Source organism: Sander lucioperca, chromosome 19 (assembly GCF_008315115.2).
Source record: "Sander lucioperca isolate FBNREF2018 chromosome 19, SLUC_FBN_1.2, whole genome shotgun sequence".
In the NCBI taxonomy this organism is placed as follows: Eukaryota; Metazoa; Chordata; class Actinopteri; order Perciformes; family Percidae; genus Sander; species Sander lucioperca.
This window is the reverse complement of record NC_050191.1, coordinates 3,085,515-3,227,957: the sequence shown is the minus strand read 5'-3', so window position 1 is coordinate 3,227,957 and position 142,443 is coordinate 3,085,515. Positions and strand designations below refer to the sequence as shown.

At 41.2% G+C, this 142,443-nt stretch overlaps 7 protein-coding genes across 22 annotated transcripts in view; 4 read left to right on the top strand and 3 right to left on the bottom strand.

Moving 5' to 3' along the window:
* The window catches only part of cenpe (centromere protein E), a 37,460-nt gene extending 22,753 nt beyond the window's left edge, over positions 1-14,707 (top strand). For 6 of the 10 annotated variants that reach the window (XM_031323889.2, XM_031323894.2, XM_031323893.2 and 3 more), the window contains 20 exons: positions 461-622; positions 829-1,056; positions 1,680-1,763; positions 1,928-2,044; positions 2,603-2,836; positions 3,009-3,230; positions 3,351-3,446; positions 4,344-4,424; positions 6,050-6,160; positions 6,267-6,452; positions 6,553-6,762; positions 8,168-8,380; positions 8,764-8,967; positions 10,196-10,384; positions 10,541-10,641; positions 10,969-11,066; positions 13,472-13,607; positions 13,699-14,039; positions 14,128-14,166; positions 14,535-14,707. In XM_031323889.2, the coding sequence (XP_031179749.1) occupies positions 461-622; positions 829-1,056; positions 1,680-1,763; positions 1,928-2,044; positions 2,603-2,836; positions 3,009-3,230; positions 3,351-3,446; positions 4,344-4,424; positions 6,050-6,160; positions 6,267-6,452; positions 6,553-6,762; positions 8,168-8,380; positions 8,764-8,967; positions 10,196-10,384; positions 10,541-10,641; positions 10,969-11,066; positions 13,472-13,607; positions 13,699-14,039; positions 14,128-14,166; positions 14,535-14,611 (3,129 nt within the window). In that variant the 3' untranslated portion in view covers positions 14,612-14,707. Of the gene's footprint in view, positions 1-460; positions 623-828; positions 1,057-1,679; positions 1,764-1,927; positions 2,045-2,602; positions 2,837-3,008; positions 3,231-3,348; positions 3,447-4,343; positions 4,425-6,049; positions 6,161-6,266; positions 6,453-6,552; positions 6,763-8,167; positions 8,381-8,763; positions 8,968-10,195; positions 10,385-10,540; positions 10,642-10,968; positions 11,067-13,471; positions 13,608-13,698; positions 14,040-14,127; positions 14,167-14,534 lie in introns of all 10 variants that reach the window. The other 4 variants (XM_031323895.2, XM_031323890.2, XM_031323887.2 and 1 more) reach the window with 4 other exon arrangements.
* Positions 14,708-16,141: 1,434 nt separating this feature from the next.
* Positions 16,142-26,141, top strand: rad51 (RAD51 recombinase). Its single transcript, XM_035995359.1, has 10 exons — positions 16,142-16,250; positions 17,560-17,660; positions 18,236-18,373; positions 19,022-19,139; positions 19,347-19,438; positions 20,219-20,313; positions 21,239-21,352; positions 23,703-23,832; positions 24,133-24,254; positions 25,101-26,141. Exons 2-10 carry the CDS (start codon positions 17,577-17,579, stop codon positions 25,222-25,224), a joined length of 1,017 nt encoding a protein of 338 aa, XP_035851252.1. The 5' UTR covers positions 16,142-16,250; positions 17,560-17,576; the 3' UTR covers positions 25,225-26,141.
* Positions 26,142-27,586: 1,445 nt separating this feature from the next.
* Positions 27,587-44,268, bottom strand: rmdn3 (regulator of microtubule dynamics 3). Its single transcript, XM_031323910.2, has 12 exons — positions 43,593-44,268; positions 42,751-42,940; positions 36,589-36,732; positions 34,642-34,972; positions 33,407-33,509; positions 32,403-32,463; positions 32,213-32,288; positions 32,022-32,099; positions 31,740-31,838; positions 30,269-30,322; positions 28,244-28,324; positions 27,587-28,119 (listed from the first exon to the last, which is right to left on the bottom strand). Exons 1-12 carry the CDS (start codon positions 43,792-43,794, stop codon positions 28,063-28,065), a joined length of 1,476 nt encoding a protein of 491 aa, XP_031179770.1. The 5' UTR covers positions 43,795-44,268; the 3' UTR covers positions 27,587-28,062.
* A 4,214-nt stretch (positions 44,269-48,482) lies between these two features.
* LOC116067442 lies at positions 48,483-88,264 on the top strand. Its single transcript, XM_031323877.2, has 23 exons — positions 48,483-48,810; positions 49,102-49,176; positions 49,785-49,908; positions 49,997-50,099; positions 55,243-55,356; positions 55,438-55,554; positions 60,980-61,140; positions 62,264-62,410; positions 63,468-63,570; positions 66,834-66,962; positions 68,202-68,384; positions 68,966-69,213; positions 69,387-70,313; positions 71,646-71,742; positions 71,924-72,031; positions 74,115-75,599; positions 77,162-77,284; positions 77,402-77,530; positions 79,276-79,468; positions 80,693-80,817; positions 83,441-83,631; positions 84,891-85,024; positions 86,095-88,264. Exons 1-23 carry the CDS (start codon positions 48,792-48,794, stop codon positions 86,325-86,327), a joined length of 5,268 nt encoding a protein of 1,755 aa, XP_031179737.2. The 5' UTR covers positions 48,483-48,791; the 3' UTR covers positions 86,328-88,264.
* A 1,430-nt stretch (positions 88,265-89,694) lies between these two features.
* On the bottom strand, positions 89,695-133,491 carry LOC116067514 (gamma-aminobutyric acid receptor subunit rho-1-like). Of its 7 annotated transcripts, XR_004895916.1 has the most exons (13): positions 133,175-133,257; positions 123,810-123,860; positions 121,301-121,407; positions 118,279-118,346; positions 117,966-118,189; positions 113,182-113,264; positions 112,738-112,878; positions 112,499-112,651; positions 111,744-111,940; positions 108,577-108,945; positions 102,025-102,028; positions 99,873-99,877; positions 89,695-89,706 (listed from the first exon to the last, which is right to left on the bottom strand). XR_004895916.1 is itself a non-coding variant. In XM_031323982.2 (10 exons), the coding sequence occupies exons 1-10, from the start codon at positions 133,255-133,257 to the stop codon at positions 108,658-108,660; spliced, it is 1,395 nt and encodes a 464-aa protein (XP_031179842.1). In that variant the 3' UTR covers positions 108,166-108,657. The 7 variants fall into 7 exon arrangements, 6 of the variants coding, with proteins under 6 accessions (XP_031179842.1, XP_035851381.1, XP_035851382.1 ...); XM_031323982.2 differs by lacking the exons at positions 89,695-89,706; positions 99,873-99,877; positions 102,025-102,028 and having other exon boundaries at positions 108,166-108,945; XM_035995488.1 differs by lacking the exons at positions 89,695-89,706; positions 99,873-99,877; positions 102,025-102,028; positions 118,279-118,346 and having other exon boundaries at positions 108,166-108,945; positions 133,175-133,491.
* Positions 90,000-103,822, top strand: cfap206 (cilia and flagella associated protein 206). Its single transcript, XM_031323981.2, has 12 exons — positions 90,000-90,219; positions 90,501-90,584; positions 91,781-91,871; positions 93,704-93,892; positions 95,513-95,680; positions 99,761-99,975; positions 100,620-100,739; positions 100,869-101,067; positions 101,276-101,416; positions 102,697-102,890; positions 103,239-103,382; positions 103,553-103,822. The coding sequence occupies exons 1-12, from the start codon at positions 90,112-90,114 to the stop codon at positions 103,772-103,774; spliced, it is 1,875 nt and encodes a 624-aa protein (XP_031179841.1). The 5' UTR covers positions 90,000-90,111; the 3' UTR covers positions 103,775-103,822.
* A 3,606-nt stretch (positions 133,492-137,097) lies between the features above and the next one.
* Positions 137,098-141,720, bottom strand: LOC118493916. Its single transcript, XM_035995769.1, has 7 exons — positions 141,336-141,720; positions 140,902-141,009; positions 140,654-140,799; positions 140,347-140,469; positions 139,961-140,149; positions 139,640-139,864; positions 137,098-137,488 (listed from the first exon to the last, which is right to left on the bottom strand). Exons 1-6 carry the CDS (start codon positions 141,564-141,566, stop codon positions 139,849-139,851), a joined length of 813 nt encoding a protein of 270 aa, XP_035851662.1. The 5' UTR covers positions 141,567-141,720; the 3' UTR covers positions 137,098-137,488; positions 139,640-139,848.
* Between the last annotated feature and the right edge of the window lie 723 nt (positions 141,721-142,443).

The following is a 142,443-nucleotide window of genomic DNA, read 5'->3' as shown; positions in this document are numbered from 1 at the left end:
CATTAAGCCTGCCATTATCTACCGAGCCTGCTCAGTGTTTGTTTTTGTTTTTTCCTTCACGCCACATTCTGTGAAAAAGTCAAACTACTGTCAATAACTGGCTGTGCTCTTGCCAGTGGCTGTAAAAGAGGTCATTTTGCATGCTAATTGGACAATATCCCCAAAAAACTGTCTTGCACACTTATTGCTAGTGCGCCATTGGTTGAGCTACCACATGCCAATGGTACCACACATGCCTAAGGTTGCTGACCCCTGCTGTCGTATCTGGGTTCCAGTTTTACTTTATTAGTCGTAGGTTAACACAGGATCAACTGTACAATAAAATGCATTGGACGAGCGAACGAGTCAACTCAGCAATACGATCACTAGTCCGTTGATCCTGAAAAGTACACTCCTTTTTAGTGACTTTGTGCAGAAGAGATCTTCACCTGTGAACTCACGTGGTGGTAATGTCTTTCAGATGATGGAGAACCAGGAGGAACTCAGGGTGTCTCAGGAGAAGAGCAGAGTTCTACAGGATGAGATCAGTGTGCTGATGAGTCAAAAGGCAGAGCTGGAGGGCAGACCAAGCAACGAGCGTGATGCAGAGATTACCCTCCAGTTGCAAGAGCTCCAAAATCAGGCAGGACTACATTTTATACATAAAAAAATTACAAAGTGAAACTGCTGTCTAATGCTGGCTGTCATCTCCTGTATAGATCAACAGATTTTAGTGACATTTTGGAATTATTTGATAACCATCTGAACTCATGCATTTTAATATACAGATATTATATCCATGGCCCTCCTATTTGAAATAACAATTGGTTCTCCATTCTTTCCTGACAGACTCAGAGGCTGACTGAGGAGCTTGAGAGTGTGCGAGCAGAGAGAGACAGTGTCCTGTCTGAGAGGACGGCCGACACCCACAGTGAGGAGATGGGGAAGCTGCTGTGCAGAGTGACCTCTCTCAGTGAAGAAAGGGATCAGCTGCAGGAGATACTGGAGGGACTGAGACAGGAGAAGAATCAGCTCAGAGCAGAGCTGGAGGACAGGATGGAAACAATGCAAACTGAGGTTTGTGACAACGAGTTGGACTGCCTTCTGTTGCCATCACCCCTGTCTGTTTCTATCGCCAAAAGTAATGTAGTTAGGTCATTTTGAGCTCCATTTGTAAAGGTTTATAGACTGCCATGCTGTCATTCAGCGTAGCTCTGACACGCTCTACACTACATCTTTCCCTAAGGAGTACATGTGCAACATGTGTCTTTCTGTGTAATTTAAAGGCATTCATTTTTAAGGATTCTGTTATTCTACAGTAAAAAAAAAAAAAAAAAAAACGACTATCCAAATCCCAAAAATTGGAAAACCGAATGCCTACCCAACAAACAAATAAACGAAAAAGTTGAATAAACAGAATGAACCTGCTAGACAGCCAAACTTTTCTTTTTTCCTGACATTGGAACCCTGTGCTCAGGTAGACGGCTTATTTACCCACTTAATGGAAACGCACCTAATTGACTTTGTATTGGTTGCCATGTTTGTAGCATTGGCTTTAAATTCCCTTGATTTAGGAATCAAACCATAAAGCAAAATGACCACGTCGTTGCAACAGACTTACTGGGGAAATACACTGATCATTTCCAGTATTCCTTACTTCTTTCCTATGTGCTGTTAAAAATGTCTTCTTTGTTCTTCAGATAGCGCAGCTGAATATGTCTCTACAATCTGTGACTGAGCAGAAGAGCCAGCTGGAAAATTATCTACAGCAGAATATGAATATGGTGAGGCAACCGGTTATTATAAGGCAGTCCAACTTAGCTAAGTCATACAATTTTGACAACTCTGTAGTTTGAGGGTTTTGAGAATAATTCATGTTGTGCATTTATTTATAATGTGATACATTTGTATATTTGACTGACTAAAGGTGTTAACATTTTGTTCCAAGGCTTCCACAACACAAGAACGTCTGACGTCAGTCCAAGAGGAGCTGTGTGCACAGAAGCGGATAAACTCTGATCTGGAGAAACTATGTCAGGAGAAGGAATGCTCTTTAGATCAACAGGTTAGTGTCTAATACCTCACTTTGTTAGACAGGGTTTCCACGGGGTCTTAAAAAAGTCTAACATTTCATTTAAGGCCTTGAAAAGTTTTAAATTTGCGGAAGTATTGTGTTCTAGGTCTTAAATCATTTTCAACAAGTCTTCATTTTCCTACGTCAGTGTAGCGCTACCTCTTAAATGTTCCCACAGCGCTTTAGAATGTGTTTTCTTTAGTTCTGTGGTGTTGTAGTTCTTTCTGTCGCTAGTCCAAATAAATGTTGCTGATTACGACTACAAATGAGCTCAACATGCAACTTGTATTGCAGCCAGTCTAGACACCAGTCCTATAATGCCAATGAGGAAATCAGGGAATTGTTTCAGACAATGTTTCTGGATTCTGACATCTGACTTTTTTTTAATGTCGTGATATAGTTCTTAAATGTCATTCATAATGGTCTTAAACAGCCTTAAATTTGACTTTGTGAAACCTGTAGAAACCCTGTTATAGATAGCAGGAATTCTCTGTTATGAAACTTGTTTTCTGAGCAAGGCGATCCTTCTAACTGCTCCCTTCCTCACAGATGAGGACTCTAACTGAGAAACTGGAGAGCATTGAAGCAGAGAGAGACAGTCTGCTCTCTGAGAAGGAGGCCAACTGTCAGACCGCCACAGAAGAGATGGAGAAGCTGCTGTGCAGAGTGAAATCTCTCAGTGAGGAGAGAGATCAGCTGCAGGAGATACTGGAGGGACTGAGACAGGAGAAGAATCAGCTCAGAGCAGAGCTGGAGGACAGGATGGAAACAATGCAAACTGAGGTTTGTGTCCAGTACTTCTATAAAATAGCATTCATTGTAGGGCTGCACACTGTTTTTTTTGTACACACAATAGCAGTCGTAAAAGGAGATTTGGATAAGAAACTGTTTAAAGCTGCTGCTGGAGTTTAAATAGACGCTTGAACGTTCCTTCTAACTGCTCCCTTCCTCACAGATGAGGACTCTCACTGAGAAACTGGAGAGTATTGAAGCAGAGAGAGACCGTCTGCTTTCTAAGGAGGAGGCCAACTGTCAGACATCCACAAAGGAGACGGAGAAGCTGCTGTACAAAGTGAATTATCTCAGGGAGGAGAGAGAGCAGCTGCAGCAGTTACTGGAGGGACAGAGGCGGGAGAAGAATCGGCTCAAGGCAGAGCTGGAGGACAGGATGGAGATGGTACATTTATACAACTATGGAGTCATTGCAAATCCAGGAACACTAACATAGATAAGATGGCTACTTCAAAGCACTTCTATGTTAATTAGTCAGTTAATTTGTGTTCTCTTCAAACTACAGATCTCAGCCATCCAGGAGAAGTTGCGCGAGCAGGAAGATTTGAACTCGCAGCAGCAGGCTGAGGGAGGCGAACGAGAGACCAAGCTGCAACAAAGAGTAGGTCCAAACATTTTTTTATAGTCAGGGTTCGGCATAAGCCATGTCCCGGGCCAAGTTTAAAAAAAAAAAAAAAAAGTATGTTGGGCTCATTGGTCCAGGCGCTTTCCGCCTATCACAGTCACAAGTCAGTTTACATGTGATGGAAGCAGGGCTGCAAAAAATAAATAAAACCCAATTTTTAATAACCTGGGATTATCCTTTTTAAAATAACCAGAAGGAAGCATCTTGTTAATCCTCAGATGTTCTTTGTAAAGTAAATGGATATGATAATTGAATACACTTGTAATGAAGTTTACAGAGATACATTTACTGAAAAACGGTTTGCGATAGGGCTGGGCGATATGGAGAAAATCCAATATCACAATCATTTTGACCTAATACCTCGACATCGATACCGCAACGATATTGTAGTGTTGACTATTGGTGCTTTCACAAAATATTTACACGAGATTTTTGATAAATAATCGTCAGTAATGTGGATATAATGACTAAGTGGGTAAAGGCAAATAATAGAACAGTTACAACAGTCTGGTAAATTCAGAAAATGACATAACTTTACTGTAATGCAGCCTTTAAAACCAGGAAAATACACCTCTTATGCCATATTACAATATCTAAGACGATATCTAGTCTCATATCACGATATCGATATATTGCCCAGCTCTAGTTTGTGATAAATGTTTTCTTATCTGTCCTGTGAGTGATGTTCTATCTAAACAATAGTTAAAAGATGCGACTGAGAACGTTTCTGATATAATGGATGATATCAAACAAAGGCCACCCTTTTACACATATAAAAATCATCCAGTGGTGTCCACGTGCCTTTGTTTCTTTTTGTGCTTGCTGTGGTTCCTGTTTTGAATGACCTGTCACTGCTTCTGTTGTTGCTGTCAGGTGCAGCAGCTCGAGGAGCAGCTTGAAATGCTCAGGGAGAGACAAAGTCATGCGGTTGTTGATGCCGACGCCTCCCAGCAGGTTTGTCAGCAGTCCTACTTGTCAGAGGTCCACTATTCATTCGAATCATTCATTTATTCATTGGAATGAGACTTTCCAGTTTAAAAGTAATTAATTTCATTTATATAGTGCAAAGAACTGGAAGTTAGCAAGTCCTCGGATCTGCTCTGATGAACAGTAGTTTAAAAATAGAGCAGAGATGTACTATATGGTATACAGTACTAAGGCAGCTTCAGTAGGAGATGTTAATAAACAGAAAATGTGGTGTGTAGTTCTCTTTTTGTTGCTAGTGAAGATCAGCTTACTGTATTCATATAGTGTTTCACACACACAGTAATGAGTACATGTATCTCCTGTAATTAAAGGCAGGGCACAGTGGTAAACTGCATCAAGTTGTTTGAAGGTAGAGCAAGCAGTGTAAGCATAAAGGTTATCTCCACAGTGTAGTTCAATCAGACGTCAATGTCTATCTGTCCTATTTTAGCCCCTAAAAGATTTTTTTTTTTTTTTTTTTTTTTCTCACGATTCTGTGTCGGGCTGCACAATATCGTTTTTTTTTTTCTTTTCTTCTTTTTCTTTTTTTTATCGTCATCGCAATATCAACTGCCGCAATTAACATATCGCAAAAAGCTGCGACATATCGCGAAAGACACTCAGATATTCATATAAAATATCAGTAAAAACTGCACTTTAAAATGTTCTTTTTTAGTGGTGCCTTTTTTATATTTAATTCAATGTTCAGTAAAATGTTGGAAATGATTTCCTCTCATTTGTTATAAATTCAATAAGAAATGTGTTGTATTTTAGCAGAATACTGAAAGCTGCAGAACTGAGTACACTTTAATATCTATTTATCGCAAGTAATATCGTTATCGCAATATTCAACAACGTTATCGCAGATCGCATATTTTCCTCATATCGTGCAGCCCTAATTCTGTGCCCGTATTTCCTAGGCGTGTGAATCTTCACTAGTCTTTCGATTCAATTACAATTATCCTGTCAACGATTCAGTATCACAATGCGTCACCTCCTCAATTATTACAGTACCAGTCAAAAGTTTGGACACGTTTTCTCATTCACTTGAATGGGAAAGTGTGTCCAAACTGTTGACTGGTACCGTATATATTGGTTTTCATCGACAAACTCAAGCAGTCAGATATATATGAACTCCCCTTTTTATTGTATCTGCTCTTAAAAAAGACACATGTTGAAAGGAACAGAGTCTGAATACAGCAGACAAAAAGCAAAAACAAAATAAAGCAGTGACCCTAAAATCAACAAGTAACATGATTAGGCAATCGATTATGGTCTGTCAATGCATCGATATGCAATGATTAATTTTAACACCCCTAGTATTTCCACATGAGATTTAAAAGTCAGACTACTCTTTAACTAAATTCAGAGATATTTACAACTTCAATTTCCATATTGTGTATATGTATGGGAGGCAGATGAAAGCTAGTATTAGTTTCTTGAATAAAAATCATTCAGAACAAGTTTGAGGTTCTGCGGAGATGTCTGAAAAGGCAGATGATAATATTGATATAGCTTGAGGTGGAGAAGAGCCATATCTATACAAAATTGTATCACTTGCATAAAAATATGTTATATAATAGGTTTGGATTTTTTTTCTCTTCACCTTTCAGTTGCTCAGTGAAGCGAACACAACCATCTCAGCACTCAAAGAGCAGTTGAGCACCAGTGGAGTCAAGGAGACGGTGTCATCACGACTGCAGGACTCTACTGAGCAGCTTCAGGTAATGTCACCAACTCGTTTTTAGTAATCGGCAGCTAAAAAGCAAAGCCATTCTAACATATTAGGTTCAATATAACGCTGATCCCACTGAACTCGTATCATTGCAGGAGTCCTTCAGAAAACTCCAGCACTTTATAGACACTTGTTCCAAGTCTAAGTTCACAGACCCGGTAGAAATACAGTCTGCCGTGAAGCACTCTTATCTGAACTCTCTACCAGAACCCACCAAGAAAGCCTACATCGCTCTGTGCCAGGTGCGGCAGCAGGCAGCCGAGTGTGGGAGAAACATTAGGGTAAATATAAATTTTTTTTTTTATTTTTTTGAAATTCCATAAAGGTCTTACTGTTTTGATCAGGTGATAACCTGGGAACTCCTGCTCTCTGCTTCCCCAGTTGCACCTACAGGCCCAAGCACGGGGCTACAGGAAACAGTTTGAGGAGTTGGTGAAGAAAGATTTGGCTGTGTTTGAGGAGAGGCGTCTGCAGGATGTGCTGCTGTGTAGAGCACAGGCACCCTGCTACTCGGTCAAAGACGAGGACTTCAACACACTGTGGGACCACAGACTGACTGAGCTGCTGGACAAGAGGCAGCTCTACCTGCAGGTGAGCTCTGCTGCACAACCCTTTCAAGGTTGTCTCCCCATTTTAGACGTGATTAACATTAGGCCGGCGACAGACTGGATGCGTGGCTTGAATGTCAGCTGCGTGGCGTGTCCGTTTTTAATTTCGGCTCCCATGTTAACAGGTTAGAGCTTGCACACTGCCTGCGCGACACGCACGTCTCAGACGCGGCTCGAAAACGCGTGCATGCTAGAAATAGAACCGATGCCTATTATTCAAGCGTTTCCAGGCAAAATAGAATAGGAAAAGATGTTTATATGTCATTTTGACACACATACATATTAATACATTACATGTTGATGTCTGAAAGTCTCTAGGTTTCGACATAAAAGCAGATATAAGTGTAATTTAAAAAATAAAAATTTCAAATATTGCCCCTGTCAATACAGAACGAAATATTCTGTAGCCTATTTTGCCGTCAATACTGCCGACGTTGTCTGTGCTGTAATTAAATCAGTATACATTTATGTTTAACATGAAGTATAATACTGCTTGAATGCATTTCATCAATGGGAAACATACATGTGTACAGACAAGTATAGCAGCAGCAGCAGCAGCAGCGTCAGACACGTTTCTGGTGTGTAAAGACATAGAAAAATCCATGCAGCTGACACGCAACAGAAACGCAACGCTCACGCCACCCATCCAGCCTGTCGCCGTCCTTACAGGGGGAGGTGGGGAATTAAATATTCACTGTGTTCCTCTGTAATTTAACTAATTTTTAACCATAGTGAAGTTACAGGATATGTTCTGTAATAGACACGGTCACTAGAAGAAAGCCAAAGCTTCTCCAGGGGGGCGCAGGAGAGTTAAAGCACATTTTTAAGTTCAGTATCAAAGTAACCCCAGCATAGTTGTCTGTACCTCCATGGGTATATTGCAAACAGAAACTGCTAATAGCTATTCAGCATACTTTTAAAGCTGCCAATTTGCCGAAATATAAACAAATGTAGGCTAACAATGTTCAAAACAGAATAATGATCCCTGTAACTAGTTACAACAGAGCATTTGATTAGCGTTTACATAGGTCTTGCTGTCCTGATGACTTCATTTTTTTCTGTCATCATTGTTGTATATGTTGGTGTTGGCATGTGTCCATCTTTTAGATTAGCAAAAAATGTTTTTGATCTCTATTTTCTTTTTTTCAGCTGATTAATAAAAAAAAAGACGTTAAACTCACCCCACCTCCACTACTGAAATAAATCCAGTCCAAATGGGACTTTACAGTTGGGGCATTTAGCCAATGAATTTATTCAGATTATAAAAATGAGCTGTAAACTCACTAAAGTTGTTTCTTAAACCTGTAACATCTAGATTTTGTGATTGTGAGGTTTCCATTTTGTCCAACGTGACTGTACTGAAACGTTGTGATCTTTTGGTTTTGTAGAAAATGACCAGCATTTTGGAAAAGCTCTGGGCCAACATGACTACTTACCCCAGTGAGCTGTCAGCTGAGATCAGAGACGGGAAGAGGTTCAAGGAGCAGCTGCAGGCCATGCTTACCAACGAGCCAATCAACTTCAGCAGGATGGACAGCATCCTGAGCTGTGAGCTGGAACACACATCTGCAGTGGCACGCACCAGGAGATCGACTCTGCAGGTAGTGTTTAACATTCACTTATCTAGTTGTTACATGTTTTTGGTCCTGTCTGTTAGCTAGCAGGATATCTCAAAACATTACAGAAACGGTCACTAATATCAGTCACTTCTAATCAGAATCAAGTCTATGTTATGATAGTTACACATTCAGTAAGTCAAGGTATTGATTCATGGCCATGCCCATTTCCAGAAGCAGTTTTCATTAGCAGGTAGGAAGAAGTCTTGGTTTCACCCTGATTGTCTTCACTGTTATCATTTGTAATTGCCTTAAAAACTCAAGGCACTAGTTTCTTTTCCACAGTGTATGTATTGCAGTGATTAGTGCTTAGTAAATTAGTGATTTTTTTAATATATCATGTCATACTATCCACCTAACTCCTGCAGGGCATCATCGATGAACAGAATGGTCTGCAGGAAGAGCTGAAGCTGCTGGAGGATCAGGCTAATTCTCAACTCGGAGAGGAGAGAAGTAAGAGTTCCACTCTGCTGCAGGCGCTGGAGGGAGCACCTCTTAAAACAGAGCTCTCCCTGCTGAAGGACAACCAGCAACTTCTGCTTCAGCTCCAGCAAACTGAAGAAAAAGTCAAAGTATGTCTAACAAATCAGTTTTTATGTCTTTTTTTTATTTGTGCTTTTGACCGATGTCATTGATTAATATCATGTTTGTAGTAACAGTGTTCTTGAACGTCACGTGGGTCTGGTTTCTCCAGAAATTCAAAGCCAGACTGTCATGGCGGCTTGTTCAGAATACGATCTCATATTGTACTAAAATAGTTCACCGAAACGTGTTTCTGAAAACATTTTAAGCGAGAAATAGACCATACAGTTGCTGAATCTGTCTTCATTTCAGATCAACAAAGGTCAGTTTAAAAGATTTTCGTCAGATTTTGAGAGACTCTAGTCACGCTCATTCCGCTCCCCATTTCCGGGTTAGCACTCTACCAATCAGATGGGTCATTTGAGTCCGACTGCCGGCAGTGCCCGCCCCTGCCGATTATACATGTCAAATCAGCCAAAATGAAGGCCGATGGCCCCTCGGACGGACAACGGCACAGAACACACCGAACAGACTCGAGTCACTGACCTCGCCAGTATCCGGGCCTCTACATACACTGTCCTGCTGCCAGAGATACTCACTAGAGCACAGAGCCACAGACAGGATAACCCATTGAAGGTTTGGGTCTTATCATGGGACAATATACAAATGTACAAATCAGTTGATTTCTTCTCTCCCTAACGTGTCTCTATTAGGGCTGCACGATATGAGGAAAATATGCGATATTGTTGTTGAATATTGCGATAATGATGTTACTGAAGATTATTTTTTGGGCATTTCCGCCTTCAATCACTGGGACAGCCCAGACACGAAAGGGGAGAGAGAGGGGAAAGACAGTCAGGAAACGGCAGCGGGTCGGAACCGAACCCTGGGCCTCTGCGTCAAAGAACAAACTCCTCCAAATCGACCAATTGAACCACCCGGGCGCCCAATAAATATATATTAAAGTGAACTCAGTTCTGCTGCTTTCACTATTTGGCTAAAATACAACAAATTGCTTGTTGAATGAAAGGAAATCATTTCCAATGTTCTTTATTGAGCAAATTGAACATTGAGTTGAATATAAAAGGCAGCACTAAAAGAATGAATTAATTTTTACAGTTTTCTACTGATATTTTCTTTGAACTAACATAGAAAAAAAACAACAATATATTGTGCAGCCCTAGTCTCTATGCGTAGCAGTTGCATCCATTGTCTCATCTCAAAATGGCACGACACTTATTCTATTTACAGATGGTGACCGACATGTTTGTTTTTCAGGCTCTTCGTGTACAAACTGAGAAGCTGGAGGATGCTCAGATCAAAGCCAGCAACAGGGTGTCCAACCATAAGCAGGCTACCCAGCTGCTGCAGACTGAGCTGCAGGACTGCCGGGCAGAAGTCGAGGAGAAAGACCAGGCAATCCAAACTCTCAGGAGCAAACTGCGAGAGTCTGAGGATCATCTAAAGGTAACCGACCTAAAAGCTGTCTCTATTATAATTGACGGCACATTCTGAGGCTCATTTTTCATACATTTACATTATACTCTTGGCTTATTTGTGTGTTTGTTTTTGGCCAACATTGAGCAGCTTTGCTTTATAATATTTGCTCATTTTCTGTTTTAGAAAAATGCGTCACCCAGTGCTGTTGAGCTGGAAAATCTCCGGACTAAACTGTTCAAAATGGAGGTGGCGTTGAGTTCAGCATCTGATAAACACAAAGAAGAGTAAGAGCCCTTTGGATGCATTCTGACCATTAGTGTTTCAGTCTTATTTATTGATTGAGCCTAGCGGGTGGTTCTAATTTCAGGATTTCTGTGGTTACCTTCTCCTTAGCCGTTTCTCAAACGTGTCGGCAGATGGTAAAAGAGGCTTCCCCGTAACGTTAGAAATGGTTGATGGGGTGGATCAGTTCAGTAATATTTTGTACATCTGACACTTTAAAGTCACAAGCTGAACATCAGCTGTCCTCTTTCTCCCTATCAAGAGAAAACACTAAGGGGTTAGTTCTGTTCATTCCATGACTGTTCTGACCAGAGGTCTGTCCTTCTCAGGATCCAGAGGATGACCACGCTGTTGAAGGAAAAGGAAGAGTCACTGAGGAAGCTCAAAGAGACCTTAAGAAGATCACAGCAGCAAGGAGAGGTGTCAAGTAAGTCAGCAGTGTGTCTGTGTGTTGTTGTTTTTTTATCTTGTGAAAATGTAGTTATACTTGCCTGCAGCGGTCAACTTCAGGTGGTAAATTTGATTTTCAAAACTCTTAATCTCACAAACGATCTGAATAAAGTCAACATAATTAAATGAATGTGAAAACTGGGGCGCCAATGGTAGATCACCTGGTTGAGCATGTGCCCCGTGTACCAAGGCTCAGTCCTTACCCGACTAAGATTGACTCAGGGTTTCGCCCGCCATCTGTCACTTTCCCTTTTAGCTTTGACCGTTAGTTGTTCTTCGTTTAATTTCCGTTTCCTGTACCCTTTACTTGGCCAGATACACTAACACAGGCTTTTCCGCTGTTGCGCCGAAATCTGTGACCCCCCCCTGCCGTAAATCATTTTGTGACTCTGTGTGGGAAAACCGTGCTGTTACAGATCATTTATGATCATCAGATGAAAAAATCACACATTTGTGGCCGGGTTGGTTCAGTGGGTAGAGCAGGCGCACATATACTGAGAGGTTTATGCTTCGACGCAGAGGTCCAGGGTTCAAATCCGCCCTGTGATGATTTCCTGCATGTCTTCCCCCTCTCTTTCTCTCTCTCTCTCCCCTTTCTCACCTAGCTGTCCTGTCAAAATAAAGGCGGAAAAGCCCAGAAGTAATCTTTAAAAAATATATAAATATATATATATATATATATATATATATATATATATATATATATATATATATATATATATATATATATATATATATATATATATATATATATATTAATTACCCTTTTTCAGAAATATTGAAAAGTTACATATAGTTACTTTTAATGTGAAAACAAAACAAATCCCTGCTGTTTCTCCGTGTTGTGCTGTTTACTAAAAGAAAGAGGATGAAAAGACGTGAGAGAATGCTTTCTTGTATATTAGGTTTGCCCACAGAACCTCTATGTATCCTTTTATAGCATTCTTTACAGTGATGGATTAACATTCATCATGTGGCCAGAAACGGGACTCTAAAATAAATACTAATGTTGCTTTGTGTCTGCTGGATGTGTAAATTAGTACCTGTTTGCCAACATATTTGCCAGACATACAGAGCCCAATAAGTCTCATGCAGGGGGAGGGGGAAAAAAAAAAAACTTAGTTTAGCAAAATAGTCATCAATCATAGAACATCATAGTACATCTACAAATCTGGTATTTGCAGCTAACTGGAAGTTCTTTCAGCAATACTGGCCAGCTTTAACAATGTAGCATCACACTTGTTTAAAATCTGTATGTTGAGACAACAAGGATAAATGTAATTATCGGGCCGTTTTCTGGCAGTTTGCCGTTTTTATCTATAGGTGTTTTATAGGTGACTAGACACAACTGCCTGTAACTTAAAGGTCCAGTGTGTAACGTGTTTAGTTGTTCATTATCAAAATCGGTGTTGCCCATTCACAAACTTGTCCTTTTTCATGATTATTTACCTCCACCATCAATTCCAAGTATTCCTTTTGGCTTGAAATTTTACATTTGCATTCGCATGAACTGGGGTAGACGCTCCATATTCATGCGCCATCTTGAAATACGTTAGCCGGTAAGGGACATACAGGACATACTGCTCCGCCTTTCGTGTTTTCGACTCACAGCTACTGCTAATGGATATCGTCGCTTCCCGGCCCCCCCCGCAAGTTTGAAGAAGGAAACATGGAGGACCACACATATTCAAAATCAAAATTTCAGAAACCAGAGTCTTCTTCGCCCAGAAAAAGAAAAAGGATATTGAAAAGAGCAAAAGACCAGCTTTTTGAAGCATGAAGGCTACCGTAGCTGTAATACGTACTTTGAACTGTGTGGCGCGAGACAGTTGATTGTGATATATGATCTCAACGCTAGATGGGAGAAATTCCTACACATTGGACCTTTTTAAGTCCCTATCGCTACAGTAACTTGACACTAATTCAAAAGCATGTGTAGGGCTGCTCGATTATGGAAAAAAATATAATCGCAATTTATTTCAGTCAATATTGAAATAACGATAATTTAACACGATTACTCGTTGACTTCTGGAAAGATTGCAATTATTGAACTTAAAAAAACTGGAAAAAGTTAAATCAACAATAAAATAAAACGCATACAACTGTGAAATTTGCCTTAATACTTTATTTTTTCATTCAGAACACAAGAGAAAATAAGTTTACTTGCAAAATGTAATGAGCTAAATAATTGTTTTTTTTTTATTCTGTTTTTGTGATCATTGGGAGCCGAAATCATAATCACGATTAAATTTCGATTAATTGCACAGCCCTAAGCATGTGTCAGGTGATGGGTGGTATTATGGCTATTTGTTACCAATTTGAAGGGTGGAAACGTGTTTTTTAACGGAGATTACCACTGATGTAGTCATGTGAAAAATTCAGTCCTGCAGGGTGAGGACCTTCATGCCAGACTGACCAACCCCAGAGGTTTGGGGATCAAGACCAGCATTCTCCAGGAGAAGACTAAACTGGAGGAGGAAGTCAAAACGCTTCACGTGAAAATAACTGAGCTGCAAAGGTGAGATTACCAGTTTGAGAGTGGAACTGCTTGGACAGCCCATGTGATTTTGTGTGCATAAATATCTCCGTCTGTCCCCCTGTCGCATCAGCCTGGTGTCCAGTCAGCAGGCCGAAATCACTAAGTGGAAGGGCAGAGCCATCAAGCTGAAGGTGAAGAGCAAGGGTGAGGTGGACAAGCCTTCATCACCCTGCACTCCCACCAAAAGGGGCCTTCCCATGACTTCAGACCCTTCCAGCTCCCTAAGCTCACCTGCCAAGTTTCTGGTTACTCCCAGGAGAGTCCTGGACTCTCCAAGGAAACCGCTGGACTCTCCAAATGTGCTTGAATCGCCCAAAAGCAGATTCTTTGATGCTGGTGGAGCCTCTGATGTGCTGTCCAGAACCCGTCCCAAGCAGTTCTTTGATAACTCCAGCCTTGGAACCATTCCAGGTAAGCTACATCTAAGGTTCACCTCCCTGTACTATTGTTTGTCGAGTAGTCTTAACGTCATAAAGACCTGAGCTGTTTGTTTTGCCAGACGTTTTCAATGTTCCTGAGTCACCAGATGAAAAGAATGGTAACTGCTGTAATATCACTGTGTGTTTGGGCAACCACTGAGGGTTTACTGCTGTAATATCACTGTGTGTTTGGGCAAAGGGGCAAAAGGGTTTACTAACAGAGGCACTTGGACTTGATATTAACATAGTTTGGCTCATTTACTGGAAGTAAACAACGAACACTTCAATCAGATAAAAGACAGTGATGGGTGACTGAAACCGCTTTTTGTAATTGGCACATTAATAAGAACAAATCATGAAAAAACTAATTTGACTCACATCTGCAACTGGGTGGGTGTAATACATGTATGGGCATCACAAAGACCGGTAAGGGTTTTATTAGGCTAACTTGAGTACTGTTTTCTTATAAAAGTCTTGTGTTTTACAGATGCGATTGCAGACCGCAAGGAGGATTTGTGGCCTAAATCTCCAAGTGGGCAAGAGGAAATGTGTAAAACACAGTAGAACTGTTTTTAAATACCTTTTTTTTTTTTTCATTTTCCATGTTTGTCTTTGTATTGTATTGATGTTTTTCGTTTTAATTATTAAAGAAATTGTTAAAGTAATTAAATCTGTTGTCTCATTCTAACTCAGTCTAGTTTCCATGAGCCAAGTAGAAACTATAAATGAAAATGTTAGGACTTGCTGTATCATGCATGACAGTGTAACATTCATGTGCTACTGTGAATCTTGATTTTAGTGGGAACCAAATTTGTGCACATACAACTGGTTTCTATTGCTGCACTGACTTACAGGTGTGTGGCTCTATTTGGGTGACCAAACGAGTCAACTGCAGGATATGTGGGATTTATTCCGTACAAGACGTTTTACAGTAATCCAGAATATGTATTCATGGAATATATACTGTAAATGCTTAAGAAATTAAAAATGGAAAAGGGTGGATCTGAGCCAAAGGTCTGTTTTTAAAAAAAAAAAAGGTGTTGTTGATACCTCCAAAAGTAATTAGAGACCATTCTTCCATATGTCAAACAAAGTAAGTACACCTCTTATACAGGTCCCCCTGCACTAAAAATCCCTTTTCATACTGGGGACTCCACAGAGTTGGCTGTCCTCCACTGTGCTGTACAGTTAAGCCTCAGAGGTAGAATTTTAACCGACTATCAAATTGATCTTTCTCCAGAAGTCTTGCAATTGTGAAATGATGCAGTGTTAATCATATTGATATATCTGTCTGTCAACATAGTTTGGCTCATTTACTGGAAGTCAACAAACACTCCAATCAGATAAAAGACACGCTGGTGGGTGGCTGAAACTCGTGATTACAGGTAATAATAGGAACAAATTATGTGCAACGAGGTGGGTTTCATATCTTTATGGACCTCTATCTTATCTATTGCAGCAGGGAACATGCTCCTTGCAGATGAGAGCTTCTCACAGGATTTTTGAGGTATCTCGTTAATAAAAAATAAAAAAACAGCTGAATTTCTGATGCCTTTACAATACAACAAAACTACGGTTACAAAATAGACCCAAAAAACAACTAGCAAAACCAGTGGTGTAGTCTCCAGGATTTCCATATACCCACTTAAAAATGCCCAATGACACGCAACAACATACTTTCCATTATATTTTTGATATATTTTGAATTGTCATCTGTTTTTTTTTTTTTCACATAGGCTAAATAAAGGTATTTCCAGCATAAATTGGTGCATAAAAGTGTATCCGAATACAGGAAATTAAGTCGTTGATCCTCAAAACTTCCCTGGGGGAAGACACCCAGACCCCCCACTATGATGTGCCCTCCCCCCCAAAAAAAAGGGCAGATTCTGGCTACAATATATTAGACTACACCCCTGAGCAAAACTAAGCTCATAAATATAAATAAATTAAATTTAGTGAGTTTTTACGTTTAATGATATATTGGCTGAATTCCTGTATTGATCCTAGCTTTGTTCGATGGTTTTTTCATGGATGTATTAAGAGAACGTTTTTTTTTTTTTTCATGCAGTTTGATTAGATACGTGATGTGACCAATCTGAAAACTTGTGAGAGGTGATGTCATCACGTACAACGTCATTACGTTTAATGGTACGTTGCGCGCGGGAGCTTTGAGTTTGACTTGAGAAAAACAAGAAGGCGGCAGGTAGGTCAATTGCAATTGCAAATACAATTCTCGCTCTTAAAGTAGCTTGCTATATGATTGGAATAGATAGGTGAGACATAAGTATTGTTGTATTTGAGCTGCGACGCTGTCTTCGATCCAGCATCGTTAGAATTAACTTTGGCTGGCATAGGATTACTAACGCTGAAACACAGCGAACTCATACGAAAACAGGGCTAATGCTAATAAGCTAGCTAACAGCTTAGCTAGGTAAAAGTGTTAAAATGCTCTAAGACCTAAAATAAAGCTGGTTTAAAACCTAAAGTAACGTTATACCGGTTGTGAAGCTAACGGTTGGGCTTCTTTTGTTATTTTCACCGGGTACGTTTGGTTATTACCAAATTTTGTGTAGAATTCTGTATTTACCAACGTTAGTCTGTTAAGTTAACTCACTAACGTTAGGGTGTTTAAATGTCAGCAAGGCCGAAATACTCTGAGTGGCACTGGCACCTGAGTGGCAGGTGGCATGCGGATATCAGGACACTGGCAAGCGAGTGGCACTCGCTCGGCAAATCTGCGGGATCTGCTGAGCTGAGCGGTACCATTGTGGCAATTTGTCCCTAAATTTCCTGGAAAAACCTACAGGAGACAAGTGTGTGCATGTCCCCCCCAGTAGCTACCACAGAGTGCCTATAGGTGCCAAAAGGTATCGGGTGCCAGTTGATGTCGCAAGCTGCCCCAGGGTGTCAAGAGTCACCCTGCCTCTGCCACATCGGTGTCAGAGTTTGATTGAGGTAGATGCTATTAGCACCCATGTGTCAATAGTCAACAATGCTATTTGCACCCAGTTTCGTATAATAAGTCAGTTCAATTGAAAAACGGAGAATTTGTTTTTCATTATTTTAGCTGGTATAAATAATAATTAGTAAAGAGTGTGTTTTTGTTCCTTTTTATTTAAAAACTGGCAAAATCATTAGCTCCTTGGCGGAAGTAATTAAATAAAGCAAAGAACAAAATGAGCACAAAAATCCTAAAACTACTAAGGGCGGTCGTGACAACAAACCATGCACACTTCTCCTTGGGATTTCCGTGGAAATTTGGCCTCACTCATAGTTGACAGTGAATCGAGGCAGCGGCTCTCAACTGACGACAAGTAGCAACTGTGCTGCTGCTCAGCTCAACAGATCCTCCGCTGGTGCCAAACAAATGCCGCTTGCTTGCCACTGTCCTGCCACACGCTTGCCACTGCTGTGTCGCTCGACTACCAATGTCAGTAATCACACTCGCTGTCTCTCTTAAATGATGCCTCATTTTGGAAAGCATCCCATCCCGTATTCTCTCTGTTGACCAGGTTTTCACACTCAGACCATGGCTATGAGGAGCGAGGTCAGGGTGGAGACAGAGGTAGAGGAGGAAGAAAACTTTGGGCCCCAGCCTCTGAGCAGACTGGAGGTATGTATCCTGAACACAGTTGATTCCTTCTTAGAAATTATTGAATTATACTGCACTTTTTAGAAATGTAATCTCCCATTTTCTGCAGACAACTTGCTTGGTTTGGGGCAATCTAACTAGGTTGGATGTTTTATAGTCCATTACTGCTGCGCTGACTGCGCTCCAAGAGAGAACAGACAACACTATTAGTTGACTTCTATATTCCAACTCACTGTTGTTCTGCAGCCGTGAAACTGCTGCCTCTCCTGACCCGGGTGCAAAATATTGCGTGAGCGTTGCAGCTCTAACCGCAATGATGCTCTCAAGTTTGAATAAAGCCATTATTCACACATTTATATAACAATTACCTACAGTACGTTTGAAGGCTCTAACAGATGGATTAAGTCAGCAGGTTCCAAATAAAAAAACAAGAGGCGGAACTCTGTAAATCCTGCACATTGTGTAGTTATTGGGGGGGGGACCCTGGCTGCATCTGACTTGACATTTATCCACTTTCCTTGGTTTAGGCCAATAGCAGGACTGTTTACAGTTTTCTCCCTCACAGTCAATTTATGCTGGGCTGTCTCTTCTTGCAGCAATGTGGAATCGGTGCCAGTGACATCAAGAAGCTGGGGGACGCAGGTTTCCACACCATCGAGGCCGTGGCCTATGCACCCAAGAAGGAGCTGCTCAACATCAAAGGCATCAGTGAGGCCAAAGCTGACAAAATCCTAGTAAGAAAAAAAAAACAGTCTTCTTTCAGTGTCCCAGAGTAATTCACGAGTTCTGACTGGACTGTCTTGTCGATATCAGTAGTGTTTTTACTTTAGACCCGCGTGTATGTGTCGCTACGGATTCTGATCAATGATCCTCATCAATCATCAATGCCAAAGTGGCATTATTACCTCCACCAAGGCAGTTATGTTTTTGGCTTGGTTTGTCTTGTTGGTCTGTCAGCAGTATTATGAAAAATATACTGGCCCAATTTGAATGAAACTGAGTGGAAGGGTGTAGAATGGGCCAAGGAAGAACCCATTACATTTTGGAGCGGATTTGAATTCCGGGTGCGGATGCACAAATTATTTTTCCCTTTCGTCGTGCTGCATTCATGTGGTGTCAGACTAATTGGGAAATTAGTTCCCAGTTGCTCTCTGATGGTCAAATTATAATTGGTATTATGTTTCTAAATTACCTCAAAATATTGAAGTATTTCTGTGCTGATATTTACTGTTACTTAACAGCCGACACATACAATGATAATATCGGACGATATTTCGACCCGACCAGTGTCTGTCTGGCTCTTCTTCTTATGCTTTGTTAGGTTTTTGGTATGCCCATTAAAAGTACTGTCTCTAGTGGTCTTTTTTCCCCATCTTTCTCAGGCTGAAGCTGCCAAACTTGTGCCCATGGGTTTCACCACAGCTACTGAGTTCCACCAGAGGAGAGCAGAGATCATCCAGATCTCTACAGGCTCCAAGGAGCTGGACAAACTCCTGCAGGGTGCGTACATCTTGTATATCCTCCAGAAATTCGTCCTTATTGTCAGTGGTTCCTAGTTTTGGGGGGAAAACAACATCCACTTAGATATTCACATGTGTCTATGTTACCTCCAGGACGCAGCCCTTTATAAAAACTGATGTGAACTCAATAATTACAGATTGGAGGAACAATAACCTTGTTTCGTTGGACCTGTTGTTTCTCCCGCAGGTGGGATCGAGACAGGCTCCATCACAGAGTTGTTCGGAGAGTTTCGGACAGGGAAGACCCAGCTGTGCCACACACTCGCTGTCACCTGTCAGGTAGAGTCCAGGCTGCTGAGAGAGGGTTCCCGCAGATCCAAATTTGATTTTTCAGAATATAAGGTCATAAAATAAGGCTTATTTTTAATGATGGTAGGTTTTAAAATGTTTAGGGTGATGCCTAGTTGCATGAGATTCACTAATTTAAATACGGTTTGGTCTTTGGTTGTGACTCAGTCCAGCTCTTTTTCTTGTAATGTTTTGATTGGTTCTCCACAGGCCGCCTGCTCTTACGAAGGTAACAGGATTAAAGAAGTACACAAACCGTGCAGATGATGCTAAGCTAAAGCCAGTTGACGAGTGGGTTCACTGGCCCATGTGTGACATGAATGAGAGGAGCGGACTTTTAATTTGGCGATCGCGTAGCTGAAGTTTATATATGAAGTGATGTTAAAGTGGATGAAAGGTAGATGTACTGTAACGTGTAGGCCTATATGTCTGTCTTTAAATTAAGAAAGAGTATTCATTCTTTCTGTTGAGGTCTTAAAAAGCATGACATTTGATTTCAAAGTGTGCAGAAACCCTGAGAGAGAGAGAGAGACAGCCTCAGTGGTGCCAGGGGAAGTTGTATAATATCCAATATCGGATTTGTTTGTAGTTGATAAAATGCATCTTGTACCAGTTTTAGTTCTGGTAACAATGTATCAATAATAATGTGTAGATGCACCTGCTGACGTGAGTGATACAATACTGGATACAGAATAATGTGACATGCTTGTAGTGGTTCTGGTTCTTAGCGAGTGCTGTAGATTCTTAATGACTTGTCCTTTCTGTCCCCAGCTGCCCATTGATCAGGGGGGGGGAGAAGGTAAAGCAATGTACATCGACACAGAGGGGACCTTCAGACCAGAGAGACTCCTTGCTGTGGCTGAGAGGTGAGTCAGCACGTTTCCTGTCCAGCCTTGGCAGTTTTTTCTTCAGCTCTGAAAGATTAGCACCCAACAGGTTCAACAGCTGTTTGTAGCCCAACTCTGTACTGCTGTCACATGTTTGTTCTTGTTGATTCTGTAAAGAGGAAAAGCTGGAATCATAAGAAAAAGAATATCTTGCAGCGCAAAGCCCGACGCAAGAGTCTTTGCTAGTTTAAGACCGACGCATTTGTCAATTTCCTGTCCAACGCCCATGTCGTTTAAATAGCAAATGCACCTGCGCCCATCTGTGCGCCCATGGGCGTGCTGGTCTTACAGGGAGGTGTGTTCAGGTGAATTCTTGGCGTATTGCTATCTTGAGTGATCGCGCCATTGACCAACAAAAACCTGGTCTAAAGTCAATAACGCAGCATTTCATTGATATCTTAACAGCGCATTAGTAAAACGTGCGCGTACACTATGCTTGTAACACACACAGGGACACGCAGCAGCACACAAACATGCAAAAGATTAAAAATAAAAAATATTACAATGTGAAATAGTATTATGGAGTTTTGGTGGCATGTATGATCAGATCAGTTTCTTCTCCTGAAAATCTCTCCTTAACTGCTTAGCAACTCCGCCATCATAATAGCAATGCGCCAAGGTACAAACGCACCTGGCTTTTAAAGGGAATGGGAGATGACTGTGATTGGTTTATTGCATGTTACGCCCCAAAAAAAACTTGAATGATTAATGAAGACACTAAGTACAACCCTTATTTTGAACCATGCGCCTGGTGCACGGACCCTTTTTTTCCGCCGCTAAACTAGCAAATGTGAATTCGTACACGCCCTAAACACACCTGCGCCAGGCGCTTCACGCCGTGCGCTTGGATCGTTAAAATAGGGCCCTCGATGTTGAATTTAACGTGACCTCTTTCCGCTGTCAGGTATGGGCTGGTAGGCAGCGATGTTCTGGACAACGTGGCCTACGCCCGAGCCTTCAACACAGACCATCAGACCCAGCTGCTGTACCAAGCCTCGGCCATGATGGCTGAGTCCAGGTCAGTCAGCACAGTGTTTGTGCTTACAGAGTGTTTGTGCTTGACATGCTGTTTTGTGTGTGTGATGATGTATAAACCGTGCAAATGGATATAAACAGTATCAAACAATTACAGTCAATACTAAATTGGTTGCTTAAATACTTAGAATAGGATTCTGGTTTGGATTACAAGGCTACATTAAGCACAGTTAATGTTTACCTTTTTGATTGGTGGATGTTGCATGTAATCCCTGCATCATTGGGTCCCTCTCCTGCCTTCTGATGGGTTTTTAGTGATGTACGGGCAGTTAAATTTGAAAGGGCCTCCCATTCTTCAGTTTTCTTTAGATCCTTTGCTCCTTCTCTGATTTCACTGCTTCAGACTATCACAAATAGATGACATTTTTTTATGATTAACAATTTTATTTATTTAAAAAAACAAACGGTACAACTCATGACATGAACTCATCACCTCCCCGTCTAAACCCCCCACTCGCCATCACCAACTCCCCATATCATTTCTTGCATTTTCAATACAATACTGTAAAATAGACCACAAACTGTCGACCAAATAACCATATTATGTATATACGCTGACACCATAAGTACATTACGTGTCTTTCCACAGTACATAGCCTCCTAGGAGCCCTCTGCCCTCCAGAAAGCTTTAAGTACTTTCCCCATTGTTTTAGTGTAAACACTGGCAAACCGTTTGGATGCCACTCTAGCCATCTCACAAGCCCATTCCTGGGTTGACGGCATCCCTTCATTCCTCCATCCTCTTAGAAGTCTGGCTACCATTAAACTAATTTGGACCCAACTTCTTATGTGCTTATCTATCCCACCATAACAAAATTATTTAAAATAAACCTGTGTGGGGAGAAGGGCCATACAATGTATCATGTATGCCCCCCATACCAACATATCACTTTTTCTCCAAGTTAAGGCCATCATGGCAACAAAACAAAGAGAACAAACGTGGGCAGATTAAAAAATTAGCTAACGCAAATAAAATATAATACACATATAAAGGAAATGGGTCAGTGCTTTCTTATCGTAACTGTAAAATATGATTACAGTTTACAGTAAAGCCAGGTAGTACTGTGACCGGAGAGACCTGTCTCTTAATAGTCAAGCTGCTGAGACTCTGGTTTCTACAGCTGTCTGAAAGAAAAGACAACATAGCATTTTCACCTTAGATCAAGGGAAGTACCTGCTGCATTTTTAAACGCTCACAGTAGTCATCAGACCCCTTCTAAGCCCTAACTGTTCCAAATAATACCCGTTTATCATTTAGTTTGTGTGGAAATAAGCACTAGTGATGTCCAAATAAAGCTTTGTGAAGCATTGTCTGAGCCCACCAGATGGCGCTCTCTGTTCAACAAAGGGTTCAAAGCACACTGAATTGCCATTCTTTAAAGGTCCCCTGACATGCTGCTTTTTGGATGCTTTTATATAGGCCTTAGTGGTCCCCTGATACTGTATCTGAAGTCTCTTTTATATAGGCCTTAGTGGTCCCCTAATACTGTATCTGAAGTCTCTTTATATAGACCTTAGTGGTCCCTAATACTTTATCTGAAGTCTCTTTTATATAGACCTTAGTGGTCCCCTGATACTGTATCTGAAGTCTCTTTTATATAGACCTTAGTGGTCCCCTAATACTTTATCTGAAGTCTCTTTTATATAGACCTTAGTGGTCCCCTGATACTGTATCTGAAGTCTCTTTTATATAGACCTTAGTGGTCCCCTAATACTTTATCTGAAGTCTCTTTTATATAGACCTTAGTGGTCCCCTGATACTGTATCTGAAGTCTCTTTTATATAGACCTTAGTGGTCCCCTAATACTGTATCTGAAGTCTCTTTTATATAGACCTTAGTGGTCCCTAATACTGTATCTGAAGTCTCTTTTATATAGACCTTAGTGGTCCCCTAATACTGTATCTTAAGTCTCTTTTATATAGACCTTAGTGGTCCTCTAATACTGTATCTGAAGATTCCAGATCGGCCCATCTGTGCTTTCATTTTCTCAAAGGCAGAGCAGGATACCCAGGGCTCGGTCTACACCTATCACCATTTCTAGCCACTGGGGGACCATAGGCAGGCTGGGGGAACTCTTTTTTTTTTTTTTTTTTTTTTTAAACCATGAGCGCCAACACATTCAACAAGTGGTTCCTGACTCTTCATTTGGACATCACTAGTCACCACTGTGTCCTTAACTACTGTAGCATTCGCCATTACGCTTTTCCATGTAGTCCTCCGTCAGCGTCTTAGCGGTGTCCAGTGACCTGTTTGAGTATGAACAGGCAGGATATTTGTCCAGACTACATTATGTATCCCTGCAGCTAACGCTCTCTCTCTCCCTGTGCGTCAGGTACGCTCTGCTGATAGTGGACAGTTCCACGGCTCTGTACAGAACCGACTACTCAGGCCGAGGGGAGCTGTCGGCCCGACAGGGCCACCTGGGACGCTTCCTCCGCATGCTGCTCCGGCTGGCAGACGAGGTAGGCGAGCTGGACAGTGTGCAGGTGTGCTCTCAGAGGCCAATCGCGCTCTCACACATCCTGGTTGTGTGGCGCTGACTGTATTAGGAACGAGCAAAACAACTCAGAAGTATCCCGCATAGTGAAGACCCATTCAGATTTCCATGTTCTTCTAGTTTAGTCGCATTCTCTGTCGATTTGTAACTTTGGCAACTCCTACTGAACATAAAGTCCAGATACGCGATCCATTTAACCCCCAGCGGTTCAAACTGAGGCGTCTGTAACTGTACTTTTGTCTGCCTTGATCCCATTTCACGACAGTTTGGCGTTGCTGTGGTGATATCCAACCAGGTGGTAGCCCAGGTGGACGGGGCAGCCATGTTTTCTGCAGATCCCAAAAAACCAATCGGAGGCAACATTATGGCTCACGCCTCCACCACACGGTGAGTGATGCGGTGTGCGTTTGTGTTCATCCTTACAGCATGGTTGATTGTTTTTTGGGCAATTTTTTTGGAGCCTGGAAAGGTTTTGGAAACATAAGAACACCCAGAAAGTTTTGGAAAAGTCGTGGAATCTTTAACACAGCATAATAATATGTAATTAATCAATGTATTTCACGTCGTCCTAACCTTAACGTTCTATTCAGGGCGCGATATTACCAATCCCACTATGAACCACATAAATTGTCATTCATTTTATTGTTCTACCTCTGAGGGTAAACTTTAACACCGATTTTTATTCTTATTGTATAATGTCGACTGACGTTTTCAGAAATACGTAGTCGTGGAAATTTGCCGAAAAGTATTGGTTAAAATGCGTATGAAGCCTGCCATCACTACCTTTCAGTTTATCTTTAATAGAGCTTGACAGCAGGGGAGAGGAGCGCGGTTACACCAAAAGGGGCAGTGTTGCTAACTTTGCGACTTTCTCGCTAAATTTAGCAACTTTTCAGGCCTTGGCGACTTTATTTCTAAAAAGCGACCAGCAACAAATTTAGCGACCCTTGACCATCGGGGGAGAAGTGACATTTATTACGCTGTAATTGATTTCCACGCATGCTGCTCAGTTCACGGCTATTCTGCCAACAGCACAGGGCCTCTATCTCACTCTTCTCTTGCGCGTATGACGCCATCGAGCGACTTTTAGGGAATTTTGGAGCTAGTTCTAGCTACTGTAATTGGAACAGGGTTGGCAACACTGTGAAAGGGGCATGGCTGCAGCTTGAGGACACCCTAGCTTCATTGTTGTAAGTTTACACTACGATTTTAAAAGTGGTCTCATCTTTGCAGTCTGTACCTAAGGAAAGGCCGAGGAGAGACGAGGATCTGTAAAATCTACGACTCGCCCTGCCTGCCAGAGGCCGAAGCGATGTTTGCCATTAACCCTGATGGAGTGGGTGACGCCAAGGACTGAGCTGGCGGAGAGGCAGGAAGCAGCGGGGTGGTGCCAAATGTTGCTGTCACACCTGCTGACTCCTTGGACTAAATTGCTGTGTGTGAGATCCTCACCCATACCACCGCCTTCGTCGAAGGTTGTATGATTTTGGTTTGATGCCGATTGAGCCAGAGTCGATAAGATGATCCAGGCTGCCGATCTGGCCCTCTGGAGCTCAGCGGTGCAACCGCGAGACGGAACGTTTTTCTTTCATAACTGAAGCCCATTTCACTCAACAAAGCAAGAAAAGCCGTTTTCCTACAATTATGACACGGTATCTCATAATTACAGGATCTGTTATTCAATCGTGAGATGCTATGTTATGATTACAAGATTGGCATCTCATAATTATGAGTTAGTATCTCCATAATTACACAAAAACCTCTCATGAGGTCTTTGTGTAAGAACAAGATCCACCATCTCATACTTACAAAAATGTATAGTCTAATATGACCGAGGTCTCGTGTACTTCATCATTAGATCTTTTTTGCGTAATTACTATCGATCTGATAATTAAGAGATACCAAGTCCTAATTCGAAGAAAAAAAAAAAAAAATCTTTGTTGAATGCAGTGCACCTCTGCAGTTTCATGTATGGAGTGCGTCAAGTAATTTTGTAAAAACTATTTTAAATAGTTTGATCTTTTTTTTTTCTGTTAACTTTGTCTGCGTTTCTGTTGAGCGGTGTCCTCCGACAGTGACGCGTTTTCCGAGGAATGCTGTTGAAACGTTATTTTGCAATGAAAGCATTTCTACAAAGCTATACTGTATGTGTAATATCTCAAATATCTCTTTCCAGCCACACCACTACTGATGTGTCCCTTTTCAGTTTGTCTTTATTAAACATGTTGTATATAAGCTTCAAGGCTAAATTAAAATTTGTTTTACCATTATATCGACTGGTATCATTTGTTAGCGTTGTCGTCATGGAAGGATTTCACGTTTAAAAGGTTCAACTACAAGTTTACAAGACAAGCACAAAATAATTTTATTCAACGTTATCCATGTGTCACTTCAATGCATGTTAACTTCATTGCGGGATCAGAATATTGAGGGTACGTAACAAATCCACTGTTTTTTTAACAGCGGTGACTGCATAATTAACCTCAGCAAGGATACATTAAAATAGAAAGTGCCATTAAAGTCATGTTGAATCACAAACTTAATAAAATTGAAGGAATGTAAAAATACTTAAAGTTCAAAGGCAGCAAATACACTCAAAGGAAAATTAGGAACACATCAAAAATTAGCATATTTTTCAGTCACAACCAGAGGGGGAAGGGAGATTGGATCTTAACTGGAAAGAAATGTTTCATGGGTGATATTCTGATCAAAATATTACAATGTTATTACTACATCTACATTAACCAAGTGTCATTTATATCCACAAAACATCTGTCCAAAAGCAACTGAGAAGGACCCAGCAGAACAATATTAGAATAAGGGGGTAAAATACAAATAATTTTACATTAGTTATAGTCCCTCCCTTAAAACATCCCTGATCAAACTGGATTAGCAGCTCCGTTTCCAGATAACTTATATTTATCGGTCAGTCAAAACAAATGCAGTGTGTGGTTGTAAAATTAAAAAAAATAAAAATGTCTCAGATTGCATTTTCAACAAATAAAACCAAAGCCATCTACAGACTGGAAACAACTATAGCGAAGTGAAAATGATTATTTTTGTAATTATGGAACCGATCCATTAAATTAAGAATATGGTGCTAAAAAACAAAACCTACTTGGTTACTTGCTGATTATTAGTAAAAACATTAAAAGGTATAATATGCAATGCTTGCCTAGAATTCTTTTTTTTAAAGACCAACAGAAAAGTAATCTCTCTTAATCATCAGTTCTGACCCATTAGAAGTGTGGTGGTGTCTGTATCTGCAGAGACTCGGCCTGGATTTTCTCTTTTTTCTTACTTTGGCGTGTCGGGACGCTTCTGGGCATCAACAGAACTGGGTGTGTAACCCCAATAACGGCATTCTCATTTCCAACCATCGTTTGCTCCTCGTGTCTCATACCGGCGCCCAAGTTTAAAGGTGCTCTAGGCGATGTTGGTGGACGTCACTTCTTGTTGACGTTCCAAGTATTGTCAAACAAAACAGAGGCGCTAGCTCGCCCCTCCCTCCTCCTCATCCCGAATGCCGTTTGTTTGTTACGTTATGTCTGGTGGTGCAGGTTGGCGCAGTTTGTTTTTGTTGCAGTTTGTGGAGCCTGGGCTGTCTACCTCGTTTTTTTTCCGTTCAGGGGACAGGCAGCTCGCTGATAGAGATGTTTACTGTATGTGACAAAAAATGTAGCCAAAAAAACGCGTGACATCGCTTAGAGCACCTATAACTGACGCAGAGAAACAGACAGGATGAAGCTCTGCGTTCACTCATAATCCGACAATGTGGCACCTTCCAGCGACGGTGTGTGTTTAGTTATGCTTTAGGACATAACAGATGTGAGACACTGACAGAAGAGCATTTTATTCCCAATTACTGCTTTGGTCGCTCCCTCTCTTCATTCACTCTCTTGCTCTCTGTATGTCTGGCCCCTACATAATATACCTTTAAAATATACCATATACATTAAAATATATACTACTTAAAGCAATATTGACTCAAGCAATATTAAAGAAAATAAATATACAATAATATCAAACTCCATTTCACAGTGACAGTATGCAGATATCCACCAATGAAGGAAAAAAAAAAAAGTGCCATTTGTGGTGCACATCTGATTGGATGGACACGGATTGGCGGCCTGACTAGCCAATCAGTGCCCTCGGCTGAGTGGCTTCACCTGCTGGATCTCAGGAGCAAAGAATTTCAGGTTTTTCTGTCAGTTAAGACTCGAAGCTGAGCCTCCAGTTTAGTCGTTTCATCCTTGGGAATAAAGAAAAGGCAAAAGTAGAAAATGCACGTGATTGTGTAATATGCACTTAGTATTAAGACATTTTTGGGTGAATATTATGAAGCTTTGTTATAATAGAGTGAAGTGTGCTCTTACATAATTAGAGTTTGTGGGCATCTTCAGAGCCAGCTCAGTCCAGTTTGTGGCCTCAGAAATGTTCCCCAGCTTCTTGTGACACTAACAGTTCAATGAGAACATGATTAGGGTTATGTTCCTTACAATCACAATTACATTTTATTTATAGCAAATCATAACAAGAGTTATCTTAAGACACTTTACAGATAGAGTAGGTCTAGACCACACTCTATAATATACAAAGACCCAACAATTCCAGTAATTCCCCCAAGAGCAAGCATTTAGTGCGACAGTGGCGAGGAAAAACTCCCTTTTAGGGAGAAACCTCAGACAGACCCAGGCTCTTGGTAGGAGGTGTCTGACGGTGCTGGTTGGGGGTGTGATGAACAGTGGCAATAATAGTCACAATAAAGATAATGGAACAGTGACTAGAAATAGTAGTCGTAGTAGCTCACGGCGTAGCAGGGCACTGCAGAGCGTAGCAGGGCGTAGTGGGGTGTAACCGGGCGTAGCAGGGCGCGCAGCAGGACCACGGCGACAGCACTACTGGCCGACTACCCATATTTAAAGAGCAGGGCGGCCGATATCTAATATGCCGATATGTTTTTTTTTTGTTGTTTTTTTTTTGCATCTGATAAAATTCAACAATTTAATAATAACGTATGAGACACAAAATTGCTGAACTTAAACATTTATGTAACACTGTTTTTGTCTGCATTGTCTCGGTTTAGTCTGTGACGCTGGCGCCCGTAGAACGGCGATATTGAAACAAGGGGAGCGCTAACTTTGTTTACAGCAGCCACGCTGACACGGCTGCCTACAGATGGGTCAGTTTTTGCAGGTTGAATATATATATATATATATATATATATATATATATATATATATATATATATATATATATATATATATATATTTTTGTCAGTATATTTACCTTCCAAGGGTTTGTTGTTGCAACACTCATTTCGGCCACAAAAGGCTGAACTACCCTTGTTGGTAGACGCTAGATCGCAGCCAATGCGCGTGTCAATGCGGACATACAGCGCAGGCGTCAACAACATTTAACAGACATTAGAAACCTGCTACAACGCAACACTGGGATTGTAATTGCAGACGCAGACTGACTGTAACAGAGTATAGAGTCCCATCCTACCGTGAAAAATCACCAATAAAGGGCTTCTAAACCACTAGACAACGCAATCGACCCCCCCCCCATATGTTCTAAATAGTACTAAAGGCATTTATGTTTTCCTCCAGGTGAATTTTTATTTATACATGCACTGGTACATATATTGTGTGTTAGCAAGTTATGTAACATTACTGTCATGTCTTTATATTTGGCTACAAATGTATTTTAATCAGCAGTAGAACATGGGATAGTGGTGCACTCATAGACTGTAAAGATATGAACTAGTCTAACAGTCTATGGGTACACTTAAGCCTCTTGTGGCCGACACGAGTATTACAACAACAAACTAAATGATCCTGGAAAAGCTCAAATTGGTTTTACCTGCTAGCCTGGGAAAACCCTGACCAACTTCCGGCAAATTTGAGATTAGCTCTGCAAGTCCGTCAAGCCCATTTCCAATTTTTCCAAATGGAGGCACCGATCACAACCGTTGAGGCTGCGCTATCGGCATCGTGTAAAGCCTTACACGATGCCGATAGCGCAGCGACGGCAAGCAGCTTTTTGTTTACATTCAACAATTGTCGGGTGACGTAGCAGCGCTGCGGCCGCTGCTACGTCACCCGGATCTTTGGTCTGATTGGTTGAAGGACTATCCAATTGCGCCCCGAGGCGTTTGAGCGTTGGTGACGCCCCTTTTGGAAATGAACTGTGAATGGCACGTTCCCCAGACCCACTCTCAGTTACAACCGAGAAGGGTCTGGTGTCAACCAGGCTATTTACCTGCCAAAACCTTTTCAGAAAAAGTATCCTGGCAGAAGCCTTCCTGTAACCTGGCACAACCACACTGCCTGGATGTGGTCGAGTCCCTCCATTGTATCATCTATCAAATGACTCTGTGGGATCATCGGAGTGTTTACCTGTGCAATGTAAAGTCTCACTGTCTTGGAGAAACCTGGACTGAGCTCCTCTGCCTGGAATACAGTACACGAGACAAATATTTCATTAATGGAACAGTCGCTTTTACAATCACATGTCAAAGTTAAACATTTATACCAAAAAGGAAAAGCCCACTGGACACTCTCGGCTAAAGGTGGAGGGCCCTACGGAAAACAACACCAAGTTCCCCCTCCTCATTTTTCTCAAAGCATTGTGGGTGAGGGGCTCTAAGGTTATTGGGGGTTTTACAACATGTACTACTTCACCGCAACATCCCTGGTTTGAGTCCAGCCAGGAACCTTTGTTGTTTGTCATCATCCCTGCTCTCTCCCTGAGTTTTCTGTGTCTCTACGCTGTTGTACAACCAATAAGCAGGGCAGATGGGTGAGTAAAGCAGCAGAAATCTCTCTAGACATCTACACAGAGCATGTGAGCGCAGTGGACCGGTGAGAACGTCCGCTCCACAAAAAGCTGCGTTAACATTTACCAGACAAACGCAATGCCCGGAGCTCCGCCAGTAAAAAGTTTACCGGATGACAGCCTCTGGTTGCATGAAGGGAAGGCGGGCGCCATTTATCTGCATGTACTGCCCACGCTGCAGGAACACAGGACACTAGTCTATATCGACGACGGTTCACTTACGGGTGTTTCCGTGCCGGCCGGAAATTCCGCCGGATGTCCCTCACTTTCCGCTTTCTTTGAGTTCACTTTAAAACTACTTTAACCAGAACCTCCGAGCAACGTTACAGGCTGAAAATGGCAAGTTTTAAGGACAATTTGGATCGTGCAACAAGGCAGGCCTGCTTGGTTTGTTCGGGGACTGACTGTAGAGATTTACAAAGAATATGTTTACGGCCATTCCTCTCTAACTGGGACGTATTGACAATTTGCCTTGGACAAAATACACTCGGAGATACACTGGTAAGAGCGAATGACGTTTAACCGTGTATCCAGCTGATTTCTATAGCTCACGTTACTGTATTGTGTGAGCAGTTCATTTAATATTGTATGTGGCGTTTTCTTTTGCGGGGTGCAAATGTCCCACTTAAATAAATTCCTTCACGAAAACTATTTTGAAGATCCACACTCGTTGCGTCCAGAGCTTAGGGCCACCCAAGACGATCGTGATTGGTTTAAAGAAATGGAAAGGAACCCCTGATCGTTAATTCTCCTATGCGGGAACGTTGCGTGGTGTAGCCAGACCTTCCTCCCCAGCGCTGTGGACATAGGTCTGGCAACGCGAGACTACACAGAGACGGGCTCTGGGCATGCTTTGAACTCGTGGTGTCAGCGGTACCGGGGAGAAATTGGGAGTGGGATGGAGCGGGAGATAAGGAGACGCGCCAACATAAAAAAAAAATAAAAATCCGCTCCGCAACCCATCCAAAATCCTCCCGCTTCCCGTTCATTCGTGCTCCGCTCACGTGCTCTACATCTACAGTACTCTAGTACCTTGAGAAAGTTCTCAAGCGCGTCATGCAGTGTGGAGGTGGGGGGGCTCTGGTAGAGGGCAGCCGCTGCCTTCTGTTCCAACCAGTCCAGAGTGGCTACCTGCAGAGACACAGACACACGGCTGTCACAAAGACCTTTAAACTCCCGTGGTCACGTCTTGAATGAAGTACGAGCGTACTTGATGTGGTTGCCGTTCACAGTGTTGATAGTTTGACATTTGATAAAGTGTGCTTCTGATAAGACCAGAGGTAACAATACAGCCCCCCCCCCCCCTTCTCTCACCTCATAGCACCATCTGCCAAGCAGGTAGAAACACATGGGGTCATCATCTCTGAGGGCGAGTGCACGATCCAGATGCTCCTGATCGGAGAAACAAAAAGTCACATGCGGTACACAACTCTCAGGATTTAAGTAAACTGTACTTGGAAAAAAAAAACATTAGCTAAATAACCAAAATGTGTGCCTGTGTTTACCTTTAATATATGGCTGCTCTTCAGCTTGCTATGCATGCTATCATGCTGGGAGGTCAGTTCTGTCAGCACAGCAAACCTGGAGCCAAAAACAGCGCATAATTGCGACATTAAAAACACGACCGAATCTTGTCACCGGTAGCAGCGATATCTATACAGAGTTGAAATGTTAGGTAGAGGTTCACCATCTTACCATTTGTGACACTCAGCATTCAGGCCGTTCTTCTTCAGGGCCAACTCGGCCTCCTCTCGACCTGCAACAACAGCTCACAGCTCAATGACAAAAAACTACAATAGTGTTAAAGCCTCTGAACACACACACACACACAGCGGATTTCAGTTGACCTGGCTGATTAGACCTCTGCTTAAGTTGAAGTGGGCCAGAGCTTAGATGGGAACTTAGTCTTAGATTAGGTCACAAATCCTTTCTTCCAATAAGAATGGTAGAATATTGAAAGAATGGTAAAGCTGTCATTTGTCCCGCACACTTCAAACTACAGGCAAAGTCAATACAGTGGTCCTTTATTTATTTTTATTTTTTTTAATTGCTTTAAAAGCACTTATATCAGTGTGGCACTGGCTAGGGAAAACATAACTGATTACACTGTCAGTGTGTTCTTAATGCATTTGATTTAAATTCATTTTTGGATGCAAGAAAAAAAAAAAAAAATGCAACACAGTAAGTATATGTAGCCTACATACTACATAATATTTCATGACAATTTGTATCGGTCAAAGCTTATAAGTCATTAGAGAGCCTTGAAAAATTAAATGTACACCTGCCCGCCATTATTCAATCATATCAGATTCAAACTATTCAAACATAATTGCAGCTAGCTGGAATACATGGAGGGAGAGACGGAAAGCAGGGAGAAAATTAAGAAACGTACGTTTTAAAATGTTGGAGCGTCGCCTTATCCCCCCCCTTCAATTTCGCTCTGACACTGCTCAAACCATGAGTTCGAAGCATGTTCGAGCTTGTCTCTGTGTTAATGCAGCACAGTACATCCCTCTCCTTGCCACCTGTCATCCAGCAGACTTTTTGCTGGCTGAGCTCCGGGCATGAAGGGAGGGTGGGCATCCTTCATTTGATAAATACAACACAGCCGTTTTTTGTTTTTTTGGAGGGTGTGTGTGCGTGTGTGCGTGTGTGTGTGTGTGCGTGTGTGCGTGTGTGTGTGTGTGTCCGTCCATTACCTTGTTGTGCGTAGGCCTTCTTCTCTTGTTTATCCTCAGTGGATTCGTACATATCCCTGTACGCCCGAGCCAGTCGCCATAGAAACTCCCTGCTGTCTCCATACTGTGGACACAGAACATATACAGTACTTGTGCTACATGAATAAACTTTATTCTATAATAATATATTAATAATTAGTATTATTATTATGGATTAGGAGTGTCAAGATTCTCCAAATCCACGATTCTATTCAATGTTTTTTCCCCCCCGAGCACTAACGGCTATGAAACAATAAAAGCCATGAGATGGCTGAAGGGTTCTTTACAACAACAGTTTGAGTTTGTTGGAGTTTACGGGGTGTACCCGAATGCACCACGATGCTCCATCGTAGGCCAACACACTTTAGAGTTTGTTGTGTGTTTTCATATAACTCACCAGAAAGTAGAGCTGGGCAATATATCGATATTATATCGATATCGTGATATGAGACTAGATAGCATCTTAGAAAATCTAAGACGCTATCTAGTCTCATATCACGATATCGATATAATATCGATATCGTGATATGAGACTAGATAGCGTCTTAGATTTTGGATCGTAATATGGCATAAGTGTTGTCTTTTCCTGGTTTTAAAGGCTGCATTCCAGTAAAGTGATGTCATTTTCTGAACTTACCAGACTGTTGTAACTGTTCTATTATTTGCCTTTACCCACTTAGTCATTATATCCACATTACTGGTGATTATTTATCAAAAATCTCATTGTGTAAATATTTTGTGAAAGCACCAATAGTCAACACTACAATATCGTTGGGGTATCGATATCGAGGTATTTGGTTAAAAATATTGTGATATTTGATTTTCTCCATATCGCCCAGCCCTACAAGGAAGGCACAATGTTGCTACACCAGTGACTTCAGAGCAGGAGGATTTTCCAGTTTTGTTGTTTCTCCGACTCCAGCAGTGGCCGTGGTGTCTGGAAAAGTGCCAGTAAGCTAATGTTATGCTGTGTCATGAGCTGCATGCTACCGTCCGGTAGGCTACGCTGTGTCCATGTCTCTATGTGTTGTTGGTTTTTTCTTGGGACATGCGCAGGTAGGCAGGGCTGGACAAAAAAAAAACCTCAGAATCGCTGATTCCACTTTTGATTTCGATGATTGAAATTAAAAGCTAATTTTCGATCACTTTTCAATTTACAATCTAAATCGTGACATCCCTATTACGAATAGTTTCAGCACTAGTTTACTGTCCCTTACCTCTGCTCTGTTGTCTAGCAGCAGGCGAAAGCCCTCTGCCTTCAAACTGGCGTCTCCTGTGTGGAGGATGTCACTCTGAGCCAGGAGGAGAGCCAGCTCCCCGCTGGGAACTTCAGTCACCAGCTGAAGCCTCCCCTCATCTTCCTCATCCTCCTCCTCCAGCCCTCTCTCCTCCACTTCTTCTTCCTGGGAGTCTTCCTGGCGGATGGTGAGGACAGTGGCACAGCTCCTTTCCTCCTCTTCCTCAGACTCCTGTTCAGGCTCCCGCTCACCCTCCTCTTTGTCTGTGTCACGATCGGTGTAGTCAGACTCAGCGTAGGCCGTCGAGTACCTGGGACATACAGGTTTGTATTTGGTGGTTTAGTAATTTGGAGATTTAAATTAAGTAACCACACTTGGAAATTAGATGATCCTTGGAAAAGGATTTTTTTTTAGCAGTGGGGGCAGGTCTGTCCGAACAACAACCCCCACACCGTCAGCCCCGCCACCAAATGTGTTACGTATGAAACGGAACTGACACTTTGCTGCAACACAAACAAATATATTTATTCACACACAATGAGGCATATTTTCAGTTGTGATTGAACTGTATTTTTTGAGGAACTATAGGGCACTTAACATCTACAACAGGTCTACACTTAGAATGGACCCACCGCGGTGACGTTTTGGTGGAGCTGTTCGTTTAATAGTCGACTCGGAAGAAAGCCAACGTTTTGACAATAAACTACATCAACACAACAGTACGTGGAGTTTTGTACAGCCATATTTCTGATACCGTGGTGGCAGAAATTTTGCCGTGGTGGGCCACCACTACAAAATCAACAGAGGAAACACTGTGACTGTCAGTCAGTTACTTAGTATTAGCCACACTGGGCACTGTTTAACAGCCTGTTAAAACTTTAACAGCCAACTCAAATAGTTGTTTTAGAGATTAACAGGAATTGGCTAATGAAGCTTGTTAAAAAGCCTTCACAGAAACAGTTGTATGAAACCAGGATCTCAGCCTGACCTGGTCCTGCACAAGATTACTACATGACTCACAGGCCATTACTCCAGAACTCTTTACCAGAGGATAAGGATTTTTGCCACCCAATCTGCCCCACAAACCAAACACACTAACAACAAAAAACAAAACAAAGCTGCATTGAACAATATTTTTCAAGTTACATGGATCAAATGACTAGCCTGGTCCTACCAGACTGGTACATTCCATTTGTACAGAGAGTCTGGCCACTCTCCATTGACAAGTGTTAACTTCCTTGTAGGCGGGTACTCTGTTGAAGTTTAAAACTATTGGATCTGCCCAGAGCCACTCTGAATCTGCCATAACCAATCGTTAACGTTTGGTCGTGACGTATGTCATGCGCATGTGCAACAAGAGGGGAGACCAACATCGGCTTATATTTAGCATTAGCATCGCTAGCGTTAGCCTTAGCCAACTCCTTCACCACTAACGGAGCGAGCTGGAAAATCTAACTTTTCCCAAACCCCGTGGGGGAGGAGGGCCACAGCATCATGGCCACCAACACAACTCAGCAAAGATTGTTCTTGCTCGGGCTTTAACTTCTGGATATTCGGCAGCGTTGCCGCCACAACGGACCGAATGGCTTCGCTCGCATATTTATCGCGCACGTCCTGACGTCATGGTTCTCAGCCACTCCCTCTGTTCGCTGATTGGACCGCCAAATATTTGGCCAGAGAAAACCCAAGAATATACCGCAAACCCAGACAGAGTACTGAAGGGAAATGAAAGGAGCCAGGATATCAAATGACTATGACGCAGAGCAAAAAGGTAGGAGTATTGAACAAAAAAATGAATGCAGTTTTTAAGAAAATACTGCTCAACAATCATATACATCATGTAATATAATACATGAGATCACCAGAAATACAATATAAACAGTACGCCCAATCATTAAGCGAGCGTACTGCTTTTTAACGACATACCCTCCTTCGCTGGTCGTTTCATACGTGCTGGCCATGCCCTGGCTGGCAGTGAAGTAGATGGAGCTGGAGCCGGTGGAGTCATTGCGTTCCCTGTGGACGAAATGGCGCCGCCGACGTACCCGCTGACTGTCCTCCACTCCCTTTCTGAATGTGGGGGAGGAGGAACACACGTTCACATCAGTCAAACAACACCGACAACCTCCATGTGGGGAGCCAGCCCCACTCTGGTGTATTACCCCATTACTGTAACATTCTGATTATTGTAACATTATGTTCTGCTTTCAGTCAAAGACTTTAAGGCACTCCTACAGACATATTATGACAAATATGGTCACTTGTTTAAGAATCTGTGTATTAATATTGATTTGTTGTATTATCTCGGAAACCTCAAGCATAAAAACCAGGGATGTCCAGATCCGATCACGTGATCGGAAATCGGCCCGATCACATGGTTTCAGACTCGATCGGAATCAGACGTTACCTCCCGATCAGGACTCGGATATGTATGTATATATATTCTCATTATTTTTTAACACATCAATAGTTATGCGGTGGCACAGAGTTAGACCCTTTTGACTCCACACAGAAACAGCAACGCGTGCGGCATGACATCACTTTGTTGCAGAGACGCTATTGGTTAAATGCCGGCAAAGTAGAACACGGAAGCAGCTTGAAGCGGAAAGCGCGAGTATGTCAGCGGTCTGGAGGTATTATAAAGTTGAATTATTATAGAAGTATCGAATCGGGACTCGGTATCGGTAGATACTCAAACTCAAATGACTCGGACTCGAGGGCAAAAAAACCTGATCGGGACATCCCTAATAAAAACCTTTGGTGTGTGATCTCACATCAAGGCTATAACCAAGACAGCATTTTTCCATCTCAGTGACATCGCAAAAATTCGACCAATCTTATCATTTCATGATGCTCAAACTGTAATCCATGCATTTGTGTCCTCCCGACTTGATTACTGCAATGTCCCTTTTTCTGGCTTTCCAAATTGTGCCACTAGAGGCCTTCAACTTGCTCAGAACACTGCAGCCAGAATCCTGACAAAAACTAGAAAATATGATCACATAACACCCGTTGTGGCCTCTCTTCACTGGCTCTCAGTACAAGTGATTTTAAGGTTCTTCTTTTAACATATAAGGCCCTGTATGGACTAGCACCACCTTATTTATCTTATTACACCATATACACCGGCACGCACTCTCCACTCCCTTGATGCTGGTCTCCTGGTCATTCCCTTAGTAAACAATTATTCAGTTGGTTATAGAGCATTCTCCTACCGTGCCCCTCATCTGTGGAATGGCCTCCCACCACATGTTACAGAAGCTCACTCAGGTGAGATTTTTAAATCTAGATTAAAAACCCACCTCTACTCATTATACTATAGCAAACCGTTTGTTGCTGTCGGTTATTTCTGTGTTCCTTCAATTGTAAAGTGCACTGAGACCATGTTTAATGGTGATTTTACACTTTACGCTTAACTGCAACTCAGCTTGTCAAGTCTCCAGAGGCTGGTTTTAGAGCGTAAGGGACGTCACCTGTTTCAACAGCCAATAGCGAAGTCAGCTTGTAAAGTCAGCTAAAAACTATAGAAACAAAATGACCCATACTCCATTTTATTTCTGTTACAAACTGTCAGCTGGTTAAAATTGCAGAGTTTTAGACGGAAGCTAAATAGCGAGCATGATCTATGTCAAGCAAGCTAGAGAGTGACTGAAGGGAGGCAGCGGCGTTAGAACAAAGCAGTGAATCAGAGAAATAAAAACGCTGTTTCATCACTACGAAATGCAACTTGTTAGAAAAATTATACTTAGAACGGTTTTTGCTTCAGTTTCTCTGTTAAACCATTTGCATCCAAACTGCGGTTTTAGGATTTCTGTCTTTCATGTGTTAATCATGAAAGCTTAGTGACCTTGCAAAGAGCACAGGATGCATCCTGAGGGCAGAGCGCATAATGTGGAGGAGATGCCGGGCATGACCAGACATAAAGAGAAAAGCTACTGATTGCATGAACCGAATAACTAACTTGACTCCCAACTCCTTTAAAAAGACACTGTTGTGAACACATCTTCAGTCTTTTTTTTGTGAGTGTTGTAAACTGACTCTTACTTGCTGCAAGTAAACAATCTTTTAAGAGAACTCCAGTGATTTTGTCCATTCTTTGATAAATAATTATCCTAAGGGACTGTTTGTTATTTATTTCAGGGGCCACCGGAGGAGTTTTGTGATCTTTAATCAAAATAGACCGGACCCTCCCTTCACCAGCAATACATTTTGGATGACCCTCCAAAATGATATGGAAAAAAGGGATGACCCTCCCCAACAACGTATTGATGCCTTCTGTACTGATTTGCGCTTGGCAAAGATATATAGATACCCATTGTTTTTTTACAGCCATGACTTACGTGATAAAATCTCTGCATTCTCATCTTACGCATCACACTCCTCTGTTATGGTGTGGTGGCCATTTCAGTAGATTTACTCACTAACATTGTTGTGTAAACACAAAGCATTGAAACTAAATGCACACTTCCTGCATTACTGCATTACTTCAAATACTAAGTTACCCCTTTTAGTAAACTAGTATTCACATGAAATAAAACAATAAAACATTGAGACCATTCAACAAAGGACACTGGGAAATAAATTCAACACTGGTTGCTATGGACTCGTCACTAGGCTTCCTCAGTCATTGTATATTTTAGCATATAGGTAAAGCTGCTAAAGCTGAACATTATCCAAAACTCCATTTCTCAGACAAGCGTCAATTTGGGGGCTTGCATGCTACCACCACTCCTTCCTTCTCAAATCGTCTGTCGTGTGATTTATTTATTTATTTATTTATTTTTTTATGTATGTATGTATGTATGTATGTATGTATGTATGTATGTATGTATGTATGTATGTATGTATGTATATATATATATATATATATATATATATATATATATATATATATATATATATATATACACACACACACACACAGTATCTCACAAAAGTGAGTACACCCCTCACATTTTAGTAAATATTTCATTATATATTTTAATGGGACAACACTGAAGAAAGCTGTCCCCTCAAAATAACTCAACACACAGCCATTAATGTCTAAACCGCTAGCAACTAAAGTCAGTACACCCCTATGTTAAATTCCCATAGAGGCAGGCAGATTTTTATTTTTAAAGGCCAGTTATTTCATGGATCCAGGATACTATGCATCCTGATAAAGTTCCTTTGGCCATTGGAATTAAAATAGCCCCACATCATCACATACACTTCACCATACCTAGAGATTGGCATGGTTTTATGTCAGTTTGATTTGCATTGAGAGATGACTTTATGGAAAGTACCCCATGCCAATCTCTAGGTATGGTGAAGGGCATGTGATGATGTGGGGCTATTTTAATTCCAAAGGCCAAGGGAACTTTATCAGGACAGCACATTTACACTGTTATACAAGCTGTACACTTAATACTTTACATTGTAGCAAAGTGTAATTTCTTCAGTGTTGTCCCATTAAAAGATATAATGAAATATTTACTAAAATGCGAGGAGTGTATAATATATATATATATATATATATATATATAGTACACTATATATCAACCCCCAAATGTAAATGGCTTGTGTGACAAATAGAATTATCAGTTTTACAGTTTTTCCTCTATCATAGCATTTGTTTTACATTCTGTTTGATCATGATTAGTGATAGAATAAGACACAAATAGAATAGAAAATAGGATGAGTCTTATTTTATCAGAAATTATGACTATGTGTGCCACGTGCACACAACAGGTATGTTTATACTACTTAATCCCATTGTATTTGTTGTCCCAGTTTGACAGTAAAGGTAAGTTAACCTGGTTTAATTTGCTGTGATATGTGAGAGGAAGTGGATTTGATAGTACTGCTTACATAACCAAATAAAAATAATCTCGTAACTAGCACTGTGTAGCATGTTGTTGGGTTAGATGTAAACACGGACTTTTGATGACGTCGTGAAGTGGCATTATGGGAGTTGTAGTTTTCATTGTTTAACATAATTGCCGATTCAAATATATTTGTTCACGGATGGGTTTATCCATTACAGTTTTATCCACGTTGCGTTTAGTAACGTTTATTCATGTCATTCTGATAAAAATAGCTTCCCCCACATAATTAAGTTTTCTTGATTCGATTTGTATTGGTAGCAAGCTAGCTGACCAGTTAGCGAGCAAGCAAGCTAACATTAAGCAGCAGCTAAAACCACAATATCACAACATATTTTACGTCAGTGTCACTTTTTGGATGTTTTCAGCACCGGGGGGAAAAGGGTTTGTTGTAGCGTTACTCAACACCGCTGAGACGGGACCTGGAGATACCGGCCGAGGATACGCCTACATCAATAGGATGGCTGCCGGGTGTTGCTTTTGGATTCTCCCCACCTTCACCTTTTGTCCACAGGACAGTCACCATTTGTGGGTCAAACGTAACTGTAAAGAAGACCACTAAACGCTAAAGGGGGGACAATTTCAGCACAACAACAGCCAGAATCGGACGGCCTGTTTCCCCGACGGAACATAAAACTTTCTGTTACTGCCATTAGCATCGTTATCACCCGGCGCTGGAGTTTGTGCTGGCTGGGTTCGGACTGCTGTAAGTTAAAGATGCAGTAGGTAAGACTTATAAAACTAACTTTCTGTCACATTTGCTGAAACTGACCCTATGTTCCAGTAGAACTACATGAAGCAGGTAATAAAAAAAAATCCAGCTCCTCTGGCCCCACCTACAGCCTGTAGTGCGATTTGCAAAAATCCACAGTTCCCTGTTCTGATGCACCAATCAGGGCCGGGGGGGGTGTCTAACTGCGTGTCAATCACTGCTCATGCACACGCATTAATTCTCCCTTGTGGGGGGAGGGGCTTAGGAGACTGTTTTGGGCTTTAGCAGAAAAAGGGGAGGGACTGAGAAGTTGTTGATGTTTTGAATTTTTGGCTAAGTCCTGGATCTTCGCAATCCTACCTACAGCACCTTTAATGATAGTGGCTGGCTGCTGGCTAACTGTCGATGTGTCGTGTCCTCGGTGCTGTTGTCGGTTCTCATCCCGACTGAAGTCCCTTAGCAGCGGGGAGTGAGGCAGAAAAACCAGGGTGGGATAGCTGGCTAAATTAGCAGTAGATTTGTCTTCTATCTACGGCTAACGTTTACACTAGCTGGCCAACGTAATCGTGGGTTAGCCTAGTGCTGTCTTTACCTTGATCAAAACAATTATACTTAAAATAACTTCATCAACGTGTTGAACCATGTTGTAACCTTATAACGTCAACGTTCCCCACCGAGCATTAGCATGAGCTAACGCTAACATAATTTTCAACGTAGCACATAACGTTAAGCTGCATCAATCGTTACCGAAATGTATCAATAAATAAGATCTCTGCTGTATTACTGTGTTGTAAGTGACATGTACTCAATGACAACATTGTGCTGTGTGACAGAAAGCAAGCTGTATTATTATTCTTCTTTCTGTGACATTGTATGATTTACAATTTCTCTTGAACATATCATCTGGGTTCCCGTGTTTTGACTGAAGTTAGAGGAACTAGAGGGTCATTAAAATAAAATAACATTTTCTCTAGCGTAAGTACACAACTCAACGAAATATATAACATAGGTACAGTCGTTAAACATTTTAATGCAAAAATGTTACATATTGTACCTTTAAGTTAAATATGTGTGTTAAAACTTCACCAGGGGAAACGTACTTCACCTTCAGAGGCTCGGGGGCAGCTCAGTCGCTCCAGTCTTTGCCGGGATGCAGGGCCACCACACCGCAGCTGACTCGCTGTGTGTGAGCCAGACTGTGTGTGAGCCAGACTGTGTGAACGTCGCTCTGCACGTTTGATGCAGGGACGTGGCTAAGTATTTGAGGGGCAGGGGCCTAAGATTTACAATTATTCCCTTTTGCTCAATTTATTGTTTGTTTCAATGCTTTGAGAAGCTTGTGGACATAGTGGTGGCTTGTTTTTGGAAGACCAAAGTTAGGGGGGGGCAGCTGGAGGCAAGGCTCTACAGTGGGGTGGGCAGCTGCCCCCCTGTACATCCGCCACTGATTTGGTGTCATCCTCAAAAAGGCTCAGTAGGGCAGATGCTATACCGTTCACAACTGTGACTCACTTGACATCCTGGATAATCTGCTGGGCGATGTCCTGCAGGCCGCCCCTCAGCTCAGCCACCTCTGAGCGCAGTGAGGCCACGCAGGTCAGCACATCATCCAGCTGGTTCCTAAACTCCAGCTGTTGCTCCGGGGACAGGCCATGCACCACTGCCTCCACCGCTGCCAGAGCCTGCTGCTGGGCCTCCGCCTCTGGAGGAGATAGGTAGACACAACATATTAGATGTGAGTTTGGACTTGTAATTTAGTCAAGTCTTCCCCGACCCCTAACCCTTCTCTCCCCCTCCAAACATGAACACGCATCCCTCTGTCTATTTTCTTCTGCTTATCCAGGTAGTACCCAATTCCTCCAAATCCTCCTGGGAGACTGAGGCGTGAGCCCCTGGTTTACTATCAGCTGTGGTTGGCCCCAATGCATTTAGGTTAAAAAAACAACCTCTTACTTGCCACATTCTATGAAGTTGCCATGTTTTATTTTTATTTTATTGGTTTATTTGATAGGGACCATGCATATTTATGAACGATGTTGTATAAAAAAAACATGTAAATATGCCAGAATTAGTAAAAAATAACTACTTTTCATCTGCAGTCCCTAGGCAGGTGACATAAGACTAACATAAAGACAGCCAGCAGTCATACAGCATTCATTCACTATAAATTAAAAGGTATACATAATGGTGACATATACATTGACAAAACAAACAAACAAAACAAAAATACATGATGACAAAATACATTGTTCATCCACCATCTATGCAGTTGGAAACAAACATATCTTACGCTCTCTTGCACACACAAGACAAGCTCGGGTTAGTGCCAGCAAGGCAGAGCAGAGCCAACCCACCCTGTACATCCATGGCATCCCGCAGCAGCACGGCTTTATCCACCCCGTCAAACAGCCGGGAAGCTGGCCGGGCCTCCAGCACCAGTCTCTGGGATCTTCTCCTAACGATCTCCTTGTAAATTATGAAGGCAATCAAGCCACAACCGGCTGTAGCTCCGACAGCAAGCCCGATTAAACCGTTCCTCCCTAGCGGCGTGTTCATTTCTCCACACTCCGCAGACGCAGGTCGTTTATAACTAGCGTTAACGTTAGTTAGCTAACTCCCAAGTGCCGCTTTCATTTGTCACCAAACATGACTGTATGTAATGTATCTCAGGATGCCAACGACATGACTTCACCCTCTCGACGTAAATTATTTTAGTTCCGAAAAAATGTGTTGACAAGGGGCACGCTTACTGCTAGCACGTTAGCCTAATCCCATTAGCCTTTCACTGTTATCGTTTAATAGCTAATGACACTGACAACTTGTTATAAGCTTGACGCAACTGTTAATATTTTCCCTTGAGACCTCACCTAGTTTTATATAGACGACACGTTTTAAAGCTTAACGATAAAAATAAAATAAAAAAAACGGTATGTTTGCATCATATCAAGGTGTGCAAATGTCGGCTAGCTGCAATGATGCTATCAAAATGTAACGTCACATCGGCAGCACGCAGCACCCATGTCAACGAGGCTAGTGCATGGGAAAATAACTTCCGGTTCCAACTTACAAAATAAAAGTCATTAAATGCTTGCTTGTGGGAAATAGTTGGGTCTTTGCAAATTATAGTGTGGTCTAGACCTAGGCCTACTCTATCTGTAAAGTGTCTTGAGAGAACTCTTGTTATGATGTAATACTATAAATAAAATTGAATTGAATATAAAGAAATAGACAGTTGTCTTAATAGAAATAAGAATACAATTGAAAGTCTCAATTATGAGATACTTAGTTACGAATATAACAGCCGGGAGGGCATGAGACGGGAGCATAGACTGTATATTAATAATATATTATGTTAATAATAATAATAATAATAATAATAATAATAATAATAATAATTTAATATACAGTCTATGGAGTTCTCCAGGCTGCAGCCATACCCGACTCTAATAAAAAGGCAGAGCGCTCTCTCCCCGTGGGGTCGAAAATCCAGCTGTTCCACTTGAGGCCTGGAGAACTTCCGTTGTGTAATCTGGATGCAGCATTTTTTTGTTGCATTTGTTTTCATGATTCGTGTGCTTTTCTTTTTGCATCGTTTCATATTTGCAGTGCGTTTATGTATTTGGTTGTGTTGTGTGTATTTGCAGTGTGTTTGCAGAATGCCGCGCATGTGTTGTCAAATTAATGAAGTTGTTTTTCTTTTTGCATCGCTTCTTTTTTCGGGGTTTGTGTGCTTTTCTTTTTGCATTGTTTTTTATTTGCAGTGCGTTTATGTATTTGGTTGTATTGTGTGTATTTGCAGTGCGTTTATGTATTTGGTTGTGTTGTGTGCATTTGCAGCGCGTTTGCTGAATGCTGCGCATGTGTTGTCAAATTAATGAAGTTTTCTTAATTTGCTTGTGTTTTGTCTATTTACGTGTGTTTTCTTAAGTTGCAGGGCATCTGCCCCTGTCAGCCACCGTATTGAGTAAACGTTAATTCAACTTAAGCCATTAAAGGTGCCCTGCCACACATATTTCATTACTTTGTGGTGATGTGTGAAGTTCTACCATGGACACTAACATTTTTTGTGGAAAAAATGCCTTGGTTATCTTGTTTCAAGCCATTCTAGCGTGGTATAGAAAGCCTGCAGGAAGACTCAGCTCGATTTGTGCCAGTTTTAATTAATATTTAACGAGCTAAGCTGGTTGACTCTGATTGGCTAACAGCTAGCCAATGAGAGCCTGGCTATCAGCATCCTTTACCCAGCGCAACTGGGTGAGCTCATGAATAGTAATGAGCTCAGGCAACACCACGTCAGACTGACCAGCTTTTGTAATTGGCCCGATTTCTCCGCTTATTTCTTTTCAGTGGCTAGAGCTGACAGAGGAGGTAGCAGTTCATTTTCACATTCACAACATAACACAAACACATATGGAACTAACATATTTAAAAAAATACAAGTAAAAACGGTTTTGTGTGGCAGGGCACCTTTAAAATGTATGATTTAGTCCATTATTCAAGATGGCAGTGATTTTATTATCTGGAGGAACAAAATAAAGGGTTGTTCGCAAACAAGATATTAGCTGCCAATTTACAGACATAGGGCAGATCATTTTGTAAATTTAAAATAACAAGGGCCCTAAAATGGACCCTTGTGGAACACCGGTTTGGTAGCAACTATCCTATTTATAGTAAAAGAGTAGTTGTTGACACAGACCAAATTATTCTGTCAACGTTTGTATGTGTGTGATGATGACACAAGGTTGGAATCATCTGTTGTTTTTACCCATAGATGATCAGGTTGTATTAGCAAGATGGAGAAAATATTCAACTGACATTTTGAAAATAACCACATTAGTACGCTTGTTTGTTTAGAACCAGTAAAGCCAAGTGTTCATAAAAGAAGTCCATTGGATGATTACTGTGCAAATGGGGAAGCTCTCTCAGTCTTTAAGGAACCAGGAAGCATGTAGTCTTAATAACATGTCGGCCTTATGAATCATAAGATTGAAAAGTCAAACAAGTGACGCTCAGACCACATATTTTGGATTCAGTTTTCATGCAAGAACAGATTCTTCAGAGTAAAATCTCTCCATAGCAATGGGAACAATCTCTCGCACCATTTTCCTCTTTCTCTTTAGACTCCTAATTAATGTACAAAAAAAAAAGCATAGTTGCATCTGTTAATCTGTTGCACCTGCATTTGGCTTTGCTCTAATTGGAGCACTTAAACATTGATGCTGAGTAGGAAATCTTACATTGGGTCAAAGTAAATTAATCAATGACTTAAGTTAAACAAAGGTTCCGGGTGAAAATGAGGTATGCAGGCAGACCAGTTTGTTGTTTTAACAAAAAGGGCTTGGCTTGTTCCTCCTTGCAGGCACAAGTGACTCAGATACAAATGGGAACTATTTCTTTGTCTTTATTTGGTCATGATCATAATCATAACCTAATTTATGGTATTAATACAGTTTTGTATTTGTAGCTGCAGGAGAATATTTGCTCAACACAAAGGACTGTTTAAAGGTTGAGGTAACTCAAGAGATTTAAGATTTGTCAGATGGAATAAAAAAAGAATGTTCAAAATCAAAGATAAGTCCAAAAATACTGGATCATACATTTCCCATAATGGACGTTTTTCACAGCAGACATTTTGACTTGTCATAGTAGGAAAAGCACAGCTGAAATGGATAACCTTAATGATGGCTCAATTCCATCAAGTGTCCCAGTAAGCTATTTCAGTGAGTCAGCATGCACAATACCAGGGCCTCTCCTAAGTGGAATGCAGCCATCATTAATGGTTTTGAATACACCTGTGCTTTTCCTACTATGACATGTCAACATGTCTGCCGTGAAAAAGGTCTATAATGCTATAAAACTATACTATAGCATCTTTCATTAGACCCTCCCTGCCACCTAAGGCCAATTTCTTTAAAACCCCTAACCTACAGTTTGCAAGCCGAGATTTTTTTCAAACTTTGGAAAACTCCTCCAAAGCCACAAAAGACATAACACACAGGCTAAGGCTGAGTAGGTCTCCTTGTGACGAGTAAACAGAACTTCTGTGGTTTAGGAAAATGCACGGTTTCAAAAGTATAAATGGCACATCAGTCCCTTTGACATTATGCAGGGACAGAATGCTGATAGTGGAACTACAGCCTCTGGACAGAGGCTGTCTTTCTTTTATGCTCACGTGTCAAACTCAAGGCCCGCGGGCCGAACCCGGCCCCTGGCAGGTTTTGATCCGGCCCGCATATCAATTTAGGTTCACAATAAATGTTGGCCTGCCTAGTTGTGCACCAAAACAAAAAAGACAGGAAACTGTTTTTCAAACGGCAACTACATGACACTTAGAGCAGAATTTGGTAGATTTGTCGACTTTGGGACTCCCAGAAATTTCCACAGAAGCAGAGAGTTTTCAAAATTAAAACTGGGAAACAGGTTGCTGTGAGTCGACTTTTAAAACGTAATCTTTGTTTTGCTTGATTTGCTAAATTCTAAGATTTCTAAGGAACTATTTGTTGCCTTTTTTAGGGCTTTATGTGGACCAAACTGTAAGTGAGAAGACTATATGAGACATGGAATAATACAGTCAAAGATATTTGACTTTTTCGAAATAAAAGCATGAAAATAAACTCTATATGTCTGGCCCTTGATGCGATTCTCCTTTTCCAGTGTGGCCCTTAGTGAAGTTGAGTTTGTTAATTACAGAAATTATGTAATTATGGGGGACATTAGCCAACTAATTATAAACATGAAGTCAGACTTTGAGGAACCCCCAAAGACTAAAAATATTTATTTATTTGTATATTATGCCCACAAGTTAATAGCCTATCGTTTGCACCAGAAATGTTAGGTTCCTCCCTGAAAGCCTGCAAGATTATCCTAATTATATTTTTAAGATCAATTTCTTCTGCAAACAAAATAATAACTTGTGCGCACAATATATTAGGCTATATTCTGTGAAAAATATCTATATCTTGTGGCACAAGATACAAAAATATCATCTCAGGACTTGGAGGGCTCCATAATCCTGGCAGTGTAGCCTATGCTTTAAATCTTTGTGCATGTTGAGGAATACAATTTGCAGAAAAAGGCCAAAGTTGGATTGGATAAACATTAAACTGAATAAATTAATTATGAGCAACCAATAAAACAAAAAAAAGTTACGCCTTTAGTTTAGTGTTCGCTCAAAAATATTTTTTTAGGGTGGGTGGGGTGGGGACGACTTGATTTGCGGGGACCAGGGAGCTGTCCGTCCTCCTCTGTGTTTTCTCCGCCCTCTTTACGCTGGGTTTCCACAAGACAGCGTAATAAGCCGAGCAGCATCCAGTCAGCGGAGGGGTCAGCGCAGAGACAGACGTACGCTGCTGAATAGATGCAACATGGCGGAGAAAGGCAGTGAGCATCCACGGTCCACCCGGTGTTGTTTCCCAGCACCGCAGTAGAACTGTTCAGTGTTGGCGTAGACGGAATAAAATAGGTGTCCGGTCCGGTTCCTCGGGTACAAGTTTGCTTTGCCACTTTAAGAGGAAAAAAACTTGTGAAAATGAGCCGCGAGTGAGGAATTTAAGATGAGCCGACACGCAACAGGTAGGACTGTGACAAGTGCAAATGTGCACGCGATAGCTTCTTTGTCCACAGTGACTAAATGTGGCGGTAACTTGTGTATTTCGCCGATAAAGTTTTAATAAATGTAGCCTACAGTTTCGTGGCGCATTCGTCTTCATCACTTTACAGGGTGCTACTCATCAGCCAACTTTTTCTGAAGGCGGTGAGGAATTTGCTGGACCGGTTCCTCCAGTGGTCATATTGCAAGGACTGTTGGAAATTCTTGTCTGGCGTGTTTTCAATGAAAATAATCATTTCCCACGAACCTTTCAGACGTACCGGAGTGTGCCCCCTCCCCGCCGCTGCCTTCTGATCATGTGCTCAACTCTGCAGCCGTGTTATTCCCTGGTAGCTATTAACTCACTCTACTCTGCCTGCCTGTCTGAAAAGCACAGCTGAAATTGATAACCTTAACAGTGGCTCAATTCCATTAAGTGTCCCAGTAAGCTGTTTCAGTGAGTCAGCATGCACAACACCAGGGCCCTCTCCTAAATGTAGATTATATAGAGGTACAACGATTAATCGATTAGTTGTCAACTATTAAATTAATCGCCAATGATTTTGATAATCAATTAATCTTTTGAGTCATTCTTTTATTAAAAAAAATAAGATTTCTCTGATTCCAGCTTGTTAAATGTGAATATCTTCTAGTTTCTTCTTTCCTTTGTGACAGTAAACTGAATATCTTTGAGTTTTGGACAAAACAAGACATTTGAGGACGTCCTCTTAGGCTTTGGGAAACACTGATCCACATTTTTCACCATGTTTTGACATTTTTATAGATCAAACAACTAATCGATTAATTGAGAAAATAATTGTTAGTTGCAGCCCTACACTTATATTGGCAATATTGACTTGATTTATTGAGTTAAGTGCCAGATGTTTGGTCAAACCTGTCTTTTCTTTTGCCAGAAACCCTCCACATGTGAGATCATTGGTGTTATCTGTCTGTGCAGGTGGTTTTGATCAACATGGCTGCCCTTTGATCGTGTTCCCAGCAGATGAGCAAGCCAAACTCCCCATAGAACTCAGCAAAGCAGAAGTGGTGGACTTCATAAGTTACTTTCTGTGTCTGCACAAGTAAGTGGAGTCTGACACGCTTTTTTGTGTTTGTAAGAAGGGAGTACAAGATGTACTGATGGTTGGATTGTTCTCTCTATCTCAACAGTAAGAAGCAGGAGAAGGAGGGTTTGGTGTCAGTGGTGGCTGATCTGAGGGACGCCTCGCTCCCTACAACCAAGTTCATCGCTGAGACTCTGCTTCTGCTTGAGGTATTGTCATGGCAGAGTGCACTGTGTGATGTTTCCGTGTATACTGGGCTGCAGCATGTTGTCAATGATTGTTTTGAAACTAGATATCCACCACATGTAGAATGTGGCTTCTAGATTTCCTCAGTAATGGCTCAAAAATGGGACGATCCTTTTGTAATGATTATAGTTAAAAGATAGGGGGTCTGGGTGGAGGAATATTTATGATGGCTGCAGAGTCTATTAGAACACACTACACGGGAAGCTTGAAACGTTGTTTAGTGAGTGTATCTTCAATACAGCACAGCAAGACCGTAGCCTTAAAGGGGCACTATGCAGTTTTGGCAATTTCTTTGCTGTTTTCTTGCTTTTTGCTCACAGGTTTCTCTATAGAGCTCCCCCTACAGCTTCGGAATAGATATTTGGCAACACTGTGTAAAAACTTGCTCGGTCAGTCTGCCGTTTCCTCTTTCTCTGTTCCTCCGACAATGGTTTCCTAGCTTTCTGCTTCTTTTTTGCCGGCTCAGCCATGACGATGGTGTGAAAAACTCCATCGCTACCAGCTCGCCGGCCAAAAGTTGCAAGGGTGGTTTTTCCGCTTTACCCCACAGGTGCTAGGGGGAAGCGAGACGACCACCATTCAACCTGAAAAAAAGTCATACAACCATTCCAATGACTCCAAAGCTGTTCAGTTAAGGTAAATTAAGCTAAAAAAAAAACTCCATAGTTCCCCTTTTAATTATGACTTGTGTCAAAGCCGCTTTCCGGAGGGATTTTTTCAGTTCCTAGAACATAAAATTCCTAGAACCCTTTTTCTCGTGTTCCGACTGGACCAATTTGGGGATTTTTAAGGTCATCTGGCCGCAGTTCCTGTAACTCTTTCAGCTAGCGAGAAATGAACTGTTTAGATTTCGAATATAGGCAGTCTTGCGAAAATTGATGCCGAATTGACAATTTGCTTCAAAGTTTTGGGAGTTGAAGCTCCGTGAAGTGAGGAGACAGCCAGCAGGCGCCTGCCAGGGCCGCTAGCTCGTCACTCGGCCATGTCATGCTCAGAGACCCCCGCTGTAAGCTGGAGGTCTCTCAGACCGGTCTCGTAAATAACGCTATAGACCGTTGCCGTGCTTACATCACTCCCTTACCCCTCCTACCAGTCCCAATGGCCACTTGGCCAGTGTGAATGCCAATGCATTAGCCAAACCAATAAATAAGCCAAGGTTTTTCTCTCAACCTGGTTTGCTTCCATCTCTCTTCTCTCATTGGCCTTGCCTGCTCATTCCCGCTCAACCCATCGACTTCATGTTGATATTATGTCACGCACTGAGGAAAAATGCTTTTTGTGCTACAGTGGGTATTTCTTTTGTGGCAGCACCACAGTTGGCAGCAAGACTGACTAGCTGTGCCGTAGCTAACTCTTCTAATACACACAGAGTACATCCAATTGACTGCTCCGCTGCCTCTTTATCCTCAATGCACCAATCACAGCTTGGCATGAACTCGGAAGTCCACCTTTCTGTTTAAATGACTGCAGTGCTAAATGTCACAAACTACAAGTACACTTAAAAGTTGGTTAAAATATATGCTCAGTGGATATACCACAGCAACACACTGTATCAATACAAAAACCCTCATGCAACAGTATAACCCGTGTGCTTCAGTGTTTTTAGACATCTTGTTTTTTTTCCATGAGTGGGTCCCTGTTTTCTTGTGCACACACCATAGCCTGTATAAAGTATGGAACATAGTAGAGCTGGGCAATATATCAATATATATCTCTCGATTGTCTTAGATTTTGGATATCGTAATATGGCATAAGTGTTGTCTTTTCCTGGTTTTAAAGGCTGCATTCCAGTAAAGTGATGTCATTTTCTGAACTTAACAGACTGTTGTAACTGTTCTATTATTTGCCTTTACCCACTTAGTCATTATATCCACATTACTGATGATTATTTATCAAAAATCTCATTGTATAAATGTTTTGTGAAAGCACCAATAGTCAACACTACAATATCGTTGCGGTATCGATATCGAGGTATTTGGTCAAAAATATCGTGATATTTGATATTCTCCATATCGCCCAGCCCTAGAACATAGATATAAATAGATATTTTGGGACGGGAACCTGACCCGCTTGACCATAAAGACTCCTAGAAAACAACTGACTTTTGGATGTTCATGCAAAATAAATGCCCAACTAAGTAACATAGAATAACCTTTCACGGTTGAAAAAGGTGTTTTACGATATTTTAATGTTACGAACGCGTTTAATTTAATATCACAACAGGTAACGTTAATCCTTCTTTTACGCTAACATAAAGTTGAAAGGTAACTGCCTTTTGCCTGTTTTTGTGTCTAAGTGACTGATGGGAACATTGGTCCATATTATTAAGCGGCGAAACAAGCTACAATGTAAGTTAATAAGGCAATTGTCCAGCTTGTATTTACCTTCATAAAAATGCTTGTTTTGCCACTGACAGACTCAGATTAATATTCTAAGTGTCTGACAACATTATGGAAAGGATTTCTAAGGAGTTCGACCTTTCTGTTAAAGAGTAAGATCCTTTTTATTTTAAACCTAAACATCCGATATTGCGTTTGCTAAACCCACCAGACTCCATGTAAATAAACAGTAATTTTAGCATCGTAAAATACACTTAACCCTTGTGTTGACTTCGGGTCACATTGGCCCGTTTTAAAATTTTTGTTTTATATCAGAAAATATTGGACGTAGAAATAAGTGCTGAAAATGTGTAGAAGAAAAATTTAAAATGTTGGAAAAAACAAATTGTGAAAAAGCTTCACAAATGTCAGAAAAGTGTTTTTTTTTCAAGGTTGAAGGGAAGACAACACAAGGGTTAATTCGACCCCTTCACAACTCCTAGTTTTGGTTAAAATAAACACATAGTTTACCGATTTACATGTGAAAATACGTTTGCTCTATACACGCTAAAAGTATTGCTTTTTTAAATGGAGTCAGGTGGGATTAGCGCTAGCGACCTCAGAGCTGTTTCTGGTTAAACGGAAAGGTCCATCTCTGAAGGGATCCTTTCCATAATGTTGTCAGACACTTAAAATATTAGCCTGAGCTGAGCCTTTTTAGTTGCAAAAACACTTTTCCTGCTGACCTGCAGTTCCTCGAGTGCCCGCTTGAGGCAAGTCAATCCCCATAGACCCCATGTTAAAAAAATCCAAACTACAAGACCGAAATGCGTGCGTGGCCAAAATAATGCTCAAAGTGGGTAAATGGGGTTCTGTCACCCATTAGGATTGAACATCATTGCCTTTTTAATATATCTTCCCTCGAAGCTGCACTGGGAACTGTAACCTTGCATGCTGATGGCCCCAAAAAGCACTAACATTTTCACTTCAGTGTCCAGAAATGCAGAACACAAAGCTCATTTAATTTACCAACCAGGGTGGCTCACTCACTGTTGGATTTAGCTCAACTTTTGATTTGTCATTTCCTGTGGGCAGAGAAGTCCAACTCCACCGAATGAATGTCCCATCCTGCAGGGAGCATTCCTCTCGGCTATAGAAAAGCCCAATGTTTTTATATAATCTTGCGTATTGTTAGTATTGTAAAAGTTCGTTTCAGGAGTATGTACGCACAGAGCTTTTGTTAAACATCAGCTTGGTGTTTCTGCCGTTGGTTCTGTCTGAATTATGCATGAACAAGACTTGGAGTGGGTCCTCTGCACACAGCACAGTGACGTGCTCAACTTGTGATTGCCCTCTTGACTAGCAGAGCTCTTCTTTTGCAGCAGCAGCATTAAGTTAATGCATTATTTGTTTTATTGATTCAAAGAGCTGTTGTCTGAGCTGATCTTCAACAGCACAATACCAAGTGCATCATATCTGTGGTGGTCACAGTGGAAATCGTGTGTGTGGAGGACGGGTGTCACATGCATGGCTGGTCACATGCTTGGTTATTAGAAAAGCCACTGTGAAATTACAATAAATTGAGCACAACTATGTAGGGATGCTGCGTTTTAGCACCCAGATCAACTGTTCTACAAAAAACCTTTTATAGTTTCCCTGCGGTCTTAGCTGCTGGCCTGATGTCATCATGCATACCAAGATGTTTTAAACATTTTATTTTGTAATTAAAAACTGCTGGAATAGGAAGAAACGCGACCATAATTACTAAGTTATGTGTGTGGTGGTCAATCCAAACTTGATATGGCCAGATTGTTTTTGCTTTCCAAGACCGATGGAGTAATTTAAAAGATGCATGAATGGTTCAACAATGATAACAAGCTAACCGATACTGTATGCGGCCGTATATCTGGATCATACCTAGGCAACTGCCCTAAGGCCCCAGAAACCAAATGGCCTCAAAAGTTGCACATTTACGGAATGTCAGTGGGTTTTGCTAAATTGATTACATTTGTACACACCACCACTAAAGTGCAAAGTCAACAAATACAAGTCCTGTGTTATTAGCTAGTCAATGGGCTGTTTGGAGAGGGGCCCTGTGTCAAAATGTACTTGTGACCTTAATTTAAGTTCAAGTTGGGCTGCTTACATGGTGCACATTCCTGAATAAAAATACCACAAACTGACTCACAGAAACCTTAGGAGTATCAGTGGGTAGGTTTACAATGCACGGAGGACAGTAGATGTTAGTCTCGGTCTGCCAGACCCTCATCCACAGCGCTGCAGAGGAGGGTCTGACTAGTTCCACAGCATTCTAGGATGGGAGAAAAACGTGCTCTGGTTTATTTGTTTGTTGGCATTTCTTTAAACCAATCACAATTTTTCTTGGGCGGTGCTAAGCGCCGGACGGAGCCACGGTGCCGCTGCAGAATAGCCCCGGGAAGGAACTTGTTTAGGTGGAACATGTGTACGTTCAAAAGTTGTTTTAGTTGTACAACAGAAAACTCAGATTGGACAGATAGTCTAGCTAGCTGTCTGGATTTACCCTGCAGAGATCTGAGGAGCAGTTAACCATAGTCCTCAGAAATTAAAATTGCAACACAAAGTGTGAGGATATGGACATCCTGCCGAAAAGAGTGACATCCGGCGGATTTTCGAGCGGCAACGGAGCAATCCCGGGATCTCTCTTCTTTTTCCCCATTTTTAAAATCGTTACAAAAGAATGATCAATGTTTGTCTAAACATCACCAACTGTGCTCATTTTTTTTTTTTTTTCCTTTTTCTTTTCTAGCTGCACAAGCGGACAGTCCACAGTGTGTACATAGTTCAGCCCAAAAAGAAGGAGGTTGCCAAGCTGTTGCTCAAACTCCTGGCCCCGTCAAGGTCTCACGCTGCCTCTTTCAAGGTGAACAACGCACTGCCTACTGTACCCCTGGGTTTGTTTTAGGTTTGACGTCGTTACCTAACGCCCATCTCATCGTTGCAGAAAGTCCTTCTAAAAGAGACCTCGGAGCTCTCCAACTACATTGACCGAAGCCAGCTAACGGCAGCTTTGGGCGGCTACCTTATTTACTGTCACCAGAGTTGGGTGGCCTTCATCAAGGTAATTTTTGAAAATGTCATACCCCTGACAAGTGTTTTTTGTTAATTTAATGGTGTCAAACTAAAGGCCACCTTCTTACAAACCCCAATTCCAATGAAGTTGGGACGTTGTGTAAAACGTAAAAAAAATAAACGGATTGCAAATCAACCTATATTCAATTGAATACACTACAAAGACAAGATATTTAATGTTCAAACTGATAAACTTTATTGTTTTTTTTTTGTGTGTGCAAATATTCACTCATTTTGAATTTGATGCTTGCAACACGTTCCGAAAAAGCTGGGACTGGGACATGTTTACCGCTGTGTTACATCAACCTTCCTTTTAACACTCAATAAGCGTTTGGGAACTGAGGGCACTTTGAAGCTTTGTAGGTGGAATTCTGTCCCATTATTGCCTGATGTACGACTTCAGTTGCTCAACAGTCGGGGGTCTCCGTTGTTGTATTTTGCGCTTCAATGCTCCACACGTTTCCAATGGGAGACAGGTCTGGACCATAGGCAGGCCAGTCTAGTACCTGCACTCTTTTACTACGAAGCCACGCTGTTGTAACACGTGCAGAATGTGGCTTGGCGTTGTCTTGCTGAAAAAAGCAGGGACGGACCAGAAAAAGACCTTGCTTGGATGGCAGCATATGTTGCTCCAAAACCTGTATGTACCTTTCAGCATTAATGGTGCCTTCACAGAAATGAAATGTGGACTAGAGCTGAAGATCTTTGCCCAGGTTGGGTCTTAATTTCTATCATTTTACACGGGCTCGGGCCGGGCTCCGGGTTGCGTGGTAAATGAGCGGTCAGGTGATGCGTTCCGATTAGCGTGAAAATGGATGCTGAGGAGGTGAAACGGAGGCTGGCCTCTGGAGGACTTATTTTATTTCTTTGTTCCAACTTCCAAGTGGTCTATAGCCTCCGTTAGTCATGAATAAATTATATTTTAATTTTTATAAATGACTTTCTTGATGAAAGACAAAAGAGCTGTGTGCGTGCAGCGCAGTCTTTTTTCTTTCTCTCCCTTTTCCGCCGAATGGTGTGTGAAGCGTGTGTCCTCGCTATTCTCCGACATGCACTCTAATCACTGCTGATAGACGGCCTTTTGTACAGTCAGGCTATAAACTGGTTCGGGCTTTTAAGAAGCTGTCAATCAAAATGTACTTGTCAGGCTCGGGCCAAATTCTGTCGGGCTCGGTCCTTTTTCAGGCCGAAAAGGCCCGATTACAGTTCTAATGTGGACTCAGCACGTTTCTACTTTGCGCCGGTCCATTTCAGATGAGCTCGGGCCCAGAGAAGCCGGCTGCGTTTCTAGGTGTTATTGACATATGGCTTTCGCTTTGCACGGTAGAGTTGTAACTTTTAGATGTAGCGGCGAACTGTGTTAACTGACAATGGTTTTCCGAAGTGTTCCTGAGCCCACGTGGTGATATCCTTTTACATAATGTCTGTTTTTTTTTTTTTTTTTTTTTTAATGCAGTGCCGCTTGAGGGATCGAAGGTCACGAGCATTCAGTGTCGGTTTTCGGCCTTGCTGCTTACGTGCAGAGACTTCTCCAGATTCTCTGGATCTTTTGATGATATTATGGACTGTAGATGATGAAATCCCTAAATTCCTTGCAATTGTATGTTGAGAACCGTTCTTAAACTATTGGACTAGTTGCTCACGCAGTTGTTCCCAAAGTGGTGAAACTCATCCCATCCTTGCTTGTGAACGACTCAGCCTTTTGGGGATGCTCCTTTTTTATACCCAATCATGACACTAACTGTTTCCATTTAACCTGTTCATCTGTGGAATGTGTTGGCGGAAGGTGTTTTTTGAGCATTCCTCAACTTTTCCAGTCTTTTGTTGCCCCAGTCCCAGCTTTTTATAGAACGTGTTGCAGGCATCAAATTCAAAATGAGTGAATATTTGCCAAAAAACATATTTTAACATTACATATCGTTTTTGTAGCGTATTCAATTGAATATCGGTTGAAAAGGATTTACAAATCATTGTATTCTGTTTTTTAGTTACATTTTACACAAGGTCCCAACTTCATTGGAATTGGGGTTTGTACCTTTCTAACACTATCATTTTAACCATTTGCTTTAGCTTTGTCTTTTACAAGAGTCGCCAAAAGGACGTTAATACCGGTGAATTAGCCCTGCACTACCCTTGGCCATACTTGGACAGCCCTATCTCCCCGCTGTAAAAACTCACTGGGGGCTGCTGGATTTTCGGTATTAACAAGTCCCCAAAATTAACATTAACCCTTGTGCTCCCATCAACCAACATGCAACTTTTTATTTTTTCTGGGTCAAAATAAATAAAAAAATTCCAACGTTTTGGTCGTCTTTTTCGACACTTTTGTCACTTTTTTGAAGTTCAATATTTTTCTGCTTTTTTTTTTTTTAAGCTTTTCCCATGTTTTTGAAGATTATCAGAACTTTTTTTTTTTCACTTTTTCTGACTTTCGTTACTTTTTTCCAAGTTTGTCACTTTTTAATTTTTTTTTTTGACATTTTTTTCCTACGTTTTCCAACGTTCTATTATAAATTTTTCTTTACATGCTATAAAATTGAATAAAACACCCAAATTCAATGAAAGTAGTCAACTGATCATTTATTTAACTAAGAGTGTCGTAGGGAACATCCACGTTATTTTTTTTTTTTTAAATTTGGTTGAAAGAAATCCACATTTCTGATATAGAAACTTTTTGAAAATGGGTCAAATTTGACCCGAGGACAACAGGAGGGTTAATGCTGTCAACAAATTTGGGATCATTGTTGTGTTCTTCACAATAAAAGACGTGCTTCAACAATTCCAAATTATTCAGTAAAAGCTCCTTAATTTCCACTTTGTATGTAAAGTTATAGCGCAACCAGAGCGTCGCCCACGCGTTCGTACTGCTTTCTCTCATCAAAGTCATTTTCGTATACTAATGAGACATGTAAATGTCCATGTGCATATATGAAAATTCACACATAGATTCTCCGATGTGTATAGATTACTTTTATTTGCATTTCAAAGGCCATTGCGCAGGAAAAGCACTGTGAAAAGAATGGAAACTGTGTCAGACCGGATGTTTCCGGACATGGCCAATAACTGCGAACAGTGTCCGGACATGGACACAGTTACGTTAGTAGCTGATGTAAAACAAAAATAAAAAGAAGCAAAGTGAAGGATAGGAATAGAAAAATATTCTGTTAAGTAAATGTTAAGATCCAATCGGTGGCATTACATAAGTATTCTCTACTCACTTGGCAAAAACACCTATAATTTGAGAAATATTAGCATACAGATGATGACAATCACTAAATGTATGCAATACAATGGCATCCCTCATTAGCCATTCTGACCAGTTCTGTTTGTGAAATCCTTAGCTTCATAAGACTTGCCTTGAATCCCTCAGATACTTGTCTTATGATCAGTCCGAGGGCTTAACACAAAGTAACATTGTCCTGCTGTCCTCAGCAGCGGTTAGTTTGTACTTGCACAAATACATGCTCCTTTGTTCTGCTTACGCCAGAATGACGTACAATACAACTAAATGCAGCCAAAAATATTTATTCCAACTATTTTTATTCTAAACATTGCTTCTTTGTGATGGAGAGCATGCTCAGTTCACTCAGCCAGGAGAGGTTTTCATGTGTGAATCCATTCATGAGATCCGTCCAAGCGGCCTGCGTCTATTGTTTGTTACCTTGGTGAAGCTTGTGCAAATGCCTCGCGTAATCAGCTGACCTTATTAGCAAGTGAAAGGAGCCCCTCTTCCCGTTTACATTATACATTCAGTCATGTTCATCTGGGCCATTTGGCGACGGTGACAGACTGACAGTATTCATTAACCATGGCAGCTCTCTGCCTATAGCTGACCCATTCAGGATGCAACTACATAATCTCTGCCAGACCTACATGTAGGTTGTGGGTGTTGAGCAATTTGCAGCAACTACTATGGAACACAAATCAAGCAGCCTTACAATAAGTCTCTCAGCAGCTTGATTTATTACAAAAATTACACTTAAAGTGACTATGTGTAACTTTCAGTTTGTGTTGATTCTAGCGGCCGCTTTGGACAAAAGCTGCAGTGTTTTTACCACACCTGCTGTCGTAAAGGTCTTTACGGTGCTGTATTGCCCACTGGATTACCTTTTGTTAACGTTACGGGGCGGTCATATAGTGGTGATGAATATTTTGCTCAGACAGAAAATCCTTAATTTACTATAAGAATAAGTGCATCGTTGCATTTCAAGTGTTACATACAGTAACTTGGCCTACTTTGGATGTCTCTTGAGATAAAGCGGGTATCACTGTCACTGGGTCACGAGCCAAAGCATTAGATTGTTGTAGCAACCAACGTAATATTAACTCGCAGTGCAGATCCATTTGGCCGTGCAACGTTTTCAGAAACACGTTTCGGCGATCTTTTTTTCGTAAAATACGAGATCGTATTCCCAACGAGCTGCCATGATGCACAGTTGAAATTCTCGAGCAGCCAGACCCACGTCGTGCGTTCGTCCAATCAGCTGCCGGTCAACTGCGTGGCGCATCAAGCATGGATGTATGACATCGCGACACCACGCTTCAGTCGTGTCGCAAAAATGGAGTTAGATTAATGTAGCACATTTCATAAAACCCATGAAAAAATAGCAAAATGAATGTTTTGACAACTGTGAGTGAGTTAACATGCGGTATAAAACCTGATTTATATTCGCATAAAGGCAATACCCCGGTTTCTCAAACGCCATGGTCAACAGACCTACCTCCTTTAGTAACCAGGGTGTGTGTGCATGTATACACCTTAACCGGGGTACGGTCGGGTTCTGCGTCTACGCATGCTCCGTAGGTTATAACTGCCCTTCCCAACTCCGCTGCAGTTGTTTTTAACCCGGAAATAGAAGAGAGTAGTTGGAAGCAACGTTGCCAAAAACAACGCCATGGCAAGTACTATCAAGAAGACCCATTTTGGGCACCTGGCTAGCTCACCTGGTAGAGCCCATATAGAGATTTATTCCTCGACGCAGCGGCTGCAGGTTTGACTCTGACCTGTGGCCCTTTGCTGCATGTCATTCCCCCCCCCCCCTCTCTCTCCCCCTTTATGTCTTCAGTTGTCCTATGCAAATAAAGGCATACAATGCCCCATGAATAAAAAAAAGTCCCATTTCTGGTGCAAAAGAAGTTGTCCATGTTATCCCCGATTTCCTAGTTGTAATTTTAGACAAAGGTCAACCGGAAGAAAGACCAGTTCCGATCAGTTTCACCGGAGAGCGCCACGTGCTATACCGGAGCTAATCGCTCCCGTCATTCTTCCCATTCTTCCCCGCTCACGTATGCACGGAGAACTGGCACGTGTTCACTTACCCCGGTTTACTGCTGTGCATGTAAACGCCACTGACAATTGCATGAGCCGTCTTGGCATTTGAAAGTGACTCTGGCACTGTGCTGCTCCTTGCCAGGAGATCGACGACTTTGTCCAGGAGTTCCTGTCTGTGGTCCAGCGGCTGCCCTCGTGTATCTCCAGCCTGAAGTCTCTGTCACGGCTGCCGCTGCCCTCCACCTTCAGCGAGCTCCGACACTTCTGCTCCACCAACGAGGCCGAGTTCCAGAAGCTCAGGAGGTGAGGCGCTACTCCTCACGTAGGCCAACGTTGGTTCAGTGGATAGTCTTTTTTTTTTTCATGGTTTATTTAGACTTTTACAGTTACAAAATCCATCCAAGAAATTAATCTGTAATTATAATAGGTATGTACTAGTATACATATATGCTATTTAGATTTACAATACAGTCTAATAAAAAAAAGACTTCAATAAAGAGACAACTATAAACCACACACACATCTTCCCCAACCCACCCACCCAGCTTAGGCTGTGCTAATCAATAAAGGAATTTAAGCTAAACTATAACTATACAGGGACAAAAAACAAACAAATGATCATAACAAAACAACAACTCAAAAAAAAATATGGTCTTAGGTCAAAAACAAGTGTGTAAAGGATAAGGTCAATGATCAGTATCACCAGGCTATAGGCTACATCGTGGCAGTTAACTGGATTATGAAGCCTCTGGAGGTTGCAGGTCAAGGGAGTCAACATAAGAAAGAAAAGGCTGCCAGATTTGATCGAATCTTGACACAGCACCTCTCCTCAAGTGTCTAATCTCACCATAGCACATCTCTTGTCCATAAGGAATGTGAGGGAGGACGCTTAGCTTTCCAGTGACTCCAGATTAACCTCTTAGCTATGAGAAAAAGAAATGCAACAAAGTCTGATTTAGACCAGGATAATTTGACCGTGTCGGGGAGGACTCCAAACAAGGCCGCAACAGGGCATGGCTCCAATTGTGTCACAGTTTGAGGATCCAAAAAATAAAGTGAAATTAAACCTATGCTGTCCGCCTCCTTTTTTAGGGATTCATAATTGTAGCAAAATGATTGATTTATCGTCTAGGATACTGTTATTATTCACATGACATCTTTTGTAACGGTAAACTAAAACTGCAAAATGCAAATTGTCAGTGAAATTAGTGGTTACCTGTTTGTAGCAACAATGTCTTGTTTGTTGCAAATGGCACTAAATTGCAGGATGTTAAATCCAAGCGTAGCCAGTTTTCCACCCTATTAACTAGTACACCACCAGTGAACGGTATACAACCAAGAAGCAAAAACAGAATTTCTTTAAGAGAATATTTTCTTTTACCCGCTACACCATCTTTATACTAACCTGTATTGTTTTGCTATGCAGGGAGCTGGGGCTGGATGAACTGCTGAGGCACTGTGAGAGTGTGGTGGAGAAGCTGCGTTACCCTGAGAAGGAGCCGTGCTACCAGGCGATGGCTGGCACTGCCCTCTTCACGCACACCGCCTTTGACATGCACCAGAACCACAGCAGGTACAGCAGGCAGCCAGCTCCCAGAGTACTGCTCTCAAATGGATCGTAATCCTCTGTAATAAGACTTCCCACACATACCATACAATGTTGCAATGGTCCTGTGTTGCACAACATCTGAAGCAGTGTGCGTATGTGCAGCTCTAAAGCATGCCTTATACCTTTTTATTCATTTAAAAATGAAACTCTGTGGACATCTTTAGTTTTTATAAAGACCTTTCAGTGTCCATCATTTTGGTGTTTTAGCAGACAAACTCCCGCACGCTGTCTAACTTGTAAAGTTAAATTTAACGGCAAAGTTTCGGCACTACGCCTTCATCAGGCAAATGGTATGGCTAAGATGCCAACTTTTAGTAGGAAGTGGCTGTAAGTCACCACCAGTCACATTGTCCTCATGGATTAAGGCATAAATATACATATATAACATTGTTTACTATACATGGAGCTGAAAAGAAGTACAACACTTTATATAGTAACAAGAATAAAACATCCCAAATATATGCATTAGATGGATATGGATTTCTATAGAATGAATGCTAAAATCCCCAAAGGCTAACGTGCATTCATAAATAGACATGTTCACAAATATTGCAGTTTACATTTGCATCAGTAGATAAATAGAAACACTTAATAAACGCCACAAAAAAAAGCCTTACCAAAAGAAACAATGGGCAAACAGTTCATCAGTTGATATGTTTAATAACAATAGTCCGATGTATCTCTGCCCTCAAGACTGCAGACATTTGATTAATTAGGTCCCTATCCATAGAGCCTTCAGGCCCCTGATGGTAAATGCAAGAATGTCAAGAAAGCCCAGAATTAGCAGGTTACATTTATTATTTATTTATTATTACATTATGCACAAATGATCAGGATGTCGGACTTTTTCTTAATTTCCTATGACCGACTCGTTCTTCTCCTACGCACCTGTCTGATGAAATGGATGTGCGCTGTTCCAAGGTGTTTTTAGCAACCACGAACTGGCATAGAGTATGTTGTCATAAATATGAATTGATACCAGATGCATTTAAAGAGATTTTTTTTTCTTCGTATTTTACAGGATAACTGCAGCAGTGGAAAAAGTGGAGCTGCTGTGGCAGCAGGCCTTTTCTAAGGCCCGTCTCCAGCTGCAGGTGTTCCAGCTGCGAGAGGACGCACTGCAGGTGAGTCAGTGGACAACTGTTTGGGTCGGAGGGTGCTTTTACACCTAACCTGTTTGTGTCGCTGTAAACAAACTGTGGAGCATTTGCCCCTATGGTATCGTTCATTTGGACTGATGTGAAAGCTGTCAATCAAACTCTACTAGGGGTGCACGATTCAGAAAATGTCACGATTCGATATCGATTTTTAGGCTCACGAGTCAATTCAAAATTGATTTTCGATTCAAAAACGATTCTCGATTTATAAAAAAAAAAAAAAAAAAAACACGATTTGCAGTATGTAAATGTAGTTACTTTTCCCATGTGATTGCAGTAGACATACCATTTAAAAGAAACAACAAATTAAATGTAGTTTGATATTACTTTATATGTCTTCATACAAAAATAAAAACTTTTGCAGCTAAAAACTGCAAAGTGCCAAGCTTTGGCCAGCTTTCAAATACATTTAATTCAAGTATAAAATAAAACTGTTAAATAAAAAGAGCTTTTCGTTGAGAGTTCGGTGGGAGTACAGAGCATTGAAAGAGTGTGGTGGTTGACTGGCATGTTAGGTACTTCAGGTTGTTGTGCGTCCGCGTCTTTAATGTTAATCTCCGGGTGATGGCGTACCATGTGAGTTCTCAAGTTTGTGGTGTGTCCAAAATACTTAACTTCCGCTTTGCAAAGCCTGCATATAGCATGATTCCTATCAAGTTCCGTTTTCCCCTCGAGGTTATAAAAGCCGAAATGTGTCCAAACTCTCTCCTTCAATGAGGATGGAGCAGGTTGAATAAATCTGTGTGAGGTTTGCCATTGTTTGCACCGACTAAACTACTTCTGCTGCACTCGTTCTTCTTCTGATTTATAACAAGAGTGCCCAGGCGTCAGTGTGAATTCGATGCAGCGCCATCTATGGGAATGGCGAACTAAACTCATTTTAGGACAGTAGTATACACGCCATTACAAAACAGAAAAAAAAAAAATGTAATTTAAAAAATAAATATGACTCCGTAGAGCTTGAATCGCGATACGAATGTGAATAGATTTTTTTTTTTTTTTTTTTTTTTTTTTTTTGCACACCAAGTGCCAAGTAAACAAAAGTAGGGTCATGGTCTATTTCCAAGCCTTCTCTGCTGTGTTTTGTTTGTTGTTTGAAAGCAACACAGAATAACCACAGGATTTTATGATAGTAGATAATAGGGCTGGCTTTTCATTTGAATGGTCTGTAAGTTTTAAAGAATCCAGATCCATCGATCTGTCTGTATCCTATGAAACCAGAAGACCTAAGGAATCCACTGGTACCAACTGTGGTGAGGTGCCATGCTAGCTTGTCGAGAAGGGGGTTAAAAAAAAAAACCCTCCAAACATGGGATACATTTTGGCGAGCAAAAAACTGGCATGGCCATTTTAAAAAGGGGTCCCCTTGACCTCTCGGGTCCAAGATATCTGAATGAATTGTCACTCAATACTCACTGACTGTAGAGTCTGTACAGCTGCGCTTTGTGTTGACTGCTGCAGTGTTCATGTTAAAGGTTTAGTGCGTAACTTTTTGATATTAATAAACGTCCGTTACATTCAAGCCATTGCCAAATGTGTTGCTACAAAGCTAATTAAGACTATCAGCTCCACACAACTCTCTCTGGATTTCTCAGTGTGACTATGTTCAGAAGATTGTGGCGCCGGTGACTTTCCCACGCAGAAACTGGAGTGAAGATAATGACCTCTTCTGAAGAGTCCATCTTTTTTTTAAATCCTCCATGTCCTCCTTGGCTACTAGCAACTGCGTGTGCGCGGTCACGGAAGGCTTGTATTATGTGGACAGTTTTGTTGTCATTACTTAGAATGCCTCATGGGGGCGGCAGAAACTACGCACTATAGCTTAAAATAGAAAGTCATTCGGGACGTTTATCATTATTCGTAACATGAGGTTGCAGTCCTGACTAGTAATTCTCATAATAAGGTATTTCTTTGTGAGCAGTTCTTTACTGAACCAAATGTGTTGATTTATCTTCTCTGGTGTTATAACGTGCAGAGTTGCTGTCGCTCACAAGAATTAGATTCCCCCAACATTGGCTACATGTTGTGCTGATGATGCAGGATCACCAAAACGGTCCAATGAATGAGTTCCCTGCAAGTCTGAATGACGTTTGTATTTAAAAAAAAAAAAACGTAGGGCAGCACGATGTGTTGAAAACATGCGATAACATTGAATATCGCGATAACGATTTAAAAAAGCGGATGTAACCAGTTCTGCTTTCTGCTGCTTTTAGTTTTCTCCTAAAATACAACAAAATTGCTCGTTGAATTTTAAAAAACAAAGGAAATTCTTTTCAACATTATTTTATTAAACAAATTGAACCTTTAAAATAAAAGGCACCAATAAAATAAGAGCAAGTGCAATTATGTGGTCATGCATACGTTGAACTAAATAAATCTGTCTTTCGCGTTGTGTTTAATGCACAAGTTGACATTGCGATGACGATTAAAAAAAATCTATTTATTGTGCAGCACTAGTAAAAAGCCAGTATGGTATGAGCATGAACAGGGACGCAACTAAAAGGCAACGGTGTATAATTTCTTTTCCTTGGTCTAGACTAAATAAATCAGACTACAGGTGTGATAATGCTCAGATTTGAGCACCAGGCGCTTTGCAGAGGTGCTCATCATCATCTTTAATTGCATTGCATTGGCGTTTTATTTTGATTGAAAATAAGTCTAATTTTGCTTTTATTGTTACTGTGATTAATTATTGTGCTTTTCATTGGATCTTCAAAGATTTTAATACTACAGTCCTTCCCTTAAGAGGATAGTGATATCTTACCAGCATGATAAAATGTCTCCGTTAAAGGTGCTGTAGGTAGGATTGTGAAGATCCAGGACTTAGCCAAAAAAATGTGAACATGGACAACTACTCAGTCCCTCCCCCCTTTCCGGTAAAGCCCAAAATGGTCTCCTAAGCCCCTCCCCCCACAAGAGAGAATGAATGCGTGTGCATGAGCAGTGATTGACACAGTTAGACACACCCCTGGCCCTGATTGGAGCATCTGAACAGGGAGCGGTGGATTTTTGCAAATCGCACTACAGGCTGTAGGTGGTGCCAGAGGAGCTGGATTTTTTTTTTTTTTTTTTTAAATGACCTGCTTCATGTAGTTCTACTGGAACATAGGGTCAGCAAATATGACAGTTAGTTTTATAAGTCTTACCTACTGCACCTTTTTAAGGCAAATAGCTGTGGTTAAAATGTCTGGCTACCTCTATGAACTGAATGTGTTTACTTCTGCTTACAGATCACAGAGCAGATCAAAACTCTTCTTGAAGAGAAACTCCAGCCATACAAATTGGAGATCGCCAAGGATGCTGCAAAGGCAGTGATGCTGGTGTCCGAATTTAAAGCCTCCATTCACACTCATGCCATGGTACTTATTTAGTTAATCATCATTGTGTTCTGTTTAACAGGTAGCCTGTTTTTGAGATGTGGCCTAAATGTATTCCCAGTTGTGTTTTATAGTGCAGCCTCAATTTAGTCTGTATTCGGGTTCAGATTCCCTTCTCATCAATGCTTCCTTTCAGCATTAGTGATCACTAGTACGCTGCCCGTTGAAAATGTGCCTGTTTGGAACGGGCCGATTGCTTGGCCTGTGGTATTACTGCTTGTAGAATTCTTCCAAACCAAATTGTACCCCAAAATGACTTGCAGAAGGACCCCAAACCACTTAATATGCAACTCCACTGTATAGGCTGATACTGACTTACTGATTTACCTGACAGAGAACGTTGCAGATTCAGAATGTAATCACAAAATATCACTATGAAAATGTGGAGTAATCAGACATTGACTCATGGCAGTGCGCTACCCATCTGGCCGGTTATGAGAGCTAATCAGCACCTATCTGTGTTCAACCACCAGAACGTGCGTGCATGTGATTTGATTTGATTCCCGGGGGTATTTTGGCGTAATGTTATTAGTGTTGTAAGTTAGCAGTAGACTTAATTAACCCGACCCAGGGTGAGTCTGATGAAAACTGTTGTGTCTGCCCGGTTTAACTCTTGAGATTTTCTCGCATTGCGCAGCGCTGTGAAGGAATAATCTCTGAAATTATGTTATGTTCTGCCTCTGTTTTAGAAGTGGTGAATGTAGGCTACAGCTCAGAGCAACTTAATACGATGTAGTGTCTGGCTTTTGTTTGATATTTAGTGTTGGCAAATGGCTTTTTGTTGAGTTTCCTCTTGGCGGAATAATAGACACTGAAAAGCGTGGGGCCTTTTTTTTCGCCAACCTTATTCCACAACAGTTGTAATGTTCCTTTCAGCTATCTGCTCGTGCTCCAGGAAAGGGAAGAAAAGTTAGTTTGGTATATCCAGCAATCATGTAGCTAACGTTGGAAGCATTGTAAAGCGTTCTGTATGCGCATGTCTGCGTGTGACGTGCAGGTTACCTTCCCTCCCAAACACGGACACGCATACATACACGCATACATATGTACATACATACGTACATACATACATACGTACATACATGTCTCGCTTTATTAGGTGGATATCAGTAGTTCACATCACGCTGTTGTATTCCCTGTGATTAAATCTTTTGGGAAAGTACTGTTCACTTCACTTCTATTTTCATATAACTCGAGCCCTCCTCACCTGTCCCCTACCAGGCTCTTATTCGCTCTGCTGAAGCTGTGATCCACACAGCATCAGAGATCCTGCTGTTTGAGGGTCAGACCAGGGAGCGCTGGGTGTTGGATCTGGAGAGGCTGAAGGAGAAACTCCACTCTGCTGTGCACTTCATTCTCCGAACCCTCCGGGCAGTTTCCAGCTACCATCATTACTACAGCAAGGCAAGTTGTCAGCATTTGAAGACATTTGAAAGTGGCCACGCTCAGTGCTCGTTTCTGTGGTTAACCCCCCCCCCCCCCCCCCCCGAATTAACTGCAGTGTCTGGTACTGTAAAGCCCAGTTTGACGAAAAACATTTTATTTTTCTGATTCACAGGCCCTTACGTTCTAAAACCAGCCACTTTAACCTTTAGGGCAGGACGCCCTTCTTCAGCCTGTGAAACACGCTGAAGAAACGTCTGTGTGGCAATAAAGTATTACAGTGCTGTCCAAAGTACCTTTTTTTTAATATATATATTATCCAAAGATCTAGGCCCCAGTCTTTTAAGTTTCAATGTGAGTTTAGCCCATTAAGTGTTATTTATTCATCATTTTAAGTAATTTCTCAGATATAAATTCTATTACGTACCCCCTTCTCCAACATGAGGATTTGCAACTTTTATCTCCGAAACTGGCTGCAGAAAATGCTAAAAAAAAAAATAAGGTGACAGTGGTGTCTTTGAGTTAAATGCGCACCGCCTCACCCATTACCCTCAACCTCCCCGTAGTTCAAATCCTGAATATGTTTACTGTTCCTCTTACAGGCCAACGGCTGGTATAGGCTGGTCCTCTGTGAGAACTTCCTCCAGGAACTTCTGTCAGGGGTTAACGGAGACGACGTTCCCATACAGGGCAGGAACTGGGGGAAGATCCCTGCGTGGAGGTACAAAATGTCAGCTTTTCTGAAGAAGAATCCCCCTCCAGATATGGAGGAGCTGGTTCATCTGGCTCATCTGTCTCATGCCATCCTAGATGGCGATGTCCAGGAGGCGGGCAAGCAAATGTCTCAGCGGTGAGAGAGCATTGATTTTCATGTCACAAAAAGGTTATGAAGGGAAAACTATGGCCGTGCGTTAGTCCTCTTACAGAAGTTTCTTGTATAGAAAATATTAGTACATTTCACATTGTGCGTTACTGTTACATGGCCAATTATTCAGTGATCTTATTTTTTTTTTTATTAATCAGGTGCATGACTTTGAGGAAACTTCTAATTTCTTCGGGACCTGTGTCTGTCGGCCACCTCCAGCTGGCCTTACAGTGGCAGTATGAGTTGTTGCGGAGCAGCCATGTCAATCATTCCTCTGCTGACAGTTCTACAAACGGAACAGCTAAGGATGTTCAAGACCTCACTAAATGTGAAAGTGCTAAGGAAGCAGCCCATCTTCTCGGAATGGCTCCATCGACTGCGGTTACCGGGATGGTGTCGGCTGAGGGCAAACCCACCTCCCTCAGCTCATTCGACTCCGGCTTCGATGGAGCTGGGGGCAGCCAGCTGGAGGCCTGGGGTGGGAGGGAAGGAGCGGAAGGTCCTCTGTCCAGATTGGCTGGGACCAGGGACTCTGTAAGGCCTGCCACGAGCCAGCCTCAAATGGACAATATCTCCGATTGTGAAGATCCCAGAGAGGAGTTTGGCTCTGTGGGAAACTCCTCCAGGGCTAGCATCCAGCTCATCCCTAAAGTAACCGTGGATTCTCTAAACTTGGAGATCAAAGTGAAGCGTTCAGCCGCGCTACCCAATAATCCTTGGCTTAGCTTGCCAGTAGACGATCTGGAAAACTCGTACACAGTTACCATCACGCAGAACAAAACGCCGCAAAAGAGAGACGTACAATTCCACGACCCCTCTGACCCCAACCAGTCCAACTGGTCTCGAGATCAGCCCACGCAGACGGAAGTGTTGAGCAGCACACAGCCCAGAGGGCCACAGAGCAGGAAGCGGACACTACATCAACAAAGCATTTTGGAAGATCCTCAACTAAGTCCCATTTGCAACATCCTCTCCAGCACTATAACAGATGAACGAGACAAGTCCATCTGCACCACAGAGGGGATTCCCACTCTTCTCTGGGATTCTTATGACCTCCATGACCAGAATCCGGATGCTGTCGATGGGTAATGTATCTGTTTCAGAAGATGCATTCAGTTTTACAACGTTCGCAGACAGCCTTACCTTTTAACCACAAATGTTCCGTCTGATGTTAAATCCAAAATGCTTCCACACAGAGCTGGAAAGATTAATTGATTTTAATCGTCAACTATTTTGATAATTGGTTGGAGTCCTTTTCCATGAATCTTTTCTAGTTTTTTTTTTTTTTTTTTTTACTTCTCTGTGACAGTAAGAGACATATTTGAGTTGTGGACAAAACAAGACATTTGGGGACGTCATCTTGGGCGTCATCTTTCTGACATTTGAAAATGATAGATTCAAACGTAACTCTATATTGGATAAGTTTGTTTGGAGTTGTTGGACTGTAATCTTGCCCAAATCCAATTTTAAAACTAGGACAGAGCTGCTAACATTAGCCCTGATAGCATCCAGGACCAGCTTCCACTTAGTGGATGACATGGCAGTCCCCACAAAATAACAGTTGGCTAATGAAATGCTTCCCAGTGGCCTCGTCCCAAGTAATAATTAATCATGGATATAATGTAAAGTATTATTGAAGCAGGTATGTATTCAATTAAATTTTATTTATAGTATCAAATCATAACAAGAGTTATCTCGAGACACTTTACAGATAGAGTAGGTTTAGACCACACTCTGTAGTTTACGAAGCTATTACAGTGGTTGCCTATGTATATTCCTTACAATGTTGCTCTTGGATTTTTTGCTTTCAAAAAGCTGTACAACAACTTGGGAGTATAGTTTCTGTTACTGTATGGCAACATGCACACCCTTTGGACATTTGCTAAATCTGAAGCTTGACAGACCTCCTGTAGCTAATAGACCTTTTGCGATGATGATAATAATGTATTATTATTTAGGTGCATGCTGTCTAACTATCATAATTTACTGGGACACTTGATGGAACAGAGCCATTGTTAAAGTATGAGCATAATATGAGCATATTATGCTCATTTTCAGGTTCATAATTGTATTTAGAGGTTGTACCAGAAAAACACCATCTTTTTGTTGTACTACACATTGCTGCAGCTCCTCTTTTCACCCTGTGTGTTGAGCTCTCTGTTTTAGCTACAGAGTGAGACATCACACTTCTGTTCCATCTTTGTTGGGAGTCGCACATGCTCAGTAGCTAGGTAAGGACTACTAGCCAGTCAGAAGCAGAGTATGAGGGTGTGCTACGCTAGCAGCTGGGAGAGCATTATAACGTGTTACAAAGTGACGAGCATTCGTCACGGAAGTAAAGGCTGGACTGCTGAAAGATTGGTTTGGCTACAAGAAATTACCAATTAGCACTTTTCCTGTATTTTTTTTTTCCCCAGTGTGATCGATATTTCCCTAAATGACTGGGATGTGAAAGAGCAGGAGGATCTGAGGGAAGTGGAAAAGATCCTGCACAGGGCTGATAAAATACTAGAGGTAAGAGATGCCCCATTGAAGTAAAGGGGTGGATGATTGCTGCCGTTAAGGGCTGCAGCGATCATTTTCACTGTTATGAAATGTCCCAATATACCCATCACATGTTAAAAAAGCCCACTGATATCGTCATTTCTCAGTTGATTAGCAGTTGTGCTCAGCAGTCAAATGTCTTTCTCTACAGAAAGAAGAAACTGTTCTGGCTCAGGAGGCTGTGCTGGATGCCCTGCTGAGATCTGAGGACCGGCGGAATCAGTGGCCGCTGTGGGACAGCGAGGACCATCTCGGTGTGGTACGTTAAGCTGATGTTAGATCAAATCACGGATGTGAACTAGGGCTGAACGATTTGGATAATTGCGATTTTTCTGCCAGATATTGCGATTACGATTCGATTGGAGATTTATTTTTTTCTTCTTAAAAGTTTAGCTAAAGTTCAATATTCACTGTGTAACAGATAAAACATGTCATGGAGCATTATAACACGAGACACCATCAAAACTGCTCTATTTTCTTGGAACATGGATATGGATTGCCAGCCATAAGTGTTTTTCTTTTAATAAGCATGGAACATTGAACAATCAAACACAGAACATTTATCACAACAGCTCGTTATAATCATAAAATAACAATTCCAATAAAAAAATTTGTACTTTCCTGTAAACTGAAATGTCTCATATGCCTCAGTTCAATAGTAGCATTTACATATTACACCTTCTACCATCATGTAATATGAAGTTATAGAAAATAAATGAAAAATCCACAGAAAATGGGACATTTCTGTTAACGGTCTGTGATATGTAACATAATTCCAGTGTTTTTATCTTGTGAAAAAACGGTAAATAAAAACAAAAAGAGAAAAAAATGTTACACCAAACATTCAACTAAATATTGCACATTCAATTAATCGCGGTCTTCACGATTGGCTAATCATTCTTTCAAATTTTGATTTGAAAACGATTCATTGTTCCGCCCTAATGTGAACTATGATTTTGGGCGGCCACTTATCAGTGACATTTAGTTACATATTGCAAATGGATCTCAAAAAGGTATTCACTTGCTTTTTGGGTTGTAATACAGTTTATGGGCAGTGATGTCGATGGATAACAATTCCAATCTGACATTTGGGTGATAACATGGGGACTTTAAAAAAAAAAAATAATAATAATCTGGTGAGAAGATGGATCACTCTGGTGAATATTTAGCCACTGTTGCACAGGGGCGTCTGTACGGTCGGGGGACATCGGGCCTTAGACCAGACTGTCTAGGGTTGTGCTTTGTGACTAAATATTGCAATCACAAAAACAACAATTACTGCTACTTCAGTACAATAAAACAGCCTTCGCCTCCTTTCACATATAGAAACAAATCAAAAGAATTATTTTAACAATGTACAAGTAATTTATCCTGGCCTAGTCTATATCCACGACGTTCCACTTCTGGGATTTCTCCGGCGAGGCAGGAAATTCCGCCGGATGCAGCTCTTTTCGCCGATGTCCTTCTGCTTTCTTTGTGTTGAAATTTTAAACTCCGGTCGATTTCTGAGGACTATGGTTAACTGCTTCTCAGATCTCTGCAGGATAAATCCAAACAGCTAGCTAGACTATCTGTCCAGTCTGAGTTTTCTGTTGCATGACTAAAAAAACTTTTGAACATACACATGTTCCACCCAAACAAGTTCCTTCCAGAGGCTATTTCGCAGCGGCACCAGGGCTCCGTCCGGGGCTTAGCGATTGTGATTGGTTTAAAGAAATGCCAATAAACCAAAACACATTTTTACCCATCCCGGAATGCTGTGTGGACTAGCCAGACCCTCCTCCGCAGCGCTGTGAAAGAGGGTCTGGCAAAGTGAGACTACTTGGTCGGCAACAGAGTAGCCAACTGTGTTAAATGTAGTACTTGATTTTTGTGTAGTTTTCGTTGAATAGTTGTTAATGTATTTGTTTTCATCATTTTGATAATAGTTAATTTTAGTCGGTCAACAAAACCTAAAGACATTTTCTGTTCATCAGTGTCATTGTTGCTAATGTTATGTTAATATCCTTTTTTTGGAAATGTCAGCTTGCATGATTTTGTCCCAGTTTATTTGCAACTCCATTCAGTGGGATTGTTGACGAAGTTAGTCCAAAAACTGGACAATGTTTAAAACTTGTCAAGTATTACTCATCACTGTTGAGTAAGATGATGGTAGAGTAGTCTGATTTATGCAATGGGATTCCTGTTGGTTTTTATCCAGTATGTGTACCTGTGCAGCTTGTTTGTCGGCCACTGTGACCACAGACCAAATTTCTACCTTTATTGAACTACAGTTGATACACCCAGTGTAAACCTGCAGTGTTTGTTCATCGTGCTTTATCTGCTTATGTTCATTTTTGCAGATGTCCTCTAGTGAGCTGGCTGAAGCCGGCGTTCTTGGCCTCGAGGATTACCTTGACCCTGCAGAATCTGACGACCTCCGTGAACCCAGATCAACTAGATCTGCGAGTGAAACTAAGGCTTCTGAAGATGATGGGCACTGCGCTGAAGCTGCCACAGGAGCAAAAATGGTAGCGTTTCACGGCTGGCCGGACCTGCTGACGGAGCTAAGAAAAGTCCATGTCCTGGATGAGCTGATCATGGAGGAGAACCTGAAGATCCACCAGTTCCGTCGCTGCGAAGAAAACCCTGAAGAACTCTCTGTGAGCAAACCTCCGGATACAAACGGACCGTTGAGTATGAGCAAAGAAAGGGAGGCTTTTCGGTTACAACTGGAAAAGGAGACAAGGGAGGTAGAGAAGCTTGAGAAGAGTTTGAACAAAGAGCGTAAAGTGAAGAATCACAAGGACACCGCTAGAAAGGTTGTAAAATGTTCAATAATGGAGAAGGCTAGAAGTGGGAATAAGAAGGACCAAGCCCTCTGTGATGAGCTTTTATCGGGTAGTTATAACAGATCACAGAGAACACACTCAACATCTTTGGTCCTGAATGATTCTCAGACTCAGGATACCTGTAAAACTGAAAATATAAAAGATACCAAAGAGGCTACGCCACAAGACTTGGTTCAACTTCCAGATTCCCAATGTCAAGGTGATTGCTCTGGAGCTGAGCCATCAGTATTTAACAGAGCTACCTTTAATATTACCTCTGATTTAAAGGAACCTCCTGAAGAGTTGGGGATCCAACCTCAGGGATGCATCCATGGGGAAAAATTGGACGAATCTGGTGAAAATGCTGCTTTAACCTCTGAAATGAGGCCAGAAGATGGAGTCTTTGACCCAGGCGGAAAATCACACCTTCCTCCTGCGCTAACGCCAAGCAAGGTGTCACTTCCTGTGAACGACAACCTCGCTGAACACAAGCCTCCCCATTCCGCAGAGCTGCAGGATCCAGCTCGGCCCTCAGTTGCTCAAGATCCGGTTTTTGTGCAACATGATCTTCAAGATAAACCACTTGACGCGCTGCCAGAGAATGTGAATGCAGCCATCAGTCACACCTTGATTGTCAATCCAAATGTGAAGGAACACAGCAGCAACAACAACAACAACAACAACCATGCACTTACTGAGAAATACAAGTTGTCATTAGACGACTTGTCTGAAATAAGCACTAAAGATGAAGATGATACTCCTGTGGTAGCTGCTTGTTTGCTACAGACACATTTACGCCCGGCAAAGGAAGTCCAGACTGTATCTCCTGCAGATGAGCGCCCACATCAGCAGACAGCACCCCAGCTGTGTCCTGACCAGCCTCTGGAGTTTGACCCCGGGGGCAGACGTGAGCAGAATGAAGACTTGCCTGATGGTGTTCAGAGCTCTGAGGCCATGAGGATATCCGGCTCTGAGTCACCTGGGATTCAGGCCCAGCTTAACATCAACATGAGAGAGGTAAACTCTACTGTAAAACCATAAACGTTGTAGTTTAGCTTAGCATAAAGACTGTAAGCTGGGGGAAACAGCCAGCCTGGCTCTTTCTAAAGTTCAAATACACCGACCAACACCTACACAGCTCAATGACTATGTTTACATGCACATACTATTCCAGGTTTTGCCCTTATTTCGAAAAAGACGATATTCCGACCAAGTTGTTTACATGGCTAATGAAAGTGAATATTTCACTAATATTCCCGTTACATATAACATATATAACCGTGCAAAATACGATTTTTTTTTTTTTTTTTTTTTTTTTTTTTTTGTTCAAAGTTTTTTTCAAAGTTGCAAACACAGCCTCCCTCTTTCATTCCTTCAACCAGCTTCTTGAAAAGGTCGGTGTAGCGATTGTGTGCGCATATCCAAAAACCCGTTGATATCCTCAAATATATCTGATTGAGACACATATTCCGAATGTGCTGTATACATGTCCAAAGAATGCCTCTATAACCCGAATAATACCAGAATATTCCACGTCTTAATCGGAAAATGCTATATTCTGAAAAAGGCCTTATTCGGAATATCCAACCGGAATATGCTGTTTACATCACCTGTATCAAATTCGGAATATTGTCATATTTGGAATAATAGTGGAATATTGGTGTGCATGGAGACATACTCATTAACAGAAATGGAATTAAGGCAATTTGTAGTTTAAGGCTTGCTAGACCCATTTCTTGACTTACAGTGTATCCCTCCGCCCGGTGTGCAGTGTCTCTGGCCACAGCACAGGTTGCCAGATAGTCGGTGAACACAGGTTTGGGTTTTTGACTCTGTACAGCCATAGTGGTTACCAAACCTGGCAATCTTACTGTGATGTAGGGCTAAAACTAAGGATTATTGATTTATCTGTCGATTTATTTTCTCGATTAGTTGTTTGATCTATAAAAAGGTCAGAAAATGGTGAAAAATATTTTTCCAAAGCCGAAGATGACGTCCTCAAATGTCTTGTGCTGTCCACAACTCAAAGATATGCAGTTCACTATCATAGAGGAGTCAAGACACCAGAAAATATTCACATATAAGAAGCTGGAATCAGAGAATGTTTACTTAAATAACAAACCAATGAATCACTTGTCAAAATAGTTGGCGAGGAATTTAATAGTGGACAACTAATCGATTTTAATCTTTGCAGCTTTACTGTGATGACAAAAGAGTTTTAGGTTCTGCAGCTGACTACTGCCAAGAAGTACTTCAGTGTGCATCTCCCTTTTTAAAACCACAAATTGACAGTAATTTCATTTCTGCTTGTCTAAGGGTTAAGCAAATGAGATGTTGATTAGACACATTTTTTCCACTTTAGGCAGAACCAGGCTAGCTGTTTGCTTGCTCAATATTTATGCTAGGCTAACCACATCCTGACTCCTGACTGAGTTAACTCATAACGACTTAACACAGTCATGGGTCATGGGTTAAAACCAGATTGTGTGCGAAGGAGAGTTGCCTAACACGGGGAGGCATCCCCAGCATTATTGGTCATTTCATTCAAATGGATTTTATTTTTCTTGACGTGATTGCAGATGACAGATTTCAAGACCCCCATAGTACTGGACACGGGCTCTGGTTTGATGAAAGCAGGATTTGCAGATCAAGACCTCCCCAACGTTATATTCCCAACAATTATCGGGATGCCAAAATACGAGGTACTGGGATATACTTAATGTATGACTTTTATGTGCTCTGCAAAAAAATGCATTCCAATAGTGATGTGGCCTTGCTTCTAGTCGGCCTTTCTGATTTAGAAGGTTTGTCTTTGTCAGGAAATAATGAATGGTAACCTTGAAAGGGAGACCTACATTGGACATGAGGCTCAACACATGAGAGGGGTCCTGGCTCTGAAGCATCCCATAAAGAACGGGATCATTTGTAACTGGGATGAAATGGAAAAGGTGAGTAGGAATGCATATGCCTGATATGTGATGTCACTGGCTGTTGCTACTAGTGGTTTTGTGAAAAAGGATCCTTGGATCTTTTGTTTTTTTTCAAGAGAGGGGGGGATAAAAACTCTCTGCTTTGCGTTTCTACTCATATAGTATGAGTGGGATATATGTTTTGATATCAGGGTATTGTGGTGGTCATGAATGGCATTTTACTGGATATTTCTTTTAATAAGACAATGCTGCTTGTTATAATGCAGGAATAGTCAGGCATTTTACTGATCCTTCCCATGAGGTATTAACTTATGCCCTTGTGTCCTAATTCCATACGTCACACTAATTCTAAGCATGATTTCATATGTAGTGTGTTCATGCAGGAAAAATGACAAAACTAAGTATAGATTCCAAAGTCATGCGTTGTGAATGGCGGTCTGACAGCTCCAGAAAGATGAAAGCATTCCGTCCTTAGCCAGATTAGATTTAGTATTCTCTGCGTCAAGTTTAATTGGCATTTCAAAGTTGCTGTTTGACATTCATCGGTGCATGTACAGTGTCATTTCCTGTTGGCACAATAGGGTTACAAAGACCATATACTATGACAATTAGTTTGTGATACATTATACTATAAGATGATTATACAATATGCTCCTGCATCAAGGCATTAGATCTACAGGGTTAGGGTTACCCTTATTATAAATTAAACTACCAAACAATATAACGCCCTACAAGTCCCGCTAAAATAATTAGACCATTAAACACTTAGCTAACCCTAAAGACTGTTTAATGCTTCTGCGTCCAATCGACGGCGTACCCCCGCAGACCCCTCTGCGTCGCAGCGAAACCCCCTCTGAGCCCTCCGCCGTAGCTCGAAAATTTGTCGAGGCGACGCAGACTGCAAGGACTGTGATTGGTCAACTCGTCGCAAATAACTTCAGACTTATCACCCCCATAGCGTTATGGCGGTGAAATGCACCGCGATGCAAAGCAACCCTGACACAGAACTCCGAAAGGGTCACGACGGCGTAGGAGCATCTATCAAAATAAAGGCCGAAAAGGCCCGAAAAAAAAAATCTTTAAAAAAAAAAAAAAAAAAAAAAAAGAAGAAACCTCTGCAATCTCGCATAAAAATACATTTCTGTCAAGGTAAACGTAGCAAAATAAAAATGTACCAACCGCCAATGGTGGATCCACAGACAAGTGCCAAAATACCACAAATAACATCTAATAATAAAGTCTCTCACAGTGTCAAGATTCCACTAAATCCTATATTTCAGACCTTTGAAAATACCAGTGCTGATCTAGGCCAGGTTTTAGTTTTTCCTATTTCTACAACTTCAGAGTAGCACATTGACAACTCCTATATAACTTGGTTTGTAATTGATATAATACTTAATTTGGAAATGCTCACAATCTTACTCATAAAGTAGGAAAATACAAAAAATTAAACCCATTATAGATGAGCTTATTAATCAAGAATAAATCCTTTATAACTGTAAATGAAATACTATATAGTTCTAGTTGCGTATACAAGTGTTGATGTAGGAACAGTACTTTATAAATGTGGAGTTAAGTATTTACTAATGCTTAACTAAGGCTTTATAGTGTGTAGTTATTATAAAGTGTTACCGATATTGGCTCACGATCCATGCCCACATATCTGGGGAACCAGAATAGGTTTGTGACCGCAAATGTGCTCGTTACCTCGACTTAGTTCTAAACTCTACTGTTTTTTTGTTTTTTTTTCTTTTTGTTTTTAGATTTGGCATCACTCGTTCCAGCAGCTGTGTGTGGATCCAGACAATCACCCTGTTCTGCTGACCGAGGCGGCCATGAACCCCTTGGCGAACCGTCAGCGCATGGTGGAGATCATGTTTGAGTGTTTCAATGTTCCCTTCACCTACGTGGCCATGCAGGCAGTGCTGGCACTTTACGCAGCAGGGAAGTCCACTGGTAACTTGGCTAAATATTGTATTTTATGTTTTTATTTTTTTAAAATGACACGCAAAACATACAATTTGCAACATGAACATATCCCTCGTCATCACCACCCACCCAGACAAAATTTTTAGAAAGATGACACAAAAACTACAATAATCAAGACCATACAATGACATAATAACAAAATAGACAAACTATTAACCAAATAAACATAAGTATAAATGACAACACCATATAATTGTTTTTTTAATGCATTTTACCTCTGCATTGTGTTGGATAGATTTGCGTGGATGAATTCTTTAGTCATACATTGGTAATGTGTTCTTTCATTATAAGGAAAATGTCTTGGACTTCCATCTCTCTCATCTTGGGATGATTAAACTGCTGTTTTAAAGGAACACGCTGACTTATTGGGACTTTGTCTTATTCCCCGTATCCCCCAGAGTTAGATAAGTCCATACATACCCTTCTCATCTCTGTGCGTGTCGTAACTCTGTCTGACGCCCCCACCGCTAGCCTAGCTTAGCACAGATCCTGGAGGTAACCGGCTCCATCTCGCCTACTGCTCCCAATAAGTGACAAAATAACGCCAACATTTTCCTATTTACATGTTGTGATTTGTATAGTCACAGCTTCTACAAGGTAACATGAGACACAGCCATCTTCTAACCATATACAAACTGGGAACTATATTCTCAGAAGGCGAAGCACTGCTATTTGGGCGGAGTGATTAGTGCAACACCTGAAAAGCCCCATTGATACTCTCTGCTCCTCACCACGGGGCTTCTCAGGTGCTGCATGCAAATCACTCCACCCAAGTAGCAGAAGTAGCAGTGCTTCGCCTTCTGAGAATATAGTTCCCAGTATGTCTACGGTTAGAAGATGGCTGTGTCTCATGTGACCTTGTTATTTGTACACCCTGTGACTATACAAATCACAACATGTAAATAGGAACATGTTGGTGTTATTTTGTCACTTATTGGGAGCAGTAGGCTAGATGGAGCCGGTTACCTCCAGGATCAGTGCTAAGCTAGGCTAGCGGTGGGGGCGTCAGACAGTTACAACACGCACGGAGATGAGAAGGGTATGTATGAACTTATCTAACTCTGGGGGATACAGTGAATAAGCTAAAGTCCCAATAAGTTCCTTTAAAGTCATAGTTTCCTTCTTAGTTCAAAACGAAAATGTGTCCGTTTTTTATTTATTTATTTTTTTAAATTCTTCTTTTCGTTGTAGGTGTGGTGTTTGACTCTGGAGACGGAGTGAGCCACAGTGTGCCTGTGTTTGAGGGATACAGTCTACCTCATGCAGTGCAGCGCTTCCCTCTGGCTGGTGTTGATGTTACAATGCATCTCAAAAAGGTATTCACTTGCTTTTTGGTTTGTAATACAGTTTATGGGCAGTGATGTCGATGGATAACAATTCCAATCTGACATTTGGGTGATAACATGGGGACTATAAAAAAAATAATAATAATAATAATCTGGTGAGAAGATGGATCACTCTGGTGAATATTTAGCCACTGTTGCACAGGGGCGTCTGTACGGTCGGGGGACATCGAGCCTTAGACCAGACTGTCTAGGGTTGTGCTTTGTGACTAAATTTTGCAATCACGAAAACAACAATTACTGTTACTTCAGTACAATAAAACAGCCTTCGCCTCCTTTCACATATAGAAACAAATCAAAAGAATTATTTTAACAATGTACGAGTAATTTATCCTGGCCTAGTCTATATCCACGACGTTCCACTTCTGGGATTTCTCCGGCGAGGCAGGAAATTCCGCCGGATGCAGCTCTTTTCGCCAATGTCCTTCCTCTTTCTTTGTGTTGAAATTTTAAACTCTGGTCGATTTCTGAGGACTATGGTTAACTGCTTCTCAGATCTCTGGAGGATAAATCTAGACAGCTAGCTAGACTATCTGTCCAATCTGAGTTTTCTGTTGCACGACTAAAACAACTTTACACATGTTCCACCAAAACAAGTTCCTTCCCGAGGCTCTTTGGCAGCGGTTCCGTGCGGAGCTTGGCGCCGCCCATGACGATTGTGATTTGGCTTAAAACAAAATGCCAATAAACCGGAGCACGTTTTTCTCCCATCCTGGAATGCTGTGAGGACTAGCCAGACCCTCCTCCTCAGCACTATGGAGGAAGGTCTGGCAGAGCGAGACTAATCCTGGCCTGATAATGTGACCGTATTGCCTTATTTTAATTGAATTCATTTAAGACATTACCTTAATACTTGCTTTATGACACCGTACACCCAATAATGCAATAAGCGAAATCGGTTACAATCAAAACGGCTAACACTGAGCCAGATTTACTGAGAACAGGCATTTGTGCAACGCCGTTTGTGAGGGGGAGACGGACGGAGCAGGTACAGCAGAGTGGAGCAGGTGGAGATGTTGCGTTGATATAGATGTTAGTACTGAGGTGACGTCAGTGCAGCCTAACACGTAAATGACAGACTGCAGACTGAACTCTGTTTTGTTATGTTATTCTACAGTACATTGATGTCAAATTTAATGAACACAAACATGCATCCACCATTCGATTTAACTTACAGGAATCAGATATTGTAAACATTAACGGCCTAATTGCTATTATTTTTTCTTTCTAGTCAGGTTTCAGTTATATAAAAGTATATGTAATGCTGTGTCGTTTTAAATCTCATCTGTTATATTTACACTATAGGAATCGTTGGAATGACCCGGCAGGTAATTTCTCTTTGGCTGCACACCTTTTTGTAGCCATTTATTCACACACCAAAATCATCAACAGCTGTTCATCGCATTCATCTTAACCCCTCATAATGGCGCTCTGTTACCATAGTTACTGATGCCTTCTCAGACAGAGTGTGAGGCCAGTATGATCGCACCAGCCACAATAACCCACCATAGGTGTTGAACACACACTATAAACACGTTTCAGTGAATTGGATGGATGGATAGATGGATAGAAGGCGGATGAGGGGCTAGGGTGAAATGTTGGTAAGGACCCTGGCAGCAGAGTTTGGGACATACTGTAGCTTGTGGAACATACACACATACTCACTCACTCACTCACTCACCCATCCATCCATCTTCATCCGCTTATCCGGTCTCGGGTCGCGGGGGCAGCAGCTCCAGCAGTGGGCCCCAAACTTCCCTTTCCCGAGCCACATTAACCAGCTCTAACTGGGGGATCCTGAGGCATTCCCAGGCCAGGTTGGACATATAATATTTCCACCTAGTCCTGGGTCTTCCCCGAGGCCTCCTCCCAGCTGGACGTGCCTGGAACACCTCCCTAGGGAGGCGCCCAGGGGGCATCCTTACCAGATGCCTGAACCACCTCAACTGGCTCCTTTCAAGCGCAAAGGAGCAGCGGCTCTACTCCGAGCTCCTCACGGATGACTGAACTTCTCACCCTATCTCTAAGGGAGACGCCAGCCACCCTCCTGAGGAAACCCATTTCGGCCGCTTGTACCCTGGATCTCGTTCTTTCGGTCATGACCCAGCCTTCATGACCATAGGTGAGGGTGGGAACGAAAACTGACCGGTAGATCGAGTGCTTTGCCTTCTGGCTCGGTTCTCTTTTCGTCATAACGGTGCGATAACGTGAATATAATGCCGCCCCCGCTGCGCTGATTCTCCGACCAATCTCCTGCCCCATTGTCCCCTCACTCACTCACACACATACAAGAAATACATACACTAGAAATAATAAATAGGATAAAAAATAAATAAAATAAGATGACAAAATGCCAGAACTACTGAAAAAATACATACTTGGAGGGATGACAACTGTAGACTAAAAATAGGTGTGTTTAAAAATGTAATTATTTTAAATATGAGTTATGTCCATGCAAGATCCCCTACAACACCTCCTTTTCAGAGGTGGCGAATATCCCCCAAAAAACTGACCGTCCCAAATACAGTGACCTTAGTAAACTCGGTGGGATACATCAGTCCCTCAATCGACTGTTTTGGTGTGCCTGTGCTGAAAGCTTCTGCAGGAACAAGGGGTGTGCATGCGCACCACGGCGGAGATGGAGATAGTGAGGGAGATGAAGGAGAAGTGCTGCTGCGTGGCGGTCGACCACGAAGCCAAGCTGAGTCGCGGGGGGGCGTCCTGCAGAGAGATGCATTACACCATGCCAGACGGACAGATTGTCACGCTCGGCACAGAGAGGTTCAGGTAACTGTCTGCACAACACGTCCTGCTTCAGATGGGCACTCAATGGACACTCCAGTCACACACAGGGGTCCCAAAGGAAATCCCATTTGTACCACTACAAATTTAAGAACTTGAACTTGTTAAAGAAATTTTTTTAATAATACATCTCTTTTTAGTTGTAAGGATGGGAAATGACTAGCTAAATGTAGAACATACTAAACAAAAAGAGGTTCATAATAAGCACGAGGCCTCCAGCAACAGTACAGTCAAACTATAATCTTGTTAATGATCGGAAACTTTATTTCTATTCTGTCTATCAATATGACATAACCTTGTACTAACGCCACATCAGGTCAACATTTTAATTTGTCCGATACTTTAGTCTAGCCTCAGCTAATGTCTTAAAGGTGCCCTGCCACTTGCATTTTTTTGAAATATGTTAGGTCCATATGTGTTTGTGTTATGTTGTGAATGTGAAAATTAACTGCTACCTCCTCTGTCAGCTCTAGCCACTGAAAAGAAATAAGCGGAGAAATCGGGCCAATTACAAAAGCTGGTCAGTCTGACGTGGTGTTGCCTGAGCTCATTACTATTCATGAGCTCACTCAGTTGTGCTGGGTAAAGGATGCTCATTGGCTAGCTGTTAGCCAATCAGTCAAGCAGCTTAGCTCGTTGAATATTGAGAACTGGCACAAATTGCAGGCTTTCTATACCACGCTAGAATGGCTTGAAACAAGGTAACCAATGTTAGAGTCCATGGTAGAACTTCAGACATTACCACAAGGTAATGAAATACGTGTGGCAGGGCGCCTTTTAAGGGCTAATTGGCAAATGTTAGCATGCTAACACGCTAAAATGGTAAACATGCCTGCTAAAAATCAGCATGATAACATTGTCATTGTGGATGTTAGGTAAATGAGAACTAGCATTGCTGTAGACTCTTGTAATATTGCAGTCACTATAGTTTTCTTTGGCCAGAATGTTGATCATTCAGGCAATTAATCAAGCACTTGACTGAATGCCAAACAACAACCGATCTGGCTGACGCAATTCTAAAATGAGTCACGGCAAACCAGTTTGGGGCTGAAATTGGGCTTAATCTGCACAGTCTGCCTGGCTTTAGTTTTGTTGAAGAATGTTGAGCTTCAGAGTTCCAGATAGCTTTGGGCTGCACACTTGAGACTGTTCCTCGTTGTTTTTTGAGCGGACAACTCAGACAGGGCAGTTATCTCTTTTAACATAACACTCAAATGGGTCTACCACTTGCCTCGTTTATCCAGGGCACCTGAGATTCTCTTTAAACCCGAGCTGATTGGACGGGACCATTATGGGATGCACGAGAGCGTCTTCAAGTCCATCCTCAGCTCTGACATTGACCTGCGACGCTGCTTCCTGGGAAATATCGTACTGTCAGGTAACAGTTGGTCTTTGTCAAGGTGTTACACAACAATCTAAGGCAGTGTTAGTCAAACACTAGGGGTACTTTGCAGTAGCAGGGGGTATGTGAGATTTTTGCATAAAGCTTATTTAAAGTGACTATATGTAACTTACGTGAATTTTTGCGGCAGGTGGACGGTGCTACAGTAACACATTCTGACGGGTCACAGATTTCTTTGTAACACTGGAAAGCCTGTGTTATTGTATCCAGCCAGAGGAGCCAGGCAAAAGGAAGCCGGAGATGTCTTTATATAGACCTAATTGTATTTTAATGTTATTTTAGAAGTTATCTGCTGTAGTTATGGCTGATACTGGGGCAGGACTGTCACAGAAAAGAAGGAAATTAAACGAAGAACTAAAAGCTAAAAGGGAAAGTGAAAAGCAACGGCGATGCGAGTCAATTTCGGTCAAGCTTTTAACAGATGGAGACAATTGCGGGATTGTAAAAAAATAAATAAAAATAACGTCCCCGAATTGGCCCTCAGTTATGTAATACGTCTATTTCATTCATAAAATAACTTCAGTGTGTGATGTGGTTGTACGTCAGTAGCCGACATTAAATTGCGTCCTCCTTCCATTTAGCGCGGACGTGTTATTTCTTTTAGTCCGTGTTTGTGTTGGCCTACTATTTTCTTTTCCCGTGTCCCATTTTACTTTAAAAATATGTCATGGATAATTCCTAAAATAATTATACTATAATAATGACATAATTAAGTGATGGATTCTAAACATTTGAAATGTAGGATTTAAATGTTTTTCATTTACATGGTTGTTGTTTAGTAAATCACTGCCCACACTGTGTTGTACCTCCTTTTTTAATACAGACTTCTTTTTTTTTTCTACCAAAAGTGTTTTGTGCTGGTAGTGGGGGTACTTGGCTTAAAACTCTTCAAACCTGGGTTTACTATTGAAAAAAAGTTTGAGAACCACTGATCCAAGGGCTCAACGATATGTAGCTTGCCATGCTTTATGCTTTGGTCATGATTTGGTCTTGTTCCAGTTAATGTGATGATCATTACGGGCTGATTTTCTTATTTCCTGCTGAAGGTGGGAACACTCTGCTGCCTGGCCTGCCTGAGCGGCTCCAGGCTGAAATCAAAGACCTGCTTCCCACCGCCATGGGCGAGAACGTTCGTGTCACCAGCCCAAAGGACAGAGACTTCTCAGTGTGGAGGGGAGGGGCAGTGCTAGCCAGCCTGCCCACGTTCGGCTCGGCTTGGATCAGTCTGGAGGAATACGAAGAGCACGGGCCGCAGATCGTCTTCAGGAAGTGCTTCTGAGATGGGACCACTGTAAGGCGTGCACACTGGACTCCTGTGTAATGCAGCACTTAATTTAATTTCCACAAGTGCAATATACATCCAGCTCCAATACAGTGCCATGGGTTGGGATGAGCCATTATAAATCCTTTTGAGTATTTGTCTTATGCCTTGGCTTTTCTGTGGAGTCAGTTTCACCCTCGTCATCAGTGTGGATCCTGAATTGGGTGCTCTTAATAGACACCAGTGGGTTCCTATTGACCTGCTGCTCGCTGTATGCCTCCTCTACTGAGATCCACCAACATGGCATGGATGAAATAGGGTGTCTGTCATAAAATTCCTGTCAGTCAATGTTATTGTCCCTCAAGAACCTTTTTTTAAACTGTCTTAAGTTTTCCATTTTTGGGGAATGTATTTCTGTGTCTCAAGAATTTAAGTGCAAGTATATTAATGTTTGTGGTCGAGGGACTAGAATTGAAGCTGGTCTTTGATCGATGTCTGCCAACTTTGTTTCCAGGTTAAGCAATTGAGGGACATAAAGAGAACTCAATGTGCTGACTCTAGATATATGAATATAGTAATCTAATATCAAATTATGATGTGTATGTATACCACAATTTTAAGTATATTTGGTATAACAAATAATCTGTGTAGACATGGTGAAAGTTGCATTTTATTTTGAAATTTGGATCAGTTCGGCTGTGCAGTGTTCACAACTAATGATTTTCTTTTTTTTTATAATGGCAGCGTGAAATTATTTTTTTATCACTATTAGGGCCACTGTTAAGAAAAGAAATAGTTGGTGTCATAACATTCCAACTTTTTTCTCTGTCTTTACATGCAAACTTTTTTCCTCGTCATTTGTTTGTCATAACATTACAATTTCTTTTCATAAAATATTTTTAGAATTTTCACTGTAAATTTGGACTTTTGGCCAAGAATTCTATTAGAATTGTTTGTCATAACATTTTATATACAATAATGATGGCAAAATGTCAACTTTATTCTCCAAAGTAAGCACTAAATGTGGAGACCAGCAATTTACCTTAAAGGAATGTGCAATGTTTGACCATAGGACTAAGAAACGCCATTCTAACTGGAGTATTTGCCAGAAGATAATTGTTTATGAATGTTTATTGCTGCAGTAATGTGAACTGGACAGGGGAACAAGTTTGCATTCTAGAAAGTCACGTGTTGCTAATGGTTATTTTTACACATGTTGATCCTCCACTTAAGTCTTTTGGTTCGTGAAGCTCTGGATGCAGCTGGTAATAATGAAGTCCATGGAGAGTCCAATGTTACAGTACAGTATTGGTCTGGTAATGCCTATCACTTGATTTCAGTCTGTTGAAATGCAGGTACAGTGTTTGTGTATTGTCCAAAGTTGGTATTTTCTATGTGAGTGCAGTGTATTGCTTATACTTTCTTTGTTTTCCCTACATTGTTGCTGTGTGGATTTTAACACTTGCACAGTAGTGTTGATTTTTGTGAAAGGTGTTCCAATGGTGCCAAAACTGCTGCATTGATCTCAATACCATGGATTCTGTAAAACAAAAAAAAAACCTGTATATTTATTCTTAATCTACTTTTTGAGTGTTCTTTCTTTTGCATGCAGTTATTTTGTTGCATGTCCTTTTGTTGCATGTTTTTTTGCATTTCTTGTCTGCATGTTTTCTTAGTTTTTTTGTAAACTGTCTATATTTTAAAGGCATGGGGTTGTCATGTGACCTAAAGTCAAGCTCTAAGTGGAAATCAACATGAAATGTGACTGGGAATTTCTATATCTGTCCTAACATAAGACAGACTGAACTGCGGCCCTACTGACTGTAGTTTATACAGGTTTTTTTTTTTTTGTCTGTCTGTTTCCTGTTTCTCCTACTCTAAATGTACTGTAACAGTCAGGACTGAGTGTAGCATTTTTCACCTATTTATGTTTTTATAATAAATATTTCAATCATTATTTTGTGTTGTCCCTTTTTGCATATCTCATATTAAAAAGTGTGGTTAACACTAGTGATGTCTTTTTTTTCTGAACAAAAATAGATATGTTCTGTTTAACAAAGGGTTGAAAGCACACCGAATTGCCATTCCTCGAGCCTTTTTCTTTAAACCAGGAGCACCATTTAGTTGGGTCAACAAATACAACTAATGGATCGTGATTACTCATTTAGACATCACTAGGTAATACACCGTTCTCGAGTATACTATATTCCAAGGTAATGGCTAAAGTAAATGGCCGTTGCCTGCCTAAAGCAGAAAATAAATTTGACATACTCCAGTTTAGAATGGAATTCCTACTAGTGCTGTCATATGCATTTGGCGTCAAACATCACAGCACATCATTTTAGCCCTGTAAAACCATTTGTATCATATTTGCTATGCAAGTTTGTGAAACCTCAGGCAGGGAACAAGTTGCTAATTTTCATATAGTTACGGTAAGAATAACATATTACTCATTTTTTTAAATAAATTTCTTTATTGAAACAATGCATAATTACTTAAAAATTCATTATTTATATTACAGTTAAATCGTGTTAAAAATGTGTGTATCAAATTTGATACTGCAGGTATTTAAAGTGCTTTATCCCTGAACTTTCAAGTCACATTTTTGTAATGTAATCTACATCATGCCTACCACTATACAAACACACACTATTTTAATGATTTAATTAATCCAATTAATGACTAAAATGTCATCTTAAAATACATTTTGGGTATTTTCAAAATAATAACAATCGCTATACTATATCGACCAATTTGTGTATTTTTAGATGTCAAAGAGACTAGAGGAAGAAGAAGTACATTGAAAATGTCATCAGCATGATAGTAGATGGCAATTCAAGTGACATGGAGTAGTTAGGGGATGATGATGTGGAGGAGGAGGAATGGACTCCTAAGGCTATGCATGATAATGGAAGTTCAGATAGCAGTGATGAGGAAGACTATCAAGATGAAAGTGTAGCCCATACAAGCATGGAAGTTGAGGTCCCAAAAACAACAAATGTTTGTACCTAAAATTAACATTGTTGTGAGCAAAACGTTGCCCAAAACGCCCAATGTATCAAACATGATACAAAAAATATATCATAAACAAAATCATATGGCAAAAATTGTTTTGGGGATTTTGTAAAAAGGTTTAATAAACATCTAAATTCCAAAAAAAATTGAATTTTCTGGTTATTTTTTCATGTGTCAGGCTTTACAGGGTTAAAGGGAATTTGTTTCTCTCCACATTTAATGCAAAACTCTACTGTATATCAGTGTTGTAGTCAAGTCACCAACTGTCGAGTCCAAGTCAACTCGAGTCCCCAGAATTGACAACGATGACTAGCTAGTACTTCAAAATATGATTCAAATTCAATAAATCACTTTATTACAAAATGGTGTAATTCAATTCACCCTCTGTATTGCCAGCAAAGTAAAAATACATTTCAACACGTACAGTATCACTATCAATGTTACACTGTTTTACTGACAATTTTTAGCGTTTATTTTTTCTCTACTTTTTCTGCACAATGATTACAATAAAGTAAAAAAAAAAAAAACGGTCAAAAAGTGTCTGAAATACATGAAAATCAACGTTACTGTAGCATTATTGATCGATTGTGACGTGTAATGCACCTTCCTTTTGCAACAGTGCACTCTAGTGGACAGACACTGCCACGTAATCCATCCCTCAGACCTGCACGCCAAGTGTTACCATAGCAACCATTTGTCAACAGGCTGCTGTGGATGTAGCTAGCTTGCTGCGTCGGTACCAATTAACTGTAGCTAGTTGGGGATAAATTACTTTCTGTCAGTAGAAATGTCTCGAGCTCACGCAGAAAGCGTGATTAAAAACATTATTAGTGAAATAGTGCAGGAGTGTGCAGTGAGAGGACATGTGGTGTCGGAAACTTTGGTGGCTTTCATGGTCAGTAATAAGCCGTAACGTTACAAGTTGCCTGTTAAGCTAACGTTAGCTGGATGCTTCATAGTTCAGACCAGTTCGTACACACGCTGTAAGGCTATACTTTTCTTAAACTTTTTTTTATGTCAGACCCCCATTTGAGTGACCGTTAAAAGTGTCACTTCCGAAATGGTAGTAAAATATTCTACTAACGTTATTGAACCCAGCTTGGCACCCATGGGTGACTTCATACTCCATTTTGGAAACTGTTGCTAGCTTACGTTATTTTCTCACTATTTTCTCAGGTGAAAGCTGTTGTGCTGGACCCAAGAAATGGGTTTAATGTTGATCGATTACTGACCAAACAAGACGTCCAGAAACTTGTAGAGGTGAGTTAACGTTACTGTATTCGATTTATTTTAGACAACCTGCGAGCTCATCACTTGCTGATGCACGTTACCTCATGAGGTAACGTTCATACTTTTATTTTTGTAGCGAACATTTAGACATAGCTGTAACGTTACATACATACGTATACTGTATAGAACTGAAGAAATGCGTGCGAGGAATGCTTTAAACTGATTATCTGGTCCTGCTTTTGTCCTTTTGAAAAGTTGTTTCCTCCAGTCGTCCTCATAAAGTAACACAAGAGCACAATGAATAAAAACAATACCATGTTTACATTTTTTGCTGCATGCTTACAACTTTTATTCTTTTTTTCTTTTGGACCCCCTAATTCAGAGGTGTCAAACATAGGCCCCCGGGGCCAAAACCGGCCCGCGCACTGGATGACTTTACAAAGTCTGAAGTAAATTTTTCAATATTAAGCTACTATTTGTCCATCGAGAGTCACGCTGTCCTAATAAGTAGTGATGTCCAAATTAAAAGGTAACTTTGTTTTTTTTTTTTCAACCTGGACCCTATTTTCCTACGTTTTGTGTCTAAGTGACTGATGGGAACAACAATCTCGGAAACTGGTCCAGTATTAAGAAGACTGCGAAACAAGCTAGTTAGTGCGCACCTTCAATTTACGTCCACTAAAAGGGCTCGTTTTGCCACTGACATGCTAACCTTTTTGATAAATAGTAATATATATATATATTTTTTACATTAAAAACATTGCCGAAATTGCTATCACCAAACCCACCAGACTCCATGGTGACATTTGAATAAACAGTCATTTTTTCATCGTAAAATACACTTAATTCAAAGTCGACAGAAAAAAAATAAAACTATCTAATGCCATCTTGGTTCGTCTTTCTACTAAAAAAACAAAAAAAACGAAATTACCATTTTAGCTTCATGAAGCCTTTTCTTTCTTCTGACAGTCACAAACACAAGGCAGAATGACCCATAACAGTCATAGCAAAGATACAGATTAGTTTTGACTGACGTTCTGGGCTGAGCACAAATAAAATCTATTTATGTTTTTTTATTTTTATTTCAATTTTCATGTTTATTTATTAAGTTAACTGTTAATATTGACTGTACTTTTTATTTCCAAACATTCTTTTTTTTTAATTTTTAAATTTTTAATTTAAACGTCTCCGTTGTTTCTAATCTTTATCTGCAATATTTCTTTCAGCTATGTCTGGAAAAACTAATGGAAAAGTGCAGCCCGTCCCTTGACACAATCAAAATGCAAGTGTATTTTGATATGAATTACACCTCCCGATGTAAGTGGTACTGTATGAAATGAAATACCATCTAAAATGAGGAATATACAAAATTCTCTACAGCATGGAATCAAAACTGATTAAATGTACTGTCATCATGAATGTAGTTTTTGGTGCATGGGTTAGAACCCTCTGAGGGCTGCGACTAAAATGAATGTGAATTATTTGTTTGATTAATGAACTGTCTATAAAATGTCATGAAAATAGTGAAAATCCCCATAACAAATTCCCGGAGCCCACGGTGACATCTGAAAATTCTTTGTATTGTACAACTAACATTCCAAAACCCAATATCCATTTCAATCAATCAGTCAATCAATCAATCAATCAATCAATCAATCAATCAATCAATCAATCAATTAATCAATAAATTTATTGGTCACATGAAATAAATTACAATTCCAGTAAAATATAAAATGTAATTCTGTCAGTTCCTACAATTTAAGATCCTATATCTTCATATAGGATCTTAGTGGCCTGAGGGTAAACGCACCTCGGTGCTGCCCTGATGTATCTGGTACCTTCAGTTCACTCACTTTATTATCCCAAATGGGAAACTTGACATGCAGTCAGGAGTGCAAGATTAAAAAAAAAACAAACATTCAAACAACATACAAATAAACAAGACAACAATACAAAGACATGAGTACAAAAATGTATGCAATCTCTAAAAATGTTTACATTACATGGCAAATTAAGCCGAGTTATTGCACATGGAACAAAGGAGTTTTTACTCCTATTGCTCTTGAACCTACTCTAAATCTGTGACCTGCGATCTATGACCTTACCATACCAAGCAACCATGGCAAAAGTAAGAACAGATTCAATAAAGGACTTATAAAATTAAGGACATCATTTTCCTATCTAAATTAAAAGTGTTTAACTTCCTGAGGAAGTACAAACGTTGCTGTCCCTTCTTACAGACTGCACCACAATTGACATCAAACTTCAGGTTTTTATTGATGACGGTTTCCGGATACTTATACTGTTTAACAAACTCAATTCCAGTTCCTTTAATGAAAGTCTGAGATGGCGGGAGGGATGATTTCCTCAAATCAATGACCACATCCTTGGTTTTTGTGCCGTTTAATTGAAGAAAGGCCTCATCTCAGCATTGGACAAACTCATCTACCTTCTTCTCGACCTCAACAGGGAGAAAAGGCTGTTACCCGGGTGGTTTGGATCTTTAATGATTCTCCTAGTCTAAATATCCTTAAGGCAGGGTAGGGCAAAGCCTAGTTTATGTTCAGCCGCTCAAACCATTCTCTGCAGGGCTTTGTGGTCCTTTTCGGTACTGTTTCTGTACCAGGCAGTGATGTTCCCCATCCTCAGTATTTGAGGGGATACCCGGAATTTCCCCAGGAACTCTAACACTCCAGATATTTTTAGTATTAAACAGGTACTGCCAAATCTGGGATTTTCAGTCAGTAAGATAGTTCAGTCCGTTTTTTATCATCTTCGGCGTATCACAAAGATTTGACTTATGCTCAGGTTACAGACAGTGAAGCTGTAACACATGCCTTCATTTTGGTCACGTTTGGATTATTGCAATGGTCTTTTTACCTGTCTAAATCAATAAGCCGTAGACAGACAGACTGTAGAAAGCTCTTCTTCAAGGCTTTCATAAGTAACAAAAGGGAGCATATTACACGTTTTAGCTTTTTTGTTTGTTTGTCTGTTTGCTTTGGATTACTTTGAAATGTTAACTGTTTAAATCACTGCATATTTAGCACTGCATATTTAAGAACATTTTTAGGAGGAAAAATTCCCTTTGCATTAAAATTATAATTTCGTATATATCTATATATAACTAAGCACTTGTTTTTGGATAGGTGAGTTTCTTGAGGAAATCCATCGGGTGGTGGAGTCCATGCTGAGTCCAGTGAGGAGAGAGATCACCGACAGCAGAGTGAAAACACGGGAGGAATTAGACGCTTTGTACCGTAAAATCATCACCTTTGTCCAGCTGTCCACCGGCATGGGCTCACTAAAAGATGACAAGGCTGTGCAACAGGCTACAGGTCTCACTTTAACTTGTTCTTTTAGTTTCTGGGGGACTATAGTCAGTAGAAGTACAGATACAACTAATGATGTCCAAACTGAGCTTCACGAAGCATTTCCTTTATTTTCTGAGCCCGCTAGATGGCGCTCTGTGTTCAACAAAGAGTTGAAAGCACACTGAATTGCCATTCCTTGAGCCTTTTTCTTTCAACCAAGAGGGCCATCTAGTTGGGTCAACAAATACAATGAATGGTTCATGAAGCTTCAATAGGACACCCCTAGTGATCACTTGATGGAACGCAGGATTAAAAGCAATGTCATCTATTTTAACAACTTACAAATGATGTTCCAGTGCCTCAGACAGGGTTTCCGCGGGGTCTTAGAAAGTCTTAAATTATAAAATCAAAATTTAAGGCCTTAAAAAGTCTTAGATATTGTGTCTAGGTCTAAAGAAATGAATTATTATTATTAATTAATTTACCTATTTTTGGTCGTTGACGAACATATTTAGTCTCGTCTCGTCTGACAAAATTAAAAAATCTTAAAAAGGTCTTAAGTCTTAAATTTGACTTGGTAAAACCTGCAGAAACCCTGCTCAGAAAGCACGAGCCATGTCTGTGAACTGTACTAGCCTCAAGTAAATCAATCAACCAGTGAACTACACACTTAGAGTTGACAATAGTGTTAATTTCGTTAGACGAGACAAGACTAAATATGTTCGTCAACGACCTTTTTTTTTCCATGACTACGATGAGACGATGACGAGACTAAGACGCTGACTAAGACTAAATGAACATGCATTATTGTTGACGAAAAAAGACAAGACTAAAATGTTTTGCATAAAATAAAAACTAAGATAAAATCTCTCTTCGTTTTCGTCTGCAATCGTCTTTACTTTTTCATCATGAGATAGAATATTCAGCTGTTACTAGGGTTGGGTACCGAGACCAGGTGCTAATACGGCAACAGTGTATCACCGTTATCAACCGGAACGAATAGCAACGCGGATTACTTAAATGCCTGCGCTTCTCTCTGATGCTCTTAAACGGACGTTAGAGGCAACCGAAACATTGCCGCATGTCACGCTAGTTAACACTACACTTGGCAGCAGGTAACGTTAGCCTACCGTTAGCTAGCAGCTGGATTAAACGCGGTTACAATGCTGACAGCTAAACAGCTTAAAAGTTTGTCTGTATTTCACTGTAGAGGATTCCTCTGCCGTTGTCTGAAAAACAATACAGATGTTGCGTTCACTTGAAACTCGCCTCACCAGCTTCGTGCTGCATTCAAAGTTACTGTAAAATACCCTTTTCCCATCCAGTGGTTGTTTTTTGTCGTTTAACAGGAATTTACTGGTGAAATAAGGAATAGGAATAATAATATGGAATATTTGGTCGCATTTTACGTACAATGATATTTAAAAAGAGGTGACAAAATGAACACTAGTAGACAATAAATGAGATGCGCAATGTTAAAATGCTGAGTCATTTCACCAAAGTTTACTTGCTAGCTTTTCAACAGGTATGAACCCAACTTCAGACTCATTTGGATGCAGACACTTAAACAAAAATCTTGTGGGCTAAGAAAGAGTGAGAACTGTTTCCTGACTCTTGATTTCTCATCATCTTCTCTTTTCCCAGCTGCCCTCCAGAGTGTCTTCCCTCAGATGGAACTGGGAGCATTCATGGTGCTCTTAAAGCGGGACAAAGAGCAGCAGCTCAATGAGCTCGCCATGCTTGTCACAGGGATCCGACTCTTCAACAAAGCCAGCAAGAAGGAAAGCGAGGAGACTGACATCCATGAACTAAGTACAGTGTACCAGGCTACTGCAAAAAAGCATGTTGCATTACAGACAATGTAATGTGCCTCTTTTTCTTTCTTTTTTAGATAAGGCACATTAGCAGATTTAACAGATAAGGTGCCTAGCAGAATATTTATATTCAAGCTTCTACACGTTTTTATGTAAAAAATAACACCTTCTAAGTCAAGTGGGGCTGGCTGGTTTCCTGCTAGCTGAGCAGGTACTGTGTAAGGTGGTTTGATCCCTGGCCCTGTAGTCCCATGTTGAAGTGTCCTTGGGCAAGACACTGAACCCTGAATTGCTCCTGATGCTGCGCAATTGGTGTGTGAATGTTTATCTGATGAGCAGGTGGCACCTTGTATGGCAGCCTCGGCCACCAGTGTATGAATGTGTGTGTGAACGGTGAAATGTGCCTGTACTGTGTGAAGTGCTTTGAGTAGTTGTTAAAGCTTAAGTGCGTAACTTTTTGATATTAATGAATGTCCGTTACATTAAAGCCATTGCCAAATGAGGTGCTACGAAGCTAATTAAGGCTATGTTTAGACGGAAATGATCTGAAGAGAAAACGCAAAAGTGGCGTTGCGTTCTCACTTTTTAGTCCGCGTTTAGACGAGCGTTATGGGGGGGAAATCTGCGTGCATATGGTGAGGCAGAAGTTTGTGAAATGCCAAGTCTGCGCGCCTGAGTAGAACCTTCCTTCTACTTGTCTCCCTCTCCTCCTCCTCCTCCTCTCTCCCTCTCCTCTCCCTAGTAGCGCGAAGCGAACAACAAAAGCTGACAATTTTGTCTGGACAGACGAGGAGGTGGAGTTATTGCTCCAAACAATGCACACACAGACACACGCAGCACACTCACACACGCGGCGCACACACACACACACACACACGTGGCACACACACGCGACACACACATATACACACACACTCGCACAGTGCGTTTTTACCCTTTAGACGGGAACGCGACGGTGGAGCGTTTTTAAGATTTCCACTCTGGAGGGTGGTTTCACTTTTTTGCGTTTTTAAGCCCCAAAACTGCCGTCAGCGTCTAAACGAAAGGCACATCTGATAAAAATATTTTGTCGTTTTCACCCGCGAGCGTATTCGTGTAAACAGGGCCTAAGACTATCAGCTCCACACAACTCTCTCTGTATTTCTCATTATGGCTATGTTCAGAAGATTGTGGCGTCCGGCGACTTTCGCACGCAGAAACTCAAGTCAAGATAATTACCTCTTCTGAAGAGTCCATCATGTTTTTTTAATCCTCCGTGTCCTCCTTCGCTAGTAGCAACTGGGTGGAGGAGAGGTGGGGGTGGTGCGCGATCATGGAAGGCTTGTATCATGTGGACGCGCTGACAGTTTTGTTGTCATTACTTTGAATTCCTCATGGGGGAGGCAGAAACTACGCACTATAGTTTTAATACTAGAAAAACGCTGTATGAAATGCAGTCTATATTTATATTTTACATTTCACAGCATAGGCTGAAATCATGGGGGTTTCGGGGGTTTGGTCCATTGTGGTAGTTGTCCTGTGGTAGAGAACAAAGTTTGAATCAGTGTTGCCAACTTGGGGACTTTCTCGCTAGATTTAGCGACTTTTCGGACCCTCTTAGCAACTTTATTTCTGAAAAGGGACTAGCGACAAATTTAGCAACTTCAGACCATATGGGGAAAAGCTGATATATTCTATGGAAATTTTTTTTTACATTTTTTTATTTAGTCAATTTATTGAACATGTTAAAATACAAACACAAAGTAAAAATTATAAGCAATAAAAAATAAAAAAAACGAGATCATCAGCAACATATAAGCAAACAATTTATTAATAACTCAGCATCATCTGTATTAGAGATACAAATAATCACTTTATCCGATGTTTAAAGTGAATAAAATAGCCTTGCTACAGATTTCCTATACAAGTGCAATTTTGTCTGTATTATTTGTGTCTTGTCCCCCCCCCCAACTGTTGGATGAACTTTACGCTCATGCTCCACAGCTCCAACTACACCGCTTATCTATTCTGCAATAGGGGTAAAAACGCTCCGGCTTGTTTGTAATTCTTTAAACCAATCACAACCGTCCTGTGTGGCCCTAAGCCCTGATAGAAGAGATAGCAATGTCAGGCTTTATCCCAGCAATGTACATTCGTTGAGCTGGACTAAGAATACTATAACCATATACAGTGAGGAAAATAAGTATTTGAACACCCTGCTATTTTGCAAGTTCTCCCATTTAGAAATCAGGGAGGGGTCTGAAATTGTCATTGTAGGTACATGTCCACTGTGAGAGACATAATCTAAAAAAAAAAATCCAGAAATCACAATATATGATTTTTTAACTATTTATTTGTATGATACAGCTGCAAATAAGTATTTGAACACCTGTCTATCAGCTAGAATTCTGACCCTCAAAGACCTGTTAGTCTGCCTTTAAAATGTCCACCTCCACTCCATTTATTATCCTAAATTAGATGCCCTGTTTGAGGTCGTTAGCTGCATAAAGACACCTGTCCACCCCATACAATCAGTAAGAATCCAACTACTAACATGGCCAAGACCAAAGAGCTGTCCAAAGACACTAGAAACAAAATTGTACACCTCCACAAGGCTGGAAAGGGCTACGGGGAAATTGCCAAGCAGCTTGGTGAAAAAAGGTCCACTGTTGGAGCAATCATTAGAAAATGGAAGAAGCTAAACATGACTGTCAGTCTCCCTCGGACTGGGGCTCCATGCAAGATCTCACCTCGTGGGGTCTCAATGATCCTAAGAAAGGTGAGAAATCAGCCCAGAACTACATGGGAGGAGCTGGTCAATGACCTGAAAAGAGCTGGGACCACCGTTTCCAAGGCTACTGTTGGTAATACACTAAGACGTCATGGTTTGAAATCATGCATGGCACGGAAGGTTCCCCTGCTTAAACCAGCACATGTCAAGGCCTGTCTTAAGTTTGCCAATGACCATTTGGATGATCCAGAGGAGTCATGGGAGAAAGTCATGTGGTCAGATGAGACCAAAATAGAACTTTTTGGTCATAATTCCACTAACCGTGTTTGGAGGAAGAAGAATGATGAGTACCATCCCAAGAACACCATCCCTACTGTGAAGCATGGGGGTGGTAGCATCATGCTTTGGGGGTGTTTTTCTGCACATGGGACAGGGCGACTGCACTGTATTAAGGAGAGGATGACCGGGGCCATGTATTGCGAGATTTTGGGGAACAACCTCCTTCCCTCTGTTAGAGCATTGAAGATGGGTCGAGGCTGGGTCTTCCAACATGACAATGACCCGAAGCACACAGCCAGGATAACCAAGGAGTGGCTCTGTAAGAAGCAAATCAAGGTTCTGGCGTGGCCTAGCCAGTCTCCAGACCTAAACCCAATAGAGAATCTTTGGAGGGAGCTCAAACTCGTGTTTCTCAGCGACAGCCCAGAAACCTGACTGATCTAGAGAAGATCTGTGTGGAGGAGTGGGCCAAAATCCCTCCTGCAGTGTGTGCAAACCTGGTGAAAAACTACAGGAAACGTTTGACCTCTGTAATTGCAAACAAAGGCTACTGTACCAAATATTAACATTGATTTTCTCAGGTGTTCAAATACTTATTTGCAGCTGTATCATACAAATAAATAGTTAAAAAATCATATATTGTGATTTCTGGATTTTTTTTTTAGATTATGTCTCTCACAGTGGACATGTACCTACGATGACAATTTCAGACCCCTCCATGATTTCTAAGTGGGAGAACTTGCAAAATAGCAGGGTGTTCAAATACTTATTTTCCTCACTGTAGCTATCACAGACAGTTTATGAGAGAAAATTGGCCCCTTTGCACAGATGCATAAAAGCCCTAAATATGTATTGTCTCAAAACGTTGAATAAAGCTTACATATACACTAATATAATGTATTGAACAAGAAATGAAACCTTATCATTTAGTTTGCCTAGTACTGTCCATAGAAGTGTTATGTTTAATCAGCCAAGAGTATACACCTTTCATTTTGTGTCTTCAACTACATCATCAGACTAGGTTCTTCTTTACTAGAATAAATACTGCATTTGGTAATTATGCTACTTCCTTTTACATTCTCTCCGCAGTGCCAGCAATCCTTAATGAAGCTCTTCCAGTCACCAGTAAAAGCATCGAACACGAGCTGAGTGTGTCACAGACTTTGGCATGGAAATACACAGCAGTGCTGGAGAAGCTAACGGACCCTGACAGTCAGCCTGGAGAATGTGACGTGCCAGTTGTCCTGCTCAAACAGGCTCTCTACAACATCAGGCAGCATGAAGTTCTCCTCAAAATGTTACTGGTGAGGTTATGCCAAATGATGGTTTGTGTCATTGTGGTATTTTACAATATAGCTTAAGGCTATGTTCACACTTGGCGTCTTTTTTTTTGTAGCTCGGAGTGTCTTTTTGAAGTTCAACTTTTCTGAAAAAAACGCCCTACGTCCATCGCTTTTTTGACAGCCGACCAATGACAAGCGGAGTAGCCAGACCTGTCGTTTCCATAACAACAAGAAAAAATGGAGTCGGAGCACAGCGAGTTAAACGGTATGACCGGGTGCTCCGTGTACAGGGAACTCGCTTTGTTTTATGTAACGTTAGCAGCACCACTCTCTTTCTCTGTTCTTTCTCTAGCTCGCTCCACTGCTTAGTTTTATCTAACGTTAGCACTGCTCCATATAGCGCTCTAGCTAGGATACTGTAGCAGTAGCTGTTGTTATAGCAACAAAAGATGCTCTCTGCTGCTTTTTGGAATAAAAACGCTGGCAGCTTTTTTTTTCACTACAAAAGTGCCCTAGTCAACTTTTTCTTGTGAAAAAAGACACCAAGTGTGAACATAGTCTAAAACTATTACTATTATGATGTGAATTTATATGACGATAACAACCCATTTTTGCAGCAGTAAAAGAAGGCACAAAATAAATATGCGTTTTCCTTTTACCACCAGGCTGATGCATGTTTATGTGCCAAGCATGTTGAAAGCCTACAGACTGAGCTCTCATCACAGATGAAGCTGCTAAAAGAAACTGTGCAATCAAAGACAGCTGTACCGACTGCAAGAGTTTTTGTAAGTGTCTCGGCCACTGGTGTTATGTTGCTACTGTTGTTATGTCTTGTTATTTTATATTTGTGTCTTAAAGGAGTAGTTTTTTTTTTCTACAGCCCCATTTTTTTCATTGCTCATATTGTCTTTCAGCCACTGTTCAAGTCCCTGTCAAAGCTGTGGTCTGGACTTAAGGATGAGGCTGAGCTGCTGAACATCCTTAATAACATCATGCACAATCTACAGCCCTTCATTGCCTCTCAGGCCAAGATTTTTTCAGAGGCTTATTTGGACGGTCTGCTGGAGATGTCAGAGGTGAAGACAGACGAACAGAGAATGACTGAGTCCTCAGGTATGGCTGATGTCAGCAACAGTTACAGTATGTCATCTTAAGTAAAAAGGGGGGGGGGGGGGTTCGTCCTATTATTCGGGGTCAGTATGGAAATTAATTCCATGTTCCACAAGTAAAAAACTGGACTCCAAGAGAAAAAGGTCTCTGAACCAAGTTTACGCAAGTGCTGAGCTTAAATGCAGTTATTTTTCTTTGTTATGCCTTTCAGATGAGTGTATTGTTCCAGCTGAGATGAAGACACAGGAATGGCTCCTGCCTGAAACAACAGCCAATTTTAATGAGCTGTCGCTACAGTATAATGGAGTCTGTGGCTACACGCTTGTGAACAACGATGGGCTTCTACTTCCAGGTACTGTTCTCATGATACACCAATATGATATCAAGAAAGGTATTTGGCTGTTTCTTCTTTGTCAAATTTGGGCATATGGGTAAAGGCCTCAGCATGCTTCAAACTAACTAGGTCACATAAAGTATCTATTCTGAATCACTGAAAGTGGGACAAAAGCCTGCTGTCATAGCCACCTCCTGGCTACATCCCACTGCCTCCTTGATATCCATCCGTCCATCCATCAAGCCATCCGTCCATCCATCAAGCCATCCGTCCATTCATCCATCCATCCATTCATCCATCTATTCATCCATCCATCCATCCATAAATCCATTCATTCATTAATCCATCCATTTATCCATCCATCCACATCTTACCTGGCCGACCGAACCTACCGGGTAGACCCTAAAAAATGCATTCATATCATATAATGAAATTTAGATTATTAAAAAGTATATTATATATTACTATATTTATATATTGGATTATTACATGTTTTATTGATATATGTTTTTAATTTTCCCAACGCCAGTAGTGACCCTCTGGAAAATCCCATGTGTACGTTTATTTAACAGTACGTCGATATCACTACTGCTGAAGTTCTTCTTCTGCAGCCTTTTCATGGTGGCATCTCTCCAATTCCTGAGAGCATGTGCCAGAGTATTTGCACCTGCCCTTATATAGTCCTTAGGGGGGTTTAACTTACGCTAATAAACAATTATGATCAAGTGGGATTCATCATTCACCACACTGGGTAAGAACAGATTTGATGGTTAAGAACGTTTGGTGCATCTGGAGTTGACTTCTCTTATATTTTCTCTTACCAGAAAACTGAGATAAAATATCAAAAGAGAAATTTAAGAGAATGTTGCTGCATGTATGAACCCTACAAATGTGGATAACAGCGTACACTTTTAGACAGTCTCCTTAAAGGAAATCATGGTGTTGCATTTGGTTGTACACTTGTAAAGTGAAGTTGTGACCGTAGTGATAGAGAGAAGAGTTCAAACCCTGCCTACTTTCACACCTTCACACATCTGGCCACATGCTTGCATAAGGTGGGCCTGCTTGTTGGATTGTCTGTTTTGGTTCCAACAAGCACTTTGTCTGAAGCTTATTGAGGCCTTAAGAATTCTTATCCATGTATATGTAATATGTCATGATAATATCGTTTATTTCCTCCAATCTTTTTCCAAATATATACATTCTGTTTAAAGGGATACTATATGATGAGCATCCTTAATCATGCCTGCTGTGCCTGAACTCCATTCACTTTGGAATATTTGACACTTCTGTTGCAGGTAATCCACACATTGGAGTCTTTAAACACAAGGAGAAGCTCTATGTTTTTAGGTCCAAAGAAGCTGCCTTAAAATTTGCCTCCAGTCCGAGCGACTTCATTGCAGAGGTGGCAGAGAAAGCCAAGCACTCCCCTGAACTCATTCAGCTCCTCAAACTCCACCAACAATTTTCCCGCGTCAGTCCTTACGCAGAGGTTAGCCACGTTGAGTATTTCCCAAGCATATACTTAAGCTACAGCCACAGCTTTACCACACAAGTTAGTTTGGACACCTAAAATACATGTGAAAGTAGCTGAAAGCACTCACTCAGAATAGGTTATATTAAAGCAGCCACATGTAATTTGGAAATGCATTCTTTGTTTATTTTTTATTTTTATTTATTGATTTATATTGTTTGTTACTGCATCTGGTGTTAGTATTGAGAGTGATACTGTGGCTGGCAAGCATTGCATGTTGCTTTTGCCCTGGAACTCCACTTTTTCCGTACTCTGACTTCACTGGGAGCTTGATCCAAACTCAGTTGTTGCCTTGTGGTTTTGCAGATGCAGCCAGGAGAGAGGTTATTGGTAAAGCCCATCACCAAGTGTGAGAGTGGCACACAGACAGACATCCACCCAGTGGAGACAAACATCGTCAAGTCATACGAGTGGAATGAGTGGGAGCTGCGTAGAAAAGCTATCAAACTGGTGAGCTTGAATTCACTAGATGCAAATTCTGCGATGTGATGGATCACTGTCAGTTTTGGAAAGAACTTTTCTAGCATCAAACAACACACAACACACCAGAAACTGCATTTATTGACACTATATTAAGTGTGAAAGAAACGCAGCAATATTTTTTAATGTCTTAATTGTAGGCCGATCTCTTGACCAAAGTGACACACTCGGTGCAGACTGATCTGAGCCACATGAGACGGGAAAACGTCACTCAGACCTGGCTGCCCAAGAACGCTGCCTGTCAAAGCAAGAAAGATGGTGAGAGCAACGTGCCCAAACCTCAGATCTACCTGGCTGGTCTGAGGGGACAAAGAGACGGAAACATGGTCAAAACAAACCTGACCAGGTCGGTGGATGAATAATTAGAGATTCCAAGAGAAAAACTAAAATAAAAGTTCATGTAAGCATGTGATTGTTATTATTAACTGCACACAACTTTATACTTTTTTAAGGAAAAAAGCAAGGCCAGATAATGTAGCAGTTTTAGGCAATCTTAGGCAGTGTCCTTGTTTAAGATCCTAGTAGCCTGAGGGTAGAAGCTCCTCCTGAGCCTCTCAGTACATCCCTTAGTTCATGTAATTTAGAAAGTATCCACTTGGTGGCAGTAAAACCATCTCACCATTAACTGTACTGTATCAAAGGAAGAAGGAATTGTTGATGTAACAGCTTAATCTGCACTCCATCCACCTGATTTGTAATAAGTGTGGTGGTCTCCACTCTCTGTTAGCATGTTATTATAACTCTAATAAATCAGTCAAACTTTGTAATTTTCATAAAAAAAAATGTTGGATTGAAAAGTGCTTTCTTGCATTATCTAGAGCCACAGCTACATATTTAAGACTTACAAAAACAATAGTCTATATCCACGACGTTCCACTTCCGGGATTGCTCCGGTGCCACAGGAAATTCCGCCAGATGCATGTCTTTTCACCGATGTCTGTTTCCTTCCGCTTTCTTTTAAACCTTTTTAAACTCCGGTCAATTTATGAGGACTATGGTTAACTGCTCCTCGGATCTCTGCAGAGTAAATTGAGGCAGCTAGCTAGACTATCTGTCCAATCTGAGTTTTCTCTTGCGTGACTAAAACAACTTTTGAACCCACACGTTCCACCAAAATAAGTTCCTTCCCGAGGCTGTTTTGCGGGGGAGCTTAGCACCGCCCAAGACAATTGTGATTGGTTTAAAGAAATGCCAATAAACCAGAGCACATTTTTCTCCCATCCCGGAATGCTGTGTGGACTTGCCAGACCCTCCTCCGCAGCGCTGGCAATGCGAGACTACAAAAACAAAGACTTGACTTGGATTTGACTGCTGTGAGACTCACAACATTTAAGTTTTGACCTGATAAAAATATGTAACAAAATATGTATGTAATATAGGCCTATAAGACAGCAACAAACAGGCCCTGCATGGCCTCACAGTTAGACTATTAAAATATTGATTTCTGCTTTAAAATGACTTTAAAATGAGTTTTTCTGCTATTTACTCGCAAGACAGGCGATAGCAAACTAAGCATCAAACAAGGGCTCTCACTAACTTTCAAAGGTTGTAAACTTATTTCCATTCGGAAGTAAATCCTTCTGCTTTTACCCCTTGATAAGTGCCAGCATGTTTTCCATTGGAACAATTTGTTTATAGATTTAGATTTGAATGTTAAATTGCTAACTATTTCTGATTGGCTACTGTTAGTGTTTGTAATATCTAATTAAAGTTTGAATGTTACATATCTAGTCGTTCTGATTGACTGCTGTTACCTAATTTTAATTGAATGTCAAATGGTTGCATTTTTTAAACACCTGTAAATATAATTTCTATATTCACATCTTTTTTGATACCTGGGAAACTAATAAATATGTTGTTTGTCATTCAATGATATGATTTTTTGATTATTTGTGATAACAATAGTAACAACAATAATAGGCTTAATATTAGGGCGTAATCATTAATATTCGGGGCAACTAGCCTACATCTTATTTGATGGGGGGCGATTAGGGACCTGGATAATGGATAGGGGGGCTCCTGGCACAAAAAAGGTTGAGAACCACTGATCTAGCCAGTCAAAAATAGTCGATCTCCGAATGCAACGTAACAGGGAGGAGAGTAAAGATGGAAAGCTCCTAAAGCTTAGTTCCATATAAATGCACGGATAATTTGTTGTTTTGTCGTTAGTGAAAAACAATATTGACCTTGTAGTTGAAAAAGGAGCCTCATATAAGAATGACATTTCCTCCTATGGAGTCCGGTCATTCACATTTGGAGATCGACACTTTTTGACTGACAAAGATGGCGGATAGCGTAAACAGCTAAAGTGAGTCGTTCAAAACCTTTCTTTTTAGTAAACTCTGGGTACACAAACAATGTTCTCAATGCTGAGTTCATGTGTAGAGCCCCTGGTGATACTTGGAGCAAAGTTTCATGTTGTGTCGAGCCTTCTTAGTGTTTTAAAAAGCCCCTAGCTCTCCCATTCAAAAGGCCATTTGACCGAAAATGAGAATACGGTAAATCTTAAAAGTGGCATTTATGTCCTAATTATAACTTTAAACTTTAAACGAAAGTTTGACTAGGGTACATGTCAAATCATCAACATTCTAATCTGGATTACTCAGTTATCCATATGGCGAACCGGGCCCTGGCTGCTACAGAATAACCACACACACCTCTACACACATCAGTTGGGTCGGCTATAGTCTTGCATTGCCAGACCTTCCTGTGGAGGAAGGTCTGGCTAGTCCACACAGCATTCCGGACGCCCCAGTGCCACTGCAAAATAGTCTTGGGAAGGAACTTGTTTTGGTGGAACGTGTACTTTCAAAAGTTGTTTTAGTCGTGCAACAGAAAACTCAGATCTCAGGTCGGCTGTAACTCAGTATTCTGCCTATTTATGCGGGACCTGATGGATTACCAAAACTTATTAATCATCTTTTCCAACTTTTAATTTTAAATTTTTATACACCCGTGTTACATTTTAAGATATGATGTCACCATTTACAACATGAAATACAGTATTATGTCTGAAATGCTGTCAGATTGATGCGATCATAGAAACGGTTTCAACAAACTATTTAAAAAAATAATAATTCTATCATCATTGTAGTAATGAAATGATGAAAAAACAGACACATTACATCACATTGTGACACGATACACCATCCAGACAACAATATGATTTCCTGAAGAATCATCTTTTTTTTAAGCTGCTGTCGTCCTGCTGTCGCATTCTCGTGAACGGGTCCGTATGATATCGTAAGAAAATGTATGCACACCAAAACGTATGATATCCCACGAAAGTAGGAGACCGCCGGCTGGTCACGTGACGCCAGCTGACTACGAGCTCCATGACACAGAGCGGGAGTTGCTAGTTGTTTAAGACGCTACAGAGCTTCGTGGCGCTGGCTACAGACCTCCGTTGTATCAACGGTTGTTGGTGTTTCAGTTACCCGAAAATAGGTGACTTTGAGTCAGGTACAAAGCACCGCAAGCTGCCAGTCGTTTCGGCGGACATTAAGGTTAAATTTAGTCCACAAAATATAAGTGTTTTGCTGCGATGAAAATTAGAATAAGATTAGGCACCAAAACGACCAGTTAAGATTAGGAAAAAGATCGTGGTTTGGATAAAAACACTCTTAAGGAGCACACATTTCCTGGGTGAAGGGCTGTAGTTTTCACTGGGAAGCGAACTCCGCTCTCTGACTGCCGCGTTCTTATACAGCGGCCGTCAATGTAGTGAATACAGCAAAAAAAACGTGGAATGCTTACGAATTACAGTGCTAAACTTTTCGTAGTTTTTTGAACGAATGGTTCATGAGAACAGGCTGTGTCGTCATGTGTCTTGGAGACACCCACACTGTCCTTGTGCTCAAGACCTAATGCTTTGCACTTGCCATTGCGCTTGCTTGAATAATATACGTAGGACCCTGTTAGTGAAAGATGGACCTGTCCATTTATAAAATTTGACAACCAAACAAAGCAGAAGTGGTCAGACAAAAAGTTTACACTCCGTATTTAATGATGCACTGCCACAATTTGTTTCAAACCCTTGATTAGAACCAGTTAAGAAAAACCCCAATTAACAACTGGCAGTATTGACGCCCAAATAAAGCTTTGTGAAGCGTTTTCTTTATTTTGAAATTGCCATTGTGCTTACACACCAACCAGATGGCTGACCGTCGGCAGAAAAGGCAGTCGGACTGATCAGTCGGGTCCCCGAGGTCCAAAAAAATGCCTCAAAACACACTGAGGTGACGCCGACTTGAGTGTACGCTGTGCGCATGCGGGAAACGTAATACGTCTCCATATCAGCAGGCGGCGCTTCTCTGTATTGTTTCCCAGAAAATGAAAACCGGCAGCTGATAGGACGAACGCGTCACGTGGGTCTTTTTTCTCCGGAAATTCACAGCCGGTCTGTCATGGCGGCTTGTTCAGAATACGTTCTCATATTGTACTAAAATAGTTCACCGAAACGTGTTTCTGAAAACATTTTAAGCGAGAAATAGGCCATGCAGTTGCTGAATCTGTCTTCATTTCAGATTGACAAAAGTCAGTTTAAAAGATTTTCGTCAGATTTTGAGAGGCTCATCCGCTCGCCATTTCCGGGTGGGTCCCGACTGCCCTGTCTCCGACTTGTCAGGTCGGCCCAAATGAAGGCCGACGGCTCCTCAGATGGATGATGGCACAGAACACACCGAACAGACTCGAGTCACCGACCTCACCAGACGGTCCGACGGCCGATAATCGGCTCTGTGTGTCAGCGCCCTTAAACCAAGGGTGCCATCTAGTTGGGTCAACAAATACAACAAATGGTCTATGAAGCTTAATTTGGACATCATTAACTGGCAGATTACAACTCTTAAATTCCAAATTTCCAGACACAACTGCACCATGACAAACATTCAACGTCCTTAAAGGACACGTTACAGAACACAAACCGTATCAAGATGAAGCCACATTGGGAAGTTGTTGTGCTTTGATTAGCTGACTAAAGATTTAGCTTTATTGCTCCTGTTCCATGTCCTCTGGGATTCAAGGACCGAGGTGAAGTAGAATGTGTTTGGGGAGTTAGGTCTGCCTTAAGATGTACACCAGTTATGTTTTCCAATTGAAGTGTTCCATCTTCTTTCTTTCAAATCTGAAGACACAAAAGCTTTAATCTGCAAGCTGAGTGCACAAGTCTGCAGAGATTTTTCACACTTTAGTTCAAAATGTTCAGACCTCGGTTACCCACAAGTCTGTTTGAGTCCCATTTGTGTTAGGAGTAACTAGACCAGTAGATGATATTGAAAAGTATGTAAGATCCAGGAAAGAGGACCCGGGAGTACTTGTCTATGACATGCGTGTCGATCCAGACGTTGCTGTAGGCGTTGGAGCCAACATGGCCAGTGACCTGGTCGTTCTCCATCCTTAGCTCCACCAGCATACTCTCCTGTTTCAGCCCGTTCACTTCTGGCATGCCATAGTTCCCTGTCGTGTTGGCATTCACCTCACTGTAGCTGGCTGACATCATGCCAGGATGGGCCATACCACAGGTACATGACAGCTGAAAGTACAAACGTATATAATGGGTTTTCTAAAACATTACTTGTTCCCAAAACTTGTTAGCAATGCAACAACTTTTTACTTCATAAAAATACTTGGAATTTATACTATATGATGAAATTATTTAATGTTGTTTTGGGGGGAATGTGATTTTATGAATGAATAAGACAATAATTGCTTGAATAAATATATTTTTTGCAATGTAATGACTACTGCATGACTACTAATAACATCAGTAATATTCAATTTGGTAATTTACTGCCCGTCATTTTTTATTTCAAATTCTGAATATTGTGGCTGAACAACTTTTCCACTTCACAAATATCAGCTAGTATTTAGGTTAAAATTTAGACTACAGACTACAGTCCACCTCTAGAGGCCCTGTGAGGCTGTATTTAGGCACAGTGGTTCTTTGAGAATGCTACCATGCACACAGTGACACGCTGATGCTGACATTTGCCAGTGGTTTGGAGGATTCATCCTCTGGGAACTTTGAATAAATGGCCCAAAATTGCATGGCAATCAAAGCATAATAATAATAATAATACATTTTATTTATATACCACTTTTTAAAGTACTCAAAGACACTGTAGGCCTACAGTAAAACCAGTATATTAAGCACAATAAAAACAAGTGAAGCAGAAAAAACAGCAAGTAACAGCAGGTGAGATGTAATATTAGAGGGTAAAGGCTAATCTAAAGAGGTGTGTTTTGGTAAGTGATTTGAAAGTGTCTAGGTCAGTACAGTCACAGATGTGTATAGGTAGGGAGTTCCAGAGAGAGGGGGTTGTGATAAGGAAAGCTCTGTCACCCCAGGTACGGTGCTTGGTCCTGAGTGGTGAGGAGAGGAGGTCTGTGTCGGAGGAGCGGAGGTTACGGGGGGATTATGGCGGTGGAGCAGGTCTGTGAGGTAGGATGGGGCCTGGTTATGGAGTGCTTTAGTGGTGCGGAGGAGGACTTTAAACTGGATGCGTTGGGGAACAGAGAGCTAGTGGACATTCTGGAGGACGGGGGTAATGTGGTCACAGGAGCGGGTTTGGATGAGGAGGCAGGCAGCAGAGTTTTGGATTTGGACATTTTGAAGTTTATTTAGGGCTTTGGCAGAACCATAGAGTAGACTATTGCAGTAGTCAATTTTGGATGTAATAAATGCATGGATCTGAGTTTCAGCAGCAGAGAAGGTGAGTGACGGATGGGCCAAGACAGGCAATGTTTTTCAAGGTGGCTAAAGACAGTTTAATAGTTGTTGAGATATTTCAATATGCAGTCCCTCCAGGATTTCGCGGCCTTTTTTTGAGATTGTTGCGGCCCAAAATGCCTGATTTCGCGGGAGCTTTTGAAAAAAATTGCGATAAAAGTTGCGATGTCTTTTATATGTTTGTTGCAATGAAGTTGCGGGAGACAGTGAAAGTTGCAAAAAAGTTGCGATTTTCTTTTTGTATAGTTCTTTAAAAATAAAAAGGAAACTTGTTTTGGGGAGAATTAAACTACTCTGGGCTGAGATTTCCTAGTAACCTTACCAAAAAGGCTCAGGATGCTGCAAATGTTGGTATAATATGAAAATGGCTGGTGGATTTAAGAAAAAAAATAATAATTTATTGAATCAATCAAATTTGAACATATCTGTCAGTGGCTTGTTGATCTTTACATTGTTAGTTATTTTCCTATCCTGGCCTGGGACACACATTCATACGGTTTGATAAAGTACTGACTTTAACTTATCATTGCACTTACAATAACGAGCGTAGCTGTCCTCAATTTAGGTCATTGTGTCGTCTCATCTCCTTTTTCTCCTGCATCCACCGTGTGTGTGTTGTTTGTGTGCAAGCATCAGTCGTGGGGGGGTACGGAGCAGCAGCCCCACCCGCTGCAGAGAGCCGACAGCCAGGATGGAAACGGCAGCAACTTCAGCGACTTTTAAATCGTTTAAGTCTACATTGATGTTAAAATGTATACAGGTTGGCAGGACGGTCTGAAATGTTTTGCACGGTCTTTCGCTGTACGTTTTGTTGGTAAATGAGTCACACACACGTCTCGTCTTCATATCAAAAACAAGGAAATGATCAACCCGTTCTCACTCCCGATTGGTCATTGGCTCTCAGAGTGCACGTGGGACTGCTGTGATTGGTTGAAGTCGCGGGAAACTTCAGGTTATTGGTCAAATGTGCGGAAAAGTTGCGGTGATTGGTCAAAATTGCAAGTCGCACCAAATTCGCAGTGATTGGTTGAATTCGCGTGAATTGCCGCTATCGCGACATCGCGAAATCCTGGAGGGACTGAATATGGACAAAAGTAGTGGACTGACTGACTAGACCAGGGGTCAGCAACCTTAGGCACGCGTGACACAATTGACACGCGGTAGCTCAACCAATGGCGCACTAGCAATAAGTGTGCAAGAGTTTTTTTGGAAATTTTCCAATCTGCATGCCAAATGACCTCTTTGACACCTATTGACAGGAGCACAGCCTGTTTGATAGTTTGATTAACTTTTTCCCCATCCGCATTCTGCGAAGACAAGCCCAACTCTGCCTCTGATTCACAGAATGCCTGAGCGGGCTAGGTAGATGATAACAGGCTTAATGCTGACGTCGCACACTGATTTACAAGAACATTTTAAAATGGCACTTCATATTAAAGAGGTTGCCGACCCCTGGACTAGACCAACCAACCACACAATATCGCCATTCCTAGAACCGTGTCACTACTGTGGTTAAAAACATATGGTGCTTTTATGACTTTAATAAATTCACATGTACCTCGTGGCATCTATGAGCATGGAGATGATTGACTGGTACTAACCCTCTCTCGGAGTGCCTTCTCCTTGCGTTCTTCTAGAGTAGACAGGTAGTTGACTGCAGCGTACTCTATCACCGACAGGAACACAAAGACAAAACTGACCCACAGATAAATGTCCACAGCTTTGATGTACGACACCCTGGGCATGGAGGCATTGACTCCAGTGATGATGGTGGACATGGTGAGCACCGTAGTTATACCTAAAGCAGAACAAGTTCAGAGCAGGTGAAACCAGACTCATATCTGATCTGTTGAAGTTGTGTTGTTGGGGGTAATGGGGGAACATTTGTCTGAGAAGAAAGTACTAATGCCCCCGTTTAAGAAGCTGCCACTTTCACTTATTTTCTCAAAATACAATTGTCGTGTCAGGTATGTACCGTGGACTTTAATAACACCTTATACCAGGAGCACCATCTAGTTAGTTCAACCAATACAATAAATTGTTAATGAAGTTTTGGACATCAGTACTGTAGAGATGCAGAGCTGTAGGACTGTTCACCTCCCTACAGACCCTATTAGACCCCAACCACAGTCTTTGGAAACTGGACTAGTAAGTCACACCAAATCACATTTGATTGATTGATTATATTATTTTATGTAAGTCATCTTTGGGCTTCCATAAAAGGGTTAGTGAAAAAATGTGAAAAATTGTCCTAATCAGCTCAACAGCTAGAACTAAGAACTAATTCCAGCAATCACCTAACTGACTAACTAACTTGGTGCTTACCAATTAGCCAACAACGGCCAAGCACTCTTACCTAGTGGCACTCTGGCAGGGACGGCCCTGCGGTCGATCCAGAAGGACACCCATGACAGCATGACCATCAGAGTGGCTGGGAAGTAGGTCTGCAGCAGGAAAAAGAAGACGTGACGCCGCAGAGTGAAGTTGATGTACAGACGGTTGTACCAGCCTGGAGAAGAGATGATGTTAGCAGTCACACAGACCTAAGGTACTTTAGGCCTAAATTAAACGCAGCTCTGCACTTTCTGTCAGTACCTGTGCTGCTGTAGAAGGCCAGCTTGGTGGCAGTGTGAAACTCCTGGATGAGGAACTGGGAGAGAGAAATTCTCTCGTCTGTGTTTAATGACCTGTTCCCTTTCTTCCAGTACAGCATCATGTCATCATCTGTATACGCATCTGGAGAGAGAAAAAGCTGAAACTAATATCTGTGGCACAAATGGTATTGTAGCTGATATGAAAATAACAGCCAAATGAAGACTGTACAATGCAGTAAGAACAGTCTCCAGTCTTTTATAACAATTTGGCATTTTCTTGATCTAGCATATTCATGTGGTTATAGAAAACATGACAAAAGGAGAAATAATCTTGCTTCTGCCACTACAGAAACACTACAAATGTCACAGGAAATATTAAAATGCAGTTGGTGAATACTGTAACCAAAGAGGAGAGGATAAAGCCACATGAAGCTTGATCACTTACAGCTCTCTATCTCCAAAGAGCAGGTCTGTGTGTCGAGAGGAAAGTGACTTAGATCCATGCTACACATGGATGTGACTGTCACCCTGCAATGACAAAACAAAGCTGTAGTGATATGATGATTTTTTTGTGTTCCAGAGCTCAAAAACAACGTCAGGTATATATCCGCGAAGGGGTTGACAAGGTTGTTCATCTTGGAATACAGTTCTGGTCAATATTATTGGCACCCTTGAATTTTTTTGTATAAGGGACCGTTCGGTATTTATGGAATGGACCACCGGAGGAAAATAGGGGAGGGTCATGTCTTTTTATTCTTTGTTGAGGGGAGGGTCATACAATTTTTTTGTCTAGGGGGGAGGGTCACCCAACTTTGGTATTCATGAGAACAGCAACATTTCAAAGTGGCTTGTTTGGTGAATATTTATCCATGTAGCTCCATGTAGCTCTCTCAGTCTCGGCCCCTATCGCTAGCAGATGGATCCCTCCCTTTTTAGTCAGCCAGACAATTTGAGCTGTAGCTTTGAGACCGTGGGATTTCCCAAACTGAATAAATCCCGCTCACACATATAAACATAAAACTGCTTTGCTAGCTCCATCGTGTTGTAACTAAGAAAATAATTTTATTCATTAGCATGATTGTCATACTGTTTAGTTCAAAAACATCCGAAACACCGTACGAAAACATAACGGACCAGACGCAAGCTTTTATTTTGAAAAGTCAAAGCTTGCGGACTGCACCAAGCCGGGAGGGCATGAGATGGAAGGTCTCTAGGCTGCAGCCATACCCGACTCAAATATCCTTTCGGTCCCGGTGATATTTATATATAAACGACAGCGTTTTCAAGGCATTTGAGAAGGAAGGAGTGGTAGCATGCAAGCTCCCAAATTGACGCTCTTCTGAGAAATGGAGTTTTGGATAATGTTCAGCTTTGGCAGCTTTACCTCTGTGCTAAAATATACAATGACTGAGGAAGCCTAGTGACGAGTCCATAGCAACCACTGTTGAATTTATTTCCCAGTGTCCTTTGTTGAATGGTCTCAATATTTTTTTTTATGTGAATACTAGTTTACTAGATGAGTACCTTAGTATTTGAAGTAATGCAGGAAGTGTGCATTTAGTTTCCATGCTTATTGTGTTTCCACAACAATGTTAGTGAGTAAATCTACTGAAATGGCCACCACACCATAACAGAGGTATAACGTAAGATGAGAATGCAGAGATTTAGTCACATATGTCATGGCTGTAAAAAAACAGTGGCTGTCTGTATCTCTAACCAGTACAGAAGGCATCAATACATTGTTGGGGAGGGTCATCCCTTTTTTCCATATCATCTTGGAGGTTCATCCAAAATGTATTGCTGGTGAAGGGAGGGTCTGGTCTATTTTGACTAAAGATCACAAAACTCCTCCGGTGGCCCCTGAAATAAATAACGAACAGTCCCTAACCTATACACAATATCTTCAGAAATAAATGGCAGTGTACCAACTTTTTATGGTCAGAATATTTGACTATGAAAAAACATAGTCAAACACAAATGCAGAATTTACACACATGAGGAAAGAGGAAATGTTAGCGCCGTTTGACCAGTCACTGACTTTCAGCACAGCAAACTTCTTCCTAATAGTCCTTGGGCCTTGGAAAGTACTACCCCTGGTGTAGGTGACTTTTTCTAAATTTAGACCTTGGCTCCTTCACCTGATATGCAGGTAAGCTTTCTGAATTCCTGAATTGGTTCCTAGCCTAGGATATGAGTTCCTGTGGTTGAAACATACTATGAAGACTTTGCAAATCAGGCTACAACAGAATAATAATCTAAACCTTTATAACAATACAATTTGGCAATAGTGTTCACCATTGAGGATTACCAAACTAACAAAAGAAACAAATAGAGATATTTTGAAGGCTTCACTATGATTTAGGAAGTAGTGAGCAAAAATATACATTATGTGTGACTTGTAGTAACTAGGCTAAGCATTACAAAGACCCTTTAGTTCCCCTTCAACCAATCAAGTGCTGTGGAGTGAGATTAAATGCCCGATGACTTCTTTACTATGGGCCCATAATGCATGTCTAACCTTTGGCAGAGCATTAGCCTTTGATATCCGCAGGCAAATACTGAGTTGGTCAGGGGTTTCAGCAGAGATTTGATTTGAAATGAAAAAACATAATCCAGCTCATAGGACGAGATACCGCTACACGGTGTGCAGGCAAGGTCTACAACCTCGTCATCCTTACTCGCCAATCTGCCTTAGTCTGGAAAATCTCCAACCAGCACCAAACCCACACAGATTAACCCAGGCTATGTGATCACTGATGAGTATGCTTATATCTACCGCTTACCACCAACTACTCTTCCCTCATACACACAGTAGACATACACTAGCTAGTAAAATATTATTATGCCCCTGCTATCAATCCCATATCTTTCAATCGCCCTCAACATTTAGCTATTTTCAGATCAAATAGTGAACGTTGGTGAATGCAGATTTATAGATGTGGATGTTATCAATTCAATTTAGTTTGTCCTAGTCCATCAGGGAGCGGTATTATGCCTGAGTGGTCATAACAGGAGACAGATGGCCAGGCCAGCTGTTAATCTCTGTCAGGCTCTGTAATGTGGATTAAAAAATCCACTATCTTGGCTCCTATCTCTCGTCAAAATTACAAGGTCTTGCTCAGCCGTATTAGCGGTAGTAATTGGCCGAATGTTATCCCCTTAAATACACAACTTGTACTGGGGCAGTTGGTGACACTTTGTCTTGGCAATACAGCCCCCAGCAATTATATTCCTAAACACCCACTAACATTATAACCTGCCCAACCTAAAAGTATTACATGTACTATATGTATCTAGTACTCAATAAAACAGTGAACTAAACTTAGCACAAAAAGTAAGGAAATTTGTGTTTGGTAGATTATTTCTCTGTGGTAACAATGCTTTTTGGCAATAAATCATATGCCGTTGGAAAGCCTGTTTAGTTCCCTTTCAAATGGTGCCCCATTTGTAAGGAACATGCATGTGTGGGATGAGCAGCAGCGCTGAGTATGTGGGTTGCGCCCATGAAAAATGTGCCAAATCTTCTCTGCCAATGCCAAACAGCTTATTCTGCCATTGACTCGTTTCGTGTTTGGTGGATTGGATGATTGGAGTTTGAATAAACAAAACATATTGGCAATTTAACAATTCATTCATTTCACAAACAGGAGCCTCAGTAGCGTGTGGAAGAACCATACACAGCCACAACAGCCTGGCACCTCCTCCTCATGCTGGTCACCAGCCTGGTCACACACTGCTGTGGGATGGCATCCCATTCTTCAAGCAGCATTTGTTGCAAGTCAGCCAACGTGGTTGTGTTGGTCACTCTGGCACGAACAGCACCCCCAAGCTGATCCCACAAGTGTTCAATGGGGTTGAGGTCAGGACTGCTGGCAGGCCATTCCATCCTCTCCACTCCCACATTCTGGAGGTAGTCTCTGATAAACCCCGCCCTGTGGGGGTGAGCGTTGTCATCTTGGAGGACAGAGTTCGGTCCCAGACTGTGGAGATGTGGGATTGCCACTGGTTGCAGAATCTCAACTCTATATCTCTCTGCATTGAGATTGCCTCCAATGATGACAAGCCTTGTTTTTCCAGTGAGGGAGATGCCGCCCCACACCATCATACTGCCTGCACCAAAAGGTGTTACTCTATCGGTGCAGCAATCAGCATAACGTTCTCTGCGTCTTCTCCACACTTTGACCCTACGATCCAACTGCTGTAGGCAGAATCATCCAATCCACCAAACACCAAACGAGCCAATGGCAGAATAAACTGTTTGGCATTGGCAGAGAAGATTTGGCAAATTTTTCATGGGCGCAACCGACATACTGCTGCCATCCCACAAATGTATGTTCCTTACAAATGGAGCACCATTTGAAAGGGAACTAAACAGGCTTTCCAACGGTATAAGATGTATTGCCAAAAAGCATTGCTATCACAGAGAAATAATCTACCAAACACAAATTTCCTTACTTTTTGTGCTAAGTTTATATTAAAATGCATATTGTGGAACTGTAGTGTTAAATGTGGTTGTATTAATTTGCTTGGCTACGTAACACTTTGTTATAGATGTTTTTAGGTAACACCTATGGTATACACAATTTTGAGTAGATCTAGAAAGTAGACCATTTTCATTGCAGACATTTTGGCAGACTGTCCTCACTAAAAAACAGCCACATAGGTCGATGTGCAAGCAGCTTATAATGTTAGTGCTATGGTGCGGCTAGTGGCCGTAGTAATCATTGCGAGTGCGACCAAGGAACATACAAGTAAGTAGGAGCCCCATATTCAAGTAGGGAAGCTGGTCAGGGTGGTGTACGCATGCAAAAACACATGCTTTCACACAGGAGACTGGTGTTTATGTCCCATGCGAAACCAAAAGTCAACGGTGACTATTTAATGTTATGGACGTGCTCACGTCCGTGACTAATTTTAAGCCAATCCATGATCTTTTCCTAAATCTAACTACGTTTTTGTTGTTGCCTAATCTTAAGTAGTTCCTTTTCACAACATTAACTACGTGTTCAAACTGCAACCCTTACATTAAATAGAACGGTCACGTGATTAAAACTGCCACCACCGTCACGTGTTACTGTCACGTGTTTAAAACGGACACTGTGGGGCAATTTCACAACGTTAAATAGAACGGTCATGTATGTTGTTTTGGGAGTCATTGGCGTACACGTTATGTACTTTCAGTTGTTTCATTCATGTCGAGTGTTGTGTCATGCAGACAGGTGGAATTACCGGAGGCTGTAGAGGACTTTGCCATCTGGGTAAAGTCGCAGCATGACGTTGTCAGTGGTTGTGTCGTGGATGAAGGACTTCTTAGAGTGGACAAAAAACAGGTCAGGTACCCAGATTTTCTTCACCAGGCGGCTATCGAAGGTCATGCTCAGGTTGTTGTTGCTTCTAAAAGACAGACGTTCATCTTTCCAGTAGTGCCTCAGATACAGGGTCATAGTGAAGTCCTTAAACAAGAAAATAAATATTGGTTACATTATTATCTCAACTAACAACATGCATGAATTTTCTTACTTAAAGTGTGTTCCAGACATACCATATCGACCTCTGAAATAGCATCCAAACTTTCAACCTGAACATCCACTCCAACAGAGACTGCAGGCCCTTGAAAAATATGCAGCAGTTTACAAAGGTTCATTAAACTGTAATTTACAGTAGTGTTGACATGAGTGTTAGGTTCAAATACAGCAGCAGACAGTAAGAGTGCAGATGTAGCCCAGGTGGCTCAATCGGAAGTCTGGATTATCTGGGTTTATTTGGAGAATGTGACTCCCTTTTAATGCCAACAATTTTGCCTCAAACAATCACTTCTGTTCTCTTTTATCCAAATCCCTATCAAAACAGCTGGTTGCAGATTTCCCATAAAATGGCACACAGCCAGTGGAGTGAGTGCTCTAATCCTAATTGACATTACAGTAGACCTACATGCTGTTTTTTCCCATCATTTTACTTTTTTAAAAAGGGCTTTAGATTATTTACATGGTCAAAGTAGTTTTACTTCAACCATTGATGGGAATGTTTCCCTTAGCAGTTATTTTAACCTGAGCATATATTTTCTGAGTGGCTATTTTCTGAGTGGCTACACAAAGCCTGACATCATAGAGAGGGGTTAGACGGGATGGATGAACTATAATGTTATATAGGTTCAGGGTGCGATTTTCTGAGGTGGATGCGTAGGATTTCCCCCTTTCTGGTCTACATATCCCTGCCTCTGCTGAATTATTTTTTTATCCCCGGTGGGGACAAAATGTATCCCCCCCTCAAAGTGATCAATGCTACTTTACCAATAGACCATATCTATTATACACCTAAAATAGAAGTATTTAAAACTAAATAAAGCGCCGTAACATGAACACATAGTGCCATAGAAGGATCATATCCAAGCAGAAGTTGCTGGTTGTATTTGGCCGCTGCAGAGCTCCGGGACGCCGGCTACCAGTTGTTTAGCCGCCAACAGGTGACTGCGAGCCGGCTACAGGCACTGCCAGATGATGGTCCTTCCAGGGGCCGTGGAAGTTGAGTTTAGCAAGAAAAAATGAGCGTCATGCGGCGATGACAGTTAAAGGTCCCATGGCATGAAAATTTCACTTTATGAGGTTTTTTTTAACATTAATATGAGTTCCCCCAGCCTGCCTATGATCCCCAGTGGCTAGAAATAGTGATAGGTGTATCCTGCTCTGCCTTTGAGAAAATGAAAGCTCAGATGGGCCAATCTGGAATCTTGCTCCTTATGAGGTCATAAGGAGCAAGATTACCTCCCCTTTCTCTGCTTTGCCCGCCCAGAGAATTTGGCCTACCCATGAGAGAGAGACATCATGGCTTTCAAATGAGCAAAGTGGCAGTTGGTCAAGGCCACACCCCCACCCTCCACCTTGCCCCCCTCTCTCCTCCTCAATAGCTACAGACACAGAAATGGCACATACTAAGGAAAGCTCATAGTGGGACTGGCTCTAGTGGCTGTAATTCTGCACCAAGGCTGAATTTTGGAAAAGAGACTTCAGATACAGTATTAGGGGACCACTAAGGCCTATATAAAAGAGGCTTCAGATACAGTATTAGGGGACCACTAAGGCCTATATAAAAGAGACTTCAGATACAGTATTAGGGGACCACTAAGGTCTATATAAAAGAGACTTCTGATACAGTATTAGGGGACCACTAAGGTCTATATAAAAGAGACTTCAGATACAGTATTAGGGGACCATTAAGGTCTATATAAAAGAGACTTCAGATACAGTATTAGGGGACCACTAAGGCCTATATAAAAGAGACTTCAGATACAGTATTAGGGGACCACTAAGGTCTATATAAAAGCATCCAAAAAGCAGCATGTCATGGGACCTTTAAGTTTAGTCACCAAAACGACTAGTTAAGTTTAGAAAAAAGATCGTGGTAAAAACACTACCGAGGAACAAACAAGCGTTTCCTGGGTGAAAATATTTAGTTTTTGCCGCATAGGTTTTTTACTTTGTGTTAAGTTACTTTGCACACACCTGTCTCATTAATCATTGAGGTATTTTGAAAACAGCGTATGCATATCAGGGTAAGGGAACAACTCTCTTAGTCATGTGTTAAAGGATACCTAAGCACTAGGGTGCAGAAAAAAAACCAAACAGAAATGCAGGTTTTTATCACCAGCCTATTGCTCTTTTTTTCTCTATGCCGTTTCGTGCTGGGCAGGTAGCGTACACAAGGCTCATCTGTACTGGAAATGGCCACTTCTGGTTTTATTTAGGTGTATGGTGGGTTGGGGTTGGTGAGAGCAGTGTGACTCATACAACCTGTGTGCAGACAGAGAACCAAAACGATGATCCTACACATGTGCAAAGAGTAGATATGTCTCTGTGGATCTACCAGGAAAGGTGCTATCAGTTAATGCAGCTTTCAGTGAACCTAATGTGTACACCTCCCGAATCTCAACAACACATTGTGCCAGCCTGCATGGTAACCAAGCTGATTGGATTAGCCAACCTGGTGTCAGGAGGTGGTACGAAATGGCTGTTTGAAAAATACTATATGTTGCACCACACCTTGCACTCACAGTATTCACTTTCCTTTACGGATTTCCAACATTTTGCATTAAAAAACCTCCAGTTACTAATGAGACTAAATCCAGTAATTATTTACTACTAATAACTATGTGAGATTCATAGGGGAAATGCAAGTGTGAAAATTAAAAAGCACACAGACTCTGGCTTGGAGCGCGGCTAATGTGGCAGATTAGGATGGGAGTTATTGAAAAAAGCTACAGACTGTGGCTGCTTGCTTGGTAATTAATCACTGGCTCACAGCAGCATGGCTCAGACATAATCCTACTCTGTTATGTCATCTCTACAAGCCAGTGCTAGACACTCCCACCTCCCACATTTACATGTATGTATGAAGCAGATGATGTGGGTTGAGGTTTAGTTTAAAGTGTAAAAGAACACTTGATGTGACTTATACTGTAAATGAAATTGAATGAATTTACTGAAATTAAACCGAAAGCATCTTTGAATGGCTGCCTGCATGACGAGTGATTGACACAGCTCCATTCAGTTCAGAAAGATAAACCTTACCTCCAAATCCTGGTCGCATTGTAAAGTCATGGTCGTCTATCCTCAGCAGCTGCTCTGACTTTGTACCCCAGGCTTTAGTTATATCTGGACTCCTCTTGAACATGGGGCTGATGGATTTTTTTGGAAAACACAAATTTTGTTATTTTCCTAACCACTACATATGAAGTTTTGATGCGCACCAAGTATGTTCTATAAATCATTTTGTACAATACTGACAGAAAGCTGCTATGGTATTTCTCTCTAATTGATCCAGTCTTTACAATTTTTGCATAGTGCATATTTATGTGCTCATCCTGTACTATGGCTGCTGTAATCTGGATCAACGAGTTCATTTACCAGATAATCGCGCCGGATGTTCCGGCGATTATCCGGTGTGTCGGATAGCCGGATGTCCCTCGCCATGCAAAAAACTATGTTCACTTCAGGAAACTACAAACTTGCTAGCAAGCTTCACGCTGAAAATGGCAAGTTTTGAAGAAAATTTGGATCGTGCAACAAGGCAGGCCCACTTGGTTTTCTTTGGGTAATATTTGTAAAGATTTACAAGTGGGACAGATTGTGGCTGGTCGAAGTAACGTTACACAGGGCGAAATACTGGTAAGGGCATATTACGTTTAACCATGTATCCAGCTAATTTAAATAGCTCACATTACTGTATTGTGTGAACAATTTTCTTTTATCAGGGTGCAAATGCTCCACCAAAACAAGTTACTTACCGAGACCATTTTGCAAAGCCAGCATTGCTGAATCCAGAGTTTAGCGCTGCCCAAGTCGATTGTGATTGGTTTAAAGAAATTCAATCAACACACACACATAGTGCTGTGGAGCTAGGTCTGGCAATGTGAGACTGGCTGCTACAACTACAGTTGATCCCCTTTCATGTTCAGTTGGTATAACTGAATGCAAGGACTTGGGTCGCTTTGCAAAAATACAGACCTGTATCTGATTTAGGACCACGTGTGAAAGTGGCCCAAATAAGAATTGAAAAGATCAGATTCCATGGGATTTGTGCTGTTCACACTGTTGTGCAAAAACAAACAAATCTGAGTCCTATATTTGCCCAAAAAACTTGGATTTGGGCCACCGTTGCCTGCAGTTTGAACGTAGCCTTTGATGCCTTTCTACAATATTAAATGCAGTTAACTGTTCACACAATACAGTAACGTGAGCTATTTAAATAAGATGAATACATGGTTAAAAGTAATTTGCTCTTACCAGTGTATCGCCGTGAGCATTTGGTCCACAGCAATCCCACCAATCGGTCCCAAAACGTCCCAGTTAGATAGTAGTAAATGCCGTAAACATATTCCTTGTAAATCTTTACAATAATTCCCCGAAAGACCTACTGCTCCTCTGTGCTCTCCTCCACGCTTGGATCTAAGATCCAGCCTCAGCCAGTCCTGCAGCCCTCAGCCCTGTTCCCTCCAGCCTGTTGTTCCATTCAAACTCTTTGTTAAGCCCGCTACTCTATGTCTCGTGGTGAATCTCTGTGTTCTGTGTCAGAACTGCCATCCTAACAGTAATGGCGGCAGTGCTTGAGAGTGTGAAAATATAAATCAGCTGCCGGATTTGTCTATAAGACAGGGCCACATCAGTACAAAATCCATACCGGATCCTGACCCTACACTAATAACACACCCTAATCCTAATTTCAAATTCCCTAAAAAATTGCACGCATTAAAAACTAAAATTGACATGCAGTAACCTTTGCCCAGTTGTTGATAATCCAGGCTTGGGTGTGCATGTGTATTAAAGTGGCCACAGTGTAATTTGTTTGTGTGTTTGTGAACATTTGGATGGCTATTTGCAGCTACATGTACTAATTAAATGCTTCTCCCAAGCCTCTATCAAATCACCTGTGCTATTTAGCAACTATTCAAGCTTTTCTATGTTGGGTACACCAGTGTTCTAGTACTATTTTTTTTGCAACGTTGCTTGTTGTCATCGTATTGAGTTTATGAAACACAGGCGAATAATCTTATATATTACCTAATTCTGAGAGATAAGAATGGATTATATTGGGTTTAGGAAGCGGCCCATCCTCCTCACTAGATATAGCCAACAATAGTGTGATTAAAATGTTAACCATGTACCTCTAAGACTATGCTGCTTTAATCTCCAGTATAAGATCCTTGCCCATTGTCGTTCTGGGAGCGTGCCTATGTTCCCACAGGCCCTATGTTCCCACATTTCTAAGATTGTTTTTCAAAATTAGGCCCTATGTTCCCACATTTCCATTTTTCATAAATGTGTATCAGATTGAATCCCCCTTTATCCCAATTTAGTAGCCAATTACTCCCAACCTATTATCCAGTAGCAATAGACTACAGATGGAATGTAACCCTAACCCTAACATAAGGCCTAATTTCAAGAAAAATCTTAGAAATGTGGGAACATAGGGCCTAATTTTCAGTGAAAAAAAAATTCTTAGAAATGTGGGAACATAGGGCTGACCCCATTGTGCTAATTGGTCTGAATAAAAAAATCAAAAAACACAAATGTGTCATACCTGCCAATATTGCGACTGGATCCTTGTGTTAGAGGCATTTCTCTTTTTGATCTGAAAGGGGGAAAAACATTAAGTGATTTTATGCAAGCATTATGCAATGTTTAATAGCAGTGACGCTAAATTGGGTAAATCTTCAAAGTCATTGTAAAGTAAGAGGGGCATGTTGAAAAACAGTCTGTGACATGATTTATTCATTACATAAACAGCTGAAAAAACATGTGCTCTCTACAAAGGAGGAAAAATCTAATAAGATTAGTTGGAGTGATGAGTAGATGAAGGCAGGGCAGGGTAGTGTGCGTTAAATAAGCCTCAGGAAACAAGATAATTCAGCATCATTGTTTTGATTTTTAACCATTCACTTTGAGAATCTCATGAAATGCTGAGTTATCACGCCCTTCCACTACCTGCAGGCAGTGATCGGCATACAGTCTCCTAAAGAACAGTGAGCAATTGCTAACTAAACTATTAACCTAAACTCACTAATGATGGTTGAATCTACAGTTGAAAGAGTGTTTTTGACCATCTCACCTCCACTCCAAGGCAAAGACACATACAAAATTGCAACACAAAAGAAAAAAAACTCTATAACATTCGTTGTAATTAAAAAGTAGTCTTGGCTGACTGAGGTTGTTGTCTGTCCCTCTACTTTGCAGTAAGTATTCACACCCACTGAAAGATGTTGGAGAAGGCCTATCACTGGGAAAGGTTAAAGTGCCCATATTATGAAAAAATCACTTTTTCTGGGATTTGGGGTGTTATGTTGTGTCTCTGGTGCTTCCACACACATACAAACTTTGAAAAAAATCCATCCATGCTGTTTAGAGTGAGATACGGTTTCTGAATGTGTCCTGCCTTCAGTCTCTGGGTGAGCTGTTCATAATTGGCACGGCTTGTGACGTCACAAGCGGAAACGAGCAGGCTAACCGCAACCATTAGCTCGTTAGCATGCTAACGGTAATGCTAACGCTAGCATGCTACCTCGTTCTCAATAGCAAAGCACTGCTAACACACACAAGTTCACCATAATCTACAAAAGAACTACTTACATGTGCGCCCTCATTTAGAAGTCTCCCTGCTAATCCTGCCTTGTAACTGACTGAAGTTGTAGAAACAGCCTTTCTTTTACTGTCTATGGAGCTAGCTAGCTGACATGATCTACATCTGAGCTACTGGGCATGTGCAAGTGCAATCAAAGATAGTACAGAAGAAGAAGAAGAAAAGAGGTCTCACTCTGTAGCTAAAACAGAGACCAGGTGAAAAGAGGATCTGCAGCAGTGAGAGAGAGCGGTGCAGTACAACAAAAATATGGTGTTTTTTGAAAATTAAACCATGTAAACCTATTCTGGTACAACCTTAAAATACAATTATGAACCTGAAAATGAGCATAATATGGCTGCTTTAACTCTTCTGAACCATGACGTTACTTTTCTTAGTGGTAGTGCTTTTACCTTAAAGGTCCCATGGCATGAAAATGTCACTTTATGAGGTTTTTTAACATTAATATGAGTTCCCCCAGCGGCTAGAAATGATAGAAGAATAGAACCGAGCCCTGGGTATCCTGCTCTGCCTTTGAGAAAATTAAAGCTCAGATGGGCCGATCTGGAATCTTCCCTTTATGTTGTCATAAGGGGAAAGATTACCTCCCCTTTCTCTGATTTGCCCGTCCAGAGAATTTGGCCCGTCCATGAGAAAGAGAGAGACATCATGGCTTGCAAACAAGCTAAGCATGGCAGTTGGTCAAGGCCACACCCCCACCCTCCACCTTGCCCCCCCCTCTCTCCTCCTCAATAGCATTTAAAGCTACAGACACAGAAATGGCACATCCTAAGGAAAGCTCATTGTGGGACTGGCTCTAGTGGCTGTAATTCTGCACCAAAGCTGAATTTTGGGAAAGAGACTTCAGATACAGTATTAGGGGACCACTAAGGCCTATATAAAAGAGACTTCAGATACAGTATTAGGGGACCACTAAGGTCTATATAAAAGAGACTTCAGATACAGTATTAGGGGACCACTAAGGTCTATATAAAAGAGACTTCAGATACAGTATTAGGGGACCACTAAGGTCTATATAAAAGAGACTTCAGATACAGTATTAGGGGACCACTAAGACCTATATAAAAGAGACTTCAGATACAGTATCAGGGGACCACTAAGGTCTATATAAAAGAGACTTCAGATACAGTATCAGGGGACCACTAAGACCTATATAAAAGAGACTTCAGATACAGTATCAGGGGACCACTAAGGTCTATATAAAAGAGACTTCAGATACAGTATTAGGGGACCACTAAGGCCTATATAAAAGAGACTTCAGATACAGTATCAGGGGACCACTAAGGTCTATATAAAAGAGACTTCAGATACAGTATTAGGGGACCACTAAGGTCTATATAAAAGAGACTTCAGATACAGTATTAGGGGACCACTAAGGTCTATATAAAAGCATCCAAAAAGCAGCATGTCATAGGACCTTTAAAATCATCGACCACAGAGACGACAGGAAGTTCTTCTTAACTTCTGTAAAAGTGTCCTGTGCAAGTTGTAAATTGGACTTTATGAACATTACCAGTAGGGATCGACCAATATGGATTTTTTAGTGCCGATGTCGATACCGATTTTTTTTCATCAGCCTTAGCCGATGACTGATACGGGCTGCCGATTTTCTTGAGCCGATATTTGGAGCCGATACTGCTTTTGCTCCCTAAATTTACATCATAAAAATGCCTATATAGAAGCATCCAAAAAACAGCATGTCATAGGACCTTTTACTTATCAGCTTGGATGCAGTGAAACTGAGAAATGATTAAGCGTTTGACTAAGTATAGAGCATGGAGCGGTCAAAGAGCTGATGAGCTATCAGGACGGACCGTCTGGTTGGCTTCAAGGCCTTTGCCCCTTTAACAAAATTGACGGTACAGAACATACTAAGAAGGTTGCCTTGTTAAGTAGAAATCCCCTACACAGCAATGTAATTCACCAGGGGTCAGTCAAATGCAGGCCAGGACAAATAAAATGAAAATGGCTTGGCGCATATCAAACACTCTCTAGCCTCTCTTGAACATTTTTTGTTCTGGAAAAGTGAACATGCATATTGCATACTGTACGCTTCATTAATGCTCATTTCTGTTTTCTGAAACCATGATTTGAAACATCTAGATATTTTAGTATTTCAGTAGTTACCTCCACCAAGAAGGTTATGTTTATGTTTGTGAAAAACTGTTGACCTGATTTTCATGAAAATTTGTGGAAGTTATGGAAGCATGGGCCTAGAAAGAACCCATTATATGTTGGAACATATCCGAATCTTGGGGCAAATACACATTATTTTTCACTTTCATTAACAGTGTGAATGTGCTGCATTCATGTCGTGTCGGAATTATCGGAAAAATGACTTACCGACTAGGAAAATTCACACTGCAATAACATTATGCGATAGGGCATGCCTTGACAGTTTGCGCTCTCTAAGTGGCCTTCCTTTTCGAACTGTTTTCTCAGAACTTCCACAACTAACCAGTAAAGTGATTTCTTGTTTCTGCCTATCTATGTGTTCATTGAGGTTTTCTTTTCAGCATTGCACTTCTCAAAAACCCCTTTGCAATACTGTCCTTTTACAAGAAAACAGCAGCATTGGCCATTTGTTCAAATATCTAAAACAAGTTGTAAGATGTTTACAATGTTTAAGTTTTCTGGCACAACTACAGTAATCACTGCTTTCCCTCAGCAAATGAGTCATTTTATTTTAGCACTGTAAAAATGCGGGACTCTGACTCTGGAGACTGCCTTTCGCAACTGTCAATGTTGGTTATTCTACCCATGACCACAATCTTTCTCTGACCTTAACCAAGTAATTTTAGTTGACTTAACTTGACCACAGCAGTGGTATTTGTAACAGTGTTGGAAGGCACCATGTTGTCCTGTTAGGGGGAAGTCAGATCAGAAAATGCTCAACTGGGTCGTTTTGGAAGGTAATGTCGAAAAATATAATATTGTTATTTATTCTGAAGAACTTGTTGCACTTAAGTCAAAACTAGAGATGGCCCGATACCATTTTTTGCTTCCCGATACCGATTCTAATAGCTGAACTTGCATATCGGCCGATACCGAGTACTGATCCGATACCAGTGTGTTATATATTTTATTATGTTTTAACAACTGTAAACTACTATCCCTGTATGTATGTGATATGATTTCTATCTTTGTTGTCAGTCTGGCTCAGGTTAAACGTTTTGTGAAACATGAACAAACTCAAACAATGAATGCCACAGAACTTTCTTTTATTATCCAGTTTGACAGTCAGTTATAACGGAAAAAGAACATAAATGAACTACGTTAACGTAGATTTTCTTTAGGGCTTTATTATGTGGTATCGGATCGGTGCATTAACTCCAGTACTTCCCGATACCGATACAAGGATTTTAGGCAGTATCGTGAGGCAATATCGATACTGGTATCGGTATCGGAACATCTCTAGTCAAAACAGTCCATGGAATCCCACTGAGTCATGAAATTTGATTTCCTGTGGGGGGGAGCTCTTTTCTTTGCCTGTTCAGCCACTCTCATTTTATTTCTATTCCAAATCATGCCATGTTCTTCTCAGACAAAGGTTTAGGAAATTGCAGAAAATTATACCAAGAATGTTCCCATTGACACAAGAGTTTAAATAACATGCCCAGGTTTATAATATTTTAATTCATTTAATATGTTCCTTGTTGAAAACATTAAAGGTGCAATACTACTGTATTAAATCCAAAAATGATCACAATGTGTCATCAGATATTTAGGAAACATGCTAAGCTGCAATACAATGCTAAAGCCAATATGTTTTCCTTTAAAATGTTCTTTAAGTGATGGAATGTATGTTTGTGTTTTGGCCTGTGTGTTGCTATCAACTGCACATTTTGACAGCTGGGCCGGGTTGCCAGATATACCTTTAAAAACGCAAACCCAGCGCGCTCCAGCTGTAGTCAAGCCATTGGAAGCAGCAAACAAACGAACGGGATCAACAGAGATAGATTCTACCCAACCTAAAAAAAAACCTTGGCATGTTACTAACAGTTGCGTGACCAGGGACGTAATAAAACACGGGTAAATATTGGAGAAGTATTTGAAAGATGGAGACAGCTTAGAGCCCAAAAGGACGCAGAGTTGGCTAATTTCCTCCTGAACAGGTAAGCATTAGCTTCAGGCTAATTTATCACGGCTACAAGGGACAGGCATTTTATGTGATTGCAACATTTGTGTACTCAAATTTAATTATATAGAGTACTTGAGTTGGTTACTCGCAAAAACAATTGCGGGGATTGGTCCTGGCTAACGCTGCCATGCTAACCCTGCTAATCGCTAACGTTACTGGAGGACCAGGCAAGCGGGCCCACGGCTGTTTACAACGTGTAGCCTGTTCAGCGACCGTAGCCGACAACGGTGAGTAATTTGGGGGGGGGAATGCTGGGTCTTTGTAAATTATAGAATGTGGTCTAGACTTACGCTATCTGTGAATTCCTGTTGTGATTTGACACTATAAATAAAATGTAATTGAATTGTGTTAAAGGGGTTACATTTGGATTTGTTATGTGTTGGGCTCAGTGGATTCAAGAATGCCATGGATGCAGCTGTGTGCGCATAGACTACAAAATCTGATTGATACCATTTGACAAACTGTAAATAAAATATATCAAGGCGAGACATCCCTTTGCTCTGAACACTAAAATGCTTATCAAAGTCATTTTAGATACTGTTGGCAGTGCGCTAAACTATAGCTGATGACAAAATCTTTCTGTAAGTGCCCCCTCCTGTGTATCTGTATCAAATATAGAAATGATGTTATCACTAAACAGTCTTTTCAATAGTTATATTAAACCGGAATTACTTTACATCTTACACTATTAACCCCTAACCCTATTTTAATCTCTATCACTCTCTGCCATCTGTGATGTCTGACTGACTGACAAGTGCACTGAGTTTGCTTAATCTTTTTTTCCTGTTGTATGGCAGGTAGCAACCAGCATTATGGTGCGTTACCACCGCCTAGACAGAGGTCGCTGATCTGTAGCTTTTGAGAAAACCCATTGACAGAAAAAAAGGAAAAACCCTGGTAAAGTTTTGATGTGCACAAGATGTTCTTGAAGATGATCCTAGTTCAGGGTCCCCTGATGACATAAGAGAGCATAGGCCTAACATAAGCCTCAGCCCAACTCAACCCCTGGAGGAACGTGAAGTAAATTTCCAGTTATAACCCAACTAAGCTTCTCAAATCCAAAACTGTATCTTTTGACAGATGCACAGCAGAAAGACAGTAGCTTATAACATGTTGAACATTTGTGCTTTACTAAAAATGGCATTCAACTGCTGGCCTTTTCCCCCAGCCAACCTTTCTCAAAGTCACAACAATAGCAATAATTCAAAAAGCACATTGACACACTCAGATTACAGGTTACGTAATCAGAGTAAGTGTTTTTTTTTTTTCTAACCAGGCACACATCACCTTTTGTTGCTGTCAGCTAAAAATGGAGCTCTGATTACCAAGCATGTTGGCGGGCTCTGTCCTGACTCCACATCAGCCCAGTTAAAAAAAGACAGCAACACACAGTAGCCAGGTCCAATCTTTCCCAGTGACAGTGTGTCCGAAAACTCAAGACTGAATATACTGGTATAATTGTTGTTGTACTGAAAGCTGTTGGTATATCTCTCGTGTGGAACACTTATATTTAAAACATGATATGGTGTGATCTAAACAACAGCAGCAGTATCTGAGCAATAATTATTTGTCGTTCAGATTTGTTTCTTTGATTCGTTGCACGTTGGAAACAGTTTCATGATAGATTAGAACTGGAATATTCAAAGAGCAGAAGAAGTCTAAATCGTGTTCGCATCGAGAGGAAGGTAAGCATCAACTGTTTCTCACGACAACCAGCCCCAAAGCCACTGCCTTGGGGCTGTGTCCCTCGAATGAATGAAAAGGGTCTTGAGGCATTCCCTTTCAGTGTTGTACAAATACTTCACTACTGTACTTAAGGAGAATTTTCACGTATCTGTACTTTACTTCGTTATTTATATTTCCGGAAACTTTTACTTTTACTCCACTACATTTCCTAAATAAAATGTATACTTTTACGCCACTACACACTTATTTAACTACACTCGTAACATCTAGTAGATCTGAATATAATCTAAGATCAAGTAGATACATAATGTATGATGTTCCACAAACTAAAACAGAGTTTGGAAAAACTTTTTGTTACAGTGCTCCAACTTCATGGAATGAGTTACAAAAACAGCTAAAATTGCAGGTTTTTATTTCACATACTAAATTCAAGTCCTGCCTACATCAAATATATCAACATGTTTGCGCTTGTTTTAAAATGTGATTTTCTGTTTTATTTCTTATTTATTATTGCTGTCCATCCCTGTCTGTCTGTTATTTGTTGTATGTTAAAGTGTATTTTGTATGTGCTGCCTTCTTGGCCGGGAATCACTTGTAAAAGAGATTTTAATCTCAATGTGATTTTTTTTCCCTGGCAAAATAAAGGTTAAGAAAGATCTCCCCTAAGCATCTTAGTTACTCGTTACTAGAAAATAAAATCAGAAGAAATTTGTTACACTGAAAAAAGGAAGTTTGGAGAATCATTGCTCCTAAATTGCCAAGATAATGCACGCTCCATTCCAGTTGGTGACGTGATGCCCGTTTGTGGCCAAGCGGCAAAAAAAAAACAAAAAAACAGGCCAAAACTAAAGAAGAAGAGGAGGAAGCATATTGACTGATGGTGTCATGGAAGCCCGTGGTGCAGGCTCTGCTGCCATGGTAACAGACGATGAACACCCCTGACGACAGTAGTGGTGAAGATAACGTTACACACCTTTGGCCATAAAGTTCATAATCAACGTTTTTTTTTTTACTTTTACTTCTAATACTTAAGTACTTTCAATATCAGAAAATTGCTATGGATACTTAAGTACTGCAAACATCAGATACTTTAAGACTTTTACTCAAGTAATATTCTAAAAGGAGACATTAACTTCTACCATAGTTGATGGTAAGATACTTGTACTTTTACTCAAGTATTGCTTTCGAGTACTTTATACAAGACTGTTCCATTTACACTCTGTCCTCTCGAGAAGACTTTAAAATTTAGTTCTGATCCCTTTATTTTGTAATAATATTGTGCATTAGGGCTGGGTTCAAATATTCGGTTTTCCAGTTGAAATCGATATTTGTTTGAGTGATCTGATATTGATTAATAAAATCTAGAAATTGATCTTTCAATATTTTTTTTTGGGGTCAATTCTTAATGTAAACATTAACCTGGTGTATTAGGGGTTGCTTCTTGCTTGTACAATTTACAGCATAAGTTCCCTGAGAATCTTTTATATCAAGCTAAATTGGTACCTTGGACCTTGTGAATCGGAATCAAATCGATGCGGGTAAACATTGGCCCTTAATGTACAATATTATTATTACATAGCCTAACAATATTGTGTCAGATCAGCGACTGTGTCAGTCAAATCAGAATTAATAACATTACATCATCATGACAGAAGCCAGAGCGACAGAAGTGGGAAAATTCTTATTTACAACCAAATGCAACAGCGTCATGTGCTAATTTCATAACTGGGCTTAATGGAGCCCACTAGCTTTGAATCACATCCCACTGTCTTCAGCATCAGAATGATAGTTATTCTGAAAAAAAAAAAGTAGGGATTTCAGGCTGTAAAAGGACATTTGTGCAGACATAAATTAGCAGTGAAATGATAAAGGATATATGAAGCATGTGAGAAGGCAGACAGCAGTTGGAGCCATGAGAGGCTTTCTACAGACCTCAAACAGCATATAATCAACAATAACAACAATAATCATAAGCATATCAATATCAGTCAGCAGAACCAAGAACTAGAGCAGTTGATCTAAAATTGGAATTCCACGGCAACTGAGCAAACTCGATCTGCTGAGGAAAGTGGACCTTGAGTTGAGATTGTTTAATCAGCCGCTGTTTTCAAGGTTAATAACGAACTGTCAAATTCGAAAGTTGAATGTTGAATCGACTGTTATTTATCGTGTAGTTTTCCAAACGCAGATCAGCTTGTTTGAAAACCTTCTTGAATGAAGATGTTTTCTTTGTGCAACTGTATTGATCTCCAGCTTGACACGCATACTTTTTTGAATTTCTTTAACATACTGTATGCAACCATGCTGAAAAGAATTAGGGAATCACCTGGCAGGATGCCTGGCTTGTTTTAATAAAAGTGTGGATTTTCACATGCGATTTAATTAGACATAAAATGACAAATTGTCAGCTTTACGCGTATTTACGCACGGCGCATTTAAAGTCTGCCAAGTCTCTCCTGCAAATCTTTCATAATGAACTGACCTGTGTATGCATTGCTGCAGTATCTGCCCGGACACACCGACCATCCAAACTAGCAGATTGACCAGCACCACATCCGTGTGCATGATGCCCAGCGTCCCAGCCCGCTCCAAAAGTCTCAAAACTGCAGGTTACTCCCACAACTTTCCCCGCACAGGACGCGCATTCCGCTCTCGCTTCGCGCATTAAACATAGTGGGATTCTATACATGATGCCACGGTATTTAAAATTCAAAGAGGAGGGGGAAGCAATTTCGCCTCAACCTACAAATCCTCCGGGTGAGATAGCTCGGATTTGTTCTCCGTGCGGTCGGTGGAGTCTGTGCAGGAGCGCAGCGCACGTTTTTCTTAATCCGCCTGGTAAGAGCGGAGTGCTTCAATGACCTCCACTTGCAAAGGTAAAAGATGACAGTGCAGGTCACAGGAATGCAGGATCTGATCTGCATACCTTCTTTTACAGTCATGTACAAAATGGTGAATAATATGAAGTGGGTGAGGAAGAAGATCCCTAACGCAACATTTGGGATTGTTTGGATGGATCATTTTGAATCTGCACAATTTGCTGATGATGCATCATTTAGTAGCTTTTTCAGTTTGGCTGACTGACTGATATTTTTGCAGTGATGACATATAATCAGAAACACACTATAGGATATACAGTATATTTGAAAAATACATAACCAATTACCAATATGTGTTGTAGCCTACAGGAAGTTATGTAACAGTCTCTTAATCCAGCATGAGCATGCACATCATAAACCTTGGCTGAGTGATGGAGCCAAAGGGCAGAGTGCAGGCAAGTCACTGCTGGTGTTATTATAGGCCGACAGCTGTTGGTATAATAGTCTATATCCTTGATGTTCCACTTCCGGAAAAGCTCCGGTGCTGCAGGAAATTCCGCCGGATGCATGTCTTTTCGCCGATTTCCGTTTCCTTCCGGATTTCCTTCTGGATTTATGAGAGGACTACGGCTAACTGCTCCTCAGATCTCTGCAGGGTAAATCCAGACAGCTAGCTAGACTGTCCAATCTGAGTTTTCTCTAGCACAACTATTTGGCAGCGGCTCCGTGTGGAGCTTAGCACCGCCCATGATGATTGTGATTGGTTTAAAGAAATGCCAATAAACCAGAGCACGTTTTTCTCCCATCCCGGAATGCTGTGTGGACTAGCCAGACCCTCCTCTGCTCTGCAGCGTGTAGATGGTCTGGCAAAGCCAGACTAGTATAAAGTGAACTCTGGTAGCAGCAGACCTTGCATTTCCCTGGTAGAATGCTTTGATCGACCTTGCTCAGACTCTCCGAAAGCTGGGATGTAACAGAGGCAGTCATGTGCTTGTCGGACAAGTCCGCCGTATAAAGCCTTCCAAGGCTTCGCACAGGTTGATCCACCAGTAGCGGGATTTTCCCACCAGTTAGTACTTTTTAGAATATTTTTAGCCACATTTGAATTGACATCAATTTCCTTTAAATGCTCTTTGTTTATTCTTTCAGTTTTTTCATGGCACATTCAACATGTCTCTTTGATTAAATTAAAGTATGTGTAGATGGCTGTTTGTTCAAAAGATATTATTTTTAGGGTCCAAGTAAGGCAAATCCTAATCCTAATATATTCACACTTTGTTGAAGTCCTTTCTTAGTGACTGCAGAACTAAAGCAGATATCCCATACAGGTCACCAAATCACACACTTTCTGTCCCTCAGCTGCGCCTTGAGATTCTGTCAATGAAATTCACAAACACATTTTCTGTGGGCACTGATCCACACTCCAAGGTACATGGATGTACGAACCTTCTTCAAGTCTACAAAGCACATAGAAACTGGACAGGCAAATTCCTGTGACAAAATTCCAGTATCCAATGTTCCACGAGCAGGATGGAATCTGAGGATGACGCTCTCTTTAAGCTACAATTCTATTCACTATATCAAGGTCTGAGCCATCATACCAGACCATTACTGATATTAAAATCCTTATATTAAAATAAGCTGTAACCTGGCCCATAAAATTAATCCGTAGGCAGGATTTAGCTGCTTTTGGCGTACTTGCATTTCTAAAATACCATAAATCAGTACTATATTAGTTACACTGAGAGTCTATGAGACCTATACTGTATCTCTGCCTTTATCAGCCCACACTGACACTTCATGTAGGACACAGAGACATATAAATACAATACAAATACAGAGACAATATATTTTGGTGGAAGCCTGCACCTCAGCCTCTATCAAGTATTAGCCTCAAATCAAGTCAATTTTATTTACATAACCCAAAATCACAGATTTGCTTCAGGGGGCTTTACAATCTGTACAGCACACAACACCCTCTGTCCTTGGACCCTCGATTTGGATAAGAAACCAAAAAAAACCTTTAGTGGGGAAAAAATGGAAGAAAACTCAGGACAACGTCAGATTCATCTACCAACCCTTATAGAGCTGGCTCAGGTCTGCCTTGGACCAGCTCATACTGTAGTTATGCTGCTATAGTTTGGGACTTCCTTCCTTTGACACATGGAGGTCCTCACTCCTTTCTCTTTCCATCTGTGTGCATGTCCCAGAAATGCTTGTTACTAACTTAGCTCTGGGGAGCTTATTCCCCGGAGTCCTTATGTCTTCTCACCTGACAGGCTTCCAGCCCATGGCAGTCTTAAATTACAAACCAAGCACTTTATTTCAATGGCTACTTTTCAGGTTTATTGTTTTCTTAAATTATTTAAATGTGTTGACAAAGGACATTTTATGATGACCTGATTATATCTGTCTTATAATATGTCAGCAAGCAATGCATCATCAAGGCTGTGCTGTAGATGTTGATGAAAGCCTTTTACCCGTGCACAGTTAACCATATGCAGTGCACCCATCCATATGGTGCACATTGCACACATAATTTGGGTGATATGAATGTAAGATGATTGCAGAAGTGACACTGATCTGTGTTTTTGTTTATTATTTTTAAAGAAATGGCAGAGCAGATTCCGAAAACAAATCCAGTGTGGCAGGGTTTACATTTTTATGATGTAAATCGAGGGAGCAAAAGCAGTATCGGATCCAAATACCGGCTCAAGAAAATCGGCAGCCTGTATCGCTCATCAGCTAAGGCTGAAAAAAAAGGTATTGGCATCGGCACTAAAAAATCCATATCGGTCGATCCCTAATATTAAGCTCCTAAATAGCCGCAAGTAAAAGGCAGAACAGGCCTGCATGACGATGGAGATTTGTAATTGTCGTACTTGTGATCTCTCTTTTTTAATTTATTTTATTCATTTAGAGTAACGTTTAACTAATGCATGCATAACACCATGGTTTTATACGCCATCAGGACCATAGTACGGTCCGTGGTATGGTATTGTACAGTATCTGTTGTTTGTACATGCTGTCTGTGTTTGTTTTTACTATGGCTGCATGGGTTAAGTGCCCAAGACAAATTCCCCATGATATGGGACAATAAAGTTAATCTAGATCTTGAGTTCTCTAATAACTGTACCAACTCTTTATGTGGTCCCCTTTTCTCTTGATATTTTTTGAAAGATGTGACCTAACTCTGACCTGAAGTCCTAGAATAAGATACCAATCTCAAAAACTTTCATAAAGTTCATAAACTGTCAATATCAATTGTGAACAAAACGGAGTGGTCAGCAATATTGAGTTGTTAAATTTTGTGCACAAAATCATGTGCATCTTTGACATAACGTGTGTGTTACACCTTCTCTGGCATATTTCACATAACTGGGCTAAAGCAAACATCTGTTGAGTATTTATGATGTAAACTGTTATAAGTGTATTCATTGTAATATTATTACTTTTTTTTAAGGAGTAATAAGTAAAGTAACATACATTACAATTTCTGAGTAACTTGCACAACACTGCAATTAACACGTCAGTTTATTTACAAACTCTGAGACAACTACAGTGTAAGGAGAAAAAACATCAGCTGTCGAGCGATGCCAAGTCTTTGCCCTCCCCACCAAAACTTTGTCTCGAGACCCCGTAGTCCCACAGCAGCTCTTCGCCGACACTAATGTCTCTCAAAGCCACGAAGATTACGGCTTCCTTTGGGCCGTCTGGATAGCGTAGCGTGACTTTCTTAGCTCGAGCGTTGGGGTTGCTCTGAGAATGCTTGAGCCGCCTGCCAAAAGTGTCCATGTCCGGGTGACAGGCGCAGGGGGATGCTGTGGCATCAATGCAGAGTCTGGCACCTCCCTCTGCCCTGAAAAAGAAGAGGTACCCAGACTGCTGCCGTCGGTTCCCCTCCGCTGCCGAGATGACTTCACCGTGGTAATTGCACAGGACTTGGAGGTGCTGAAATGGCATGGTGGCGATGACTCCTGTATGGGGAGAGAGCGTCAGTTTGCAGGTCGAGCCTCGGCGTTTTAATGTGACTATAGTCCATTACTTTTGTATGTGAATGTTTTTGGCCCAAAGAATTAAAAAGGTCAAAGGTCAGTGCTCTCCTAAACTCCATGTCATTAAAAGCTACAAATCAAGCCAGATACCTTGGTATAATTATAGACTCTGATCCACATCTTAAAAGCCATTACTAAATCTGCCTACTACCAACTAAAAAAATATAGCTAGAGCTAAGGGTTTTCTGTCTAAACAAGACCCAGAAAAACTTGTTCATGCATGTATTTTCAGTAAGTTTGATTATTGTAATGGTGTCTTTACAGGTCTAAATAAAAACAAAATCAATCAGGCGGCTGCGGCTGATCCGGAATGCTGCTGCCAGGGTCCTTACAGCAACCAGGAAATCGGACCATATCACACCGGTCCCTACATTGGCTCGATGTGAGTTTTTGGATAGATTTTAAGCACTTTAAGCACTAAAGGGTCATGGACCAAACTACATGCTGGATTTGTTGGTTCCCTATCAAGTGTCCAGACCCCTCAGATCATCTGGGACAGGTTTGTTGTGTGTTCCCAGAACTAGGACCAAACAATGTGAAGCTGCATTTAGTTATTGTGCTCCTCACCTGTGGAATGAAATCCCTAAAAAACCCAGAGATGGGAAGTAACGAAGTACAAATACTTTGTTACTGTACTCAAGTAGATTTTTCAGATATTTTTACTTTACTATATTTTTTTGTGGCGACTTTTTACTTTTACTCCTTACATTTTAACATGAATATCGGTACTTTCTACTCCTTACATTTTACAAAATTGGCTCGTTACTTTAGTTTTGTACAAGAGGTCCTTATGTCGGAGAATAGCACAGACACGCGCCTCACCGTGAGCGGGCGCGCGCGACACACGGAGCAAAAAGAAAAAGAGACTAGCTGTCCGGAGGATAATCAGTTGAGATCGTGTGTGTGCGTCCTTAAGAACTGTAAGTCGTATAACTTATGTTGTCAGTTCATTTAATCCTGTTGTTGTATTGGTCTATAGTTCTTGCAAATTTAAAGTAAGTTAGCTAGTGATTTTGTTGTTTGTGTTCTTCACCTGTTACCTAGGTTGCGTTGCTTGATCTTAATAAAGCATCAAAAGAGAGAAGTTGTCTCCGTCCGTGTTTTAACAGACACACCTGGGGCGAAGTTGGAAACCAGAATCAGCTTTAAATACAGTCCAAATTTAGTCCTCACTAACAAGTTTCAAATAATTTCACTGGAGTTACTGTATTTTCGCGTCATTAATACCACATTCAATCTAAATGGATGGGAATATAGCACATAGTAGTATGGATGGCGACATGATTGAAAATGAAGAATTCGGCAGACAAGCAGCAAGACATCCTTGGCCTTATCTGAGAGAGATGTTTGAGATAGTAGGCATCAAGAATGACTCCTGGCCAATGTGCTGCGCAACTCTTAAAGTATGGGGAATTTCTTAATTAATGTCTGTTTAGTAATTCATATTTTATCCTTTATTTTCTTTCCAGAAGCCATATTTGAGCACACACACATACATGTAGATTCCTTTAAATGTTAAGGGGAAGATTAAAAAAAGAGAAACTGGATCTGTGAATTCTCACAGAATCACAACTGAATTCATAAATAGCTACTCAGTCAGAATCTTATTAAGCTGGAGTCCCAGTCTCTGTCACAATAATCATATATGTGATGTTTTAGGCCTATTGGCAGACATCCATTTAAAATGTAGCCAATGACATATAAAGAGCCTTTTCTCCATGTCCACTCAAGTTTCTCAGCTTGCTCTCTAGTAACATTTGTGTGGTCCAGGTCATTCACAAGGCTACTTTTACTTTTATACTTTAAGTACATTTCCAAGCCTGTACTTTGTTACTTTTACTTGAGTAAATAAGTTAAATCAGTACTTCTACTTTTACCAGAGTATTTTTTAACTTAAGTATCTGTACTTCTACTTGAGTACGGGAAGTGAGTACTTTTGCCATCTCTGAAAAAACTTAATAAACTAGCTAAAATAAACTAGCCCTGCCTTGCATTTTATTAGACAGATGGTTTCACGTTATCTTATTCCTGGGTGAAAAAGGCAACTGGATTGCGAGCAAGACATGCAGTCACCTAGGCCTTTTCCTTCGCCAGAGTCTTTAAAAGCCAGGCCTTTCCACCGCTGATCTTTGACAGAGCAGAGGAGGGCCTCTTCGTCCCGGGACGCCGATTGGGGTGGCATCCACGCCTTCATAAAATCCTCGGTGGTCGGCCTGTTGCTTCCCCATGTCTCCCTAGCTAGCAGCCTCTGCACTGTGGCCAGCCTAGGCTTGTCCCGTTTCCTACCCATGGCATGTTCTGTACAATATTAACGGAGAACAAGCAAAAAAATGAATAAGCAAAAGGATTTAAAGCAAAGGAAAAGTCCCAAGGGGAGTCGATGATTAAGCTTACCCAGAATGTACACCTCCCGCAGCCGGAGCTGAGCCTTGCGCCACTTGACGTAGTAGGCCCTGTGCTGTTTGAAGCCTGCCTCCACACACGCCACGTGACGGCAGCTCAGCGTGCACGGTGACTGGAAACGCGCTACGAAAGGCGTCCCAGTGCCTAACTATGGAGCCTGCCTGCATCGGTGGTATTGCACTAAACAGAGAAGGAGCCAGAGGTGAGCGCATAACAGAATGCGTACGACTTTGGGTGAAGCATTACTCCCCTCTCCCTATACAGGATGCTCCACTCATTACCACAGTTACACAAAGGCATGTTCTGAGCTCGTGCGGCCCTCTCCTCCTCCTCAGCTACTAACCATCCCAGCTGGGTGACATTTTCCGAGCACCTACCTGCTGGCCGGCGGCTGCCCTTGCAATGAGTCTGACACAGATGCGCAGGCTGCCGGCAAGTGTCTCCCCGGAAAGGGTGCTGGTGCAGCTGCCGCCATCTCCCTAGGTTCCTGTGGCGAGTACCTTAAGTGTGAAACCAGGGGCTGGTTATTAAGCCGGTTTATATTTTATGTAATGTATTTATGAAATGCAAGCAACTATGAGTGTGAGTTATGAAATTAGTGTGCTTTCGAATGTGTTTACATCATTTTCAATACATTTACACAACAATAAACCTTCTATACAATTTGCAACACTAGTCACTCACTTTTCCCTCTGCCGAATCAAATGTGACCCGAGGTTGGTCACAGGAGCCCCGTCGGTGCCCAGGAAGAACCTGCCTTGGTCCGATTTGCCAGGTGCCTGGTTCTGTAGGGAGAGTGACCTTGCGTGGGAAAAGTAGCAGTCGAGCATCTGATAACACAAAAGGGTTAGGGTTAGAGAAGGATTCCATTCATAACTATGAACACAAAAAAGAGAGCACCTCCATGTGCACGTCCAGAACGGATGACTTACACTTTCCTCTCCTTTGCTGAGAGTGACAGCACGACCTGCTGCTCCAGGACCAGCAAACTGTATGATGGCACCTTCACCAACCAGTTTGCGTTCAAGCCATTCGTGCACCTTAACCATACGAGCTTACAATGTCCAAAGTACGTACATACACAAACGTTTGTTTCACTATCTTTGTGGGGTCATTGACATACCCTAACCTTAACCATCACAACTAAATGCCTAATCTTAACCCTTGCCATAACCTAATTCTAACCCTAAAACCAAGTCTTAACCCTCAAACAGCTCTTTAACCTTGTGGGGTCCAGCATTTTGGGCCCCACAAGGCTGTGCAGACCCCACAAGTATACTGTATTCCCCGGTTTTTGGACCCCACGAACAGAGACACACACACACACACACACACACACACACACACACACACACGGCAGTTTTACCTGAAACTCTGCCATGGCATTGGCAGGCAGACGATGCCGCAGGATCAGCATGGCCTGGCAATAGCGTCTGAATGATGTGATGTCAGTGCTGGGTGGGGATTGGCCTGCTGACATCATTGCTTGAAGGCACTTAATGTCTGCCCTCGCTGCTTCCAGGACATCATTCTTTTTAGACCTAAAGTCAGTCACGTGAGTGACACAAAAACACAGTTTAGAAATGGCCCACTCCATTTACAGTGCTTTTGTGAGCCTTGCTACCTTGACTGTACCGCATGCAAGGTAACGCTACAGAGAGCAGCTTTGTACTCGTTCTTATTTGCTATTTGTGCTTACTGAGGCCTACTCTTTGTTTGTTAATGTAACTGCAATCTTTGCATGCATTAGTCAGGCATGTGCTAAGCATGATCTTATGATCATACCTCAGTGTTGGCTCTGTTTTCTGGTACCAGGCATGCGTGTCTGTCACTATGCAACCCCTCAGCTGCATGCGTTGGCACAAGGCAAGGCAGGATGCACCATCTTTGCAAAACTCCTCAAGCTCAGAGAAGCTCCAAACTCTGCCCTGTCAGTCAAAGATGTGTTGGGTGTCTTTGGCTCTGCAGGTCGCGTTCACCAGTTCATCCGGAGAACAGCCTTTCCGGCACACCCTGCCTATGTGCGTGGTTATGGATTCCTGGGGAGTTCTGCAGATCAAGCAATGCACAACTCTTCTCTCCTTTTTGGCTTGCTTGCCCTCTTAAAGCAGACAGACAGACAGCATTTGAGCACACCTGGATCCTGCAAACCCAAACATTCCAGTCTGTCCAGGCCCTTTTGCCATTTAAATTGACCAAATCATGTCATATTGCTGCTTGTACTGAGTTCTTATTTACTCTGCCTATTATCACCTTAAGAATATATCAAGGGTTAAAGGACTTATGTCTCAGCATGATTTGGAAAAACTTGTCCATGCTTTTATCTTCAGTAGACTTGACTACTGTAACGGTGTCTTTACAGGTCTCCCTAAAAAAATCAATCAGACAGCTGCAGCTGATTCAGAACGCTGCTGCTCGAGTCCTCACTAAGACCAAGAAAGTGGATCACATCACTCCAGTTCTGAAGTCTTTAC

What these genes read in the sequence shown, in the direction of transcription:
- rad51 (XM_035995359.1), top strand. Translation starts at nt 17,577, where the DNA reads ATGGCTATGAGGAGCGAGGTCAGGGTGGAGACAGAGGTAGAGGAGGAA. An exon ending in AGCCTCTGAGCAGACTGGAG is followed by an intron (nt 17,661 to 18,235) that starts GTATGTATCCTG and finishes CTCTTCTTGCAG; the next exon opens with CAATGTGGAATCGGTGCCAG. An exon ending in CTCCTTGCTGTGGCTGAGAG is followed by an intron (nt 20,314 to 21,238) that starts GTGAGTCAGCAC and finishes TTCCGCTGTCAG; the next exon opens with GTATGGGCTGGTAGGCAGCG.
- rmdn3 (XM_031323910.2), bottom strand. Translation starts at nt 43,794, where the DNA reads ATGAACACGCCGCTAGGGAGGAACGGTTTAATCGGGCTTGCTGTCGGA. An exon ending in GGATGCCATGGATGTACAGG is followed by an intron (nt 42,941 to 43,592) that starts GTGGGTTGGCTC and finishes TATCTCCTCCAG; the next exon opens with AGGCGGAGGCCCAGCAGCAG. An exon ending in CGCTTGAGAACTTTCTCAAG is followed by an intron (nt 30,323 to 31,739) that starts GTACTAGAGTAC and finishes ACTGTATTCCAG; the next exon opens with GCAGAGGAGCTCAGTCCAGG.
- LOC116067442 (XM_031323877.2), top strand. An exon ending in TGCAGCCGTGTTATTCCCTG is followed by an intron (nt 49,177 to 49,784) that starts GTAGCTATTAAC and finishes CTGTCTGTGCAG; the next exon opens with GTGGTTTTGATCAACATGGC. An exon ending in GCGAGGACCATCTCGGTGTG is followed by an intron (nt 72,032 to 74,114) that starts GTACGTTAAGCT and finishes TCATTTTTGCAG; the next exon opens with ATGTCCTCTAGTGAGCTGGC.
- cfap206 (XM_031323981.2), top strand. Translation starts at nt 90,112, where the DNA reads ATGTCTCGAGCTCACGCAGAAAGCGTGATTAAAAACATTATTAGTGAA. An exon ending in ACGTCCAGAAACTTGTAGAG is followed by an intron (nt 90,585 to 91,780) that starts GTGAGTTAACGT and finishes TATTTCTTTCAG; the next exon opens with CTATGTCTGGAAAAACTAAT. An exon ending in TACCGACTGCAAGAGTTTTT is followed by an intron (nt 100,740 to 100,868) that starts GTAAGTGTCTCG and finishes ATTGTCTTTCAG; the next exon opens with CCACTGTTCAAGTCCCTGTC.
- LOC116067514 (XM_031323982.2), bottom strand. Translation starts at nt 133,257, where the DNA reads ATGCACACGGATGTGGTGCTGGTCAATCTGCTAGTTTGGATGGTCGGT. An exon ending in CCCTGCCAGAGTGCCACTAG is followed by an intron (nt 111,941 to 112,498) that starts GTAAGAGTGCTT and finishes GTTCTGCTTTAG; the next exon opens with GTATAACTACGGTGCTCACC. An exon ending in AGAAGGCACTCCGAGAGAGG is followed by an intron (nt 108,946 to 111,743) that starts GTTAGTACCAGT and finishes TTGTACTTTCAG; the next exon opens with CTGTCATGTACCTGTGGTAT.
- LOC118493916 (XM_035995769.1), bottom strand. Translation starts at nt 141,566, where the DNA reads ATGGAGTGGGCCATTTCTAAACTGTGTTTTTGTGTCACTCACGTGACT. An exon ending in TTGATTCGGCAGAGGGAAAA is followed by an intron (nt 140,470 to 140,653) that starts GTGAGTGACTAG and finishes TTCACACTTAAG; the next exon opens with GTACTCGCCACAGGAACCTA. An exon ending in GGGCAGCCGCCGGCCAGCAG is followed by an intron (nt 140,150 to 140,346) that starts GTAGGTGCTCGG and finishes TTCTCTGTTTAG; the next exon opens with TGCAATACCACCGATGCAGG.